Raw genomic sequence first — 144,179 nt, 5'->3', positions numbered from 1 at the left:
TAAAATTCACCGTCACCGAGTTAGCGCTGACTCATAGTGATCCTTCATAGAGTTTCTGAAGTTAAAAATCTTTTTTTTAATTAAAAAAATTTAAAGACTATCAATCTTTATCCAAACAGATAGCTTCATATTCTTCCTAGGGAGTAGCTAGTGGGTTTGAACTACCCACCTTCCCATTAGCAGTCCAATGGGTTACCCAAAGCGCCACCAAGACGCCAATGGAGTCCCTTGGTGGTATGAATCATTAAGCGCTTTACTGTTACCCCAAAGGTTAGCATTTCAAACTCACACACAGGCACCCCAGAAGACAGCCCTGGCTTCAGAAAGGTCCCAGCCTTGAAAATCCCATAGAACAGCTCTACTCAGCACACATGAGGTCACACCATGGGTTGGCATAGACCAGATGGTAACTGATATGTAGTGAAGAAGATATCATCTATAATCTATATAAAGCAGTCGTGGCACTGTTGGATAAAAGTTGTACTGCTACAGCCCGGTTGGTGGTTCAACCTCATTAGCCACTCTGCACGAGAAAAGAGAGGCTATGTGCTCCCATAAATATTTTCAGCCTCAGAAATTCTGGGGGTAACTATTTGTTAGAAATGCCTCAATGGCAGTAGGTGGGGATCAGCTCTATCAGGAGTACTGGTGGAGCAGTGGTGAAAGTGCCTGGTGGCTAATAGGTTGGTGGGTTGAATCTACCAGACTCCACTCCATGTGGAGAAAGATGTGACCGTCTGCTTTCAGAGAGATTTACAGCCTTTGAAATCTGATGAGAGTAGTTCTACTCTGTCTATGGTGTCACTGTGTATCAGAATCCACTCAATGGCAATGGGTTATAATTTATATAAGGTAGAATACAATCTAATGTCAAGTAACCAATCTATCAGTTGAGGTTTTATCACGCACGGTAGAGTCGATTCTAAACGTAATCACTTTTGAGCTATATGAAGGACAGCATAAATGTGAGAACTCTGGATGAATACATTATCTGATGACGATGGAGACAGAAGAATCCGCTACCTCAGGGACTCGTAGGACCACAGCCCTCGAAGGTGAAAAAAGACAAAGAACAATCTTCTCCTAGAACCACTGAATTCACTCTTCTCGCCTTCCAAACTGGCAGAAAAAAGTAGATTTCTGTTCTTTGGAAACACTCATTTGTGTGTTTCTGTAGAGGAGCATTAACTAACTAAGGAGGGTATAAAATAGTTGCTCATTAAATACCTGTGCAATGCAAAGAAGCTTGTTGGTGGCACAGAGACCCAAATCAAAGTCCCTCATCTTTTCCTCCTGGGCCCTAGGCTGCCAGTTGAACAGGCCCTGCCCCCAATGTACTGAGGACTCAATGGTACAGAAAATCGGCTCAACATGGAGCCAGTTGGGGGAAGCTCCACAGAGGATGAGCAGCCAAACTGAGCAGAGAAGATGGTCCCAGGCAGATGTAAACTTTGGACAGGGTGGGAAAGAATAAGTCGATTGTGGATCACAGAAGCAGCCATTCTTGTCCTTTTCCAGATTCTTGGTTTCTGCCACAGTACCACGATGCAGGACAGATCATTAAAAAAAATAATAATTAGGTTATTTCCTTTCAACACTTTCCCTGACAGACAATTCACATATCATACATTTTGATTACTATGATCAATCCCAGGATATTTCTTCTTCCTTGAAATCATTGTTGTTAGCTTTCTATTTCCTGCCCACCTGCCCTCCCATGACCCTCTGAAACTATTAATCCAGCTGTCATATCTATAGGCTGACCTATCCTTGGGTTCATATACAGAAAAACATGCAAAATCAAAATAAAACACAAACAAATGGCCCAACAACAAAGAGAGAAGGAAAAAGAAAATTATCAACTGAGCAAAAAGCAGAAATTAATAAAAACTGCAACAATTATTCATTAAATCAAGAGGGAGAAATGTCACATTTTGCCCTAATGACAATGGCATAAATCTGCTCTACAATGTACTCTGTTTGATACTAAGGCCTTCCCCATCCCTGGTCCATAGTCAGAGAAGAATCACCTGAGGCTTAATCTGCATGAAGGATGCTGTGGATGGTTTTGGGATTTCACTGTCATCCATGTCCTGCTTTCGATTCCCACTCAAGGTGACCTGCTGTGCAACAGAACAAAGCACGGCCTGTGCTGGGGCAGGTAACTTAACCTTGATGAGCCTTGATCAGTAAGATAAGATAATCACAGCTTATGGTGTCTTAATGGAATCAAATTGGACTGGACCTAGAAAAGTGCTTTGTCCAGTTGTAAAATATGATGTTCATCCAGAGGTCTGTCATTACCAAACCAACTCACCACACATTTGGTTTTCCATGAATTTCCTTACCTAAATTTTGACCGGCTTGGACATCCCAACCAAAGGGCCAATGTATTTGGTCTTGGGGTAAAAATAAGAGCTTATGGCTGATAGAAAAGCCCAGAAGTTACTTTATGTACCTGAAAATATGGGTTTCAGGTTAGCCTTATTATTGTCTCTGGGGAGGACAAGCACACGCTCAACTTTGGTCCTTGCCCATTGGGGAAGTATTCTGTTCCTCTGCCCTGACAAGATCTACTTCAAATAAAATCGAAGCATTTTACTCATTACTAAGAGTCAGTGCCACAATCAGATACCCTTGACTGAATTCTTTGCAGAAAAGCCAGACACCCAAACCAGACACCTCTTCTTTGAAAAGGAAATATGACATCTGACTGGGGGTTGGAGAGGGATTCATGGAGCCTGTCTCTGGGTCCTATGGTTCTTGGACCTAGAAGTTCTTAGAGCCTAGGTACCAGTGCTGGGAATATTCTTCAGGAATTTCTCTTTCCCGGAGCCTGGTAATGGGATTGTCTGATTGTTTTACCCTTTCTTCTGGAGAGGCCCAGACCTCTGCACACAGCTAAAGTCTGAAATGCTGGCCGGCCAAGAGCCTTCCTGCCTAGGGCCTAGGCAAGCCCCTTAGACTCTCAGTTTTCTCATCTGAAATATGAACATAATAATGCTTACTTCAAAGAAATGTTGCAAGATTTAATTGATGGTTGCAAACCATTCTGAGATCTATAGATGAAAGTCTATAGAGAAGAACACAGCATGCCTATTAGAGAAGAATTAATCCCTTCATTAGCCTTTGGGAATCCTCTGCTTATTCACACTGTATCTTCTTTGGGGGTCAATGGATTGTATTCTCTTGCAATACATTCTTAGGAAGTAGTGTTTTTTTTTTTAATTACCTGGTCACCCTGTGGGGATTTTCTCAACTTCTTAAGTTCAGCAGCATCTCTAGACAACTGCCTTCTCTCCTTGTTTTGCTGTTCTTGTTTAATATTTATATTTCACTCTTGAGGCAATGACTTTATCTTCTGTACACCTGGTCAGTATTCTTACTGGTGTCACCCTGGAGCATGTTGTGATGATAAGAACCTGATCCAAGAGCATTACGTTTATGGACTTCAAAGACTTGGTCTTTTTTGTTGTTAGAACTACAAAGCAAACATCATGACCAATTTTGGATATCAGTGACAGCTCCTTGGCCTCTCTGAAAGCATATTGCTCTTGCCTGGCATCTACTCTTCCCTTCTTCTTTCAGAAATGTGGGACCCCGATCATGGCCTGATTATTGCCTCTGGTTAGTTCTCTCAGCCTCTTCTTGCTTTAGATTCTGCACCTATAAAATAGGGATAATAAGCCTATATATTACTTTTCCAGAGGGTTTCCTGATGGCAATGAGCTCATGTAAAGGAAATGACCTTGCAAACAAAATGATGAACAGATCCACAGGTGTGAGGTATAAAATGCTCTGTAATGCAGAAATCAACAAATCCAGCCAAGGCTCATAGATAACAGATTTGAAGTGAGAAGTAAAGTTACTAAGATCAGCCCCACGATTTTCAAGTTTCCCCGTGTTACCATCATAGCTTCTTCTTGACCACTTTTAACAATGAGGAACTCCCCTTCTACCAACAATTTATTCCGTATTTGGAAGATGCTCACGATGAAAAAGTTCTTTCCTCCGACTGAGATGACATCAGTCTCTCTCTGTAGCTTCTAGAACTGGTTTGTAATTTTTCTTTCTGGCTCGAGATTTAAAGAAAAAGAAAAGAAATCAACTCTTCATTCCTTGTAACAATCAAGCAGATTTGTGAAGTCAAGGATCCTGTCTCCTGAGTTCTTTTATCACTGAGTTCTTTTAAAACTCCCCAGTTCTTCCAATGTGTCTCCTGGGATTTTGTTTTCAGGCCCTTCTCCGTTTGAGTGTGGGGTAGGGATGGGAGGGAACCAAGGATCTGCACAGTTGGAAGGAGCAGAGGCCCCAGACCAGCAGGGGAGCAGGGTTTGAACTGTGTAGTCCTGTGTGCTCACAGTGACAAGGAGCAGCATGGACTTGAAACAGCATGGAACAGCTAGCCCGGCACTGTCAGCACCGTGCAGAGTTGGAGCCGAATGAATAAATACTTATGAACATGATGGTGTGATGGTCTATAATAGAGACACATTTCCAGCCCTCTAAAACGTAACTTTGGAATGTCTTTCAACGATGCTCTATGCATGATCAGTATCAATCTGGAAGAACAGGACAGCTTTTAGCTTTTGTCTTCAACCCCGAACAGTAGTCAGCTCCACCAAAAGTTGTCTTGGGTTCCAAGGTGGACATGACAGAACTGGAAGTGAGGGAAAATTGGAGAGTGTGTGTTATAGGATTATCTTGGGTTGTCCTAAGCCCTCTCCAATGGCTATTTCTGGCTCTCTCCCACACCTCGTCTTATGGTGGCAAAACTTTCAACCCATAGAGGAGCAAGCACATACGCTGATGTATCATAAAAGGGAGCTAAGCCTGAAACATAGGTCGACACAGAGGAAACATTGGATGTCAGCTGGTCCAGAGCAGCACCTAGACTTTGAGCTCCTTTACACCACGAGATTCCAATTTGGTTACTATTTATTGGGCAACTGTGATGTGCCAGGCAGATGCTTTCACAGAGACTCTCTCATTTTATCTCCCCTTATATGATGTGAGGAAGAGTCTACAGTTTCTCAGAATTGTGCGGGTTCTCCTGGGGAACGTGCACATGGATCAAGAGGCAGTTGTACGAACAGAACAGGGACTACTTCATGGGTAAGTCAGGAAAGGTGTGTGTCAGGGTTGTATCCTATGTGTACTTACTTATCCTGTATGCTGAGCAAAGTATCCGAGAAGCTGAATTATATGAAGAATGCGGCATCAGGATTGATGGCAGGCTTATTAATAACCCAAGACACAAAGGTGACATACTTTGTTTGCTGGAGATGAGGAGGACTTGAATCACTGAAATAGTTGCTGATGAAGAACAAGGATTACAGCCTTCAGTGTGGAGGACAACTCAATGCAAAGGAGACCAAAATCCTCACAACTGCAGCAGTGGGTAACATCATGAGAAATGGAGAAAAGATTGCAGTCACCAAAAGGACTTCATCTTGCTTGGATCCACAATCAATGGAAACAGCAGTCAAGAGATGAAACTGCATTGCACTGGGTAAATCTGCTGCTCAAATCTCTTGAAAGTTTTGAAAAGCAAAATGTTATGTAGAGGACTAAGGTTCACCTGACCCAAGCTATGGGGTTTCCAATGGCCTCATGTGCATGTGAAAATTCGACTCTGAATAAGGAAGCCCGCAGAAGAATGGATGCATTTGAATTATGACGATGGAGAAGAATAGACCTTGGAAGCATGGATGGTGAGACTTCATCTTACGTACTGAATCTGTTTCTCTAGTCAACCCAGACTAACCTATTATGGCACCTTGGGAGTGGGCTACTAGAGACCAAATCATAAAGATGGAGAGTGGATGCCATAATGTATTAGTGTGGGTAGACTAGAGAAACTAATCCAGGGAGACTCATATATGTATAAGAAGCAACTTTATATCGAAGAGTAATTTTATTTTAAGAAAACATCCCATCCCAGTCCAGATCAAGTCCATAAATACGCTATTAGCCCATATGTCCGATACCAGTCTATAAATAACTCTGTAGACTCATGAAGCACATGCAATGATACAGAATCCAGGGAGTTCACAGGCCAGTGGGTAGGAGGTCTTGTGGATCCAGTGGCAGTGGAAGCATCTCAATGCTGACATGGGTCTCCTTGTGTTTTCTCCAGCTCTCTGAGTTTCTCAACAGCAGGAAAGGGAAGGCAGAGAGAGTGTGTGTCCTGTCTCCAGGGTTGAAGACAGGAGTTCCCAGAATCCTCAGGAGAAGGCTCTGCCCACACAGAGGTATTATTCGGTGGAGTCTAGCCTGTCAAACAATTATTATTATTGTTTGACAGGCTAGACTCCACTCTTTGTTGACAGGTGATCATGTAACTGCCATACATACTTTGGGCACATTACCGGGAGATTCAAGTCCCTAGAAAAGGACATGATGCTTAATAAAATAGGGGGCAGTGAATAAGAGGAAGACCCTCAGCAAGATGACTGACCCAGGGCTGCAACAATGGGCTCAAGTAGAAGACATTATGGGGATGTCACAGGATGAGGTGGTATCTTGCTCTGTTGTACATGGGGTTGTTGGAACGAGCTCGACAGAACCTAACCACAATAACAGAGTTATGCATGAGATTTAGCATCAACAATACTGGCCTTTAGTTAGTACCCTTGTCATCTTCCAAGGGAGTATACTTTATTCATTTAATCAAGAAATGTGTCTGAAGCTGCCAACAATGGTTCCCGACTCTGAATTTGTGATCCTAATGTGGCTTTATTGCTAAGGGATCTCTGAATTCATATGTCTATCTTGGATACTCTCGAGACTGCAAAAAGATAGCATGTTTTACCCATATGTATTTTTCAAAGTGTATGATATTGCAATTAACCAAATATAATTTTAAAAGTCATGCTGCTAAAAAGATAATTTTAAAAAATCATCATATAATTTGCTCAGTCATTTGAGAATAGGAAATATAGCTAGGACCAGGTGGGAGATCTGTGATATTTTTCAAGTTAAAGTGGAATTTGCATACTCTGAAAGATGAAAAAGGCCACTACCGCCTGCATTGCTGGACATGAAGTCAGTAACAGTGGGGTTCTGAGCTCCTGCTGCCTACGGGGGGGGGGGGGGGGGTCTAATGGTGCTACTCTACCAATGTCACGGTACACCGGAAGGAGAAACCTCATCTGCAGTGCAGGCTCTAAGAAGGGAATTACATTTCCATCCAAGAGCTTGTCTTCTCTCTGTCACAGCTCCGGCAGAGGCGGGCAACGTGGATTCTCACTGTGCCGAGACAGAAGGTGGGAACGAATGGAGAGCCGCAGCCTCACTCATCCGGTTCTTCTTACCTAGCCCTGTAGGGACCCCACATTGCTGTTAGACTAAAGACAAGAATTCCGGTCACACCAGCAGCCAGCCAGATGGACTGGCTTTTATCTTCTGCTGCTCCATGGCATTAGCCTCCCCCATTCTCTTTGTTACCAGACTTCCCCTGTGGGGCCCTTGCACATGTTCTTTCCCCTCTATGCAATCATCTCCCCTGAACCCTTTGACCAGCTCATGCATCACGTCACTGACCCTTCCAGTTCTCCTACAATAGAGTGTGCTTCAATTTCACTTACATTTCTTTGTGCCATTAATAGATGAAAGCCTAGACACCTCATTGGACTGTAAACTCCACAAAGCCAGGTGCCCTGTGTCTATATTGTCCTTTGCGACCCTGGTGCCATACTTGTTGGACTGAATGATCGATTGATTGTCTTATAAAATCATGAGCTGCTTAGAGTTATCATTGTAAGTATGTGTTGTTGGGTGCTATCAAGTTGGTTCCGACCCATAACCAACCTGTGCACAATAGAAATAAACACTGCGTGGCCCTGTGCCATCCTCACTGTTGTTCCTGGGCCAGAGCCCAGTGTTGTAGCCACTGTGTCCGTCCATCTTGTTGAGGGCCTTGCTCTTTTGTGTTGCCCTTCCCCTTTAACAAACATGATGTCCTGTTTTAGGGACTGGTCTCTTCAGTCTCTATTAAGTATAAGAACCATTTAATGAATCGTTTTATTGTCTGATAGAACTCTTTTAGTTGTTCAATTCCTGGTGTGGGTTGGTCCCCACCAGAAATAATCAATATTCCATTTGCCAAAGCAGTCAAAATTAAGAGTATTTTATGGTGAAGCTTATAATGATCTGTGTGAGTCTTAGTTTAATTTTTAAAATATTGTGTCCCAAACATTGATAAAATGCCTACTGTCTGTCGCGCACTGTGTTCGGTGAGAATCAGATATGGAATCTCATTGTCCTTAATTAAATAACAATGGAAATGTTTCAACAAACGGATACAGCCCTGGAGAGGCTTGCTTATCTATGACAAGACATTTGGAAGCCACTTACCTGGCCAGCTCACTGGAAGAGCTCCATATTTGTGTCTGTTCCAAAAATAATTGACCTGAGAAAATGCATAAATTGTCCAATAATCATTAATATCACAAATGTGTCAAATTTTGCTGAAGATAATTTAACAGCACATCAGCAGCAGCAGCACATCCACAGGGAGCTGCTAGAAATCCAAAGCCAGATTCAAAAGAGAATGTGGAAAGAGGGGTGTCTTTGCTGTTGTCAGACAGATCTTGGCTCCAATCAGAGAACACCACAAAGATATTTACTTGTGATTACTGACTATGCAAAGGCATGACCTGTGTGGAACATAGCAAGCTCTGAACAACATTACAAAGAATATAGGAATGTCATAAAGCTTTATGGTGTCCATCTAAAACTTGTGCATAGACCAAAAGACAATTGCTCAAAAAGATTTAAAATAAGGGAATAGTGAATGATTCCAATTCAAGAAAGGTGTGCATCAGGGTTTTCTACTTCCACTATATTTATTCAATCTACTGAGCACATCCTCCGAGAAGCTAGCATATTTGAGAAATAATGTGGTGCCAGGCTTGGCAGAAGGCTCATCAAGAACCTAGAATATGCAGATGACACAACCTTATTTGCTGACAGCAAAAGACTTGAAATAGTTACTGATGAGGAACAAAGACTGTATGAGGGGTAACCCCACAAAACCGGAATTTTGTTTTCAAAGCTCTGTATTTAAATTGTTTTAAAAAACAACCTTATCACTTTCAAAATACTCTCCATTATACTTGACACACGTATAAAATCTGCAATTCCATTCTTGGAAACATTTTTTTTCCAAATTCATCTTTTTGGATGGCTGACAGCAGCACCTCCCTTGCTTGTTTTTTCTTCACCTCTTCAACATCTGTCAAATCGCTGCTCTTTCAGGTCCCTCTTCAGTCGAAGAAACAAAAGGAAGGGTCGTGGAGTGAAGTTAGGTGAGTAAGGTGCATGAGGCAAGAGAGTCATGCTGGTTTTGCCCAAAACAAGTGCACTGAGAGGACTGAGTGAGCAGGTGCATTGCCATGGTGGCAAAACCAGTCTCCATGTGCCACAAATCAGGCCTTTTTGTGTGTGTGTAAACGCAGTTACACAATCTTTTCAGAGCTTCTAAATAGAAAGCGTAGCAGTCTGACCTAGGGGAACGAATGTCAAATGCAACCTCACATCACAAAAACAAACGAGCATCATCTTGATCTTTGATTTCACTTGATGAACTTTTTCTTGGGCTAGGTGATGATGGCATCTTCCACTGGTTTCATTGATGTTTGCTTTCGAGGTCCTAAGAATAGCACTCTGTCTCATCAGTATTAATGACCTGGGGAAAAGTCTGGGTGGCTTCAGAGTTGTTCTTTCAAAGCTCGGCATGTTTCCAGTACATGCTCTTTTTGTTGGTCAGTCAGAACCCAAGGCACAACTTTCCCAGCAACCCTTCTCATTCCCCAATCTTCTGCTAGAATGTGTTAAACGCAGCTCCAAGACAGTCCAGAGAACACCCCCATCTCCTCAGTGGTTTGTTGTTGATCTTTAAACACAAGTGCGCACATTTTGTCCTTTCAGGAAGTTGACAGGTGACCAGGAGGAGGTTTGTCATCAATCAACCTTTCACCGTTTTGAAATGAGAAAACCATGTGTTAGTCTGGGTACTTTAGAGAAACAAATCCACAGAAACTCATGTATAAGAGAGTGTTTTATACAAATGTTAAGTGCACATCAAGAAAACATTCCAGAGCTGCCCAAGCCCACAGGTCCAACATTAACCCCTATGTCCAGCACCAATCCACAAAGTCCTTCTCCATCTCACAAAACAGACACAATGATGCCGACTGCAGAAGGTAAGCCAAATCAGTGAATGTGTAAGCATCTTAGCGTTGGCAGGGGTCTCCACATGACTGCTCCAGCACTCAGGCCTGCATTGGGGTAGGTCCATGTGGCTTCTTCTCGGGGATGTCTTGCAGGAAGTGAGCCTTGTCAGTTGAAGCAGGGAACTGGTTAAGGCAGCTGCACCCTGGTCTGACCATCACAAAGCAAGAGACCCAAGAATAGAAATGTGAGGCTCACCAAGCCATTTATCCCCTGCCCTTCAATTAACCCCACATGTGCTTATCAACCAGGTTGGCACAATAAACTAACTACCTCACACTCATACACTTGAGTTTTTTCCCCATAGGTTATCCTTGTAAGTTGTGTTCCCAACAGTTTCTGTGGCATTTTTCCTGAGCAGGGAAACAAAATTTCACAGCTGCATGCTGTTCTCTTAAATCAGCCACCATAAAAAACAAGGTGTGAACAAGATTACTTTTATGGAAAAATTCACTGTGACCAGAGAGAACCTTCCCAGGTGACACCACTGGGTGCACTAACTCAGAGCGAGTTGCTTGATGCCTTCCTACTGGGGAAAAATTTGTACTATGCCCAGTGGAGCTTTTCCCCAGTTTTATTGGGGTTCCCCTTCATATACTGCTTATTTCACAACTGGACAAATAAACAGCACCATGCTAAATGGAGAAAATATTGAAGTTTTCAAAGATTTCATTTTACTGGGGTCCACAATGTCCGATCGAGGGAAATAGCAGTAAATAAATCAAATGACATTGAACAAAATCTGCTGCAAAAGATCTCTTTAAATATTGAGAAGCAAAGATGTCACTTTTAGGACTACGGTGTGCTTGTCCCAAACCATAGTATTGTCAACCACCTCATATGCATATGAAAGCTGGACAATGACTCAGGAAGACTGCATTAGAATTGATGGATTTTCATGACGATTTTAGTGAAGAATCTTGGAAGTGACACGGACTGCTGACTGTCTTGGAAACAGTATAGCTGGACTGTTCCCTAGAAGCATGAATGAAAAGACTCCGTCTCACATACTTTGGACATATTGTCAAGAGAAACCAGTTCCTAGGAAAGAACACAGTGCTCAGTAAGCAGAGGGACATTGATAAAAGAAGATCCTGCAGGAGATGGGTTGACGTCGTGGCTGCAGCCATGGGCTCCGACATAACCCTTATAAGGATGCTGGAGGATTGGGCAGTGTATCATCCTGTTGTACATCCGTGACTGTGAGTCTGAACCGACTCTATGGCACTTACAACTGCAAGTGTTTTCCATACACTGTGTTAAGTGAGAACCAGTTATGGAGTCACGCTGCCATCATCTCAGCCTCAATAGACAGGTGTGAGTGTGGGAAGGATGCTTAGAAAGCCCTTTTCAAGTGGGACCGTGATGGTGGAGCTATAGAGGGCTTTGAAGGCCCGTCTAGGCCGCTTGTTTTGTTTGCTTGCCTGGTCTTTCTGAAACCTTTTTGTTTGAACGCATTAGGCATGTCCTAGACGTTTTGTTCCCTGTCTCCTGCCACTCCCTGCTCTCTCATACCTGGCTCAGAGCTTCACATGTTTCCATTGCTGGCCTGGCCCCTAACTGCAACCAGTTGTGACCCTTGGTAGTGTCCAATCTTCCACTGGAATTGGTGGCAGGCCCAACAGAGGGCCTGCTTTTCTCATTCCCATTTCATACCAGGGATGATGCAAAAGTGACCATTGGATCACCCAGGGCCCCAGTGTCCAAAACCTCGGTCAGTTCTAGAGAATGACATGCACACACATGGTCAGAACACCCTGTTCCGGGGTGTTTACAGCAGCAGCTGGGAGAAGGGCAGTGCCTGGAGCATGTCTTCTGACCTTTGTGGCTTCAGCTTAGGGTGGAGAAGGGGAGACAAAGCCAGCCGTTTGAACCCTTCGCCGGTCCTCATTCAATGCATTCAACTGAGACAGCGGCTGTGTGACCCTGGCCAAGCTAGTTCAACATCACTTCTTTGATCCTCAGATTGTACAGCAATAGATTGGTACTTGTTTCATGTTGTTCTTATTGTATGCCACGGAGTGGATTCTGACTCAAAGCAACCCTAAAGGACGGAGAACTGCTTCCATTGTGGTTTGTAGGTGGAAATGTTTACGGAGCCAGGCGTTTTCATCCGTGGAGTTGTTGATGGGTTCAATCCATGAACTTGTCCCTTAGCAACCAAGAGCCCCCAGGGCTCTTTCATATTTCATAATGCATGAAAATGCCCAGCATAGTTCTTCATATAGAAGAGACAGCCCATGGACGCTGAATTGGGATCCTGCTTTAGAGAGACCTTTGTAGAAATCGTTGCAGATGTGTTTTGGCAAATGTAGCCCCACCTTTCAGAGGAATCCTCAGTAGGGGATCAGACGATCCTTATGCCCGCCCAGCGATTGGCTGCACAGAACATTCCGTGCTGGTAGCAGGACTGGCTATGTGACCACTTCTCCTTCTTGGCTGTTCCCACTGGAAAGTCATAAATAGCAAGAGACGCCTTCCATAATGCTGAGACCTTTTCCCAAGGAGCCTAGCAGGAAAAATTGTGTGTTTTTGCAAAACCTAACCTTCTTCTGCAGCCAATTCTGGTGGAGCTACAGAGGACCCGATTGTTCTTCAGGGCCCTCCATTGGTGGCCACTTAAATTCTCCTTAGCCCATAATGAATGAAATGCTTCAGAAGACTCAGCTCCCATTGATCACAGGGTTTCGAGTTTATTGGTTCAAAGAACAAGAGGAGGAAGGTGCTCAGAATTTATAATCCAACTTTCTTACTTTGCTGCTGAGGAAATTGAGGGCCATGGGGATAAAGGGCCAACCCCAGGGTCACAGAGGGAGCCGGTGGAAGGAATCAATCTTCTGCCTCCCACGGCTGAACTTCTGTGATGGAATCGTGCATGCAGGGCTTTCACAAAGTTCCTGGGAATTGTAATAAAAAGTAAGCATTTTCCCCTGAATGTTTTTTTTGGAAGTTCATTCATGTGCTGAAGAACAACAAGCATGCAAGTGTATGTGTCTGTGCATGTGATTGGTTCTTCTAAGGGATTGCACACCGGACACGGCTCGTGTACCCGAGTCACCCAGAAGGCTATGTGGCTCTGGCAACGTTCTTGGGATCTAGTTTTGCTCTTTTCAACTCTTAGTTTCTTTCCTTCTATTTGATACGATCTCATTCTCACAGTCCTTCCATCCTGACGAGTCTTCTAGCAGTTTCTAAGGCTAAATGCATTCAAAACCATGAGCAGAGAGAAAAGAATAAAGTTCTTGGTTCAAATCTGCTCGCCCCAAATCCCAAGGTTTGCTCTGATTGGGCTACTCTAATCAGGTGACCTCATGGAAGTCAATCACGGTGGGTTTCCGGGCTGGAAGTGAACACTATTCCGACCCTGTGGACTGACTGTGGGCTGTTATGAGGATGAGGGAAGAGATGCTTGTTGCCCCAAAGGTGGTAAACTTCCTCTTTACCTCACCAGTACCCCCATGTTTGATGATAACGGATTATCCTATTTTTCCTCTCTGCAAATGAGACCACATTTTCCCTGAAGCCAAGAGGGCAGTTATGATACGGAAATCAGCTCCGAGAGATCGGAGCCTTTCCCTGGGGGATGGGGAGCTCCTGGCTTTTGGTGATGTGATGGTCTCCTAATGCAGGCCTGGTTCTAGATGAAAAGGAAGACACTGTAATCGGCAAAAGGAAAAAAAAGTGGGGGGATAGCCCCCTCCCCCAAACCCTTCAAAAATGCAAACTTTCAGAGTGCTAGGAAATTCTAGCGAGGCAGACTTCAACCTAAAGTAGGGGCTAGTGCCTGAGGAGATTGGTATCCTTCGGAATACGTCATCCCCTCCCTGGGCATCCCTATAGGTGTCTTTGAAGTCAGGTCACACCGGACACTCGCACTGAGTGCCTGTCAGAAGGCAGCCTGTCAGAAGGCAGCATCTATGGCCTCTTCTCATTTCAGAGACAGGAGAGTCACACAGAGGGAGGTTGGGGAACTTGCTCGATGTTTGGTCTGGGGTCGATGGAGGTCCTTTGACTCAGAAACTTTCAGCTTTCCAACATGTCGTTTTTGCCTCTTAAGAAAGCTAACATATTTTAAAGTGTCAGCACATTTTATTATTTCCCATTTTACAGGAAAACTTCCTATTTTTTATTGGTGGTAAAAATATATATATGACAAAACATTTACCATCTCAACATCTTTTACATGTCCAATTCACTGACATTGTATACATTAATCATCTCGTGCTAATGGAAATGTCATACTTGAAATGCAAATTAAAAATCAACTCTATATATCTGTTGCTATCAGATTAGCGATGTAATTAACAAAATTAATGATGCTGAATTTTGGCAAGAATGTGAGAAAATAATTCCTCTGGTACGAGGCTGATGGGTCTGTAAATCGGTATAATTATCTCTGCACCGGAATTTGGAATGATCTGTTAGAAAAGAAAATTCGAGGATTTCTTTGAAATCTCAGATTTCCCTTCTGCCGAGGGAGGAGATAGTGAGCATTCTTCAGTCTCTGCCTTGTGACAAGGATTAAGTCAGCCAGTGGTAATGAAATTATTAAGGAGCTGTCAAACATGGTAAAAATGTGAGATGGTGATGCCATCATTCTCCTTTCTATTCCTCCGAGCCGCCACGTGGTGAAATGACTTGACAAGGCCACATGGCTGCAGAACATAGTTCAGTCTTTGTCACTGTGCTGACAGCACTCTGGGCTTCAGTTATGCTCCTGTCACACGTGCACAAGTTGTGCGTGCGCCTGTTTCCTCTTCTAGGTGAACAGTTCTTTGAAGCAGAGATTAGTTGCTAGTCATCTTTTTCCCTAGCACATAGCTGAGGTATATCAGGCCTAGTTTCTTGCTGCTGCTATAACACAAATGGATAGCTTAAAATCAACAACAACACAAAAGCCCAGAAATTAATTTTCTCACAGCTCTGGAGGCAAAAAGTCCCATTCTAGGTCTCAGCAATGCTGACTCCACCCTTGGAGGTAGCCCCTGGTAGACCTTGTTTCCTTGGTGTTTCTTAGCTGATAGGTGTCCATTCTGATCTCTTTTATAATTTAGAGATTATTAGATTTCGGACCCACTCTACTTGAGCTACACTAGTTACCATAACAAAACTCTACTTCCAAACAAAGTTACACTCACAGGCACGGGGCCCAGGAATCTAATATATATTTTAAGGGGACTTGATTTTACCTATGCACAGGTATTTGAAGGAGGCAAGTTATTTGTGAAACTTTCTGTGTTTGGCTTCCCCTTCTATTACTGATGTCTCTTTTGTCTCTGAGGGTCTGTGACTTAAAAGTCTGCCTTTGCTTCAACAATACTCCCTGTCTTTATCCAAATGCCCAACTTCCCCCAAATTCTTCCAAGCTTGGGAACTTCAACTGGATGAGAGGCTAAGGGATCAATCAGCCATTCATAGTTGAGGAGAGAGGAGACATCTACAGGGGCCTTAACTGTGCTTGGCTGATGTGAGCTTGGAAATATAACACCTATGTTTATTCAGCATCGCGTATCTGAGGAGCTCAAAGAACTTCAGAGACATTATCTCAATATTTCTTATCACCTTCTTTAGAGAGTGGCTAAGGACGGCGGTCATCATCATTCCCTGGCACACCCTACACCAAAGGGTTAAGTGATTTTCCCACAGCCATCGAGGGTTGGAGTCAGCACCGGGCTCAGGTGGCCGGCCTCCTAGCCTCCCATCCACTGAATCATGCAGCTCTCAGGATCAATGACATGCCTGCTGGAGTAAGGACGAGTCACTGGTCCGGATAAGGGTTCAAGCATTTGCTGAGCAGCCTGGGCCTGGGAGTGAAGACTCCTAGGAGCCTGCTCTAGGATCATGAGGTTGGTGATGTAGGGACTGACTGTGGGGACAAATTTGAACATGGGGTGACTCATCCTCTGGAGGAGCCTGGCAACGAATCAGGAGATATTTCTGTCTGTGAAGGTAGAAGGTGAAGGGACATTGGAAGCTCAGTTCTGTGACCCAGTGGGCACGCTACCTCAGTCGGGGGACATTGTGTAATTCACTCCCTGATTATCTCTGAGGGCACCTTTAAAGAAAACTGGGTTTGCAGGCAGGAGATCTGGGGTCCATCCACCTATGCATCACTCTGGCCTGGCACACTGTTGGGAAAATCACCTGGTCTCTCTATGCTCTAATTCTCCATTTGAGAAAAATGGCTCCTACTTACCTTTCTGGTCCTGCTGTAAAGAACAAATGAGAGATGATCTAAGGTACATGGTTCAGAGCATCCAGGGTAATTGATAGCTTCAGGGAATACTTCAAGCCCTACTATTTCTGGACACTCTGCTTAAGCAAGGATTTTGAGGAACTTAATTTCATATTAAAATAAAGAAAGACTCATTAGGAACCACCACGCTGTTGTCATGTGTTGCTATCTAGCTGTTTCGGACCGCCCCCTCCCCCCCATGTGTTCAGTGGAGTAGCCTGTTCCATTGGGCTTTAGAAACTGTGCCCTTCTGGAAGAAGGTTACCAGGCCTGTCTGCGGAAGGCTCTCTGGGAGGATTTGAACCACCAACATTGTGGGTCATGCACAGATGCTTCACCACTTGTGCCACCCAGAGAAATACAATCTACATTAAAATAAGCATAGATTTGTTATTAAGTAGCTGCTAAAACAGAAAACTTTTTGAAGATTAAACCATAAGTCAGAATTGACTGGATAGCACTGGGTTTGGTTTTAAAGATGTGTTTCACTTTACCCTAGGGATGGGGGCTGAGAGGGGTGTGACTCATGCTTGCTTCCAAATATGACTTTTCTCTGTCATCAGAAATTCTCGGGTGGAAAAATTTAAGAAGTGTTTACTTCAACGTCTTTTCTGATTTGTAATTGTGTATCAGCGTTGGTCTCCAACAGTGTATCTGTTCAAGACCCTGTGGCAATGACTCCACAACTTTTTAATTTTAATATTATGTCCTCAGGTTTTATCCATTATCCGTCTAATAAATGGTTGTGCGGCACAGGATTCTGCATCGCATACAATACAGCCGCTGACGATCTGCTTCCTTTGTTACTTAGCGGCTCTTACATAAGGATTCAGGTGGTAAAATGCTTACTCAAATCTTCTCTGAAGAATGGGTATTGGCACTTTTATCGCTTAAGAAAAGCCTGGTAATTCATCACTTTTCCATTTTTGCCTGGGCAATCAGGAGGCTCAGTGCTGGTTCAGTCTTATATTTAGTAACAACCTATATCCGTGGCCCTGCCATGATGATCTTTCCTTCCTATAGAGTCGGAGCTTTCTGTGCCTGTAATTTTAACCATCGGGAGCTTTGATTCTAAGAGTCCACTAAAAAAAAACAAACCAGAGAAAGATAGGGTATCAATTATAAAGAAACTAATTCTGAGCGAACTATCTTTTGAGCCAAGGCAGAAGAGGTGCTAAGACTCACATTTCAAAAAGAAAACCTTTAGATGTGAGGACTGGCTGGCTTGTGAAGAAGACACAGTTTGCCTGCAGAAACGTCAAACTCCTCAGCTCCTGTCCTGGTGGCACTGTGAGTTAGGCCCTGGCTTTCTAAATACAAGGTCAGCAGTGTGAACCCACCAGGCACTCCGGGGGAGAAAGGGGAGGCTTTCTACTCCCATAAAGATGGGCAGCTCTACTCTGTCCTACCTCTCGGTCGGCTATGAGCCATAACTGACTCAATGGCCATGAGTAAGAGTCTGGAGGTAGTGGGCGGGCTTTGGCTTTGGCTTTGGGGGAGTGTAGGAAGGCGCTGCACCTAGTGGAGTTAAGTGCTTGCTAACCCAACGGCGGCTGTTTCTTATCCGCCAGCTACCCAGGGGGAGAAAGGCAGGGCAGTCTGCTTCCAGCAAGAAGACCACCTTGGAAACCCAGTGGGGCAGTTCTATTTTGCTTTATGGGGTTAAGGTGGGTCAGAACTCAATCTGCAGCAGTGGGTGTTGCGGAGGAAGAACACTGCTGCTTAGCAACCAGATGTGCGGCTCTGTTCACACCATGGCCCTAACAAGATCCTCCCAGATTATTTTTCGAGAGCCGCTATTTCTCCCCAACCCATCAGCATTTGCTGTCCAGTAAAAGTACAGATGAAAAAAAGACGACCTGATGCAGAGGGCTTAAGTGGAGAGCAAATGCTTTGAGAGTGATTAAGGCAAAGAATATACAGATGTGCTTTATACAATTGATGTATGTATATGTGTGGATTGTGATAAGAGTTGTACGAGCCCCTAATAAAATGTAAAAAAAGAAAAAAATAGTACAGATGAGGGTTCTGAGTCTTAAATCCTCTCTCTCCCATTCCCACCCCATCTCTGCTGTCCACCGTTGGTGGCCTGTCATTGATAGGTACGGGTAACACAACACAGCACAACACAACACAACACAACACAACACACACACCCTTCCCAACGACAAATGCTTCTCAAACGTTGTCACCCAAGTATTCCTAAAGGCAGAGAAGAGTGGGGTTTGTAGAAAAGGAAGCATCACCCATGTCCCCCACTTTTCCCCTATTGGAGCCCTAGGGGCATATGTACCGGGGCTCGGCATGCTGTTGGCATGCGCAACAAGGAGAGATGCAACACAGGGCAGGGAAACAGGCTCTAGGCCATTTGCATGGAGACTTGCAGGGTCCTAGGGAAATAGGGTGAGTGAGTTGCCATCGACTGGATGGCAGTGAGTGAGGTGGGTAGAGTTTGGTCTAGAAGAGAAGTGGGCATCAGGTGCACAGGTAATGCCATCCCATCAGGACTGCCAGAGGGAGGCTCCCTGATGCATTGGGCTGAGAAACAGGAGTTGCAGTTGCCTGGCACTGCCGCTCTCGGGGTGTCCTTGTGTGTAGACAGACTGCCCTTGTCTTCAAGACTGACCAACCCGGTGTCTCCTTCATGGGCTCCTGGGCTATGGAAGTTGGAAACGATTCCAGAGGGAATATTGAGAACTGCCCACGCCCCTTAAATCCTCTGATATCGCGTCCTCCCAGGATGAAGGTGAAGAGAGGGTGTTACGGTATTCCCGGATGGTGAGAATGTAGCCAGAGCCACTGGGTTTAACGTGTCTCTGATGATCACATGTTTCTCGAGGTGAGCAAATGCGCAGGATTTCAGATGATAAAGTTAAGTCGAGACGGGCAAATTAATATCCAACTTCCACTGTTCAAGAAAGTATTTTTCCCCTCGGATAGATTGTATTCAGTCAAATGTACTATTGCACAGCCAAGATAAAAATTAATAGCTTTGTTTCCTGTGATTTCTTTATCAGCCAAAGGACAAGGCTATGGCTCTCAGCTATTTTAATGGAAAAACTGAAGTTGTATTATCAGGTGATAAGGCCATGTCAGACGTTATTTTTTTCTGTTATCTCCCTTGTTCAAGGTGAGGTGTTCAAGCGCACCCTGACAGATGAGCAATGCTTCCATGACTGCTGTGTTCCTGGAGCCTTGATCTTATGCCACCTTTTAAGATAGCGTGCAGGTGAGAGAGGCTCCTAACACATCTGATCCTGAGCGCAAATCTTGGGAAATGTTTGGTAGCCAGCGTCCTTTTCCCAGAGCAGATTCTGGGAGGTGGGGGTGGGGGGTGGGGAGTGTGTGTGTGTGTGTGTGTTTTGCAAACTCCATCACATGGCCCGGATTCTCTGCCCTGCATTACCTTTCATGAATCCTTCAGGAGCATTTACTCAGCAAATCCCAACTGGTGCTCTCGGATGTTCCCAGTGCTCAGTTTGATAAGGAGAGAAAGATGAGTCACACTGGCCGCTGTTGCCTTTGGAAAGCTCACAGCCCAGAGAGAGAATTGCAGCCTTGATCCCACGGGAAGGAGGCTTAGTCACATCCTCTGTCTCCTCTGGGCTTCCGGAGCTCATCTTACCTTGATGCACTATAGCTTTGGTCACAGTGTGGGGCCACTTATTTGTTTCTTCTCCCAGAGAAAGGGCGCACCTCTGAGGCACAGACAGGATCTGAGACATGGTCTCACATCCACCTTCAGTGTCACGGCTGAAACACAGTCAGTGTTCGCTGCCTACATGCATCCATCATTTGTTCCTTATGTCTACTCTCTTGTTTTTTGGTGCTACTGAGTCAGCTCTGACCCGAGTACGAGAGAGTTGCCCTGTTTGGCACCATCTCATGATTCCTGGTACTTTGGAGTCCGTTGTTGGGCCATCGTGTATTTTGAGTATGCCCCTACCTAGGAGGGTCCTCTTTCAGCATATGTTGCGTTGTTATCCCAATGGCTCTTATTGACTGATTCTCAGACAGAGTTCACCAGGCCTCTTTCTCCTTTGTCTTAGTCTGGAAGTTCTGCTGAAACCTGTGCACCCAGGGCGAACGCTGCTGGTATCTGAAATCTGCACAGGAGAACATTACCATTGTAGAAACATGCAAGCCACCACAGAGCCATGAACTGGCAGAGGAGTGGTGACCCTCCACTTATACTCCCTCTAATCATGAGTAACTTTGCTACGAGGGTCAGGCGGAGCTCACAAAGCAGGACACGGCAACCTCCTGTCTCAGCTCCCTGGTCACTGCCACAAAGGCTGCCGGCTCCTCTTTCGTGACAGCCTGGCAGTGGCTCAGAGGCAGAGGAACAGGAAGTCCCTGGGATGTGGTACTTGGACACTGCCCACCAGCTCAGAGTCTGGGCTCCTTCTTAGAGAGGATGGCGGGCAGGGTTTCACTCCTTGAGCCTTAGCTACTTGACCTTGGCAATGAGGGTAATAAAACCCTGGTTTGCCGGTGCCACCAGATTGTTAAGCTAGTTGTGACCAATGGGTGCCAATGGTCAAAAGGGAAGGTTATAAGGGAACAGGCGACTGACTCCTTCCTTCATCTACCTTGGGACTTTTCAACACTTTGGAAAAGGGTGTCCCTATCCAGGTGGGCCCTGCTTCCCTGTTTCTGTGGAGAACAATGACTTCTTCTTCACGTGTGCATGACAGTGACTCTGCAGGAGAAGCCCAGGGACCCAGTCCCCAATTGCCATCACATGGCAGTGTCCACATGTCACTAGGTGACCACACAGGAGCTGAAGGGCGTGTGGCTCCCTTACGGGGGCTTCTTTGCGAGAACGTGCTGGTTACTGCCATGAAAGGCTCTCGGGCTTGTAGAGGCACCGAGCTCACAACCATCTGAAAACCAGAGAGTCACGGGCAAGATCTGAAATCTGAGGCAGTGGCTATCCAAACACGATTCCAGAATTCGCCTCTCCTTCCCACTGGTAGGGGAAGGAAAGAAGGAGGGTGAATCCAGGGCCCTGCAGTCCTGGGTCTCCAGAATGGCTCTGTGGCCGCCATCTCCCACAAGTCACTCACTCCCCTCCCTCGAGTTTCCAGTCTCTTCTCGAGCAAATGAGCAGGCCGCTTATCTCCCAAGGCTCCTTCTCCCTTTGATATTTTGTGATTTTGCAAAGTGAATTTTCTAGCATCTAGTCCTGGTGATGCAGTGAGGTATGCATTGGGCTGCTCATCATCGCATCAGCAGTTTGAAACCATGGGCTGCCGGACAGGAGAAAGAGCAAGCTATCTGCACCCGTAATGCTTACAGTCTCAGAAACCCAGACCTAAAGGGATGGTTCGACTCCATCCCAAAGGGTCACTAGGAGCTGCAATCGGCTCAGTGGGAGTGAGAAAGGTCTCATCTTATGATGCCCCCACTGCACCTCTACGTGTCCTGGGCCCTGCATTTGCAGGCGCATGTGCCAGCCACAGCTGCAGTCGTGTTCTACCAGGGCCTGACCCTGCCTTAGCGTTGACCTGGCAAGTTTGCAGCATCAACTCCTCCCCGCGTTTCCAGCTTGCCCGCTTCCCTCTTGGCCTTGGCAGCACTCACAGTTCTGCTAGCCGGCTCCTTAAAATGAACGTCTTGGTAGAGAGTGCACGCAGTGAACACATTTGCCTGCTAACTGAAAGCTTGAAGGTTTGAGTTCATCCAGGGTTGCCTTCCAAGAAAGGCCTAATGGTCCACTTCGGTGAAACCAGCCATTGCAAACCCTGTGGAGCACGGTTGTGGACGGACACATGAAATCTAAACACACACACACACACACACACACACACACACACACACATAAAATAAAAGATCTAGAAGAACCATGGTTCAGTGCTCGACAGCTAACCCGGAGTTGGCAGTTGAATGCTACCCAGTGGCTCTGTGGGAGAACGACATTTGTTTCCCTAAGGATGACAGCCAAGAAAACCCTGCGGGTCCCTTCTTCTCGGTCACACGGGGGAGCGAGGAGGCTGAAATCTATTCAAAGGCCCCCAAAGAGCAAAACAGATGCAGATGTTGATACGCCAAATACTGGGCCAGGCAACCGAGTGAGGGTCTCAGACCAGCTTGTCTCTGGCTCATTTAATCCTCAAAGCCCGAGTTTGCAGGAGGCCTCTTTTAGGAAAATTTTCCAGATTCCTACCCAGAATGTTTCTGTCTGTCTTTTGAACCCTCTTAGTACATCCTCTGGCATGTTTTAATAGCTCCTATATCACTCTAGAAGGCGTGGCCATTAGCCAATGAACAGTGTTCTTCTCTTAGCTTCAGAAGAAAGATTCTACTTCTGTAAAAAGCTCTTTTTGGAAATTCATTGGGGACAGTTCTACCTTGTCCTACAGGGTTTCTATGAATCGGCCATTGGCTCAATGGCAGTGAGTTCGGTTTTCTCTTAGGTCGATGGGCACAGGCAAAGTCAGTTGGTTTCCTTCAGATTCTGGCCCAGTGTTTTGTATGTTTCTAAGATGAACTCTGACACATTAATGAGGTTGATATGTGATAAGTGCACAATAAACATGGATTTGTGACCTATGGAATTAGAGACTGAAATCTTAATTACATATAAAGGTATGTCGTTCAGATCTAACAAACAAGTTTCTATGAATTCCCTGGAGCTTAGTTGGTGATTATCTACCTAAGATTCTTGGAGATGAGGAGTCTGGTTAGGTAGTAGTGGTGAATAATGGGCTATTGTTGTTGGGTCCGTTCTGACTCATAGGAACCCCACAGACATCCCATTGAAGCCGCACACGGCCACGCGGGATTGGCACCATCGCTGTTATATTTGAGCCCATTGCTGCAGCCACGGTCTCAATGCATCTCACTGGGGGACTTCCATTTTTGCTGCCCCTCTACTTTACCAACCTTGATGTCCTTTCCAAGGGACCGGACTTTCCTGACAACACGCTCAAAATAAATGAGACCAAAATTAATGAGACATCAGATCGAATTATGTTAGTTCCAAGTGAGAAAAGCTCAAATTAAACTAGCCTCAGCTTCTGGGGCCACCTAGGTGCTAGAGTTACTGTCAGCCTCTGCACCTCACCTCTCATCTTTGCTCCCTGCTGTGTCAATGTGATGCTTAGGTTCACCTCGCCCCACCCCCCCACCCCAAGGTGGCAACAACAGCTTGCACTGCCACTGAGGCAATTCTGATTCACAGTGACCCTATAGAACAGAGAAGAGTTGCTTCTTTGAGTTTCTAAGACTGTAAGTCATGATGGGAGCAGACAGCCTTCCTTTTCCTGGAGCAGACAGCTAGTGGATTTGAACCCCTCACCTTGTTGTTAGCAACCCAACACTCATCCCACTGTGTTACTGGGGTTCTTTGGTAGCAATAGACAGGGAAAATAAAGCATTTCTCCTGGGGACATTGTAGATTGGGCATGGTTTGTTAACAGTAAGTTCAGAAGTTTACATCCATCAGCTGCTCCTTGGGATCTCGGTGAGGCTGTCTGCTCTTGAGAGAAAGCCTTGGAAAATCTATGCAGGATCACTATACATCAGAATAGACGAGATCGTAGTGGGTTTGAGAAGTTTTTCAAAAGGGTGCCAGGAGTGTTTCTCGTTTTTCTTCTTTAGCAGTCCTTGTGCAAGAGGGAAAGAATATGTCCACTTCTCACTTGCTGGCACGGCTAAGTTCCAAAGGCCATGAGGGAAATTCTGTCTTAGGAGAAAATGAAGGATGACTGCATCAGATCACAGCATAGAGGATAGCTACGTCATCATGTAACTGCTAGGTTACATTCCAAAATTGACAAGCCACTGAGAATCAGGATCCAGCCAAGTTGACCCATTCACACTTTGGTATTTATTGCTGCAAAATAAGTAAACTTTTTATCATCATATGCAAAAGTAATCAGATAGACATTTTTACTATTGTTATAAATGCAAAGTGTCAGATGAGACAGCGATGAGCAGATTCACTATGACTGGCTTGGGTTGCATGCCCACCTCTGAGGTCTGAGGTCAAGTGCACCGAATCCATCTTAAAGAAAAAGAGGGCATTTTTTTTTCAGAAGAAGGAAAATTCATACACAGGATAAAGCCAACTAGGGGGTTCTTAAAAATATTATTCGTGCTTCAAAAGCCTTAACAGTAATTGTCCACTTACTAATTTTAAAATGCAACACATTGAAGAACATGTCAGGTTGCTTTGCTTTTGTCTGAAATTTTATCAGCTCACTGTGGGAACACTGGCTAGTCTCATGGTAACCAGACGTTCTTTGCCTTTTAAAGAATGAAAAGAAAAATTGATATACTGCATATGCCATTTAACAACGCTGATTTATTAGGACGCTAATTTCTGTGACATTTTACCTTTGAAGCATATATCATATTATAACAGGAGTAGTTCCACTCAGGAGATGCGGCCTAGAGTATGTTTTCAGGTAGTCGAGCTGAATAAATGACTACTCTCTCAATCTATGAGCATCATTGCCCAACACTACGAGCAAATCTCTGCCATGAGCGCTGCACTGCATTCTGGGAAGTGAGAATCTTTGGCACCCTGGGTGTATGCCCCTATTGGCCCTCTATTGGAGTGCCCGGATGATACAAATGGCTAATGTGCTTGGCTGCTAACCATGAGCTGGACATTTAATTCCACCCTCCGGCACTTCAGAAGAAAAACCTCCTCCATGGAAATCCCTGTGGGGTAGTTATTTTACTCTGATGTACATGGGACCACCATGAGTTAGTATGAATTCGACAGCAACAGATTTTATTTTTTAAACTTCTAAAGTTGGGATTTCAGTGAAGGTTTACAGAGGAGATCATCAGGTTCTTCATTAATCATTCATACATATTTAAAATTTTTATTATTAATTGGGAGTTCATACATATATCATATCCCATCATCCCATAATTCAGTCAAATCTAGCAGAATTGTACAATTGCTACCACAGTCAATTTTCAAACATTCTTTTTGCTTCCTGGACTCCTTGATATCTTCTCCCTTTTTCTCCCCCAACCACTGGACCCCCTCCCACTCTCCAAAACCCTTATTCTACTTGCTGTCCCTTTAGGTTCATTAATCCTGGGGTTCATATACTGGAACACAGAAAAACATAATACAACTTCAAGAGGTTGGCCTCCAATTACTTAACACCTCTGAGTGCACCCTACTATGACAAAGAGAAACAAACAAAACAAAAATACAGAAAATGTTGATAACCAAATCAGGTTCAGCATGCATCAGAGGGGGATCAACTGATACGAGTTTAACTGTTCAAGTCAGATTTATGCCTTTGATCTGTACTCATCTCTCCAATACACTCTGTCTAGTAACCACTAGCCCCCCATCCCTCAATCACGGGAGATCACTGGAGGCTTATTTCCTTTGTAGATCCCACAAATAAAGCTTGGACTCCCGTTGTCATCCATAGCCTTTTGTAATGAATTCGGTATGGATTTGGTAATTCATACATGTTTTGATTCCACTCATTAATATACCTCTCAGTATACCATCAGTTATCCCACTTCCTCCCAGTGTTGCATATTTCTGTTCTGCCTTCTTTCCTACCCTTCTATCCTTGGGTAAGTGCTGCCCCTTTGGTTTTAAATGTTTATTCTAATTTGGAATTAGTACAATTCCTGGGTAGGGTGTCCAAGGGCCATAGTCTCATCAGTCTCTATCACAAATAAGCCCAGTCTCTTAAAAAAACCTGAATTCCATTTCATACTTTTTTCCTACTCTAATGCAATTCCCTTTCAGAACAGTGACTACTTGTAAGCAGGCACCATTTAGTTCTTCTGGTTTCAGGGTGGTAGAGACTGATGTTTGCACGGACCACTGGTTCATTAAATTAATGTTTCTACATGCATTTTATTTTTATCACTCTTTCCTCTGGAGGAGAAGAGAACAATATTTGCATCTTAGACACTCCTTACCGAAGTGGGTGTAGAACATTGTCATCGTGAACAATTGCCCTTGTTTCCCCTGAGACGCCGGTCCTCATCTCTCAGATGGAACAGCAGGCTCTCCCAGGCTGTTTGGTTGTGTCTAAGAAGTGTTTATGACTTTTCCCCCTGTGTGCTCCATCACATTCACGATTATATTGATATTTACCGGAAAGGCAATCCACATATACAAGTATCCTCTATCAAATCTCTCTCTCTCTCTCTCTCTCTCTCTCTCTCTCTCTCTCTCTCTCTCTATATATATATATATATATATATATATATATATATATATATATATATATATATATATATATGCAAGGCAATCCACATATACACGTATCTTCTATCAAATCTCTCTCTCTATATATATATATAGATGATATAGATATAGATATAGATGATATAGATATAGATATACATACACATTCATGGGAATATGCTCACTTTTCTTCCCTTACCTATCCAGCCTGTGTGTCTCCCCGAGCATCTACTTGGGTGTCTCCACTATAATTTGGGATGAGTTCACTTCTGGGGCAGAGTGACTAAGGGTCAAAGTCTCAAAAGGTACTATGTATACCTTTGGCAGGATTGGGAATACAAGATTATTTGCCTTTGTTGTATTTAACTCTTGCACACCTCTGAGTATTTTCCCCAGCCTCCATAATGTTGTCCTAACTTCTGTTTTACTGCACATCGCACTCCTGCTTTCCCAAATTAACCATGGTCTCCTCTCTAGTGTGTGGCTTCCCCTCCTGCCCCTCCCATCCCACCCTTGTTTACCACCAAAGGATGTTTTCTTTAGTGTGCATACCTTTTTTTTTTTTTTACTTTTTATAATACATAAGATGTGGTTTCATACAATATTTGCCCTTTTGTGACAGACTAATTTCACTCACCCAAATGCTTGCCCATGCTATGAGAGTTCTGCAGATACATCATTCTTTAACGTTGTGTGGAATCCCACTGTGCACATGTAGGAGAGCTTGTTTACCTATTCTTCCACCGATGGGCATTTTAGTTGTTTCAATTTTTTTGCTCTTGGAAATAGTGCTTCAATGGACTTGGGGGTGCATATATCTATGAGCGTTGTGGCTCGTATTTCTCTAAGGTTTATATCAAGTAGGAGGATTGCTGGATTTTACGGTATTTCCTTCCGGAACTTTTTAGGAAGCGCCATGCTGCTTTCCACAGCAGTTTCATCACTGCCCAGTCTCAGCAGCTGTGGATAAGGGCTCTCGTGTCTCTGTACCTTGGCCAGCAGTTGTCGTTTTCAGTGTTTTTTGAGCTGGACTATGAAGGCGGGGGCGATGCAACACCCGTGTTGTATTGATTTGCACCTCTGAAATGGCTGATTATTTCTTTATACGCTTGTTTCCTTTCGGAATGTCTTCTTCCGTGAAATGGCTGTTCATGTCCTCTGCCCATTTTAAAATTGGGCTTTTTTCTTGTCAAAAATGTTGAAAGTTTTAATGAACTTTAGAGATTGGCCTCTTGTCTGGTATGTCATTGGCAAACGTCTTCACAGTGCCTGCATTCTCTTTCTATGATGTTGGTGAAGGCTTTTGATGCACATGAATGGGAGGTCCCAGTCTTCTGGTGTCTTTTGTTTGCTCTTCTTTCTATCTGATGGTGTGCTTATGTCATGTATAAGGGCCCCTAAACTTGTTTATATTTTTTCATTAATGTGTATTAAAGTTTTAGGTTTTATGTTTAGGTCTTTGATCCATCTTGGACCCATTTATTGTATATGGTGTGAGTTTTGAGTCCCCGTTCATTCTCCTACAAATGGGTAATTTAAAAAGACCGCTGAAAAAGAGATGACCTCTTCTCCATTTAATGTGTTTCTGCCCTTTGTCAAAGATTAGGTGGATGTACCTGGATGGATTACCTCTGGGTTCTTAATTCTGTACCATTGGTTTATGTATCTATTATTTTACCACTCCCAGGCTATCGTGATTCTGTGGCTGTGTGGTAAGTTTTGAGAGAGTGAGGTGAAAAGCTTGGTACATTGCTCTTCTTATCCAGGGTTTCTTTCCTTTCTCTGCAAAGTTGGTGATCTATTTTGCCATCTCGTTGAAGAATGGTGTTAGACTCTGTGTCTGGTTTGCATTACGTCTGTAGATTGACAGATACAAGTGGTTCAGATCCTTCTTTATGGGGCTTCTATCAATCAGAATTAACTCGGTGGCAGTGACTTTGATTTGATCTGATTGCCACTTCTTTTGGGCTTGGGTCAATAGTTTTAATCCTTAGGGTTGACAAATAGTTTTAGTCTTTGAGATAGTATAAGTATTGGTGGGTAAGAAAGGAACAAAGTTGAGTAATTTGCTAAAGCTTAAAATGCACAACTCAGGAGGCCTTCAGGGTAGGAGCTAAAAAGGAAAGGGTGAGAAAGAAAGGGTCCAGATTCACGACCCCTTTGGGAGTTGACTGACTCTTTCAAAGGGGTTGCCAGATTCACACAGGAGCAAAATTACAGTTATGAAGTAGCAATGAAAATAATTTTATGGTTGGGGGGGGTCACCATAAAATGAGGAACTGTATTAAAGGATGTGGCATTCAGAAGGTTGAGAACCCCTGGCGTACAATTATGATGCATGGTGGGTAGTCTTCTGATTGATGGAGGGGCTGGTGAAACACCGAGCCAGGAGAAAGGTTGCTGATTATAAACAAGAGAAGCCGTGGCAGGGAAAGTATGATTACAGGGCACATGTTATTTGGCCTATTGCCTCCTTTTCAGAAAAAAAAAAAAAACAACAACTACTCAGCACCCCCCTGGAAATGTGTATGATCCCCCCAGTCCAGGACACGGTATATGCATCTTCTCCTGCCGTCCCACAGATCCTTCCAGAGAACCCCACAGAGAGTCTTGATGCTCACTTTGGGAAACACTGCCGTAGGGAATTGGAAAGTACTAGATTATTACTTGGAGGCCAATGCTGAGAAAGAGCTTTACCAAGCCAAGCTATAACAACTCCCTCCTCTGATTCAATTGGCTCTCTGATTTCTAGTATGTATAAATAGTAAAGAGCAATTTTGTAATTGTGTTGCTGTAGTTAGAAGACTATCTTAAGCTGGATAAAAGAAAAGTGATTAAAAAAACCAACAAACCCAAAATAACAAAACCCCTACCTTTAAGATACTCTCTTTTTCAGGTGGTTTCTTTTCTGCATAATAAAATCTGATTACTCCTGAGCTTTACCCTGAGAAATGTACTTGAGAGGACAGGGGTGAGTTCAAGTTCCAAGGTGAGACTGTGGCCCAGAGAACCAGGTCTGCCCTAGAGAGACTCAGGCTGGCAGCCAATCATAGATAACACTCTGTGGCTGCATACAGATGGGGAACCCTGAACAGAACCCCTTTCTGGGTCTCATTGAGCTTTGTGTGAGTGAAATGCTTGTAGTTACTGACTTCTGTAAGCACATGGCCAGTTTGGGCTACCCATCAAGACAAGGCTGAACCAGTTCCTAAATTATAACCTCTTCACTGTCTGAATCTAGAGGAAGTTTAAGGGATTATGCTGGTCCGATGTCCTTATTTTACAGATAAGAGGGAACATTGAGGCCCAGAGGAAGGAAGATTTCCCTACACAGGAAGGTTGTGGTGTGTTGCCTCATCTCGTTATATCAGAATCAGCAGGCATACTTGTTGAAATGTCAATTCTTGGATCCTTCCCAGAATTACAAGATTAGATGCCCTGAATGTGGATCCCAAAGTCAAATCTGATCCCCAGCAAGTCCCCCAGCCCTGTGCCATCCTCACAATTATTTGAGACCATGGTAGCCACCACTGTGTGAGTCCATTTCGCGGAAGGTCTTTTTTTTCTTGCTGACCCTCTCTCTCCTTTACCAAGCAGGACGTCCTTCTCCAGGGAAGGCCTCCTAACGTCAGGCTCAGCACTCTCTCTTTCACGCACGTGCCCTGCGGGAGCGATGAGGAGAAAGGTACTGCTTCTGTTTACATTCCTGTAGCAATTTCCATCAGATCAGTAGGTGATAGACGTCTCACCTTCTACAAAGAAGACCTAGATTCATTTCCCAGCCAGTGTACATCACGTACAGTTACCGCCCATGCATCTGGGAGGCTTGCTTATTGCTGTGGTGATCAGCAGGTTTCAGTGAAACTTCTAGACTAAGACAGACTAGGAAGAAAGGATTGGGGATCTACTTCCAAAGATCATTGGAAACCCTACACATCACAACAGTCTGATTCACAACCAACCATGAGGACAATGCAGGAACAGTCAATGTCTCATTCGACTGCGCATGGGAGTTTCCACGAGTCAGTGGCCAACCCAAGAGCAGCTCACTCTAATAAAAACAGATGTAATGGAATGGAGGAATGGGGAAAATCCAGATTTGTGGAAACCATGGAGGCTCAGATGATCTGCCCAGGTTCTATCACCCTGAGACCATCTTTGTACCCTTGAGTCTCGAGAAAACTGGGCTCTCTTAAGTCATACAATACTCTAGTCTGGGCATTGTACTCTTTCAAAAGAATTGTGGTGAACCAGTACAGAGGTCTAGGGGGCCGGCCCCAATCCCAACTACTACATGGACACCTACCCCTCTCCCCAGACAAATTTATTTCAAAGGACGGCACTGAATCTGCAGCTCCAGGAGAGGGACATATCTGATCGGAGCAGATGAACGGGGAGGAGGAGAGAGTGGAACACATCCTGACCCACCAGGCCTTGAGGACGATGTTCCTGATTAGAGCAGCTAGTCCACAGAGAGGACCACATGGTCAGCCCTACTTTGAGACATGACGTCCCTCACTGACCCATAGCCCTACAGGGGAACAACACTGGAGACACAGTGTGGGAATTGCCTGATCTGAGCCAGCCACACCGAGGCAAAACACTAAGGGGGTGTAACAGAATAGCAAGGGAATAGAGCAGTGAGGTCCTCAGGGAATGTGCTGAAGGTAGACTTTGGGGCCAGGGCATGATGCCCCAACAGAATGGACTGGAAAACACTGCTAAAGGCCAACAAACAGTCCTTGAACTAACTACAAGCTTTTCTTTCTTGTTGTGTTTTTTTGTCACTGGTTTGTTGTTGTTGTTTTGTTGTATATTGTTGCTTGGTTTTGCTCTGCCTTGTTTTTGTGCATGTCATTATCTCCACAGGTTTGTCTAAATAAAATAGGCTAGATGAACAATCTGGAGGAGAAAATAATGGGACTGACAGTTCCAAGGGAACATGGGAGAGGGGGAGGTGGGGGGAAAGGTAGTGGTGTTAACAAACCCAGGGACAAGGGAACAAGTGATCCAAATTGGTGGTGAGGAGGGTGTAGGAGGCCTGGTAGGGTGTAAGCAAGGGTAATGTAACCAGGAAGAATTACTGAAACCCAAATGAAGACTGAGAATGATAGTGGGACAGAGGAAAGTCAATGGAAATAGAGGAAAGAGTTAGGAGGTAAAGTGCATTTATAGAGGTCTAAATAAAGGCATGTACACATGCAAATGTATTTATATGTGAGGATGGGGAAGTAAATCTATGTGCATATAATTATAGGTTTAGTATTAAGGTAGCAGATGGACATTGGGCCTCCACTTAAGTACTCCCTGAATGCAAGAATACTTTCTTCTTTTAAATTGGCATTCTATAATACTCACTTTCCCAACACAACTGCTGAAAACAAAACAGGTGAATAAGCAAATGTGGTGAAGAAAACTGATGGTGCCTGGCTCTCAAAATATATAGCATCTTGGGTCTTAAAGGCTTGAATGTAAACAAGCGGCTGTCTCAGAAGCAAGAAAACCCACACAGAAGAAGCACACCAGCCTGTGTGATCACGAGGTGCTGATGGGATCAGTTTTTAGGCGTCAAAGAACAAAAAGTCATATCATTGTGTGCTCACCTCCTTGATACGATCACTGAAGACAAATGGGTGCATAAGTATATTTGGCAAAGAAAGCTGATGGTGCCTGGCTCTCAAAAGATATAGTGTCTGGGGTCTTAAAGGCTTGAAGGTAAACAAGCGGCCATCTAGCTCAGAAGCAACAAAGCCCACATGGAAGAAGCACACCAGCCTGTGCGATTACGAGAAGTCGAAGGGATCAGGTATCAGGCATCATCAGAACAAAAAATCATATCATAGTGAATGAGGGGGAGTGCCAAGTGGAGACCTAAAGCCCATTTGTAGGCCACTGGACATCCCCTTACAGAAGGGTCTCAGGGAGGAGATGAGCCAGTCAGGGTGCGATGTAGCAATGATGAAACATACAACTTTCCTCTAGTTCCTAAATGCTTCTTCCTCCCCAAGTATCATGATCCCAATTCTACCTTACAAATCTGGCTAGACCAGGACCAGAGGATGTACACTGATACAGATAGGAACTGGAAACAGAGGGAATCCATGGCGGGTGATCTCTTCAGGATCAGTGGTGCAAGCGGCGGTACTGGGAGGGTGGGTTAGAAAGGGGGAACCGATTATAAGGATCTACATGTGACATCCTCCCAGGGGGACGGACAACAGAAAGTGGGTGAAGGGAGACATTGAACAGGGCAAGATATGACAAAATAATAATTTCTAAATTACCAAGGGTTCATGAGAGAGTGGGGAGCAGGGAGATGAGGGGAAAAATGAGGAACTGATGCCAGGGGCTTAGGGGGAGAGCAAATATTTTGAGAATGATGAGGGCAATAAATGTACAAATGTGCTTTACACAATTGTTATATGTATGGGTTGTGATAAGAGTTGTATGAGCCCCTAATAAAACAATTTAAAAAACAACAATAAAGTATACTGGAATTCCAAAAAAAGAAAAAGAATTGTTTATGCACAGTTTATACAACAGAAACTCTAAAAGACAGATGAGAGTTGTGCTTAAGGGTAAATCAAAATTATCCAAATTGTTTCTTCAGAAACTGTTGCCTGCCATAAGCTATTATGTAAATTACTGTTCTGACTCTGTTTTCATAACAAGGTATAGCTACTAGTGATAAGCTGAGGTAGAAGAATCTGTAAAATATTTCAATTTATGGAAAATTTTGGACTCTCGAATTAAAAGGTGAGAAGCCTTAGTGATGCTGTGATTAAAGTATTAGGCTTTGATCGCAAAGCTCTGTGGGAGAGAGCTGTGTCCGCCTGCTTCCCTGAAAGGGGTCAGTCTTAGCAACCCTGCAGATATCAGTTCTGCCTCGTTGTACTCTCCTCACGAGTGGAAATCAACGTGATAGCAACAGGTTTGGGTTCTGTGTTTTTGCGGGTTTGTGTTTTAGTCAAAGTATTACCCTGATTTGGAAAACATATATTAAGTAAATTTCAGTCAATTTCTAGTATTGGATTAACAGGATTTCTGTTGTAACGGAATTTGAGCAACTGAGTTCTACTTGCCAGTCAAGTGCACTGATACTTAGATGTAAAAGTGTATCTACGTCTTGAAACATTATTACACTCTAAATTAGGAATGATCATTTGACAGATGAAAAACTCATATGACTTCTTTTTTAAAAATTAATAGATCCTCTCCAGTTTCCAGTGCATTTATATTAACATTTAAAACAGATTGGCATGTATTTTTCTGTAGCTTTCTCACATCAAATGTTATGATGCTGAAGAACACATGGTAATCTCTAAATCATAAGAGATTTAAAAAAAGAAGAATCAGTATTTTTGTTTTTTAAATGATAGATAGATAAACCCTGATGGTTAAAATAACATGTACTTCATGTTAGAAGTCTGTGTGATGGAGCCTGGGGGAGAGTGGTTAAGAGCTGGGCTGTAATCCACAAGGTCCTAAATTTGAAATCACCGCCAATCTGAGGGCCAAAGACCAGGTTTCCTGCTGCTGTAAAGAGTTTCAGTGTCCAAAACTCACAGAGGTAGTTCTACCCTGTCCTACAGGGTCACTGTGTTAGGCCGGGTAGATTAGAGACACAAATTCATAGAGATGCATATGTGTATTGGAACGAGCTTAATATGCAAGAGCCATTGAATATTGAGAAAGCACCCTAGCCCAGTCCACATCAAGTCCATAAGTCCAATGTTAGCCTGCATGTCTGATACCAGTCTATAAAGTCCTCTTCAGACGCACGAAACATATGCAATGACACTGAACACAGAAAAGTCACAGGCCAGTGGGTTGGAAGTCTTTTGAATTCATGGGGTGGTAGAAGCTTCCTAGTGCTGGCAGGGGTCTCCATGTGGCTTCTCCATGGCTAGGGTTCTGGCTGCATCAGGGTAGGTCCATGTGGCTTCTCCTCAGGGTTGTCTTGCAGGGAGTCAGCCTTGTCAGTAGAAAGTCTCCAAGGGAGTTGGTCAAAACAGAGATTGTGTCCACTCTCCAAGGAGGTAATACTGCAATTCCCAGAATTCTAAGGCGAAGGCTATGCCCACACAAAGGCCTCATTGGCTATGACCAAATTGACCAACTAGGCTCCACCCCTTCACTCTTAATCCTCTCAAGACCCAAATTGACACCAAATTATGTAACTACTACAGTCACTGTGAGTAGGAACTGACTTGCTAGCAGTGAGTTTGCATGTATAAGTTTGTGTATGCTGTATTATAGTTCATCACATGTGACTGTTTTCTAGCAATTTCAACTTACTCTTTGGGACCACAAATCATTCACTCACTCACAGTTACCAAGTCAATTTTGGCTCACAGTGACCCTACAGAGCAGGGCAGAACTGCCCTTGTGCGTTTCTGAGACTGTATCTCTTTATGGGAGTAGAAAGCCTCCTCTTTCTCCACCAGAGCAGCGGCTGGTTTCAAATGGCTGAGTTCTTGGTTAGCAGTCCAATGCACGAGGATTTTGCCACCAGAGCTCCTCTCATACCTTAGAAGTCATAAAATGAGCATCGAGCCCCACTGCCACAGAGTTGCTTCTGACTCCTACCAACCAGACAGGGCAGAGTGGAACTGCCCCAACGGGCACCCAAGGCTGTCATAGGGACAGAAGCAGACTGCACATCATTTTCTTCTGGAGAAGCTGATGAGTTCACACTATCAACCTTTTGGTTAATAACTGAGCGTTTTAAATTTTAAATCATCTTATCAGAGGCCTTCAGGAGTGTTTTCTGGTTGAGTCTGATGGGATGCCATGCCCTGGCCCCAAAGTCTATTTTTGGTATTCCCTGGGGACTTTGTGCTTTGCTCCCCTTGCTGTTCTGTTGCACGCCCTTAGAGTTTTGCCTCGGTGTGGTGGAGTCAGATCAGGTGCAATTCCCACACTGTGTCTCCAGTGTTGTCCCCTGTAGGGCTATGGGTCAGTGAGAGATGCCATGTCTCATAGTGGGGCAGGCCATATGGTACTCTCTGTGCATTGGCTGCTCTGAGCAGAAGTATTGTCTTCAAGGCTTGGTGGGTCAGAATGTGCTCCACTCTCTCTTCCTCCCCCTTCATTTGCTCCTGTGTGCTCTGATCAGACATGTCCCTCTCCCTGAGCTGTGGCTTCAGTGCTTGTTCTCTGAAGTAAATGCTTCTGGAGGGAGGGATGGCTGTCCACGTAGTTGGGATTGGGGCTAGGTCCTCAGACCTCTCTACTGGTTCCCTGTTTCATACTGGTATGTTGCATTCATCTTGGAGCACCACGTTGAAGGAAGTCTGGTCCCTCTTTCCTTGTGGAGATATAAACAATATCCTCCCCTTGGGTGGGTTAGTGCCCTGTTCCCCCACTACCCATTTCTTTTCATCCCCCCCTCCTTTTTAGTTGGCTACATTATGTAGCTCTGCCTTACTACCTGGACCTCACCCCAAGAATATTTGTATACAGTAGCTTTTTCCCTATGCCCCTTTTGCATTTTTTTTTCCAGCTTACCTCAGTGGACTCATGTTGCACTTGTCCTTTTGAGCTTGGCTTACTTCACTTTAGCTGAGCATTTTAATCACTGTCAAGGATACTTGGTAAAAAATGATATCTTTCAATGATAACAAGTCAATAGTAGTTCATTCAGTTACTTGTAAAACCCAAACAAACAAATCAAAGGTTTTCTCTCTTTTTAAAAAAATCAAATTTTATGAATGGAGCATTCACTGTGTCTTAGGATAGGGATTCAGTTTGGTCTCTGTCCTAATACGCTGTAGAAATGTGGATGCGGGGCCGCCATTCCGGAGCCCTCTCCAGCTTTGAGTTTCCGGGTAAAGTATCAAGGGTTGATGACATGCCGTGCAGTGTGGGAGGGGACCGATCCAGCATGATTCTGTCCAGCCTGATCTCCTTCACATGTCGCCTAGCCCCACCTGGGAGAGATCCTCCCTCCGTGGAAACCGGAAGACTCGCTTCCTGTCCTAAGGGGGTCTTTTCTGAGGTGTGGAACAGATCGCCCTTCAGATAGCTAGTTAGCCCAGGGGATCAAGTGGATGGACCTGCAGCAGATTCCACACATTCTTTATCTGCATCACATTGGACCAGGTAATCCTCACAGAAACACACCCAAGGGCATTAAGGCATTGCAGTTTCGAAGCTAGTTGTTCTTGAAAAATGTGCCCATCTAGTTCTTAAAAACACAATCACATTTCAAATGCAATAGAGAGTTGGCAATTGAAATGAAGACCAGGGTGAATCTTTATATTAGGTGACACGTCTATAAGTTCTTTCTATGGCTGAAAAAAAATCATCCAATTTATGAACCACTTCTTCCAGGCAGTTTCTCTTGATTGCTGGCACCCTCGTCCATTTCCTCCTCTTTGCATTCTGTTCTCTTTAAGATTGGAGCACCCATTGTTTCACAAGATTATACTAAAGCCACAGATTCCTAATGTAGTAGTGGTAGCAGAAATTTCAAAATGTCAAGCATCCCCAGTCCTATCTTTCATTTGTCATTCATGCATTTGCTTGCTCATTCATTTAACAAATGTTTATTTAATGCCTTACTCTGTGCTAAGCCCTGAGCGAAGTAGAAGAGTGTAGCAAAAGAATTAAAAAAATTCAGGAAGTGACACAAAAGGTTTGCATACAACTGCTAACTCAAAGGTTGGTGGTTCAAACATCTAGTCGCACTGCAGGAAAAAAGGCTTCATGATGGGTTACTTTAAAGATTACACTCAAGAAAACATGATGAAGCACTTCTACTCTGTACCATGCGATCACCATGAATTGGAATTACTGACAATTAACAACAACCCTCATGGATTTGAATTTTTTACTTAAAAAAATTATTTTGTGTGTGTTTTTGATAGACTTTTTATTTATTCATTTATTTATTTTTACATTTCCCCCATGGTAACTGTCTTAGTTATCTAGTGTCACTCTAACAAGAATCCACAAGTACTGCCTTGGACAAACAATTTAGGAGGCCAGAAGTCTCAATTCCAGTGGTTGGCTCTAGGAGAATGCTGTCTCTCCTGGGGGTTTGGAGGAATAAGGATTTCAATTTTTTAAATCAAATATAAAACACTTGGAAGAAGAAATGCCCTGGAACTAATTGTGGTGATGGCTGTACAATTTTCTTTTTCTTTTTTTAAACCATTTAATCATATTAAGAAGAGTTGTACAATCATCACCACAATCTATTTCAGAACATGTTCTTTGTGGGCTCATTGTTGCTAGCTCCCCATTTCTCCTCAGCCTCCCCTGGCATTCCCCTCGATAGATCTACCTGCCCTACATTTCATATACAGGAAGTCATATAAAACACAAACAGGAAAAAAGCAAACAACAATAACGACAAATACCCTACAACAATGACTACACCAAACATAAAGAAATCTCACTCAAAAAGAAAGGAGATGATATTAAATACTGAAATAATTTTAAAGATGGGACATAAAAGAAGATCAAATGATAACATATTATACTTTAACATATCTAGATGTACCTGTGATAGTTAAGGTTTATTGTGTCAACCTGGCCGATGAACATATGTGGGATGAGTTGAAGGGCAGAGAGATAAATGGCTCGGCAAGGCTCCCCTGTCTTGTCTCTTGCTCTCTGAAGTCTCTTGCTCAGCCAGTTGTGGCTGCCTTAGCTAGTTCTCTGCATCAGCTGGCAAGGCTCACTTCCTGTGAGACAGCCCTGGGAAGAAGCCACACGGACCTACCCTGATACAGCTCTGGGTGCTGGAGAAATCGCATGGAGATCCCTGCTAGCGCTGAGATACTTACACGTTCACTGATTTGACTTTTCGCCTGCATTTGCCATCATTGTGTGTGTTTTGTGAGATTGAGGATGACTTTGTAGGTTCATGGACTAATGTCAGACTTATGGGTTTGGACTGGACTGGATTGAGTTTGTATGCTTAATGTACAGTTGCCCTTTATATAAAAACTCTGATAAAATGTGAGTGTTTATGAATTTTGTTTCTCTAGTCTCCCTAAACTCCCTCACTACCCTCATCGACTTTACAGTGCTTGCTGACTGGAAGGAAGGCTGTTCACATCTCTGGACTGTGGTCAGCAGGTATTCCCTGGAAGCTTAACCCATATGGGGACTCTGCAAATGGATATTGAGCTTCTTCTGCCATCCATATGTAACCTTCTGAAAACTGGGTGCTCACAATTTAAGCTCTGCTAACATTCTCTCCTTCGAATTTGGAGTTTATTATTTCCAGTCCTTGGATAACACTGGTGTGCTTCTTCCATGTGGATGTAGTTGATGCCTCACTTAGATGACTGCTTGTTTGAAGACAGCTTTTTATTAAGACTCCAGACACTGCTCTTTCTGATAACTGGGTACCATCTGGTTTCTTTACTCGCTTGGGTTGCACAACTCTTCTGAATGGCATTGAACTGTTTAAATGTATGCTATGTGAATTGAATGCCAGTCAAACTGTTAAAAACAAACAAACAAACAAAAAAAAGACAGAAAAATTTGATCATGACTAGGATAATAGAATGGGGACTTCCTGGCCAGGCTGGGAGATCTACTTGAGATAGTGTAATCACGTTGGCTTTCTCTGAGGAAGTGACCTTTCCATTGGCATCTGAAGAATGAGAATGAGCCAGCCATGGCAAGTGCTTATGGGTGGAGAGAAGTAAAAATGAGTGGAGACAGTATATGTACAAGGCCGGAGGGTCAGGAAGAGCTTGAAGAATTCAGAGACTAAGAACTGGAGAGAATGGAAAAAGTAGGGCTGGGGAGGTGCAGTTTAATAGGTCCCATTCATCTATTTTACCTTCCTTGCAGTGTGTTTCCTTTGTTATTTCTCATAGCCCTGGTATTATCTGCACTAAGACTCCAAGCTTTGCCCCAGTTTTCTCATTGATGATCCTGAGAGCTTTGAGTTTTACATTTAGGTCTTTGATCCACCTCGAGTTTGTTTTTGTGCATGGAATGAAATATGGATCTTGTTTCCTTCCTCTGCAAGTCGATAGCCAGCTTTTCCAACACCATTTATAGAAGAGGGCTTCTGCTTCCCATTTAATGTTTTTTGGACCTTTGTCAAAAATCAATTGTCAATATGCGGGTGTTTTTTATTTCTGAGTTCTCTGTCCTGTTCCATTGGTCCGATTATCTATCATTATACCAGTACCAGGCTGTTTTGACAACTGTGGCTGTGGTTTTGCGGTCAGGTGATGTAAGACCACCTGCTTTCTTCTTCTTCTTGAGGAGTTCTTTGCCTATCCTGGGCTTCTTCTCATTCCGTACGAAGTTGATAATCCATTTTTCCATTTCTTTGAAGAACGATGCTGGAATTCAGATTGGGATTGAATGGAATTTGCATATTGCTTCAGGTAGTATTGACATTTTCACAATATTGAGTCTTCTGATCCACAAACATGGAATAGGCTTCCATTAATGTAGAGTCCTTTCGGTTTCTTGCAGTAATATTCTGTAGTTTTCTTCATACAGGTCTTTTGTTGATTTGGTTAGGTTTATTCTTACATATTTCAGATTTCTTGATATCTTTTTCTGTATTCCCATCACTGGTTTTCAGGAATCCAATTGATTTCTGCTTGTTAATCTTGTGTCCTGCTACTCGACTGAACTCCTCTATTGTTTCCAGCAATCTTATTGTGGACCCCTTAGGATTCTCAATAAAAAAATATCATATCATCTTCAAATAGTGAAAGTTGCCCTTCTTCTTTACCCAATTATACACCCTTGATAGCTTGCCATTGTCTTATGGTACTGGGTAGGACTTTCAGTACAATGCTGAATAGAAGTGGGGATAAGGGACATTCTTGTTGCGTTCATTTATTCAGTAGAAATGTTTTCAGCTCTTTTCCATTGAGTTTAATATTGGCTATAGGTTTTGCATATATGGCATTTACTGTACTGAGGATTTGCCCCTTCTAATTCTAGCCTCTTGACAGTATTAGGAATGGGTGAGAGATGTTATCAAATCCTTTTTCCGGCACCAATTGATAAGCTCATATAGTTCTTGTCCTTTGTCTTGTTAATGTGGTGGTTTATGTTAATTGTTTCTAAAATATTGAACCATCCTTGTCCCTGGTATGAATTCCACTTAGTCAGGTGTAATATTATATTTATATGTTGTTGGACTCTATTGGCTAAGGTTGTGTTGAGGGTTTTTCCATTTATGTTCATGAGAGATATTGGTCGGTAATTCCCTTTTATTGTGGGGTCTTTGCTTGGTTTTGATATAAGGGTAATACTAGTTTCATAGACTGAATTTCAGAGTTTGCTGTCCCTTTCTATGTTCTGGAAGAGTTTGTGTAGGATTGGTGTCAGCTCTTCTCTGAATTCATTCTAGAATTCTCCCTTGAAGCCCTCTGGACTGGGGATTTTTTGAGGTTGGGAGTTTCTTTTTAAAAAAAAATCATTTTATTGGGGGCTCTTACAGCTCTTATCACAATCCATACATACATCCATGTGTCAAATACATTTGTATATATGTTGCCATCATCATTTTCAAAAAGTTTTCTTTCTACTTGATACCAATATCAGCTCCTCATTTCCCCCTTCCTCTCCACCCTCCCTCCCTCATGAATCCTTGATAATTTATAAATTATTATTTTTGTCATATCTTACACCAACCACTGACTTAGTTGAGAGTTTTTAGTTGATCTTACCTAATTCTTCTCTTGCTATGAGTCTATTCAAGTTCTTAATGTCCATATGTGTTAATTTGGGAAGAAAGTGGTTTCTCAGGTATTTGTCTATGTCCCCCAAAGTATTGAATTTATTGGAATATAGTCTTTCATAGTACTCCTTTATTAATTTTTCTATTTCATTAGGGTCTGTTGTGAATTTCCCTGTCCTATCCCCAATTCTAGATATTGACCTCTGTTCCTTCTTTTCCATTGTTAAGTTTGATAGCGGTTTGTTGATTTTGTTGATCCTTTCAAAGAACCAACTTTTTGCTATTTTTATTTTTTCCACTCTTCTTCTGTTTTCCATTTCATTTATTTCCATTCTATTCTTTATGATTTCTTTTCTTTGGAAGTATTACGCAGCTGCTGTTGACTCGTTGTAACTGCTGGAGGTGCTGTATTAAAGTGCTGACCGTAATTCTCTCCCCTTTATTATGTGTGCATCTATTGCAATAAAGTGACCTCTGATAAACTGCCTTTGCTGTGTCCCATAGGTTTTGGTATGTTGTATTGCCATTTTCATTGGTTTCTAGGAACTTCCAAAGAAGTATTATTGAGTCTCCAAGTGTTTGTCCACCACCCCCGACACACACACATACACACACACACACACACACCACACACACTTGTTCTTTCTATTGTTGATTTCCATTTTTATGGTGCTGTATTCATTGAACATGATTTGAATGATCTCTATGTGTTTGAATTATCTCAAGCTTGCCTTGTGTCCTAGCATGTGGTCTATTTTTGAATATCATCCATGTGTATTGGAGAAAAATGTGTATTTTTTTTGCTCTTGGTTGAAGAGCTCTGGAAATGTCCAAGAAGTCAAGTTGTCCAATTGTGTTTTCCAGCTCTTAAGTTTCTTTATTAATTTTTTAACCTGTTAATTTATCTTTCTTTGAAATTACCTGCTATAGTTGTTGATGTAGTGATTTCTCTTTTCATCTGTTTGAGGACTTGGCTGATGAATTGTGAGGGTCTTTGGCTAGACACATATATGCATATTATGTTTATGGATTCTTGGTCTATTGATCCCTTACGTAATGCTTTATGTAATGCTCATTCTTATTTCTCATGTCATGTATCTTGAGGTCTATTTTGTCAGAGATTAGTATTGCCACCCTTGCTTCCTTTTGATTGCCATTAGCTTGGTAAATGTTTTGCCATCCTTTGACTCTCAGTATATTTTCATCTGTGAGTTTGAGACATGTCTCTTGAAGGCAACAGACTGATGGATTTGTTGTCTAATCCAATTTGCTACTGTTTGTCTTTAATTGGGTGTGTTTAAATGATTAACATTCAATGTAATTAAACCTAAATGTAGATTAGTTGCTGCCACCTCATACTATTTATATTTGATATTTCCCTCTCTTCCTCTTTTATAAAGTGTGTGTGTGTGAGGAGTTTATTCTTGTGTTTGTTTCTCCATTGGAACTGTATTGTTTTGGGCACTATTTTCAATGTGTTGGTTTCTGGGTAATGATAGAGCCAGTGGTGGTCTCGTGTTTGGTTTTCTGCCCATAAAGAGCTGTCAAGTTGGGGTTGGGGGTTTGGCAATATTGGCTGCTGTTATGAAACCTCTAAATGTTTCCTTTTTTGAGAAAACTTTCATTTCTTTCAAATTTGGTGGAGAGCTTTGCTAGATAAAGGATTCATGGGCTGTAGTTGTCCTTCTGCTTTCGGAACATGTTGCTCCAATTTCTTCTTTCCTGCACCGTCTCTGTGGAGAGGTCTGAGCTAGTTCTTATCTGTTTCCTTTTCTATGTGACTGCTTTTTTCTCTTCAACTGCTTTCACGATTCTCTCCTCCTTGAGATTAGATAATTTGATTACCATAAGTCTTGATGTGTTTTCCTTTTTTGGGGGGGTGAAGTGTTAATCTAATTGGTGTTCTCTCCGTTTCCTGAATGGTTACCATCTCCTCCTTTATCATATTGGAAAATTTTCTTCCAAGAATTCCTTTAATATTCTAACTGTAGGTTAACGTTTCCTTCCTGTCAGTCACCCCAATAATTTAAATATTGTTTTGCTTCATGGAATCCTACATCACACTCAGGCTCTCTACACATTCTTTTGTCTTTTTCTTTGATTGTTTCTCTTGTTTGCTGAATTCTGCTTGCTTATGTTTGAGGTCACTGATTCAGTTTTCCATTTCTTCCATTCTATTGATGAGATCATTCACCCTTTGTGGAACAACTGAAAAAAAGAACTCTTGGGGGCTGCGAGACCTGCCTTGAATCCCACTCCCCCAACTTGGCCTCCTCCCCCATAAATTTAGTGATCACACAGTGAATTCCTTCTGCAGGTGATCCTACATTGGTGTCCTCTTCCTGGAAGTCACCCAGATGGTTCTAGATGGAAACAATACCAGAAATACATTGCCATGTGTTTTTAAGACTATGCAAACGCATTTGGCTGTGTGGACCATAAAAAACTATAGAGAACTTTTTGAATAATGGGAATTCTAGAACCCTTAATCATGCTCATGCAGAACATGTACATATACTAAGAGGCAAAGTCATTTTAAACAAAACAAGGGGAGAGTGACACATATAAAATCAGAAAAGAAATATTTCTCACTGAATTTCACCATACTTATGCGAGTTGTATGACAGACAATAATTCAAGATGGTAGACTATCTGTAGATGAATGCAGCATCAGGATTGGAGGAAGGGTCATCAGCAACTTGGCCTATGCAAATGACACCACCTTACCAGCAGAAAGCAAAGAGGACTTGAAGCACTTACTGTTGAGGATCAAACATATGGATTACAAAGAAAATAAAATTCCCCATAATTGGACCAATAGACAGCATCATTCTGATGACTCTAGAAAAGGTTTTCTGTTTTCAAAGATTTTGTTTTCCACGGATCCACTTCTTGGAAGCATCAATCAAAAGACACATTAAATTGGGCAAAGCTGTTGCACAATTACTTTTTAAAGTGTTAGAGAGCAAAGATTTCATTTAAAGAACCAAGATGAGCCTTATCCAAACCCTAGTATTTTGGACAATGAGTAAGGAAGACTGGAGAAAAAGTGATGCATTTGAATTAGGGAGTTGGCCAAGAATGTTAAAAGTAACATGGGTTATCAGAAAAACACACATGTTTTGGAGGAGGTACAACTACAATGCTCCTTAGAAGCAATGATGGTGATGCTGGTGATGATGATCATGATGATGGTACTTTGCCTCACGTACTTGGAAGGAAATGTTTTCTGGAGAGATCAGCTCCTGAAAAAGGACATCATGCTTGGTAAAGTAGTTTCAGCTAGCACTTAACAGTTTGTGCTACCGGGGAACTTCTAAAATTATCTATCTATCTATCTATCTATCTATCTATCTATCTATCTATCTATCTATCTATCTATCTAATTTTATCCCAAGACATTCAGTTTCCTCCTGACCAAAAATAATTTAAAATTTGCATAATTGAAAAGCCATAATGAACAGTTCTCCCAACTCCACGCAAGCTATCTCAAGATAATGCCATTTCAAATTAGGTAGAGGTAAAACCCTCAGATCTTAGTTGCTACCCAGAACAAAGTTTCCAGACTAGTAAGTAGGTCTTGTGGTTTTTCTCAAGATGTCTAGGTTCTAATGAGAACCTCCCAGCTGTTAAATGTTGTATTAAATGGGAAAAAATGTGGGTCAAACAAAACACTTTCATGGGTTTTATTGGGCCCAAGGACCAACTGTAATTCTTGAGTTTCTTGCACACGGCCATGCATTTGGGGGAAGAAAGATGACCTCCCACCCTGAATTATGGTGATTGACTTCCCTGCCAACTCTGGTATGTGGAAGTCATGTCAAAGTTGTTTGATCTAAAACATGAGTTTTAAGTGGCATAATTTGCACCATCATGGCACAGCAAGTGCACAGCAGTTACAGCTGCTTCCTGCCTCCTTACCCTGTGAGGAGCTCCTTGAGGTTAAGGACCATGACATGTTCATGTTTTCTGAGCATGCAGTTCTCGTTGTTGTTGTTAGCTGCCATCCATTCAATCTCCACTCCCAGTTCCTGGTGCCCCCATGCTGTACCATTCCCATGATCAGTTGAGGATCATGTTATTGTGATCCATAGGAATTCCATTTTCAGAATAGATGACCAAACCTTCATAATCTATGTTATTCCAGAAGCTCTATAGGTACCTGTTTAGCATCATAGGAACACACAAACCTCCATTGACATCCATGCCCTGCTTGTGCATGAGATGCAGAGGCTTTAACTCCTAGCAACCAAATAGCCAATAGAATGAAGTCCTGCATAGTTCAGCGCCATCATTACAATTGTGGTTATGTTTGAGCCCACTGCTGTATTCACTGTGTCAATCTATCTCATTTATAACCGTTCTCTCTTTTTTTTTGCGGGCCATCTACTTTACAAAGTATGGTTTCTTTTTCCAGGGCTTGGTCTCTCTTAACAACATCTCCAAAGTATGTGAGAGGAAGTCTAGCTACCCTTGTTTCTAAGAAGCACCATCTAAGAAAGATTTGTTTGTTTGTCTGGCTATCCATAGTACTTTCAACATCTTTGTTAGCACCATCACTCAAAGGCACCCACTCTTTTCCAGACCTCTTTTTTATTGTCCAGTTTTTGCATGTATATGAGATAAAATGAAAATAGCATGACTTGGGTCAGCCTCATCTTAGTTATTTTGACTGTATTTCAACCTGAGGGACTAGCGCTATATTAGACAATGTCTGTTATCATAAGATTTTCCACAAAGGTGGATTGCCTATTTCTTCTTTCTACATTCTTCTTGCTCTGGAAGCTCTGCTGAAACTTATTCACCATGGATGACCCTGCTGCTATTTGAAATACTAGTGATGTACCTCCCAGCATTACAGCAGCATCCAAGCAATCAAAATATGACCAATTGACAGACTAGTGAGGATTACAGGAGTTTTCAGCTTTAATATCCAAAGGTTCTATAAATTTATTAGTAAACTAGTTTGAGTCAGGACTTTTATGGTTGCATCTGATAGAATCTTAACTCAACAAGCTTACACCAAAGAGGGAATTTATTAACTCAGTAATAAGAGAGATTCAAGAGTAGTCTTGGTTTAAGTTTAGTTGCATCCAGGGGCTCAAATGATATCATGTGGTTTATTTCCTCCTATAACTCGCCATAGTATGGACAGGCTAGTCTCCATAGAATTTCTATTCTACAAACTAAATAAGCCAAATGGAAGAAAAAAATCATTTTCCCCGAGAGTGGAAAATTTCTATTGAGAAACTGGATTGCTCTGGTGATATAGTTAAAGTTTATTGTGTCAAGCTGGCCGATAAACACGTGGGGTTAATTGAAAGGCGGAAAGATAAATGGCTCGGTGAGCCTCGCCTTTCTAGTTCTTGGGTCTCTTGCTTTGTGATGGTTGGACCAGGGTGCAGCTGCTTTAACCAGTTCCCTGCGTTAGCTGGCAAGGCTCACTTCCTGCAAAACATCCCTGAGGAGAAGCCACATGGACCTACCCTGATGCAACCTTGGGTGCTGGAGCACCTGTGTGGAGTCCCTTGCCAGTGCTGAGATGCTTCCACATTCACTGACTTAGCTTTCCTCCTGCAGTCAGCATCATTGCATCTGTTTTGTGAGATGGAGGAGGACAATGTGGATTGGTCTTGGATATATGGGTTAATGTTGGACTTGTGAGCTTGAGCAGCACTGGGTTGGGATGTTTTCGTGATGTGCACTTAACCTTTATATAAAACTCTCTTATAACTGAGTTTCTGTGGAGTTGTTTCTCCAAAGTACCCAGAATAACACACTTGTTTTTGGTAGCATATTTATTAAATAAAAACTAAAACCAGTGATGGGCAAGGCCTGGGATAGCTGGTTACTAATTTCTTTATATGGGAGAGTGTATCTTAGAAGACACAGGGGTGTATTTTACCCAGTTGAGGATTGAGAGTGTAGGGATGGGTTCGACTCTATCAATCAGGATATAGCCAATGAAGTCTCTGTGTGGGCATGGCCTTTTCCTGAGGATTCTGGGAAACTCCAGTATTCCTCCCTGGAGGTAGGATATGCTCTCTCTGCTCACTCTCTGGGAGATATTCCTGTGGAGAAGACACATGGAGAGAGGCTGATGGAGTCAGACCTCTGGAGCCTAAGAAATCATGTGGCAACTCTTGCCAGTGCTGAGATGCTTGCAACACCACTGGATCCACAAGACTTCTCACCCACTGGCCTGTAATATTCCTGCATTCATTGTCATTGCATGTGTTTCATGAGTCTGAAGAGGATTTTAGAGATTGGTATCGGACTTATGGGTTAAGATCGGACTTATGGACTTGATCTGGATTTGGCTGGGATATTTTCTCAATAATCAATTGCTCTTATATATAAACCTCTCTCTTATACACACATAAGTCTCCCTGGATTTGTTTCTCTAGTCTTCCCAGAATAACACACAGCATCAGGGGTTTCTGTATGAGAAGAAAGAAAAAATGAAGACTGGATTCACTCCAACCACCTTCAACTTCTACTTAAGGAAGGCTGACAGAATGCGCATAATAAGTCTCAAGCGTTAGTCCAGAATTGTAAGGTAGAATTTTGGTCCTGACTTTTAGAAACAAGGCACAGCTGTGTATGTCATTTGGAGTTTGCATCCACCTTTGGGGACATTTAGGACTCAAGTAGTGACATCAATGAATGCCACAGAGCCATTATTTTTCTCTGTAGTTACAATTCCTTAGAGAAATACATACAATGCAGGTAATACATTAGAAAACAAATGATCGGGCTTTGAGCAAAGATTACCAGAGCCCTGTTATTTTATGAGGGAGTAGTCACTTAGACTCCCTGGTAATGCCTCTAATTTAAGTGAATATCCCAGGTTTGGACTTTAGAGTTTGGCTAACCCCTTTGTCCAGCGCAGGTATTACTTTTGCTAACCAGAGCAAAGGAAGGGAGGGTAGAGGGCACAAGATACATCACTGTAGAATGTGAAAACAAAATATTCCTATGGACACGATTCCTATGAGCCTAATGGACACAAAGAATTTGGTTAGTTTCCCCCACTTAAAAATATCTAACTTATTATTTGGATATTTTCAGCATGTTAGAATTGGAAGATGATTTAGACATCACCTCATCTACTCTTTCATTTTATTAATAAAAAAATTTAGATATAAAGAGGAAAAGTAACTTCATCAAGAGGGCATAGGAAGAATGACTGAATTCGAACTCAAATTCACATCTCCTCACTCCTTTCCAAGTGCTCTTCCCTGCTTGCCCAGCTCCCTCTCCTTTGGCTGTACAGGACATTGGTAAGCATTTTGGACTATGGAAGTTCTGCCCACCAGGAGGGTTTATTTAATTTAATCTTCTCTGAGAGAACATAGAAGAGCAATAATATGTGATGGTTTCAATGTTGATGCTATAGTTAACTCATTTCTCCAAGCTAAAGGAAGGCAGCAACAGACCAAGGGTCCCCACCCTTAGGAAATCAAAAAGTAATCTTTGAGTCTTTGAAAAGGAAGAAGGGAATATAAATTTTACTTTCCTAACTAGATTTGATTTTGGCTTGCATTAAAAGGAAGAAGTCCCTTAGTGCAAACAGGTAAACCTATTGGCCCAAAGGTTGGTGGTTCAAAGTCACTCAGAAATCCCTTAGGAGACAGGCTTGGAAATCTGTTTCTGCAAGATCACAGATCTGAAAATCCTGTGGAACATTTCTACTCTGGACACGTACACTGTGAGTCAGAGTCAACTCCACAGTAACCACCACCACCAAAAATACTGAAAGAGTATTTTGGGAATTGTTAGACGATTTAAATTATACTTGGATCTGTGTCTTGATGAATAATCTCAAACAAATAATTTCTCTCTATGCTTCCCTTTCATTCAATCAGACCCTAGTCAGCCTTAAATCCTAGTTAATGTAAGAAATAGCTGAGTCTAATTGTCCAGGGAGGAGGAGGAACTTTCTGGATGGCAGGTCGATGACACGAAACAGCCTGTTTTTGCAAATTGTTTCTCTGAGTGAACTGACTCAAGGAACAAAGTGTAGGACTGAAATTTGGGAACTGGCTGTACTACCCTTTTCTCTTTGACATTCTTCCTCTTGTTTTAAACCCATTAATTGGAATTATCATTTGGTGATGGCCATCTTACCACCACCTGTCTGACAATTTGTTAGTCTGTGGTGGCTTGCATGTTTCTGTGATTCTGGAAATGGTGTCAAATACCAGCAGGTTCACCCAAGGAGAGCAGGTTTTAGCAGAGCGTTCAGACTAAGAACAGATTGTGAAGAAGGAATAGACTGTCCACTTCTGAGGCATGAGTCATGGAAAACCTTGTGGATAGCAGTGGAATGCTGCCAGATACAATTCCTGAAGATGAGACACTCAGGTTAGAAGGCACGCAAAGCATGACTGAGAATAAGCTGCCTTCTCAAACTAGCAACAACCATGATGATGGAAATAGAGTAAAGCTTTTGGAACTTTCATTTGTAGATGGGGCATGACTCAAAATGAGAAGAAACATTTCCAAACACCCATTAATAATTGGACTGTTGAATGTATAAAGCATGAATCTAGGAAAATTGGACTTCATAAAAAATGAAATGGAACACATAAAGATTGATTTCCTAGGTATTAGTGAGCTGAAATGGACTGGTATTGACCATTTTGAATCAGCCAGTCATATGGTATACTATTCTTGGAATGACAAGCTCAAGAGGAAAGACATCACATTCATCATCAAAAAGAACATTTCAAGATCTACTTTGAAGTTCACTGATGTATGTGGCAGGAAAATATCTATACCCTTACAAGAAAGTCTATTTAATCGACTTAATCAACTTAATGAACCAGGCACTAAAGTTTACAATCAAGAAACCTAAAAATTGTGCCAACTTCTTCATTCTAAAATCAATAAAATATGCAATCAAGATGTATTGATAATTATTTGTAATTGCATTGTAATGTTGGAAACAAAGAGAAAGAAACAATAATAGGTAAATATGATCTAATGGAATTGATAAAATATTGCAAGACCAACAAATTCTTCATTGGAAATATTTTTTTCAATAACAAAACCATGATTATACATGTGGATTTCACTGGAGGGAATACACAGGAATCATATTGACTATATCTGTGGTAAGATTCAATAGAAAAACTTACTATCGTCAATTAAATCAAGGCCAGAGACCGAGTATGGAGCAGACCATTGACTGCTCTTACATAAGTTCAGGTTGAAATTGAAGAAAATTGGAACAAGTCCATAAGAACTAAAATACAGCCTTGAGTATATTCCATTTGAATGTAGGGAAAATCTCTAACACATTTGATGCACTGAACACTAATATCTGAAGACCTGATAGCCATGGAGGACATAGAGACGAAACACACAATGAGAGCAAAAGGAATACAAAGGAAAGAAAAGATGAAATGGATGTCGGAAAGAGTATTACATTTTCTCTTTCTCATACAGTAGCTAAAGTGACTGTAAAAATGATGAAGTCCTAGAGCTGAACAGAAAACTACAAAAGGGCAGCTCAAGAATACAAGGTAAAGCATTATAATGAAATGTGAGACTACCTGAAGTTAGAAAGCCTAAAAGGGAGAACATGCGCAGCATATTTCAGGTTGAAAGAGCTGAAGAAACACCTCAAGCCTTGAGTTAAAATATCAAAAGATCCTAGAAAGAAAATATTGAATGATGGAAGAAATACATTGAGTCACAGTACCAAAAAGAACTGGCTAAAATCCAACCATTTCAAGAGGTAGCATATAATCAATAACCAATAGTACTGAGGATGGCACTGAGATAAGGGTGATTACGTAGGAAACTCCATGACAATAGCTGGGTTTGGGGTCTGGGTGACTGTTTGAGGGATCTGAGATGTGCAGTCAACCCTCTTGGAAACCCAGGGCTCTGTTTTGTACTGTGGGCTGAATTTCCCTGCAGGGTTGATCTGCCCTGCCACCCCCCCCCCCCAACCCCCTGCACATGCACTGCATATGTGCTGTGACCCATGACTTGGTGCATGGGCCACCCCAGCCTGCACCATCCACATGACATGGTTCCTGGAGGCCCTGCGCTGTGTGCTTCCTGTGAGATTGGCCTTACTCAGCACCAACCCTGCTGCCCACGACCACCCTGCCTGCACTGCCTGTAAAGGTCACCTGAACTGCCCTCCAAATAGATAATTTCAGCTGTCTAGGGAGGGAATAAACCCAAGTGAGATAAAGACACAGCTTGATACTTCAGTATAGTTGGCTCCAGGTTGGCCTTAGAATCATTCTTACTAGTATCTGAGAGAGAAAACACAGGACTCATGGGCTCCCAGGAAACTGGTGCCAAGATCCACCAAAATGATATGCAGACAACAACCCATCCCAGCAACCAGTACAAGAAAGGAAGAGAAATAAAAACACAATGCTTGAGGAGGACCTGAACCTAGTGACATACATAGAAGAAGCAGACTTTGAACCACCCCAGAAGGAAATCTTCAGAATGCTGCTTAGAGTCATACAGGACAGGAGGATACAAAAAATACCCCCAAAGAGGATGAAATAATAGAGAGTCTAGAGTCCACACACCAAAGGGAAATACAAGAATTAAGGGATGATGCAACAGAATCAAAGAATATGGTAAGAGTCCTCACCAATAGGATGGAACAAGTGGAGAACTGTATCCGTGACCTGGAAGATAGCCAAACAGAATTCAACAAACTAGAGAGGCACTCAAACAAGATCATCAAAGAAGCTAAAGAAAACCTGAGAAAAATGACTGATGTTATGAAGTGGAACAATATATGAATAATTGGGATACCAGAACAAGACACAATGAAGAAATCAACAGCCAATATAGCAAGGGAGTCCTTGAAGAAAAGTTCCCCAAGGTAATGAAAGAGCTTCAGACAATCATCCAGGAATCAGAGAGCATACCAATTAGAATGAACCTCAGACAGAAGACACTGAGGCACATAAGTAGTCAAATTATCTAACTTTGAGGAAAAGGAAAAAGATCATTAGAAGACCTAAAGAAAGAAATGAATCACCTATATGGATAATTAGATAAGAACATGTTCAGACATATAAGCAGAAACCATGAAGAAGAGGAGGAATAGCTTCTTCCAAAAGTTAAAGGAGAATAATGGAAACCCAAGAACCCTTTATTCCACCAAACTATCCATCAAAATAGACAGAGAGGTAAGAGTTTTCCCAAGCAAGGAAACAATTAGAGAATATGTTAAAAACAAACAAACAAAAGAAGCCCAGTAGTACAAAAAATTCTTTCCCACTCACATTGGACAGAAGAACAACACCCACAGAGGACAAACATGATACCACCACATAGCATAACACTATCTAGAAGTCAACACACTAAAGGAAACATTCAAGCACATCATTGACCCTGTGATGAAAACAAGCCACAAAACCTTCAGCAGTTGGAACAGAGTCAACAGAATACTCCTTCTAATAGCAAAATAAAAGAAACTATACAATTCAGGGAATAGATAAATGAATGGGAAAACAAGAATACAGTGCAAAAATTCAATGCAGTAAAAAGCTGGTTCTTCAAAACAGAATTGATAAACTGTTGGCCAACCTAAGAAAAGATAAGAAGAAGCATACCTCAGTATCGAGGATAAGGGATGAAACGGGAAATTACAACAGACTCTAATAAAATTAAAGGACTAATTACAATGTACTTTAAAAGTTTGTATTTCAATGAGTACGACAACTTGGGAAGACATGGAGAAATACTTGGAAAAACAAATCCTCCCCAGATTATTTTATACGTATGTCAAGAACCTGAACAGACTCATAGTAAAAGAAGAAATAGATACGATTATCAAGGAACTACCAACTAAAAATAAAATCCCAGCTCAGATGGCTTCACAGGAGAATTTTACCAAGCATTCAGGGAAGAGCTGACACCATTTCTACACAAGCTCTTCCAGAGCATTGAAAAGAATGGCAAATGCCAAAACACATTCTATGAAGCTACTATAACACTGATACCAAAACCAGACTGTCGAACCCTGTCATCTGGCTGACTTTTGGTGACCTGCCCTGCTGTTTGCTGCCTGTGTCCAGACTGCCTGTATTGCCCTACAGAAGACTCAGCTGTCTGCTTCCTTGACTTGCACCCAGCAGCCCTCTTGAGTTGAAGGACTGCCAGGATATTTACTGTCTCATAAAAGTAAGTTGAACTGAGCCCTCTGTACTACTCTGTGGACTAATTAGCTGTTTATTTCTTCATAGTGTGTGTGTATAATTTTAAGTGTCCTAGTTTTGTTTCTCTAGAGAACCCCATCTAACACACATATTAAAGATAAAACATATTTGTGTACTTCAAAAGACTTCATTACTTCATTACTAAGAGAGTAAAAAGAGAGCCCACACACTGGGAAAAGATATTTAGCAATGGTATATCAGACAAAGGGCTTATTATTAAAATCTGCAGAATCCTATAATCTTACAATAAGAAAATATATGAATTGCCCAATGAGGTGGGCAAAAGACTTGAACAGAAGATTCACAAGGAGGGTAACCAGAATGGCAAATAAACTTATATGAAAATGTTCCTGATCATTAGCCATCTGGGAAATGCAAATTAAACAACTATGAGATACCACCTCACACTCACAAAGATAGCCCAATTCAAAAAATCAGAAATCAACAAATATTGGTAGGAGTGTGGTGAAATACGAATGCTCATTCACTGCTGGTGGTCTTGTAGATACATAAAGCCACTGTGGAAAGCAATTTGGAAATACCTAAAATGGATGGAAATTGAGTTACCTTATGACCCAGCAGTTCCACTACTGGGCATATACCTAGAAGAAATAAGACAGCGACTATGACTAGCCGTCTGTGCTCCAATGAGCAATTCACAATTACAAAGAATTGAAAACAGCCTCAATTTCCATCAATCGATAAATGGATTGAAAAGCTATGGTATATACACACAATGCATCCCTAAAAAATAGTGATGAAAAGATGAAGCACCTTGTCTTGTGGAAACAGTTAGAGGATATTATGTTGTAGAGTCCACTGAGGTAAGTTCAAACAGCAGAACCGGCAAAGAGGAACATGCATGTATGGCACAGTTCCCCCGGCTGATGACCAGATGGCCTGTCCTCTGCCAGAGTATGCCTTTACGATCCACAGAAGGAAAAAGACAGTAATGGGGGAACAGAGCACTAATCCACCCAAGAGGAGGTTATGCTTTATCTCTCTGCAGGAAAGGGAGAGAATAGACCTTATTCTGGTGTACCAATCCTTAAGGGCAACTTTCCTACTTGCAGCACCTTGTTCAAGGAGAGGAATGCAGGGCCAGTCTCAGTTTGAGACATGATGTCCCCTACCTAGATCATAGTGCTACAACACTGAAGATACAGTTTGGGGAGTGAGGCTGGTTTGACCTGCTCACATGGGAACAAACCAATAGGACAGTGCAAATAGACCAGCAATGGGATCAAAGCCACAAAGTCACTGAGGAATCCCGATTGTAGACTTCTGACACAGGAGAGAATGCTTGCCGCCTCATCTGAACTGGGTGGGACTATGTACAACGGGGCCACACCGTAAGTCTAAAGGTGTAACAAGGGTGGAGGTGGGGGGAAGGGAGTGATGAGCCAATAATGACAGGGTTAGGGGAATAGCAAGGGTTCAAAACATGACGGTGAGGAGATTGTAGTGTTCTTGGTCATGTTTGGTCAATTGAAATGTATCTGAGAGGAATAACTGAGAGGTGAATGATGGTAAACATGATAATGGGGCAGGAGGAAAGAAAAGAAGGTGAAAAAATATATATAGGTATAAATATAGCTATGTATATATGTAAAGATATAAAGATATAAAGATAGGTGTATATGTGTGTGTACGTATATCTCTATCTAGGATGCAGATGGACTTTGGGCCTCTATTTAAATCTTAAGTCAGTAGTACAAGAATGATTTGTTCTAATAATATGGCACTCTGGTTTTCACGCTTATTAATGTCTCTGCATGTCTATCTAGATAAGATAGGTGGGATAAACAATATGGAGATGAAAACAATAGGACCGGGGCTTCTTGGAGGACAGGGGAGGTGGGAGAAAGGAAGGGGGTGCTCAACCAACCCAGGGACAAGGGAACAACAAGTGAACTAAAATCAATGGAGAGAAGGGCATAGGATACCTAGAGGGGCTTAATCAAGGGCAATGTAATAGCGAGGAATTACTAAACCTGAATAAAGACCAAACATGATAGTGTTTTTACAAGAGAAATGTAAAAGGAATTAAAGGAAAGAACTAGGAGGCAAAGGACATTTATAGAGGTCTAAATACAGGCATGTACATATATAAATATATTTATAGATGACGGTAGGGAAATAGATCTATATACTTAAAGCTATATGTTAAGTATGTAAGGTAGCAGATGGACATTGGGCCTCAACTCAAGTACCCTCTCAACACAAGAACACTTTGTTCAAATAATCCAGCATTCTGTGATGCCCACCTGCCCGACACAATCGCTGAAGACAAAATGGGTGCATAAGCAAACGTGAAGAAAGCTGATGGTGCCCAGCTATCAAAAGGTATAGCATCTGGCATCCTAAAAACTTGAAGATAAAGAAGCAGCCATATACCTGAGAAGCAGCAAAGCCTACATGGAAGAAGCACACCAGCCCGTGTGATCATGAAGTGTCAATGGGATCAGGTATCAGGCATCTAAGATCCAGAACAAAATCATACCAATGTGAATGGGCAAGGGAGAGGGGGCACGGAGTGGAGACCCAAAGCCCATCTGCAGACAATTGGACATCCCCTTACAGAAGGGTCACAAGGAAGAGATCAGCCAGTCAGGGTGTAGTATAGCGCCAATGAAACATACAACTTTCCTCTACTTTTTCCATGCTTCCTTCCCCCAGTATCATGACCTTATTTCTACTTTACACATCCTACTAGACCAGAACATGTACACTGCTACAGAGAATAGCCCACAACACAGGGAACCCAGGATAGTTAAACCCCTCAGGATCAACAATGAGAATAGGGATACCAGGAGGATAAGGGGAAGGTGGGGGAAGAAGGCCAGAATCGATCACAAGGATCAACATATAACAACAGAAAAGTGGGTGAAGGGTGACAGAGGATGATGTAAGATATGAAAATAATAATGTATAACTAACTTATCAAGGGGTCATGAGGGAGAGAGGGTAGGTGAGAGGGAGGAAATGAGGAGCTGATATAAAGGGCTAAAGTAGAAAGAAAATGCTTTGAAAATGATGGCAACATATGTACAAATGTTCTTGATGCAATGGATGAATGTATGGATTATGATAAGAGATGTAAGAGCCCCAATAAAAGTATTTAATAAAAATAAGGCAAAATAATAGTAATACTATGGCACTGTATGATACCTTCCCGACATGGACATTTTTTAAATCCATATATCTTTGGATTCCAGTAATAGCCCAGTTTTAAACAAGCTTAATAAGAGATCCATAGATCCTGGTTTGCCGGGGACAGTCCTTTTTGGCTCGTCTGCTGGAGTCATTATTTATAACCCATATCTTCACAACAATACAACATTCTTGTGGTACCTAAAAAGGAAAGGGGTTGGAATAAGAAGCTTCCTTTTTCTGCTCTGCAGCTTCTTTAAGCAAATCCCTCAGGGACGCAGCCCTCTCCATCTTGATTTTCTAGAAAGTGTTCACTCTCAGCCTGGTTGTCAGGTGCTAACAGGGAGCTGCGGCATTGATCACATATTACCAGCACCTGGGAACCGAAGCGTTTTTCATCACCTGTACCCAGACAAACAAGGAGGGGAAGCACTATCAACTCACAACTAGTTTTATTTAGACACATAGTTTTTCTGATTCATGAAACAACTTCACAGCAAAGATATCATTGGCCTGATTCTTACTGCTATTGACAGTGATCATGGAGGCATGAGAATTTCTATTTTCTATTTGAGAAAACAAACCTATAAAAACAGTTGACTTGCTTTATGTTTAACAGTAAGCATCCGGGTTGGAACAAGTTTAGTTTTTTATCCCCTAGCCCAGAGTTCTCTCCAATCCTTGCTTCCTTCAGCTATGTGATTCTCATTATAAAAAAGGCCTTTTTGATATTCAAGCAATTATATCCCCTTGGTTAGAGTCTAAGGAAGATCCACCTTCTGTCCTGACCTTGTTTCTGTGGCAGTGTTAGATCACTACGGGCTACATTGCACAAACATCAACTCTGAAACGTTGAGTATGCCCATGAGAAACAAACACAATTCTTTCATCCTAGGGTAAAATATTCTCTTTGAAATTGAGGGGATCACCACAATACTTCTCTATATGAGCTTGCAAATCACCAACCTGGTAATATACAGGATGCCTATTTCAAAGAAATTTGTTCTATTTGAGATTGAATTTTTTGTTTTAAGCTTGATGCTTCCCAGAACCAGAAGAACTCAATTGAATGAGATTGGCAGCTGTGCACACACCATCACGTTCTTCCCTTAGCGTGGCTGTCACCAAGGGTGCTGGTTTGGGTGGACGAGAGTTACAGATGGCAAGTATGGTCCCAATTCTATGCGGTCCCTATTAGTGGGGCTCAGTTTTTTTTTTCTCCCAATTTTCAGATGTTGAGATTAGCTAAATCAGTGCACTTCAAAGTTCTAAAACTAACAGATTTTCCCCCCCAGGAAATTTTGTGTAACCCAACACATGTAAATCATAAAAGAGGTTGAACTGGGCACTTGGAGGCTCTCCATTTATCTGCTTATCTGACCATATGGCATCTGTGAACCCATCAATGTGGAAACGATTGGATAATTTTAACAGTCCCTTGTACTAGTTTTTTAGGGCTGCCATTTAAAAATCCCACAAATTGGGTGAGTTATAAGAACAGAAATATGTTGCCTCACAGTTCTGGAGGCTGGTACGCCAACTCAGGATAGTCCCAAGACCACGTTCTCTTGAAAGACTCTAGGGCAGTGGTTCTCAACCAGTGGGCTTCGACCCCTTTGGGGGTTAAATGACCCTTTCACAGGGCTCTCCCAATTCATAATAAATTATATTTATAAAGTAGCAAGGAAATAATTTTATGGTTTGGGGCTCACCACAATAGGAGGGAACTGTATGAAAGGCTTGGTGCATGAGGAAGGCTGAGAACCTCTGCTCTGGGAGAAGATCCTTTCTTGTCTCTCTAAAGCTTCTGATAGCTCAGACATTCCTTGACTTGTCCATGCATCTTCCCACAGCCATTCTGTCTGTCTCTTTGTCTGACCTCTTTTATATGAACATCACTCAGATTAAATTTAGGATTTATGATCTCGTCTTCAAAGACCCTATTTGCAAACAAGTGCACATCCCCAGTTATCTAGTGTTAGGACTTTATCGTACCTTTTAGAGGAACGCAATTCAATTCATAATATTGACTCTATTTGTTCAGGGTTATCCAGTTGGTTCCAACTCACAGTGACCCTATGCATAATAGAACAAAGCCATGCCCTGTTTTATGCTGTCCTCACAATCACACTTATGTTTGACTCCACTGTGACAATCCATCTCCTTTGGGATCTTCTCTTCTGCTTACCCTCCACTTGACCAAGCATGGTGTCCTTGTCCAGTGACTGGCTATTCCTGGGAATGTACCAAAGGATGTGAGATGAAGCTTCACCATCCTCAATTCAAAGGAGCATTCAGGTTGCATCTTGTTCCAAGACAAATGTGTTTTTTCTTCTGGCAGCCAATAGTATATTCCGTATTCTTTGCCGATACCCTAATTCAAATGCATCGATTCTTTTCCAGCCTTCCTTTTTCATGGTCCAGCTTTCATATGCATAAGAGGCAATTGAAAACTGCCATGGCTTGGGTCAGGCTCACCTTGGTCCTCAAAGTAACATCTTTGCTCTTTAACACTTTAAAGAGGTCTTGTGCAGCAGATGTGCCTGGTACAATATGATGTTTGATTTCTTGACTGATACATCCGTGAGTGCTGATTATGCATCCAATTATAAAATCCTTAATGACATCCATCTTTTCTCCATTTATCACATGGTGTCTATTGATCCTTCTTTGAAGATTTTGGCTTCCTTTACTTTGAGTTGTCATCTATACCAAAGGCTGTATGTAGTCTTTGACCTTCATCAGCAAGAAAGTTGGTGCATGTTGGAGGTTGCTCGTGAGCCTTCTTGCTGACGTGCTGTTCTTCTTCATAGCCTTTAGCTTCTCAGATTGTTTGCTCAGCATAAAGATTGAATAAGTAGGGTGAAAAACACAACCCTAGCATACACCTTGTCTGATTTTATCCCCTTGTCTGTTTGACTGACTGCTTCTTGATCTATGTTTCATTTTCACATAAGCACAATTAAGTTCTAGAATTTCCATTCACTGCTGCACTGGTATTCACAGTTGCTATAATCCACACAATCTAAGCCTTTACATAATCAATATAACACTTGTAAGCATCATTTTGTTATTCTCTACTTTTAGTTAAGATCCGTCTGGCGTCAGTCAGGGGTTTCAAGTCCCCTTTTGAATCCAGCTTAAATTTCTGGAAGTTCCCTATGTACCTTGGCAGCCACGTTTGAATTCTCCTCAGCAAAAATTGTACTTGCATGTGATATTAAAGATATTGTTTGATAAGTTTTCATTCTGCTGGATTACCTTTATTTGAAATGGGTATTGTGTTAGTCTGGGTAGACTAGAGAAGCAAATTCATGGACACATATATGTATAGAAGAAAGAGGTTTATATACAAGAGCAGTTGGATGTTGAGAAAACATCCCAGCCCAGTCCAGATCAAGTCCACAAGTCCAATATTAGTCCATATGTCCGACACCAATTAAAAAAAATCCTCTTCAGATTTATGAAACACGTGCAATGATCCCAAATACAGGAAGATCACAGGGAAGTGGATGGGAAGTCTTGTAGATCCCGTGGCATTGTAAGCATCTCAGTGCTGCCAGGGGTCTCCATATGGCTTCTCTAGGTCCAGGGTTCTGGCTATATCAGGGTAGGTCCATGTGGCTTCTCCTCAGGGATGTCTCACAGGGAGTCAGCCTTCTCAGTCAAGAGTCTCCAAGGAAATGAGCAGAGAGAGAGAGAGAGGTGTTACTGCCTCCAAGGAGAAAATATCTGAGTTCCCAGAATTCTGAGGAGAAGGCCATGTCCAAACAGAGACCTCATTGGCTATGACCCGATTGACAGACTAGACCCCACCCCTTCACTCTTAATCCTCTCAAGCCCCAAATTGACACCAGATGATGTAGCTACACTGGCATAAATATGAATCTCTTGTAGTCAGTTGGCCAGTACCAGCTTCCAAATTCTTGGCATAGACTAATGAGTGATTCTAGTGTTCCACCAGTTTATGGATCCATTTCAATAGGTATTTTATCAATTCCTGGCATCTTGGTGTTTTGTTAATGCATTCAGTGCAGTCTGCACTTCATCCTTCAATACCATTAATTCTTGATCATATGCTACCTCTTTTTTGTTTGTTATTTTCTTAAAAATAATTTTATTGGGGCATTTGCACCTGTTATCATAATCCATACATCTACTGTGTCAAGCATATTTGTACATATGTGTCATCATCCTTTTCAAACCATTTTATTTCCTCTTGAACCCTTGGTATCAGCTCTTCATTCACCCCCACCCCCCCGGTCTGCCACTCTCCCACCCTAATGAATCCTTGATAAATTATAAATTCTTATTATTTTCATATCTTACACCATTTGCTGTCTCCCTTCATGCATGTTATTGTTGCTCGTCACCCTGGATGTGGGTGGTGGTGGTGGTTATATGTCAATCACTGCAATTGGTTCCCCCTTCCTCCCCCACCTTTCCCCTATCTTTATGGTATCACTACTCCCATTATTGTACCCAGGGCACACAATGCTTGCCCAGTGGTCATTTGCATGCCTTCCAACCTGAAAGCATCATCTTCTGGTACTGACTCAGGCCATGTTCCGCTGCTCTACATAATGATTTAAGTGGCTAGACCCACAGAAGAAGATTGCTTATTCTTTCAATCTAGTCTGTCTTAGTCTGGACGCTCCTCTAAGATTTGTCTACCACTGGTGACACTGCTGGTGGCACAGCTTCCAGCATCACAGCAGCGTGCCAGACACCACAACACACTGACGGGGGAGTCGCTGCTGCTGGGATTCCAGGAGGCATAGACTTAGTGGTCTACATTAACCACCTGGATGGTCTCAGTGAGTCTGAATTCAGGAAACAGAACCAAACCAACAGGGAAAAATGGTTCTGATGGAATAATAAAAAAGACATTAATCTACCATTTACAAAGTATTTTCAAACCAAGTATTTTCTTTTCAGCTATGTCTATTCAGGCCTTTACATGGAGCATCAGTTATGTGTCTGATATGGTAGAGGGCAGTGATATATTGATATCACTTGAGACTTAAGAAGCTCATTGCTTGATAGAGGAGAGAGAGAAGCATGTTAATATAATTGTGATTGATAGTTATGCATGTATGATAATATTCAAATGAATAGCAATATAAACGATTGAAAACAAACTGTAAGATACTATATATTATATTTTTACTGTATAGGATTTTATATGTTATGTATTTAATATATAAGCATACATATAATTGCTACTGGGCCAATTTTAACTGATAAAAGCCCCATGAGTGTTGGAGCATAAATGTACTCTATAGGATTTTCAATGTGTGGTAGTTACCTAATCATGTCAACTTGCAAAGGGGTGGAGTCTAGCCTGTTGTGTCAATCTGGGTACTTTAGAGAAACAACTCCACAGAAACTCATGTATGAGAAAGAGTTTTATATAAAGGTTAAGAGCGCATCAAGAAAGCATCCCAACCCAGTGCTTCCCAAGCCCACAAGCCCAACATTAACCCATTAACCCCTATGTCCAACACCAATCCACAAAGTCCTCCTCCATCTCACAAAACACACGCAACGATGCCAACTGCAGGAGGAAAGCTGAGTCAGTGCATGTGTAAATATCTCAGCGCTGGCAGGGGTCTCCACATGGGTGCTCCAGCACCCAGGGCACCATCAGAGTAGGTCCATGAGGCTTCTCCTCAGGGATGTCTTGCAGGGAGTGAGCCTTGCCAGCTAATGCAGGGAACTGGCTAAGGCAGCAGCAGGCTGGTCCGACAATCACAAAGCAAGAGACCCGAAAACTAGAAAGGCGAGGCTCACCAAGCCATTTATTCCTCCGCCCTTCAATTAACCTCACATGTGTTTATAGGCCAGGTTGGCGCAATAAACGATATCACCTGTCAATCAGGTCTCAACTTGATGACCTCATTTGGAGGTAGCATAGAGATCAATAGCTCACTGGAGGCCAGATTCACATAGACACTCTGCTTGGTCTTCTTGCTGACAAAACAAATGGAGCTACACTAGAGTCCTGGAGTTGGAGGAGCTACATGGAGACTCCTGGCAATGTTGAGATGCTTCCACTGCCACTGGATCCACAAGACTTTCCACCCTCTAGCCTGTGATCTTCCTGCATTGGCGTCATTGCATGTGTTGCGTGAGTCTGAAGAGGAATTTATAGATTGGTATTGGACATTTGGGCTAATATTAGACTTATGGTCTTGATCTAGACTGGGCAGGGATGCTTTATATACAATTGCTCTTTTATATATAGCTCTTTCTTATACACACATGAATGTCTCTGGATTTGTTTCTCTAGTCTACCTGGACTAACACACAGTGGCTGATTTTTTTTTTTTTGAGCCAAGTGAATCACCAGGACTTTCTTCCAACGTGCAATTGTGTGGACATGAACTTTCAATCTATTGGTTAAAAGTTGAATGCACTGCCCAGAGACTGCAGTTGTAAGACAGAAAGCCGGTAGGAGGGCTGCATCCAAGGGCTGAGGAGGGATGAGAAAGAAATGATTAATTTTCGCCTGGGAAAGGATGGAAGCTCTATTTATATTGAGGTTGAGTTCTCCAAGCAAATAAACGAGGACTTTTCTAGACAGAGGAAGCCATATACACTAAGTGCCGAGGGCTTGGGTGGAGGGAAGGGAAGAAGCTCGAGGCACCCGACCACAGGGGCCGTGCAAAGGATTTGAAGTCTGTGGGGAATGGATTTTCATTTTGCAGGTGAGACGTGAGGCTCACAGCCATCAGGGTCTGTGCTGCGGCTTCACGTACAGGTGAGGTTCTGGCACGGGCAGCTGCAACCCTCCATCCCGCATTCCTTTTGCTACCCTGTGCTGCCTCCAGCAGGCCTGAACCGGGGCCGGCCCCATGTAGGGAGAGGCCTCTGGGTTGTTTATCCTGCTCCAGTTGGGGCTGGCTCAGCAAAGGATTGGGGGGGGCAGGCATGGAGGAAAGGAGGGGCCTGACAACAAGGGTTACATTCAAGGCCTGCAGTGGAGCCGGACGAGGAGAATGGAAAGCTACAGTCTGTCGGAGCCGTCCAGCCTTGGCAAGAAGGCTAGGCCCTTATAAGGAAATGTTGTTCTCTCGCAGCCAGTGGGGCTGGGAGGGAGCCCTGTGCCCACAGGACAGAGCTGCCCTTGTGGCAGTAGGCTGGGGGTGCAGCCACCCTTCCGCTGTGATCCGGAGCTCTCAATGGGCCACTTCTGCAGCCTCAGCATTCCCTTGCAGCCCCAGTGTGCGTGCAGCCCCTTCGTGCCCCCCCCCTTGCACAATCCCCCCTTCACCCCCACGTCAGTGCCCTGGGCTGATTGGAGGAAAGGAAAAAAAAAACAAACAAAACAAAAACTTGGCAAGGTTCTAGGCCTCATTGCTGCTTGACACCGAATTACCCAGAAAACAGGCTCAAGTCAAATTCTCCGTCTTTTCCGTGCCGGGTGCATGATCCCTCTTTGTCCTCTTTCCCTAGCCTGCACTCTGCTCATCCCCTGATGGCCACAGAACTCCCAAGGCCAGGTCTTGTCTGGGGCAGAAAGTCAGGGTGCTGAAACAGAGTGGGAAGGAAAGAGCGCTGGGCTGTGGTTTCCCCAGCTCCTGGAGGGAGAGCTGGAGCCCCCGGAACAGTCACAGGAGAACAGCGATTCTCCTCAGATTCCTCACCTGTGCCCGGCCGGCCAGAGGGCCTGGGAGGTCAGGAGGGTCCAGAGGAAACCCCAGCCCCTGCAGAATCAACAGAAAGCACTGCGAACAGCAGCAGTCAGTGTCTGTAAGGGAGGAACATCTCTGCGTGGCAAGGGTGATGAAAGCGTTGATCCTTAAAGGGTATTTCTGAACCTGAGACTGGGGGTAGAAACCGAAACAGCTACTTGGTGTGGCCTTTGGCTTTTTCCTTTTCATAGACCTTTAGGCTCATGAAACCCCAGAGCTACAAGGAAACTCGTGAGCCAGCCCAGGTCTCCACGGAAAGCTAAAGTCTCTTCTATACGAACTTTGATGGACCTTGTTCCCTGGTGGCCCTTGGGGTGGCCCGTCCGATATGTACCATTTGTTTCCAAAGGGAGTTCCCCATCCATAGCACAGGTAGAAGACACATGCAATGATCGACATGCAAAGGAGAAAAGTTACAAGCCGTGAGAAAACCACAGAGAAGATACTCAGAGAGTCTGGAGGAAGGGAACTTCTCCCTGCTTTCATATCAGAGAAGCAGGAGACGAGGAAAGGTCTGATCAAAGGGATGAGTTTGGGAGCACAGAGAAGCGTGGAGACTAGAGTGTGGAAACGGCGTTCCTAAGCGGCGATGACAGGAAGAGCGAGCAAGCACATGGAGGCAGGGAATCTTGGAGCTTCTTGGCGTCTGGGAAGAGATGAGCAAGGTTGTTGTTAAATGCCACTGAGTCAGTTCTGAGTCATGACGACCCCATGTACAACAGAACAAAGCCCTGCCTAATCATGCTCCCTCGTCACAACTCTTCATATATGAGCCCACGTTTGCCCCCACTGTGTCAATCCATTTCAGGTAGGCGCTTCTTTTGCCTGACTTTTGCTTTAGCAAGCAAAATGTCCTCTCCCAGGGACCGATCGTTCCTAATAAGATGTCCAAAGTCCACGAGACAGAGTCTCACCATGCTTGTTTCTAAGAAGCATTTTAACTATACTTCTCAGGCAGATTTGTTTGTTCTTCTGGCAGTCCATGGTATGGCGTGTTCATTATTCTCTGCCAACACCATGAGTCAAATGCAGCACTTCTTCTGTCACCTGCCTCATTCACTGTCCACTTTTCACATGCCTGTGAGGCCATTGAAAGTACCACCACTTGGGTCAGGGCCACCTTGGTCTGCAAAGTGACATATTATCTCTGGAGCATTGTAAAGAGATCTTTTGCAGGCATGCATTCTTGGATGCGGTGTAATGTCATCAACTGCTCCTTCTGTGAGGGCTAATTGTAGACCCAAGTAAAGTGATACTCTTGATGGCTTCAATCTTTTGCCCATTGTCAAACACAAACCATCCACTGCCATGGAGTCCATTCTGACTCACAGTGAACTTACAGTTTTCCAATACTGTACATCTTGATGAAGCAGGCAGTTTCATTTTTTCTCCATTGGAGTGGCTCATGGGTTTAAACCACGGACCTTGTGGTTTGTTGCCCAATACTTAACCCACAGAGCTACCTGGGCTCCATGGTTAGGTTGTGCACAGATGAGAGAAGAAGGAGCTGAAAAATGGGTTAAGATCCATTATAGATGGAATTGCATCCTCCCCAAAGGTATGTATCAAGCCTAACCCCATGCTTGGGGGGTAATCCCATTGTGAGGTAATGGAATTTGGGAACAGCATTTCTTTGTTATGTGAATGAGGCAACATCAGTATAGGGTATGTTTTAAATCAATCACTTTGTAATATACAACAAGCAGATGAGGCACAGAGAAACAAGCAGAAACTGGAGATAATAAATGCCCTTCCACACAAAGATGACTGAGGAAAGGAGGAACAAATGCTAAAAAGAGCACAAAGAAAGAAAATCTTCCCCTGAAGCAGTGCCCTAAATTTGGGTTTTAGTCTCCTGGACTGTGAGAAAATAACTGTCTGTTCATTAAGCCACCCACTGTGGTATTTCTGTTCCAATAGCTCAAAGAAACTAAGAGGGCATCATACACCGGAGACACTGAGAGCCCAAGTAGCAAAGAGATCCACGTGATGGTGATGGCGAGCTGAGAGACACGGAAACTTTGGAGATGAGATGTGATCAGGGCTGTGATTTAGGAAGTACGATGTGGAGCGTTCAGTCAGAAAGTGCTCCTTTCACAAGCTTGGCTCTGAGCCGGTTGATCCCCTTGCCTAGTTTTCCAGAGGGTAACTGAGATCACAGGACTTCTTGGCCTCAGAGGTACATTTGCATAATCAGTCACCCTTCCCCAAGAGAAGATTAGTACTGACTGCTTTGGTTCATTTATCTTTCTTACCTGGAGACTTTTCTTAAGAAGCCATTCTATTCAGGCACTGTTCAGAAACCTAATCTTCAGTACGGTTTAGCAAGAGGTTATCAAAAAGCACGCAGGGTTGAAAGACAAAGGCATCGTGATGCCATCTCATCTCAGAGAGCCTGTCCTTTGTAGGCCACTCCCTCTCACACACCTGTGCTGGTTTTAGGCCATCCCTGATAACTGGCAACAGAGCATCCTCTTCCTTTCTTTTCTTCTTTCCTCTGGTCAATGGTTGCCCCCTTTCATGGCACCACAATGCCTTGGAAGCACATGGCCTTGACAAAGGGTTTGATTTGGGTCACTCTTGGAAAGTGGGCAGGAATAATTTCTTGCCCTTTGGGAAGATCAGGGGCATTTTGGAGCACAGCAATGAGCTCTTCTCTACCCAACCCCCTCCGCCCCCCCCCCACCCCATTCTGGTCAGTCAGGTTGACCTTGGCCCCTGGCCTCCCTGGCTTGAGCTTCACATCTTGTCCCTGCCTCACGGCCATATAAGGCTGGGCCTGAGGAAGCAGCGTGGTCAATCTTGATAACCAACGTTCCTGACCGTGGCAATGCAGACACTTGTCTCTTCCAGCCACAGAGATACGGTGTTCGTCATGACACAGCTACTCTCTCCCTTCAATAGATGACGTTTCTTTTTGAATATTTGTTGAATGACAATGAGTATCTTTCTTCTTAAGGGAATGCGAGAACATTTTATGGTGATATACAACATTACCTTACGTCTGAAGCAGGGGCTTCAAATAGTAAACTTTCCGGATGGCTGGGATGATATTTTGTGAAGATAGTCTTTTCGTTTTTACCAGCAGCACCGCCTAAACGACCTACTAGTTACGGCTTACCATGGCAGGGAAATGCCATTGGTGGATCCTTGATGCTTTCCCTCCTTTATTTGATTATTTGGTTTTTTTAATCATTCATTAATCAGTCATTTATTTGATTTAGCAAAGAGTGATTTAAAAATTCTAAAGATATACAAGAAATATCGACTTCTGCTGATGCTTTGTGCAACCACTTCCCTAGTGTAAACATGAAACAATTTTCTAGTGTCTTCTTTTTTCTAGTGATATTTTTATGGAAGTCGTTTTGAAGAACATCTTTCACCCAATAGACCTTGCTTATTAAAAAAAAAAGAAGCAAGCCTATTCCAACAGAGTTCTCCAGGGGAAGCTAGCTGCTTTTCCAACTTTGTCTACTTAGAGTGCAGAACTGTGGTTCCAGATAGCCGACGGACCTCACCTTGTCTCGGCGTCTGTAGAGCGCTCCCTGATGTTCTTTAACCTGGCACTTCATGAAAATGTGCTCAGGATGCCATGACTCACTGTCTGGAATGAGACCTAAATGCCATCCCCTGTGTAATCATCCTGAAGTAGAGCCAGCCGGAAACTGTACTGTGAGTTCTAGGGCCACATGTTGAAGGATCAAGAGGAACCTGAATGCCTGGGATGTTAGGCCACGTTTCTCTCACCCCTCAGCACCAGGTGTGTACTGAAATGTCCATTGTTGGTTTGTGGTCTCTAAGGACCCATTGCAGGAGACCCATGGTCTGTGCTTGCTCATGTGGGCAGTGGCAGCACCACCGATCATGCAGGAGCTGCATTTTCTCAGTGAGGATCAGAGTTTATCAATCCTGGCAGCTCTGGTCTCTGCATGCTGGATGATGGGAAAGGTTTACAGCCTCTTTGGTGGGAAGAATCTCTTCCTGATTAGAGACCAACCTGAAAATGGGTTCTCCATTGGCAAGCCCCATGACACTTCCAGTGAAATATCATTAAAGGTCTCCCAAGCAACGGCCAGAGGAGCACAATTATTCAGCAGCTTCTTGTCCAATCCTGAGTGGGATGCACTTACAGAAGTGTGTGCATGGCAAGTGAAGTAGGAATGAGTCAGCACAGACAGCTGTAAATATCTTGACAGACGGCTCTATGCAGGCTACCTCTAGGACATCTTCTGAGTTGGGAACACAGGTGCAGATGAGCAGTTGGATTAAACTACAGATTTGAACCTACTGCAAGACTAAGATGATATAAAGGATATTATGAACGGAAAATTTACCAATATTTATTTTTGTGCAACATTTTTTTGTTTTCTACACTCACGCCAATCCCCTTGTCCACTGACAATGCATGCTTTTGCCTACCTACTGCTAATACTCCTCAGGGCTCGGTGCTTTTACTTACTATTCCATCAGCAACATTCGCCGAAGTGCTCCTATCTCTCTCTGATGACTGCAGAAACGCCACCACGGGGATTCACAACAGGGTCCTTGCCTTTTACCTAGCCATGGAACTTTATGGCTCCAGCTGCCTCACATTTTGGAGAGACTGTCTTAGGATATTTAGCTCTGGGCTTTGAGGGTTTCCTTAAAATGAAATTCAAGCAGGAGATGGCATCGCCAGAGGCCCAGGGCCATGGAGCCCCTTGTGAAGAGCAGTGTTTTCTTTGGTGAAAGCTGTGTCAGGGAGAGCTGAGCTGGATGCTGATCTTATTGGCTTTGTGCTCCAAGCCACTAACTAGCATGTCAGCTGACAACTGAGCAGAAGAGCAGAGATTGACCAGTCCCTGATGGATGCCCATTGCGACATAAGCTCTTTACTGGGGACAGCAGAAGACACATGGGAGCCCTTCCAGGGCACTGACTTATTGGGAGGGTTCACGATTGTGTCTGCCCTTTGAGGACCTCTGAGTGACTGTTCAGAAGAGAAAGCAATCCAGTGCTGGGATCCTGGCTCTTGCACCACGGCTGCAGAACTGAGGGTGGCATGTGGCGGAATGTGAGTCCCTGAAATCTCAGTGCGGGGTTATCATGACCTTTAACGGTTGCACTTCCCAGGGGCTCAGCCAACCCCGTGCAACTCAGAAATCAGTTAAAGTCCTTAGAGATTTGATTGAACTTAACTAAAACCTCAATTCCAAGTCTCTGAGAGCCTCAAATTCATAGCTCGAGTTCTGTGAGTTCCTTTAGCTTAATGCCTCATCATCTAGGCATGTGGCCACTCCTGCCCTGTATCAAATCAAGCAAGTGGTCCAGCTTTTTCCCTGGTCTTTAAACACTTGCACCTAGGCCTTTGTGAGTGTATAATCTACTGGACATTGGGTGTCCTAAGGAAGAAGTTTCATCATAGATTGAGTTGCCTCTTCTACCCTCCTCCCATACCTCTTTCTCAGACTCACTTCCATGAGCAACAAGCAAATAATCCCCTGTTCCTTATTTTACTAAAAATTGGTCCACTCATATTGATACCCTTCCCTCATGTATGGTCCTCTAAATAAAAGCAAATCATTTCTTAAAGGGAACTCTGGTGCATAGTATTTCTCCAACTCCTATCAATACCACTTCTTTATAGTTGATTAGTTGGGGAAAATATTGACTAATATGGGCAAAACCTTGAAAATGCATGAAATATCAAAATAATAATGAAAGGATAAATAGAGTCACTGTACCAAAAAGAACTAATCAACATTCAACCATTGCAAAAGACAGCAGATGAGCAAGAGCCAATGATACTGAAGGAAAAAGCTCAAGCATTGGCTAAAAACAAAGGCTCCAGGAATAGACGGACTCCCAATTGAAATGTTCAAATAGCTGATGAAGCGATAGAAGCATTCACTCATCTATGTCAAGAAACTTGTAAGACATCTACGAAGCCAACTGACTGGCACAGATCCATATTTATACCCGCTCCAAAGAAAGATGACCTAAGAGAATGCTCAAACTATAAAATAATATCATTGATATCGTATGCAAGTAAAATTTTGCTGAACATCATCCAACAACAGTTGCAACAGTACATTGGCAGGGAAGATGCCAGAAGTCCAGGTGGAAATCAGAACTGTACATGTAACAAAGGATATCATTGCTGATGTCAAATGGATGTTGATTGAAATAGAGGATACCAGAAGGATGGTTACTTGTGTTTTATTTACTGTGCTAAGGTAGTCAGCTATGTGGGCCATAACGAACTATAGATAGACAAGAGAAGAATGGGAATTCTAGAACACTTGATTGCACTCATGTGGAACTTGCACATGAATCAAGAGGTGAACCGAACAAGGAAACAATGCATGGTTTAAAATCAGGAAAGGTGTTCATCAAGGTTGTATCCTTTCACCATATTCATTCAGTCTGGGTGCTTAGCAAATAAGCTGAGAAGCTGGCTCATCTGAAGAAGAATGTGTCATTCAGGATTGGAGGGAGGAAGGCTTATTATTAACCTGTGGTTTGCAGATGACACACCTTGCTAGCTGAGAGTGAGGAGGACTTGAAGTGCTTGTTCTTGGAAATCAAGGATTTCAGCCTTCAGTATGGATTACAACTTAATGTAAAGGAAACCAAAATACTTACAACTGGATTAGTAGGTAACACCACGATAAATGGAGAAAAGATGGAAGCTGTCAAGGATTTCATCTTGTTTGGATCCACAATCAGTGCTCATGGAAACAGCAGTCAATGCGACACTCCATGGAGAAATCTGCTGCACAAGGCCTCTTTTAAGTATTGAGAAGAAACGATGCTCTTTTGAGGATTAAGATGTGCTTGACCCAAGTCATGGTATTTTTCAGTTGTCTCCTATTCATGTGAAAGTTGGACTCTGAATAAGGAAGTCTGAAGAAGAATCCATGCATTTGCATTGAGGTGCTGGTGAAGAAGATTGATAGTACCACGGACTGTCAAAGAACAAACAAATCTATCTTGGAAGAAGTATAGCCAGAGGTAAAGATGGTGAGACGTGTACTTTGTCTCGTGTACTTTGCACCTGTTGTCAGGGGAGACCAGTCCCAGTCCTTGCTTAGTAAAGGAGGAGGGTAGAGAAAGAGAGGAAGACCCTGAAAAGGTGGTTGACACAGTGGCCGCGTCAATGGGCTCAGGCATGAGAACAATTGTGATGATGGCACAGGACCAGGCGGTGTTTCATTCTGTTGTGCACAGGCTCGCTGTGAGTGACACAATGGCACTTAACAACAACAGTTGGGGGACCTTTTTATTGTTGGTTTGGAGGGTGTTTGTGTAGCTAATGAAGCACTCAGGTTCCTAGTAACCCTGGTAGATGGCTAGTTGGAGAGGAAGGGCAAAAGAAAACCTGTCTCATTTCACTCCACTGAAAATAGAGGCACTGGAACCAGAACCCAGGACTCTGCTGAGTTTAGCAAATAGTCCATAGCCACATGCGCCAGGCGTGTTCCCTTTACACAGTCCTAAACATGGCAGGCAGTTGATGAGTGCCCATCCAGCAGACATTACCAAGCCTTCACTGTGTCTGTTTTTAAGAAACACAATGGGAAGTACACTCCGTATAACTCCAGTATCCAACTCTTTGTATTCCAACTATAGTATCAACAAAGAACAGTGAATTCATTGTGGACTGAGAAGAAGGAACAAATAAGTCTTGGAAGAAATATCCCCTAGAAGTGAGAATAATGCGACCTTGACTCATTTTGGACCTGTCAACAGTAAATACCAATCAGTTGAAAAGGACATCATGGCTGGTAGAGCCGAGGGTCAGAGATAATAAGGGAAACCCACCATAAGATGGATTGACACACAGTTACTAGACTGGGCTCAAATACGCAGATGGTGCAGGACCAGGCAACGTACCATTGTGTTGTACATATGGGCACCAGAGTGAAAGCAAACTTGGCATCAATGAACAAGAACACCACCCAGCTCTTGTAGTAATGTGCGAACTTTCTAGCACTTGCTTCTCTGTACTTGTAAGCATGGTTCTCTGCCTTGATGTTTCCTTAATGAATAAGATATGGAAACATACAGCTCCAATTCTATCACTCATGGACTGTATGACTTTGAGTGGGCTTATGCGTCTTTCTGGATCTCAGTTTCCCAATATCCAAGATAAGTGTTCCAGAGTCTATCCAAAGTCCCTTCCAGGCCGGTATTCTTGGATCTTGAGGTCCCAAAGGAAGAAGAAATCCAGTCAGGGATTTCTTTTGAACCCTTTTCTCCTCAACTAGTGGATTGAAATGACTTGATTTCCTCTGTCCCCAGACACCAGAACAGTCACTGGATCTCAGCTTTGGCTTGGCCTGGCTGGCGAGGCTGGGGCTCCTGCTATGCTTCATTTAGCAATGTAAGCCCCTTGCTAATCCTGTTAAGCCTCTGGGGCAGTGAATCAGTTCAATGCCACCCAAACACCTTCTCATCGTGTCCCAACAAGGGGTGGCACTCCAGCCAGAGCATTGCAGCTCGACCGGAAGCAACATTTTAAGCATAAATTGGAGATTTTAATTGGGCTGTGCCTTGGAAGACCACCAGGCCCAAATTAGTGTTCAGAAGGGCTCAGCCTGTGCTCACTTATGCACTTATTACACATTCCCGAGCTCCTGCCACATTGCAGGCAGCATGCGAAGCCTTAAAAGACAGATAGAGGCATATACATTGGAGATATTGCAGGTTAGTTTCAGACCACCGCAATAAAGGGAGTAACCTCTCAATAAAGAGTCACACAAATTTATTGGCTTCCTCGTGCATATAAAAGTTATGCTGACATTGCACTGTAGTCTATTAAGTGTGCAAGAACATTATGACAAAGTGAAAGACTGCGACACTTGTGACACGATGTGGCATAGGGCGCAAAAGTCGCACGTGCTGTTGGAAGAGTTGTACGAATAGATTTGGTCACTGCAGCGTTTACTGCAAACACACCATGTTGGCAAAGTGCAATAAAGTGAAGAGAGAAACCTACTGAAGTATTTCTGTATATCAAAGCCCATGTCTTCAAGGAATTCCACTGGGAAAGGCAGACTTGTACACAGAGCACAGCAGAGTCCCATTCCAAAGGCAGTGATAGAATTGTGTCACTAGAGTTGATCCAATCCAGTGTGGTAATTCATGATGTCATTTCCCATCACCCCCCAAGGACCTCTTCCCAGGCCAGACAAGACAGCATCCTGTAATGTCCATTATTTATTTTGATAATAGAAAAGCATGGGAACAATGTAGTCATAAATTGCTTAAATGTAGTATTTATTCGATTATGTGAACACCAAGTGCAGAACCCCCCTTTTAATTGCTCTCCTTTCCCTTTACTTAAGCTCCATTCTCGAAAAAGGTATTTACAAACACCACTAACTGAAAGTTTGTAGGAAAAACACAGGGTACTTTGACAAAACTGGTGACAATAAAATCACTGACAGCCTAACTCCAGCCCTCACTATTTCTGTAAGTAGTGCCCAATCACCTAAATTGTTAAATGCTACAAACCAACAATCCAGGTATTTCAGTCTGAAAAATAGTCCTATACATGTATAGGAGTCCTGGTGGTGTAGTGGTTATGCATTGGGCTGTGATCAACATGGTCGGCAGCTCAAAACACCAGCAGCTCTGAGGGAGAAAAAGACTGGGCTTTTTACTCCTGTCAACGGTTAGTCTTGGAAACCTACAGGGGGTCACTATGAGTCAGCATTGACTTGATGGCCGTGAGATGTGTGTGTGTGTGTGTGTGTATACATATATATGTATATACACACACACACACACACATATATATACATATGCCGTAGTGAATGAAGGGAGAAGTGCAGAGTGGAGACCCAAGGCCCATTTGTCGGCCACTGGAGATCCCCTCATTGAGGGGTTTAGAAGAGGAGATGGGTCAGTCAGGGTGCGATGTAGTACCGATGAAGAACACAGCTTTCCCCCAGATCCTAGATGCTTCCTCCCCCCAACTACCATGATCTGAATTCTACCTTGCAGGACTGGATAGGGCAGAGGTTGTACACTGGTGCATATGGGAGGTGGAGGCACAGGGAATCCAGGGTGGATGATACCTCCAGGACCAGGGGTGTGAGGGGCGATGCTGGGAGAGTGGAGGGTGAGTGGGTTGGAAAGGGGGAACTGATTATAAGGATCCACATGTGACCTCCTCCCTGGGAGATGGACGGCAGAGAAGGTGGGGAGGGAGACTCCGGATAGGGCAAGGTATGACAAAATAACAATCTATAAAATATCAAGGGCTCGTGAGGGAGGGGGGAGCGGGGAGGAAGGGGGGAAAAAAAGGACCTGATGCAAAGGGCTTAAGTGGAGAGCAAATGCTTTGAAAATGATTAGGGCAAAGAATGAACGGATGTGCTTTATATAATTGATGTATGTATATGTATGGATTGTGATAAGAGTTGTATGAGCCCCTAAAAAATGTAAAAAAAACAAAAACAAAAAATATATGTATACTTTCTTTTTTCTTGACAGTGTTTTAAATTCTTTGCGATTGGCTAAATTAATTGTAATATCAACAGAACTCCCATATGTCCCACGAGGATAATTTATAATGACCTGCAACAAAATAATAATGATGTCTTTAAAGTGATCCAGAGACTTATGAATGTATTTTGAGTTCACACTTTTTAAAAATTAAATACTTTTATTAAGGCTCTTGCATCTCTTATCACAATCCATACATTCATCCATTGTGTCAAGCACGTTTGCACATATGCTGCCATCATCATTTTCAAAACATTCTCTTTCCACTTGAGCCCCTGATATCAGCTTCCCCTTTCTTCCCGCTTCCTCTCCTACCTACCCTCCTTCACAAATGCTTGATACGTTATAGATTATTATTTTCATATCTTACATCATCTTTCTTCACCCCATCACCAGCTTTTCTGTTGTTTGTCCCCCAATAGGGGGTTATAGGTTGATCCTTGTTATCAATTCCCCCTTTCTGCCCCCACCCTCCCCTAATCCTTCTGGTATCTCTACTCTCATTGTTGGCCCTGGATTCCTTGTGTTGTGGGCTCTTATCTGTAGTAGTGTGCATGTTCTGGTCTAATCCAACTTATAAGTTAGAATTGAGGTCATGATAGTGGTGTGGGAGGAAGCACCAAAGAACTAGAGGAAAGTTGTGTGTTTCATCAGTCCTATGCTGCACCCTGACTGGCTCATTTCTTCCCCCATGAACCTTCTGTAGGGGTATGTCCAATTGTCTACAGATGGGCATTGGGTCTGCACTTCTTGCCCCCCGCCTCACCTTGGATTTGATTTTGTTCTGGGTCTTAGATGCCTGATATCTGATCCCATCGACACCTCATGATTGCACAGGCTGGTGTGCTTCTTCCATGTGGGCTTTGTTACTTCTCATCTAGATGGCTGCTTGTTTATCTTCAAGCCTTTAAGAACCCAGATGCTATATCTTTCAATAGCCAGGCACCATCAACTTTCTTCACCATATTTGCTTATGTACCCATTTTGTCTTCAGTGATTTTGTCGGGTAGGTAAGCATCACAAAGTGCTGGATTGTTAGGAAAAAAAAAAAAGGGTTCTTATGTTGAGGGAATATTTGAGTCATGGCCCAATGTCCATCTGCAACCTACATTCTTAACATATAGATATGAATACATAGTTCTATATGTAAATATATGTATATTTACATATGTACATGCCTGTATTTAGACCTTGATGAGTCCTTTGCCTCCTGGTTCTTTCCTCTATTTTCATTTACTTTCCTCTTGTCCCACTATCATGTTTGGCCTTCACTTGGGTTTAGTAATTCATCACTGCTTTTGAGTTCACACTTAATTATATCCCTAATCTAAGAAAAAGTAGTCCTTATGACATAGCCCTGCTCAATGCCTGCGGCAGTGAAGTAATCACTGCAGATCTATACAGGTTCAACAGCAAAATGTGATGAAGAAAGCAGATGGTGCCTGGTCATCAGAAAGAATAGAGTCTTAAGGCTTGTCTTAAAACAAGCAACCATCTAAGTGAGGCATCAGTTAAGTCCACAAAGAAGTGTACCAGCCTATGTGATCCAAGGATTGTAAATAATAAAAACCAAATCAGGAGGAGGGAATTGTGTTAGGCCCTAAATTCTGAACACCCATATGCAGATGGTTATGTATGACAGTGAAAGCTCAAAACCCATTTGCATGGTCCCCCACTCGGATAAAGCCTCAGATGATGATGGACCAGGGTGAACAAGGCATCTTTATCAGACAGGAGGGCAGATTATTGAAATTGAAGTTAGGTCAAAATGCGATACCTTGTCATTTGTATAATTGATCCAATGTATAATTGTCCAGTTTCTAATATTTTCAATGTATAGCTGTCTACTTCCTAATATTTTCTACTTTGTTTTCGATTAAGGTTTCTGTCTCATTCTGCTATTCTTGGGTCATTTATTTGAGTTTTGTTTTGATTTTTGAATGCTTTTCTGTATATGAAATGCAGGATAGGGAAACCCTCAGCGACAACAACTGGATTAATAATTTCACAGGGACGTGGCAGGGGAGGTGGATGGGAAATGGAGAGCTCATCATAAGAAGTACAAAGGAGAAGAAATATCCTGGAACTGATAATAGGGCTGCTTTCACAACTCTTATGAACATGATTGAACTAGTGAAATATGTGATAGGTGACTTGTATGCCATTGAAATTGGTAAAAATAAATAAACCAATTAATTGAAAACAAAACACTGTTAGAAACAGTGTGTGCACTAGAGATGAAATAATGGGGCTGATTGGAAGCATCATTGCAATTGGGTCATAACGACATCTCTGGCACATTAGGACATTAAAAGAGTAAATAGCTTAGACTTTCAGCCTTGTAGGAACATCGATACATGTAAACTGGTTTATGAAAAATGCCTCGCTGTTCTAGCTACACATATATTTTTATTAAAAATCATACAAGTTTCTGCTAAGACCTTTCATTGACATTTATTGTCACGGCTTTGGGAGTGTCATCTGGTGTGGTCTGCAACCCTGCACCACCACAGTGACACCACTGCAGTGATAAAAGTATGGTTGTGTTTACCTTGCGTCAGACTTGACTCATGGCAACACTGTGCAGAGTAGAGCTTCGCCATGGGGTGTCAAGGCTACGGCTTTTTGGAAGCAGATCCTCAGAGGAGTCTTCTGGAGTGCTTCTGGATGGTTTTGAACTGCCAGCCTTCCAGCTAGTCATGTAGTGCTTAACTGTTTGCACCACCCAGGGACTCCGCTGTAAGTATAAAACGGGAAATATGCAGTCCAGAGAAAATAAGAGTTAATCAGGGCAGATGGACAGGGTAAGCAGTGAGGCAGAAGGTCAAGGAAGCTCTTTACCAAAGAAAGGGCGTTAACGTTAGCGGTTGAAGACTAAATAGAGGTCTACCATGTTTCCATGATGTTCCAAGAGAGGTGGGAGTTAGCACGGTCTGCTCAGTAGGAGGAAGTATTTTTATTGTTGTCAAATGTTTAGGATTGTAAGTGCATGGTGACATGTACTCACAGAAAAGGCGGCCAACCTTTAGTAAGTAATCCTAATATTTTAAAATTCCTAAAAACAATACACTGCCTTGTTGCCTGCACCAAGCCAGACTGCTCTCCCGACTGTTACTAAGCACACCAGATGGGAAGGGCATTCAGAGCAAGAGAGCAGCATGTGCTGAAGACATGGAAGTAGAAATGTGCGGCTCTTTGATACTCACCTTCCCTACATAATCAATGAAGACAGAATGTGTGCGTAAGCAAATGTGGTGAAGAGAACAGATGGTGCCTGGCTATCAAAAGACATAGCATCTGGGGTCTTAAAGACTGGAAGTTAAATAAGCAGCCATCCAGCAGGGAAGCAATAAGCCCATATGGAAGAATCACACCAGCCTGTGTGATCATGGGATGAGGCATCAGGTATCAAAAGATCTAAAACCAACAACTATATCCATGCAAACAAGAGGTGTTGGAGTGGAGACGCAAAGCCCATCTGTAGACAATTGGATATCCCCCCACAGAAGGGTTATAAGGAAGGGATGTTTCAGCCAAGGTGCAGTATCGCACTGATAGAGCACACATCATTCCTACAGTTCCTGAATGCTTCCCCACCCCCCCTGCCTCACTACCATGACCCAGTTCTACCTTACAAATCTGGCTAGACCGGACAACATACACTGGTACAGATAAGAGCTCTGGACACATGGAATTCAGGACAGATAAACTCCTCAGGTGCAGTAGTGGGAGTAGCAATATCATGAGGGTCGGACGATAGTTGGGAAAGGGGAAGGGGGAGAAAAGGAGAACCCATCACAAGGTTGGATATATTACCTGCCCCTCCAAGGGAACAAATAACAGAAATGTGGATTAAGGGAGACAACGGACAGTGTAAGATGTGAAATAATACTAACAATATATAATTGATCAAGCATGGGGGAGGGAGGGGAGAAAGAGGAACTTATATCAAGGGCTCATTTGGAAATGATGATGGCAACTTATGTACAAATATGCTTGATACACTTGATGTATGCAATGTTATAAGAGCTGTAAGAGCCCCCAGCAAAATTATTTTTAAAAATATGTCTGAATATGTACATCAACACACAAATGTGCAGAATATGTTCATGACTAACAAACCGTTTGGTATGATGAAGCCTAGAATATTTGGAAAAGGGGACCTGGAGAAGAAATTGAAAGAAACTCCATTCCTTGAGGACCAAAAGTGCCACGCTAAGTTTGGGCTTTGTACCGCAAGGCACTGGAGTACCATCGAAGGTTTTGAGCAGCAAGAACAAGAGTTAGTCAACCCTTGTTGATCCAGCCTTTCACAGTGGAAGGTGGACAGGATGAGGTAGAGGATGAAGCAGAACTTTGGGGGAAGAGACTGGTCAGGATGCCCTTGCAGTGCTCAGGAAAGAAAGGATGAGGGTTGTGTCAAAGCTGGGATGGGGCGTAAGAAGACGAGGATGGCCATAAGAGGCCATCTGACTGGACGTGGGAATGAGCGAAGGAAAGGCTACCCGATGATTCCTCCCTTGCACTTGACTTATGGTGTTGGTGAAGAATACCATGAATTGCCAGAAGAATAAACAAATCTGTCTTAGAATAAGTACAGTCCAAATGCTCCTGAGAAGTGAGGATGTCAAGATGTCTTCTTGTGTCCTTTGGGCCTGTTATCAGCAGGGACTAATCGCTAGAGAAGAGACTCATCCTTGGTAACAAGGAGAAGCGGCAAAAAAAAAGCGGCGGACTCTAGATGAGATCACAGTGACTGAAAAAATGGGCTCAGCATAACAGCAAATGTGAGAATGACATAGGATTGGACAGTGTATGTGTTTCCTTGTGCTGTTGCTATGGCTGCTGTGACTAGAAACCAACCAGACACTTAACACAACCTTCATCTCTGAATTCGTTTCCTAGGGTTTCTGTGACAAATTACCACAAACAAGGGTCACTATGATTCAGAAATGTCTAAATGGCAATGAATCAGTTGTGGTTTAGCACTACATTTTAGTTTCTAAAGCAGTGCTTGAAGGGCAAATGTTGTAGTTCCGTGTGTAGAGTGCCATGTTCTCCCAGAAGACTAGAGAATGGTCTCTCCTCACTTCTTCCACTTCCTAGTGACTTCAGGAATTCTGTGGTAGCCTAACTCCAAACTCAGCCCCGATCTTCAGATGGCCATCTTCCTTCCTCATCAATTCTTCTTTTCTTATAAGGGTACAAGCCATACAGGGAGTAGAGCCTATACAAAATAATTATATCTACAATAATCCTGCTGTTAGGTGCTGTAGAGTAGGTTCCGATTCATGGAGACCTCATGCACAACAGAACAAAACACTGCCTGGTCCTACACCAGCTGCAAAATTGTTCTTATGGTTGACCAATTGTTGCAGCCACTGTGGCGATCCATCTCGTTGATAGCCTTTCTCGTTTTCACTACCCTTCCACTTTACCCAGCATATATTCTCCACTTTCAGCCAAGATCCATCAGAAGCAACAATATCTTCTTGTTCCACATCCTCCTCTTCATCCAGCCTGAATTTCTGGCAGCTTCCTGTCAATGTACTGCTACAGCCACTGTTGGATGATATTTAGCAAACTTTAACTTGAATCTGATGTCAATGATATTGTTCTATAAGTTGAGCATTCTGATGGGCACCTTTCTTAGAATGGGTACAAATATGGATCTCTTCTAATCAGTTGGCCAAATAGCTGTCTTCCAAAATTCTTGGCATAGATGAGTGAGTACTTTCAGTGCTTTATCATCATCTTGTTGAAGCATTTCAATTGACATTCTGTCTGTAACTGGAGGATTATTTTTGGCCAATGCTTTCAGTGAAGCTTGAATTTCTTCCTTCAGCACCCTTGGTTCTTGCTCATCTGCTACCTCCTGAAATGCAGGAATGCTGTCTGGTTCTTTTTGGGATAGTGACTGTGTTGTCCTGCCTTCTTGTATTCCTTCCTGCATAATTCAACATTCTGCCCATAGAATATTTCAATATTACAACTCAAGGCTTGACTTTTTTCTTGATTTTTTTTTCAGTTTAAGATACCCTGAACACTTTCTTACTTTTGTTTTTTCTTGCTTTAGGTCTTTGAACATATCTCTATACTATTTTACTTTGCCTTCTGGAGCTGCTTGTTGGAGTTTCTATTCAGCTCCTTGGCCTCATTTCTTCCATTTGTCTTAGCTACTCAACGATGAAGATCACATTTCAGAGCCTTTTCTGGTATCCGCTTTGATCTTTCCTTTCTTTTAAATTTCTTTTTGCTTTCTTCATGGATGGTGTTCTTGGTGTCTTCCCACAGCTTATCAGGCCTTCTGTAATTAGTGTTCAGTGCATCAACAATATTCTTTGAGATGTTCTCAAAATTCATGTGGGTTATACTCTTGATGGTCTGTTCCACAGTCAGCCCTGGGCCTAGTTTTAGTGGCTGATATTCAGCTTCTCCATCATCTCTTAAATTGATGTGGTCAATTTTATTTGTGCGTATTCCATTTGGAAAGTTCATGCATGTAGTCAACTTTTGTTGTTGAAAAAAAAAAGATTTGCTATGAACTAGTCATTGGTTTTGCAAAATTCTATCATACAATCTCCTGCTTTGTTCCCATCACCATGGCCATATTTTCCAACTATTTTTCCATTCTCTTTATCAATGCACCTTGATTGCATATTTGATCATTTTCTGTCTGAAGTAGTTGGTAGAATTTGTCAATTTATTCATCACTAGCTTTGGTGCTTGGTGCATCATTTGAATAATAGTGGTATTGATTGGATTTCTTTAATTTGGAGAGCTGTAATCCTATCACAGATGGCTTATACTTCAAGGTACAGTTTGAAATGCCCTTTTTTGACAAAGAATGCAATGTTATTTTTCTTTGTTCTGTCATTCCTGGCATAATAAATCATATAATCTTCTGATTTAAATGGTCAGCACCAGTCCATTTCAACTCACTAACATCTAGGATACGGATCTTTATGCATTCCATTTGATTTTTGATGACTTCAAATCCTCTTAGTTCATATTTTTCATTGTAACACTCCAAGTTACAATTATTAGTAGATTTTTATAGCTGTTTCTCCTCACCTTGAATTGAGTCCCATCAGCAAATGAAGATCCCAAAGACTCTACTTCCATACACTTTACTCCATTCATATCACCATGGTTGACTCTACTGTGAGAAGGCACCTCTTACCAAGTCACGCTGTGAGTGTCTTTCAAACCAAGAGGCCCATTCTCCAGCATTATCTGACAGTGTTTCTATGATAAGGTTTCAGTGACTACTTACTCCAAAGTCGGCAGCTGATAATTTCTTCATAGCACAAAAGATGAAGAAAGTCATTATTTTACCAAATTCTGCAATCTGAAATTAATCAAACATGTAATCAGGATGCATTGATAATTTCAGATGATTTTAATGTGAAATTTGGAAACAAAGAAGGATGAGTGGATGGAAAATGTGGTCTTGATAATAGAGATGACACTGGGATCGCATCATGAAATGTTGCAAGAGCAATGTCTTATTGATCCCATTCTCAACTACTCGTCTGTCAGTGTGCCGTACTGTGGTGGTGACTATATCTCTGTGGCCCTTCCAGATGGACTGCCACTGGACTCATTTTATCTACATCTGTTAAAAGAAGACAATTGAGAAGCTCGATGTCACCACTCAGAACAAGGCCAGGGGCTGACTGCAGAACAGATCATCAATTGTTCAAACGCAAGTTCAGGTTACATGAAAATGAAAACAAATTTATGAGAGTCAAAGTATGACCCTTAATATCTCCACATGAATTTAGATACCATCCTAAGAACAAGTTTGATGCATTGGACATTAGTGACCGAAGACAAGGCAACTTTGGGAATGACACCAAGATCATGAAGAAAGCAAAAGACAATTAAAAAGACATGAAAGAAAGAAATGACAAAAGCGGATGTTAGAAGAAACTCAAAGACTTGCTCTTGAATGTTGAGGAGCTAAAGTGAATACAAGAAATAATGAAGTCAAAAGCTGAACAGATTTCAAAGGGTAGTTCGAGAAGACCAAACATTATATCAAAATGTCCAAAGAACTGGAGTTAGAAAACCCGAAAGGAAGAACAAGTTCAGCATGTTTCAAGCTGAAAGACATAAAGAGACATTTAAAATTTGAGGTACAATATTGAAAGATTCTATGGGCAAAACGGACCGGGTAGTGTTTCTTCCTATGGAACATATGGCCACTATGAAGTAGGTCTGACTTGATAATACTTGACAACAACAAATGGGGAAAATAGTCAACCATGCAAGAAGCATCTAAGAAGATGAAAGAACACACAATGTTACTGTACCAAATAAACAGATGGATGTCCAGCCAAGTCAGGAGATGGGATCTGATCAAAAACTAATGGGATTAAAGGAAGAGGCCAACGATGTATTAAAGGCATTGGGGAAAAAACAAGGCTACAGGAATTGATAGACCACCCAATGAAGTGTTTCAACAAATGCTTGCAATGTGAGCTACCTGGACAACCAGCTTTCTTTGTGTCCATTCCAAAGAAAGATGATCCAACAGAATGTATACGTTCTAAAACAATATCATTAATATCACACACAGGTAAAATTTTGCCGAAGATAATTCACAAAAGTTTGTAGCACGATGCAGACAAAGAACTAATAAGAATTCAAACTGAATGCAAAAGAGCACAAAAAATCAAGGAAACAATTGTTGCCAGACAGATCTTGGCTAAAAGCAGAGGATACCAGAAAGATCTTTACCTGTGTTTTATTGTCTATGAAAAGACATTTGACTGTGTGGATCATAAAAAGCTGTGGATGGAAAGAATGGAAATTCTAGGACACTTAATTGAGCTCGTATGGAAGGCACACATAGCCAAAGACCAAGGGCATACTGCATGGCCTAAAATCAGGAAAATGAGCAGCAGGATATAGTATCCTTTCACCATGCTTACTCACTCTGGATGCTGAGCAGACAATCTGAGAAGCTGGACCATATGAAAAATAAGATGTTATCAGGATTGGAGGAAGACGCTCACAACTTAAAATATGCAGGCAACACAATCTTGGAATCGTGTTCAAATTCCACAATCATGGAATTTGAAGCACGTGTTGATGAAGATGAAGCTTCTTCTGGAATTTGCTTCCAAGAGAATCCCAGAACAAAATACATAAAACTCCAAAAGGCAATTGTCTCTGGAGTCAGGCTTCTTATGGTCTAGGTAAGAACTGATTCCTCACTAAAGCCTTTTATTGGATTTGCTTCCTGTACTTGAAGTTGAGCCACATCCCAAAGATCTGTTGGTGCACCAGAAACAATGATACATCATTTTCTTAAAACCACTCAAGACAAAAAAAAATTCAGTGAAAGGAAGGCAATAAAAACAGTTGAAGTAAAGTCTCATTTGTTAAGCAGTTGATATTTTTCAAATCTCTTTCACATGAAGCATTGCATCACATTTTTGTCCTGCTCTAACTACTTCCAAGACCTTCAGCTTGCTTGGGTAAAAGCCCCATAGCTGCTGCCTATGTTGTGCCTCTCAGAGCACCATACCTCCTAGTCCAGGACTGTCCCCCTCCCTTCCAACATCCTCAGGTTAGGGCTAGGTAGACATGGTCTCTTCCACACCCCCTGACACGGGAGCCAAAGGATCTCCAGACCAGGTAGACCCAAGCAAGTTTCTGTATCACTGCTTCTAATGTCAGACAACAAAGAGGATCTCCCTTAACAAATGGCTGCCCATAGAGATATGTGATCCTGAATAGTTTAGGAAAATTGATTGTCTATGGGGTGAAATCTCACCATTGAGAGACAGGAAGTAGAGGAGAGATGAGTGACATGCTCTCACACTTCTTTGTTACCTTTCAGGCTCCAACAATGGGCTGTTCCAAATAAGAGAGGCTCCCTTAGGTCTTTCTAATGACCTTCAACGTGAATGAGCAACTGTGTGTAGTTTTGCCTGAATAATACTCACTTTCTTGTATTTTTCACCCTTTCTTTGTGATGCCCTTCTCTTTGAAACTGACTCCTACTGCCCTGGGATTACAACCTGCAAGAAAGTATCAGCATGCACGTTTTGCTTCAAGTTTGTCTGCTAGCCAACCAGGGGAACACACTTGTATGGACTTGCTTAATATCCTTTGCTCTTCCAAAGAAAATAGCAATTAATGCTACCTCTCTCCCCCCAACCCAGTTGAGTAACTACCCCAAGTAAGCTGTGTAACCAGGACAAAATCTGTGTGTTCAGGCTCTAAATTGAGTGTTTTCCTAACATTTGAATATGCGTTTCCATCAAGAGTTCTGACCAGAACCAGTTAATGATTTCTTTTCCCGTAAAGGAAGCATCTACACTGAGGCAGTGTTGGTGTTGGTAGTAAGGCACCAACTACTGGAAAGAAAATTGATAAGTTTCTTGAAAGAAGGCAGATATATTAGGATGTATCTCACTCAGTGGATCTCACTTCCTCAACCTTCCTTTCCTCCGTTCTCATTTTACAGATTCAAAATCATGTGTGTGCATTTAGAATGAAAGAGAGTAAAGATGGCATTGTTGCCATATGCTTTGGTTTCCAAGACTTCTGTAACAGATTGGCATAAATTACACTGTTCAGGAAGCCAGAAGCCCAAATTCCCAGTGTTGGCAGGACTATATTCTGGAAGCTTTAGGTGAGACTGTTCCTTGCCTCTTCCAGTTTGGGAGACTGTTGGCATCCCTTGGCTCGTGGCTTCATCTCTATTTGATTTGTCTTTATATCACCATTTCCTCCACATGTCTGTGTTATTTCTCTTAGCATCTCTTATGAAAACATCTATGATGACATTTAGGGCCCACCAGAATAATTTCCTCAGCTCAAAATCTTTAGCCGCATCTATGAAAATCCTTTATAAAATAGTAGTTATAAATCCCAGGAATTAGGATTTAATATCTCTGGTTGGCCATTATTTACCTTATCTCACCTCGTAATAGGACACTTTGCCTGGGGATATTAATGTGCTTTTAAATATCCTTAAAAACAGAGTTTTCTTTACATTTTTAGTCATGTCAGAGGTGGAATGGTCTGAGGTGGGTGGAAGCTGTGCTTTATGCTTAATCACTTGTGAGCTAGAGGCAGCACAGGGGAGGAATTGACACGGCTTTAGCCTTGTGATCTTAGGTATAGGAGACAGTCTCCCAGATGTTGTTTTGATGTTGACATGACCCCCCTACTGCTGGGACTGTAGACAACCACTGGGTGTATTGCTCTGTGTGGGTTTTCAGTTGCTGTCAATCACCCTGCTCCAATATTTGCATCTTGCAGGACTGTCTCACAGCCAGTTTTGGAGGAAAGAATCCTCCTAGCACAAATACTTGCAGTACTTGCCCTTGTTGCACTTCGGCCAGTGATGTTGCAAGCAGGCTCATGTGAAGCACTGAGGTCCCCTAGAGACATGCTTGCTGGGTAGCTTACCAGTCTCGCTGCCTTCTTCCGCCCCTGGTGGAGATTACTGAGGTGCTAAGAGGGAAAGAGAACAAGCTGCACTCTGACCAAAGGACAGATGCCATGCAAAGAAATCCTGGGCACATTCCAGCTTCCTTCTTTTTTACTAGCCAGTTTGCTTTTCCTTTTCCTTTGGGCTGCATTAATTACCGCCCATACTTTCCTTCCGATTCCCTACCTAGCTCCCAGCCCATTGCTTTCAGCACTCAACATCGCTCTCAATTCTAGAAAATTGAGGTAGTTAAGTAAACTCCTTCAATTTTCCCCACTCCCAGCCAACCTACTTTAACAAGCATTCTTTCCCTTTGCCCGTGTTACAGCATGTCCTCTAGGTCTTTAATCCATCACTTAGTACCTCTGTCTCTTTCACAACAACATTTTTTTCATAGCAAATTTAATGAAATATAATTTATATAAAATAATTCCCTGGTTACACAATAACAGTTATATGAGTATATAGTTACTATTAAAAAACCATACTTACCCTTGAATATTATGTAAATTTTCCTCCCTTTAATTTTTGTTGCTGTTCCTTTGTGTTTCCAATATTTTCTTGTGAATTGTGTGAAGGTTTGCAGTGCGGATCAGTCATTTAGTCAATAATCACACATATGTTCTTTTCATGTCATTGGTATAAAGTTACCGACCCCACTTCTTGCCTTTGTTTCCTCCTTTCCATTCCTTTGGACCATTATCCTAGGGTACATGCTGTCCCTTTGATCTCAAACGATTGCTTATTCTAAAGTGTGTGCACTTCGCTAGTGTTTCCCGTATACACTTATTTACTGTTTGGTTGAAAATGTAGGGGATAGGACTGTGTGCACGCATGTCTACAAGTGAATGGTGATTAAAGATCAAAGCCCGTTCTACCCAGTCTCTAGCCAACTAGTCAACCTGGTCTTTTGAATGATTTTGAGTTCTCTTAAACATTTCCTCCTCTCTATTTTGCATTTTTAAACATTTATTTTTGTTAGTTTTCCTTTCTTTTTTTTAAAAAATAATTTTACTGGGGACTCTTACAACTCTTTTGGGGGGGGGTCATTTAAAATTGTTAATTTTAATGAATCACTTTATTGAGGGCTCTTACAGCTTTTATAACAATCCATACATCAATTGTATAAAGTTCATTTGTACATATGTTGCCATCATTATTTCTGAAAACTTTTTCTTTTTACTTGAGCCCTTCGTATCAGCTCCTGATTTTCCCCTCCCTCCCATCCCTCCCACCATCATGACCCCTTGATAAATTATAAAATATTATTATGTTCATGTCTTATACCATTCACTGTCTCCACCCAAGTTTCTGGTGTTCATCCCCTTGGGGGAAGTTATGCATTGATCATTGTGATTGGTCCCCCTTTCTCTCCCTCTACCCCACTTTCCCCTACCCTCGTGGTATTGCTATTCCCTTTGTTATTCCTAAGGAGTTTATATGTCCTGGATTCCCTATGTCAAGAGCTCTTAACTATACCAGTGTGCAGGATTTGTAAGGTAGAACGAGGGCCATGATAGTGGGGGAGCATTAAAGAACCACAGGAATGTTGTGTGCTGGCTCATCCCTTGTGACCCTTCTGTGAGGGGATGTCCAATTGTCTATAGATAGGCTTTGAGTCTCTACTTCAGCCTCCCTCCATATGATTGTTTGTTTTGGGTCTTCTGATGCCTGATACCTGATACCGTTGCCACCTCATGATCACACAAGCTGGTGTGGGCTTTATTGCTTCTCAGGTAGATGGCTGCTTGTTTATCTGCAAGCCAACCCCAGATGCTATATATTTTGATAGCTGGGCACCATCAGCTTTCTTCACCACATTTGCTTATGTACCCATATTGTCTTCAGCAATCATATCAGGGAAGGTGAGCATCATAGAGTGCTGGGTTAGTAGAACAAAGTATTCTTGCATTGAAGGAGTACTTGAGGGGAGGCCCCAAATCCACCAGCTGCCATAATACTTTATAAATAAATATATGTACATAGATCTATTCCCCTATTATTTTTTTACATTTTATCTATTTATTTATTTTAAACATTTTATTAGGGGCTCATACAACTTTTATCACAATCCATGCATATACATAAATCAATTGTATAAAGCACATCTGTACATTCTTTGCCCTAATCATTTTCTTTTTTTACATTTTATTAGGGGCTCATACAACTCTTATCACAATCCACACATATACATACATCAATTGTATAAAGCACATCCACTATTCCCCTATTATTATATAAATGTATTTACACATATACATGCTTATATTTTGACTTCTGTAAATGTCCTTAGTCTCCCAGTTCTTTGCTCTATTTCCTTTTACTTTCGTCCTGTCCCACTATCATGTTTGGTCTTCATTTGGGTTTTGGAAATTCTTCTTGGCTGCGTTGCCCTGGATTGAATCCCACCCCCCTCCCCCGTTGCCTCCTGACATCCTATGCCCTCCTCACCATCAATTTTAGATCACTTGTTCTTCCCTTGTCTCTGGGTTTGTTGGCACCCCCTGTCCTTTCTCCCTCTCCCATGTCCCCTGGAACCATTGGCCCCATTGTTCTCTCCTCCTGATTGTTCATCCTGCCTATCTTGTCCAGAGAGACTTGCATAGACAACAATATGTGCAAAAACCAAGCAAAGCAAGATGTAACAGAATAAATGACTAAAAACAACAACCAACACAACAACTAAAACAACAAAAGGAAACAACAAATAAATAAATAACCAACAGCAAATAAGAGAAAAGCCCCCAAGCAGTTCCAGGTCTGTCCATTGACCTGTTCATTGGGCTGCCATGCTCTGGCCCCAAAGTCCACCTTTGGCATTTCTCAGGGACTTCGTTGCTTTGCTCCCCTTGCTGCTCTGCTGCACGTCCCTAGTGTTTCGCCTCAGTGTGGTGGCGTCGAATAGGGCACATCTCCCGCTCCATGTCCCCAGTGTTGTTTCCCATAGTGCTATGTGTCTGTGAGGGATGTTGTGTTCCATGGTAGGGTCCCGCCCTGTGATCCTTTCTGTGCATTGGCTGTTCTGAGCCAGAATATTGTCCTCAGGGCTGGGTGGGTTGGGATGGGTTCCACTCTCTCTCCTTCCCTCTTCGTTTGCTCCTGCTTATAAGTGCCCCTTGTCCTGAGCTGCAGCTTCAATTCCCTCCTCTGATGTGCATTCCTCTGGGATGGGGGGTAGGGATTGCCCACACGGTTGGGATTGGGGGCCGGCCCCTCATGCTTCTCTATTGGTTCCCTGGCTCGTGCCTGTATGTAGCATTCATGTCTTGGCACACTGGGTTGAATTCTGGTCCCTTTCTCATTCTCCTGTGGAGATATAAACAATACCCTCCCCTTGGGTGGGTTAGTGCCCTGTTCCCCCACTACCCCTGTCTCTCTCGCTTTTTTTTTTTGGCCCCTCCTTTTTATTTGGCTTCTATCCATATCCTTGGGTTGGGTTTGGCCTCTGCCATAGTACCTGGACCTCACCCCAGTAATGTATGTATATAGTAGCTTTCCCCCTATACCCCTTTTTGCATCTTTCTTTTTTTTTGCTTACCTCAGTGTACTCATGTACTTCTCCTTTTGTTCTTGGCTTCCTTCACTTAGCATCATTTCCTGCAGTTCTTCCCATGTGGCGATGTGTTTCGTGCGGCCTTCACTACTTTTTTGAGATGTGTAGTACTCTACTGTATCTACGTACTACACTTTTTAATCCATTCATCTGTTGATGGAAATTTGGGTTGCTTCCAACTCCTTGGGATTGTGAACTGTGCCTCAATGAACATTGGAGCACAGATGTCAAGCTGTGGTTTGTCTCTTGTGTCTTCTGGGTATATGCTCAGTAGAGGGATTGGTGGGTCATGTGGTAGCTCAATTTCCATCTGTTTTAGATATCGCCAAATTGATATCCATAATGGCTGTACACGCCTACGGGTTCACCAGCAGTTGACTAGAGTTCCTGTCTCTCCACAGCCCCTCCAACACTTGTTACTTTCTGATTTTTTGAATGGGCTATCCTTGAGGGTGTTAGGTGGTATCTCATAGTTGTTTTCATTTGAATTTTTCTTATGGCTAATGCAGATGCTATATCTTATAATAACTGGCCACCGTCAGCCTCATTCACCACATTTGCTTATGCACCCATTTTAACTTCAGCGATTGTGTTGGGAAGGTGAGCATCACAGAATGCCAGGTTATTAGAACAAAGTGTTCTTGCATTGAGGGAAGACTTGAGTAGAGGCCCAATGTCCATCTGCTACTTTGAAACTTATCATAAATATATGTATGTAGACATATATCCCTATCATTATATATGAATATATTTACATATATTCATGCCTATATTTATACCTCTATAAATATCTTTTGCCTCTTAGTGCTTTCATCTATTTCCTTTTATTTTCCTCCTGCCCCACTATCATCTTCGACATTCATTCGGCTCTCAGTAATTCTTCTTAGCTACATTGCACTTGATCAAATCCCATCAGGCATTCTACACCCTCCTCACTATTGATTTTAGATCTCTTGTTGTTCCCTTGTCCGTGAGTTTGTTGGCTTCCCTTCACTCCCCCACCCTCCCCCCCCTGTTCTCCCGTGACCTCCCAACCCAACCATCCATCCCATTGTTTCCTCCTAGGGATTGTTTATCTTGCCTATCTTATACAGATAGACATGAAAAAGAAGAAGAAAAGAATCTATAAATAGTTCCAGATCTAACTGCTGACCCTTATGTATGTTTTGCGATAAAGTCCGATGAAGTGCCAAGCCCTGCCTTCTGAGTCTGAAGTTTATTTTTGGGATTCCTCAAGAAGTTCATTGCTTTGCTCTCCTTGCTGCTCTATTGAGCCAACTTCATGTGTATGTGTGTGTGGGGGGGGTGGGGGGTGGGTGGGGGGGTCAGACTGGGCACAGTTCCAGCGCTGTCTCCAGTGTTGTCACCTGAAGCAAGCGCTGTGGGTCAGTGAGGGGACATTGTGTCTCCTGGCTGGGCCAGTCCTCTTTGTGCATTGTCAGATCTAAGCAGGGGGGCCAGGATGCGATTCTCTCTTGGTCTCTCTCCCTCTTAGTTTGCTCCTTTGTGATCTGGGCAGATCTGCCAATCTCCCTGGGCTCTATCTTCAGTGTTTTCCTCTGTAGTGCAATCTCCTGGGGAGGGGGTTAACTTAGGTGGGATTGCGGCCGGCCCTGCCGATCTGTCTGTTAGTTCACTGCATCACATACTGGTATCCAGGACTTTTTATTATTTTATTATTATTTCTTTTTAACATTTCAGGACTTTTTAAAATGTGCTCCTTTTCAGAGCAGTTGATAGTCATAATGGGGCACCATCTAGTTCTTATAGTCTCAGACTCATGGAGGTTGATGTTTTCATGATCCATTACTCCATTGGATTAATTGTTTACCTGAATTTTTGATTTTCTTCACTCTTCTTTCCTCTGGACAGAGAGAGATTAATAGATAGCTTGTAAGAATCACCAAAGTAGAACATTGTTCTTGTGGACTCTTTTATGTCAACTGACCTTGGTGTTTTCCAAGTCTATGGTCCTATGTCTCTAGGTCCTGGTGACTCATTCCTTCATGGTGTTTGTCTGTGTCTAAAATTTCTCCATAACATCGCCACCACTTGTTATGATCTATTTTTAGTTTCACCAACCTTTAAACTGTCCTGGAGCCCTTGTGGTGTAGAGGTTGTTATTGCATGGTTAGCAGTTCAAAACCACCAGTGGGAGAAAGCACAGTCTTTCTGCGAGTCTTCCTGTGAGTCAGCATTGACTTGATGGCAGTGAGTTAGTGAGGCTACATCTGTCAGTCAGCATCCACTTGATGACAATGAGGGAGTTCAACTGTGTGAGTAACTTCCTTGAGATAGATCTCTCTGAATAATATTTATATATGTATATTTATATACATGTATATATACATATGTACGTATCACTGGTTTTACTTCACTACAGATCCTAGCCTAAGATCATCACTATTTTATTGATATTGAATTTTGGGATCTATAAATATGGGATGTATTTCTATTTATTTAGGTCTTCTTTAATTTCTATCAAACATTTATAATTTTGTGTCCAAGTCTTGTACTTTTTTGGTTAACTTTATTCCTAAGTGGTAGTGGTGGTGGTGTTAGGTGGCCGCCAGCCCATTCTGACTCATAGTGACCCTGTGCACAACAGAGGGAAACACTGTGCAGTCCTTCATTAGCCTCACAATTGTTGTGTTTACGCCACACTATGGCAGTCATCGTGTCTGTGAGGTTCTTCCTCTTTCCAGGATGCTCTGATTGGTAAGCAGGATGGGCTTCGCTCGTGACTGGGCTCTCCTGATTACATGTCCAAAGTATGTTAGATGAAGACTCACCATCCTAGCTTCGAAGGAGCACTCAGGTTGTCCTTCCAGTACAGATGTGTTTGTTTTTCTGGCAGTCCACGACACTTTCCACATTCTTTGCTAAAACCACCATTCAAGTGCAGTCATCTTCCAGCTCTCATGTGTATATTCTTTAGTAGTTTTTCCAATTTGATGCAGCTGTAAATGCAATTGCATTCTCATTTTCAGATTGTTTGTAGCAAGGATGTAGAAATGTAATGAATTGCTGTATACTGTCTTGTAGGTTTTTTGAGTGGTTATTGTGGAAGGGGGTGAGATTAGTCAAATGAATTTTCTGCCCTTTTTTAGATAATCATTTGTGTTCTAGCTTTTATTTTCATAAATGGAACTAAATTTACATTTATGGGATAAATCCCATTTAATCATGTGGTCTAATTTTTATGTATTGCTAGTGTGCTTTCTTATATTGCTTTAATATAATACTGACTTCTTTTCCTTAGCCTCTAAAATACTTACATTTCTTTAAAAACTCATAGTCATTAAGTCAATTCTGACTCATGCCGGCCCATTTCTTTCATAGCAGCATTGAACCAAGGTACAGTCCTATTTCCCTTTAATTTCATCGCATCGTCAGAAAACATCGTCCTCTTTTATTTTTTAGCTCCATCCCCTAAATGTCAATTGATAGTTTAACTATAATGAAAACTAGTCTGGCTAAAAATCATAAAGGACCTTCCAACTGTCACAGTCCATGAGCATGCGCTAGCCCTTAATTTATTGACCCTTTGAGCATTTTACACGGTTGTCCACTTCCTTTGTGAAACAGCTCTCTAATTTTTAAAATATATTTTTGATTGTATTATTTAAATTTTCCTTTGTGGTCACTTCTTCCCTGTCTACAAATTATTGGTGCCCCTTAAGGTTCTCTCTTAATTGCTCTTCTTGGTCTGTAGCTTGTGTTTGAAATCTCATAGACTCTCATAGTTTTTACTATCGTCTGTATTCCGATGACTGCTGTATGCTTATATCTAGACCAGTATAACTAAGCACAGCCTAGACATCTCTGCTTGAAAGTGTCATAGGATTGAAAATGACAATGCATTCTGTTTACTAGCAAGGCTATTCATGTCCCTAGTCCATGTTCATAGGGAATTCACAGAGGGTTATTCCATGTGGGACTCTGCAAATGGATTTGGGGTTTCCCTTGTTATTCATAGCCTTCTGCAAACCTAGTGTTTGCAATTTAAGCTCTGATACCATTGCCTCCAAATTTGGATTTTTTTTTTACGATTCTTGCATCACGCAAGTGGATGTGCTTCTTCAATGTGGACTTAGTGGTTGCCTCACTACCTTATCATTTGATCTCCCTTATGACCCATTTTGAAGTTGTTTCAGTTGTTAATATTTTCTGCTTTCATTTTGATTGAGGTTTTTCTGTTTTGTCTAGTGATTGTTGTCGGCATTGTGTGTGTGTGCTTTATTCTTGTTTGTGTTCTGTATGATTTTTTTGGTATATGAAATCCAGGATCGGAACAGCTACAGAGATGGAATTAATAATTACCCGGGGGCCTGGCAGGGGAGGATGGGAGAAATAGGAAGGTAACATCGATGAGCAGGAGAAGAAAATGTTCTGAATTTGACTGTGGTGACGATTGCGCAATCTTCCCTGGAAGCGTCCCTAACTCGTCCAACCAGTTTTGCTTCCAGTCTGTAGTAAATTTGTGAAACTTAAGAAAATTTAAATAATGCTGTGGATAATTTAACAATTGCCTTGACTTACTATGAGAGGTTAGCTGTTTGGTCTTATCATTGGCTTAAGGTTAGGTGCTGCGTAGCAAAAAGAGAGAATTCAGCATTTTACCCTGCTCTTGGAGAACACTGAGTCTTACACAAGAGACAGAAGTGGATGCAATGGCTAAGGAAACTCAAAGGAACATGAGCATTGTTCTGCCAGGGAAGGTGGCAGATGGGAGTGGGGAGGCTTCACACTGGGCTTCTGAACTGAGGCAGGGAAGGGAAGAGGACTTGAACCAGGAACGGCCTATTAAGGAAATACCTGAGCTATTAAGAAGAATTACTCCAGAATGTGCAGGGAGGATGTTTGGTAAGAAATGGGGGGAAAGTAGATGGACTTGATGTCAAGGCAAGGATTTAAAGTGTGTTGATTGGCACCATGGTTGGCTAGTCTGGAACTGCATTCTCTAGGGAGGAGGAGCTAATGAATTGGTAAGCGTGGTGATAACATCAGAGCTATATTTTAGAAGTAAATACTCAACCCATTCTATGTGCCTGGGGTTTACACAGTTGCTTATTTATTTGTGTAACATCTGAGCTCCTCAGAGGCAGTAAAGTGAAAAAGATCTTGCGAGATCCTATATTCTTTTTCCTAGTCTGGTGGGTGTGGTCCCTCTGTAAAAGTAAAATGACAGTGGACGTCGCTGATTTACACATGAAAAAACCATTTTAAAATGGCAACTGTTTTATGATATCCACACACCTAGACAAATTTGCACACACGATTTAAAACAAAACAAGGCAGTGAAACTGCACGGGGGAGATTCACCTGATAAAGCTGGGCCATCTCTATCCAGGGTGTCTTTCTCCACATTCTCCTGTCACTGTCCCTTGTCAAATATAAGTGTCTCTGGTCCTAAAGGCAAGAGGGAAACTGTATGTTCAACAAACAGGAAAAGGAAAAGACACAAAAAAAACCCACCAACAGCCATATGTGGCAGGTGTAGAGACTCTTCGACTTAACTACCCCCAACCATTCACTCTGACTGCTGAGGTTGTTGTGAAACTGATGCGTAGAGGGGTTTCCTCATGGTATGGAACCCACGACCCTTTTGATACTTCCAATCAGCTCGTGGACCCTCCTTTCCCCTGAAGACACTATTCTCTTCCCTAATCAGAAGAAATAGCTTCCCGGCCTGCTCTTTTTTTTTGCTTCGTTTTTTACATTTTATTAGGGACTCATACAACTCTTATCACAATCCATACATATACTTACATCAATTGTATAAAGCACATCCATACATTCCCCGCCCCAATCATTCTCAAAGCATTTGCTCTCCACTTAAGCCCTTTGCATCAGGTCCTCTTTTTTTCCCCCTCCCTCATGTGCCCTTTGTAATTTATACATCGTTATTTTGTCATATCTTGCTCTATCCGGAGTCTCCCTTCCTCCCCTTCTCTGCCGTCCCTCTCCCAGGGAAGAGGTCACATGTGGATCCTTGTAATCAGTTCCCCCTTTCCAACCCACTCACCCTCCACTCTCCCAGCATCGTCCCTCACACCCTTGGTCCTGAAGGTATCATCCACCCTGGATTCCCTGTGCCTCCAGCCCTCATATGTACCACTGTACAACCTCTGCCCTATCCAGCCCTGCAAGGTAGAATTCGGATCATGGTAGTTGGGGGGAGGAAGCATCCAGGATCTGGGGGAAAGCTGTGTTCTTCATCGGTACTACCTCGCACCCTGACTGACCCATCTCCTCTCCTAAACCCCTCTATGAGGGGATCTCCATTGTCCCGGCCTGCTCTTAGTTGGAAACTTCTCACGGTGTTTGTTCCAGGACTGCTTGTGAAAGCCTGCGGGAGGGATTGTGTTATCAGTGCAGAGCCTTGGGTGTCTAGGCTCCTTAGGTGGTGTTTTTTAAATTGTACACAGTGTGTGTGTGTGTGGAGGCGGGGCGGAGTGGAGAGTTGTAAACTACAGTCTTATGGAGAGTGGGAAGGGAATCTTAGAATTCTGTATGAATATTTTCAAACCAGAATAAGAAAGAAATGAACATTTGCTAATCTTTAATGTATACATGGAAAGCAGTATGTGCATATAAAATAGAAATAAATGTATTGGGGTAGATGGTGAAAACGTTTTCTTGGTGAGGTTTGATTAAAAAAAATGCAAAGAAGAGGAAAACATCTTCATTGCCTAGGCTCTGGGCCCATTCTAAAGTTCAGCTCTCCAATCCCCACTGTAATGCTTCTTTACCCCTGTACCAGCTCCCCACAGGTCCATGATAACCAAAGCACTTCAAAAGCCACCTCAAGCTGCTGTGGCTGAAGACTCTGGGTCACTGGGCAGGAGTTGAGTGATCATTTGCTTTTCAGAGCCCAGCTTCAGCAATGCATCTCTACCATCTAAGTTAAATGTGACTCTGGAGATAAAGAAGATTAAACTTTAAGTCTGGGACCAGCTGCCCAAGGGCAATTCAAGACCATAACTTCTGGCTATAGGGTTACTGTCCTTTGGTATGGACTCTATGGAAAGGGGGTTGCGTTATTCCGGTGGGATCCTGGGCATTATTCTAGAGGAGGGCACTACTAGTGAGAAATCTTTTGAGAACACTGGATGAAGAGCATCAGAGAGAATGCCTTGGCTGGGGTGAGGGGCCTCTTGGTGGGGACCAAGTGGAGGCCCCGAGGGAGATGCAGAGGGAGCAAGCCAATAACTTGATTCAAGGGCATGGAATACAATTTTTCACATGAAGTGCCAAATTCATATGATTGTGGATGAGGTCTTCAGTTCCTTGACCCAGGATATCTTGCTCAAGTTAGGAGGCCAGCAATTGGTAAATAGCAACAAGGTTGTGGCATTGATCTAAAAACCTGTGAGGGCAAGGACATTCCCAAGTACATCCTGGGTTGACGTCTTCTGCCTGTCCTCCTCATCCTGAGCCCTGATAAAGGCTCAGCCCTGATCCCTGAGGAAGTCAGAACTAAGGGCCGGGCAGGTGAGAAACAAGTAAAAGGGAGGTAGGAGCTAAGTGAGGAGAGAGCAGAGAGACTTTGTCAGTGTTTTTTTGCTGATCAAAGATATCGAGTGTTTTCTGTTTTTGTTGTTGTTTATTTTTTAAAGTTTCATTATCTGTATCATGATAGCTCATCAAGAAGTCCTGGTGGTTAAAAGAGTTCAGCTGCTAACCCAAAGATGATGGCTTGAACCCATTAGCCACTTCGTGGGTGAAAGATTAGCAGTCTTAGAAACCCCAGGGAGCAATTCTACTCTGTCCTAGGGGGTTTCTATAAGGCCAAAGCAACTCAATTATGTTGGGTAGGTTTTCTTGCCACAGCCTTGCTTATAGCAATTTTATAGGAAATCTTGGAATTAGCTAGTGTGAATTCTTGCATGTTAGTCTTTTCATCAGTTTTCTTATGATCATTCTAGTGCTTTGCCATCCCACTATAAACTTCAGAACCAGCTTTTTTTAAAACTACAAAAACAATCTTACTGGAAATTGGATGGACATTTCATGAATTCTTTAGGTGAATTTGTGGAGAATTGGTACCTTGATTATATAGTATCTTTCAATCCATGGGCATGGTATGTCTCTTCATTTGCTTTGAGATTTAAGCAATTTATCTTCAGATAGTTAAATTATGATGGTGTTCTTTTAGCTTTAGTTATTTATTTTGAAATTTTATTTTAAAAAAAAAATTATTGTGAAGAGTAGTTGATACCAAGGGCTCAAATAGGAAGAAAATATTTTGAAATGGTGATGGTAACATATGCACCAATGTGCTCGATATAATTGATGTATGGATTGTTACAAGAGCTGTACGATTCCTTAATAAAATTATTCATTAAAAAAAGAAATTCAAAAAAGAAAATAAGAACTTTAAATTGGATATATATATAAATTGGATATATATATATCCAATTTAAATTTCTTATTTTCTTTTTATATATATATATATATTTAAATTGGATATATATATATCCAATTTAAAGTTCTTATTTTCTTTATATATATATATATATATTTCTTTTTATATATATATCAGGTGCTGAAGTAGGATTGCCCACATAAGAGCTCTCTGTGTGATGGACAGATTTATGGGTGAGAAGGCAAAGTTGGGGGACTGGGATGAGAAACTGGGTTCCACAGCACCCCAGGTTTCTCTGGTAATTTTTCAGATAGAAAGTACAACTGTGCTCATGAGGGGTTCATCCCTTTGTGAGAGTACCTGCCCCAAACTTGCCTCCCTTGTTGGTGGGCAGCAGCTCCTGACCTCTTCCCCCTCCCACTAACCCCCCAGTTAGCCACTCTCCAGCTTGGGGAAATGACCCAGGACACCCTGTCCCTCAGGGCATCCTAGAGATGCCTGAGCAGACTACTGGAAGCCCTGGGGGCTGGAACCCATATAGGCCCACAGGGTATATTTCCCATTGGGGATGATCCCTAGCTGAGACCCAGCTCCCTCCCCTGATGGCAATATCGTGATTGGGCTCTACAGATAGAAAGCCCTGGCTAATTGGAGAGGGACCCAACACCGGGGGGGGGGGGGGGGGAAGGTGAGGTGGGAACAATGCCTCCTAGATGTTATTAGATCTGTTCCTATCTTCTTTGGAGAAAGGAAACATAAAACTCCTTCCCCTGCCAAAGGAAACGGAACCCAACATTTCCTGCTCTCTCGGCGGCTTGCCCACTGCTGGCTGTGTAGCCAACAAAACTAGAACCAGGGATGAGTCAGATCACTCTCTGGTTGGACGCTCCCTCTTCCATGGTACATCCACTATAATAGCCCATATCCAACCTAGGGCCACACATAAGGAGTGGATCTTTCTGAGTTGTGCAGAAATCCACTGTTTTATTCACAATAATGGAAACAGCTGCACTCTCCTTACACATTATACAGGGTTGAAAAGGGACTCTGGTGGATTCAATATACCCCTCACATACCCCAACAACCATAACCCCTAGACCCTGTTTCCTCCACCTCAGTAACAAACACTCTTCTTCAATCAAGGAAAAATCACATCTCCCATAACCCTCTTCTCCAACTCATTAAAAATTCCTATACTCAGCAGGTAGGCTTCTTATGATTAATGCCATCACTTAAAGCCTACTGTCAAGCACTTATACCCTAATTCCCCTTCTCACCCAACTAGCACTCCCTCTTAATCTATACCCAAGACATTTTCCAGGACCTATTGGATCCTCCTCTAATCTAAAGAGCCAGCTCCACCTCCCTACCCATCCCAGAAGACTATGAACAACATTCAGGTCAACCAAGATGCAACACAAACAACAGTCAACATCACTAGCTATTGTAAAAAAAACAAAAACAAAACAAAACTAGAGATATAAAAGTCAGTTACTGAAGATGACCCAAACCCAACAGTTTACACAGAAGAAGCAGCCCTTGAACTGCCAGAGAAAGAATGCCTAAGAATGCTGTCAGAGATCAATTCTGAAAACTGATGAAAAATAGAGGCACTAGAATCCTCATATTGAAGGGAAATCAAGGAATTAAGAAATGATATAGCAGAAATGAAAAAAAGTGAATGATCTCACCAATAGAATAGAAAAAGTGGAAAACCGAATCAGCCTTCTGGAAGATAACCAAGCAGAATTCAGAAAATAAGACAATCAAACAAAAAAGCAAAATAATCTGAAGAAAGCCCAAGGATAATGTGGGATTCCATGAAGCAAAACAATATTTGAATAATTGGGGTCCCTGAGCCGGAGTAAATAAATTAGCATACAGTTAAAATAGTAAGGGAATACTTGGAAGAAAATTCCCCAAACTCACAAAGCAGGAGATGATAACCATTCAAGAAGAGAGACACCAATCAGATTACAGCCCTCCTCCCAAAACATAAACAAACACATCAAGGCATGTAGTAGTAGTAAAAAGATCCGATTTCAAGGAAAAAGAGAGATTCAAGAGAGCAGTTAGAGAGGGGTAAAAAACCAAGTCACATATAAAGGTAAACAGATAAGAATAAGCTCAGACCTCACTACAAGACTGCAGGAAAGAAGAAACCGGAGCAACATCTAGCTAAAGTTGAAAGATAACAACTGCAATTCAACAATCCTTTATCCAGCAAAGTTCTCCATCAAATTTGAGGGAGAAATTGAAGTTTTCTCAAACAAGTAAACCTTTGGAGAATTCATGAAAACAAAATCAGCATTACAAAAAATACTCTTCTGTTCCTTATGGGCAGAAAATCAACAACTACAGTACACAAAATGAGGTCACCATGGGGTGTAAGACCACCCAGAAACCAACATGTTGAAAATGGTCCTCAAGACATTACAGATCCAATGGAAAAACTAACATAAGAATAAACTCCTCACACACACACGCCACCCTATGAAAATGGAAGGAAGCACAAATGGTACAAGATGACAGCAACTAATCTACATTTATATTTAATCACAACAAATGTTAACGGTTGAAATGCACCTATGAAAAAACAAAGAGTAGCAGACTGGATTAGATAAAATCCATCAATCTGCTGCCTTCAAGAAGCACATCTCAAAGTTACAGACAAAAATAGACTGAGAGTCAAAGGATGTAGAAAAATTTATCAAGCTAATGGCAATCAAAAGAAAGCAGGAGTGACAATACTAATCTCTGACAAAATAGACCTCAAAGTACATGACATAACAAGAAATAAGAATAGGTATCACATAGTGCTCAAGGGGTCGTTAGACCAAGAACCAATAATCATACTAGACATATGCGTCCAATCAAAGACCCTTGAAATTTGTTAATCAAATCCTCAAAGAGATGAAAAAGAAATCACCCGACCAACAATTATAGTAGGTGATTTCAATACAACTTTCTCAAAGAAAGTGAGATCAACAGGTAAGAAACTCAATAAAGAAACTGAAGAGCTGAACAACAAAATCCAACAATTCAACTTCTTAGACAAGTTCAGAGCTCTTCAACCAACAGCAAAAAAAAAAGTGTATACTCTTCTCCAATGCAAATGGGTCATGTTCTAAAATCAACCACATGCTGGGAAGCATGAGAAAACTCAGACACATAGAGGTCATTCAAGCCACCTTCTCTGACCAATGACACAAGGCAGGAAATCAACAATAGAAAAAACAACAGCAAAAAAGACAAACACTTGGAAACACAATAAACTCTTCTCAAAAAAGATATGGGTGTTAGCCCAAATCTGAGAAGATATTAGGAAGTTCCTAGAAACCAATAAGAACAGCAATTCAACATACCGAAACCTATGGGATGCAGCAAAGACAGTTATCAGAGGTCACATTGTTGCAATAAATGCACACGTGGAAAAGAGGAGAGAGGTATGTTCACCACTTCCAGTAGCTAGAGCAGAGTCAACAGCAAAAGAAATCATAAAAATGATAGCAGAGACAAATGAACTGGAAAACAGAACAATAATGGAAACAATCAAAAAAGCAAAATGTAGGTTCTTTGAAAAGATCAACAAACAACCAACAAACTTAAAAAACGAAAAGAAGGAGCAGATGTCAATATCTAGAATTAGTGATGAAACAAGGGAAGTCACAACAGTCCCTAACAAAATAAAATATTAATAATGCAGTACTATGAAAAACTATATTCCAACAAATTCAATAATTTGAGGGACATGAACGAATATTTGGAAAATCACTCTCTCTCCAAATTAACACATATGGACATTATGAACTTGAACAGACCAATAGCAAAGAAGAAACAGATAAGGTCATAAAAAAATTTTTCACAGGAAAATTCTAGCAAACACTCAGAGAAGAGCTGGCACCAATTCTACACACACTCTTCCAGAAAAGATAAAGGGACAGCAAACTCCCAAACTCATTCAATTAAGCCAGCAAAACCCTGATACGAACACCAGGCAAAGATCCCACAATAGATAGAGAATTACAGACCTATATCTCTGATGAACATATATGTAAAAATCCTCAGCAAAATCCTGGCCAATAAAATCCAACAATATATTAAAAAAATAATACATCATGACCAAGTGGGATTCATACTAGGGATGCAGAAATGGTTCAACATTAGAAAAACAATTAACATAATCCACTACATCAACAATACAAAGGACAAGAACCATATGCTCATATCAATTGATGAAGGAAAAAGCATTTGATAACATCTAACAGCCATTCCTAATACTGTCAAGGATTAGAAAGGAAACTCCTGAATACAATAAATCTATATACGAAAAACCCATAGCCAATATTACAATCAATGGAGAAAAGCTGAGAACATTTCTCCTGAATAAGGGAACTTGACAACCATGTCATTTATTCCCACTTCTATTCTACATTGTGCTGGAAGTCCTACCTGATACCACTAGACAATGACAAGATATCAAAGGTGTACAATTGGACAAAGAAAAAGTGAAACTTTTTTTTTAGTTGCAAGTAGCCCTTTATTTATTTTTAAACATTTTATTAGGGACTCATACAACTCTTATCACAATCCATACATACATCAATTGTGTAAAGCACATCTGTACATTCTTTGCCCTCATCATTTTCAAAGCATTTGCTCTCCAAAAAATGAAACTTGCTATTTGCAAATTATATGATTTTATATGGTTCACAATAGGATTGCTGGAAATGATAGAGGAGTATGGTAGATTAGTAGGATATAAGATTAACAAGCAGAAATCTATTGAATTCCTATATACCAGTGATGAGAATGCAGAAAAAGATTTCAAAGGATCAGTTCTATTCACAATAGCCATGCAAAAGCTGAAATACTTAGGAATAAACCTAACAAAAAAATTAAATACCTGAACAAAGCCCCGCATAGGCAAAGAACTTCTCAAGAAGGCGAGCAAAATAGGTGATCTTGCACTAGCTGACCTCAAAACCTATTATACAGCCACAGTTGTCAAAACAACCTGGTTCTGGTAGATACTTGGACCAATGGATCAGGATAAGAAAACCCAGAAATAAAAACATTGGCATACAGACAACTGATTTTTGAGAAAAGCTCCCCCCCAAACATGAAATGGGAAGCAGATGCCCTTTTCAACAAATGGTGTTAGAACATCTGAATATCTGTGTGCAGAAGAATAAAACAAAACCCATATCTCACTCCGTACACAAAAACAAACTCAATGTAGATCAAAAACTTAAATGTAAAACCCAAAGCTACCAGGATCATCAATGAGAAAATTGAGACAAAGCTAGGAACACTGGTGTGTTAGTCTGGGGTAGGCTAGAGAAACAAATCCATGGACACACATTTGTGTATAAGAAAGAGATTTATATATACAAGAGCAATTGAACACCGAGAAAACATCCCAAACCAGTCCAGTCTAAGGTCATAAGTCCGATATTAGCCCATATGTCCGACAGCAATCTATAAAGTCCTCTCCAGACTCACGAAACACACGCAATGATGTCAATGTAGAAGATCACAGGCCAGTGGGTAGAAAGTCTTTCGTGGTGGAAGCATCTCAGCGTGGGCAGGGGTCTCCACATGGCCATTCCAGTTCCCTGGGCTGCATCAGGGCAGGTCCATGTGGCATCTCCTCAGGGATGCCGCACAGGAAAGATAGCCTTTTCACTCCAAGGGAGTGAACTGAGAGAGATAGGTGACTTCTGCCTCCAAGCAGGAAGTATCAGATTTCCCAGAATTCTCAGGAGAAGGCTGTGCCAACAGAAGCCTCATTGGCTATCTCCAGATTGACAGCCTAGACTCCACCCCTACACCCTTAATCCTTAAATTGACACCAGATTAGGTGACTACCACAGCTAATGCAGGGAATACAGGGCCTATCAGAAAGAACAAGGTCAACACACTCCGTGGACAAAAAAAAATAGATGGATGAAACTTATTAAAAATAAGACACTTGTGTACAACAAGAGAGTTTATTAAGAGTAAAAAGAGGTGTGCAGTCAATGATATGATTTTTTTGTTCTTTGATGCCTGGTAACTGATCCCTTTGGGACCACTCGATCACACAGGCTGGTGTGTTCTTCCATGTGGACTTTGTTGCTTCTGAGCTAGATGGCCGCTTGTTTATCTTCAAGCCTTTAAGACCCCAGTCACTATCTCTTTTGATAGCCGGGCACCATCAGCTTTCTTCACCACATTTACTTGTTCACCCACTTTGGCTCCAGCCGTTGTGTCGGGAGAGTGAGCATGATAGAGTTCCAATTTAATAAAAGAAGGTATTCATGCATTGAGGGAGTGTTTGAGTAGAGGCCCAAGGTCCTTCCGCCACCTTAATACTTGACCTATAAATATAGACACATAGATCTATTTCCCCATCCTCCTATATATATTTGCATGTACATGTCTTTGTCTAGACCTCCATGAATGCCCTTTGAATCCTAGCTCTTTCCTCCATCTCCCTTGACTTTCCTCCTGCCCTACTACCATGCTTCATCGCCAATTGACTGCACACCTCCATGATAGGATCGCTGAAGACAAATGGGTGCATAAGCAAATGTGGTGAAGAAAGCTGATGGTGCCCGGCTATCAAAAGAGATAGTGTCTGGGGTCTTAAAGGCTTGAAGGTGAACAAGCGGCCATCTAGCTCAGAAGCAAATAAGCCCACATGGAAGAAGCACACCGGCCAGTGCGATCACGAGGTGCCCAAGGGACCAGGTATAAGGCATCATGCAAAAAAAAAAAGATATAAGTGTGAGTATGTATGTGTATATGTATATATGTACGTGTATATATGTATATATATATATCATATTAAATGAAGGGGGAAGTGCAGAGTGGAGACCCAAGGCCCAAGTGTCGGCCAATGGAGATCCCCTCATAGAGGGGTTTAGGAGAGGAGATGGGTTAATTAGGGTGTGAGGTAGTATCGATGAAGAACACAGCTTTCCCCCAGATCCTGGATGCTTCCTCCCCCCAACTACCATGATCCGAATTCTACCTTGCAGGGCTGGATAGGACAGAGGCTGTACACTGGTGCATATGAGGGTTGGAGGTACAGGGAATCCAGGGTGGATGATACCTTCAGGACCAAGGGTGTGAGGGACGATGCTGGGAGAGTGGAGGGTGAGTGGGTTGGAAAGGGGGAACTGATTACAAGGATCCACATGTGACCTCTTCCCTGGGAGAGGGACAGCAGAGAAGGGGGGGAAGGGAGACTCCGGATAGGGAAAGATATGACAAAATAACGATGTATAAATTACCAAGGGCATATGAGGGAGGGGGGAATAGGGAGGGAGGGGGAAAAAAAAAGAGGACCTGATGCAAGGGGCTTAAGTGGAGAGCAAATGCCTTGAGAATGATTGGGGCAGGGAATGTATGGATGTGCTTTATACAATTGATGTATGTATATGTATGGATTGTGGTAAGAGTTGTATGAGTCCCTAATAAAATGTAAAAGAAGAAAAGAGAAAAAAATGATTAGGGCAAAGACTGTACAGATGTGCTTTATACAATTGATGTATGTATATGTATGAACTGTGAAAAGATTTGTATGAGCCCCAATAAATTGTTAAAATAAATAAATTTTTAAAAAAAGAGTAAAAAGAGATCCCAGAGACTGGGAAAAGGTATTTAGTAATGACACATGGACAAAGGACTAATCACTAAAATCTACAGAAGTTTATAGGCTTACAACAAGCAAAAAAAAAAAACCCCATAAAAACACAATAACTAATAGCCCTCTGAGAAGGTGGGCAAAAGACTAGAACAGATGATTCACAAAGGATGATACTCTAATGGCTAATAGACACATGAGGAAATACTTCTGGTCATTAGACATCAGGAAAATGCAAATCAAAACAACCATGAGATATCACCTAATGCCCCTAGCCATCATCCAGTTAAAAAACAAACAAACTGAGAACAACAAATATTGGGGAGCCTACGGTGAGATAGGCACTCTTATCTACTGCTGGTGGACTTGTAAATACATACAGCCGCTGTGGAAGGTGATATGGTGATTCCTAAAACAGATGGCTACTGAACTATATGATAAGAGTTTCCCCCTTTGATGAGGACTCACTTGATCTGGTTTCCAAAATTTTCTGTAATTTTGGTTTGGTTTTTACTTGTTCATATTATTATATCTCTAAGTGTTATGTCCAATATCCATGGAGGTCACCCTCCTGAAGCTGTGTTGTCTGCTTTTTGATATATGAAACCTTGGATCAGTGAACCTAGAGGGACAGCAAGTAGAATAAGGGGCTCGGGGGAAAATTTAGCACAGTGGTGGAGGTAGGGTAAAGGGAAGGTGATGTCAAGGAATCCATGTGTAAAAATAATTTTTGAAACTGATTATAGTAGCAATTGTACATTCTACTTGACGTGACTGAAATTTGGAATGATCTATGTGTTAAGTCCCAACTAATAATAAAAAAAATTTCATTGCTATTTTTAATTTTAAAAGTGGAAAGACTTTTCCTTAGACAACAGACAGGGAAGATGAAAGGAAGGTTAGGCTCAAAATTAAAGGTGCCCATATTGTAGAGCTCTGGAGATACACCTTCCAGTGAGGTGAAGAATTCTAATGGGCAGACCTGGCACACAGAGAGCATGGCTGTTAGTTAACATCAAGGAGGATCAGGGAGAGGGGAACATCCAGTTCTTTCCATGATGAACCAATGACATGGCAAAGCTACAGTAATTCAAGAAGAGGAGGTCTAGTCTCCAGTGGAGTGCAGATCATTGGCAGTGAGTCCAGGATGAGTGTGGTAGAAAGGGCTAGGTTCTAAAATTGGTGTACAAGGGGGATCCACATACAGACTCTGGGTTCCCACAGGAAGACTCCCAAATTCGGAGCCTTTGAGAATCGAGGCTAAGGTTCCTGAAATTGGATTAGACTACATTCTGTGTGGTTCCTAGGACTGATGTAGTGTTGGCCTGAAGGTGGAAGATTAGTGGCCTCAGTTGTGGTAGGAGTAGGAATGTTGGGGCATGGAGCCAGGTGGAATATTGCTCATTTCTTCACTTATTCACCTAACACTTACTACATGAAAGGCATTTTTCCCTGTTATTTCCACAGTCCATGGCAATGCTTGTGAAATGAGCAGACAGTATGCCTACACACGCTTGAACACACCCACTCATTCACACACGCATGTGCGCTTGTACACATGCATGGGTGGTTGCACAGGAAGAATGGCAAGAACTGGCCAAATGCCAGCTGGGAAACCCACAGTGATACTGAGCCTCCGGCACTGGGAGCCCCATGGATCAGTTCACAAGGTGGCCGGCAACATCAAAGAGTGCCCAGATGGTTCCAGAACTGGGGCAAAGGTAAGTTGCAACTCTGAATTCTGTGACACCAGAGAATAGGTTGATACATTTTCGGGGGATTGAGAAAAATTATAGGGGGTGTTTAAATAGCTGAACCTAAGGCTAAAATCACAAAGAGTTGGAGGAGCAAAGGAAAGTAATTATGTGTGTGGTATGTGTGTGTATAATATACTTTCTGCTATGAAGTTGATTCTAATGCAAGCGACCCTAGAGAACAGAGGAGAACTGCCCTTGTGGGTTTCTGAGTCTGGAACTGTTTACAGAAGTCGAAAGCCTCTTCTTTCTCCCTTGAATTGGTTGGTGAACTGCCTACTTTTTGGTGTACAGCCCAACATAAAACCCTCTATGCCAATAGGGCCCCTCATATATTAATACTATATATAGTATTATATATTTTAGATATAGTCTAAACCAATATATAATCTTGATTTAGGTAAGTGCATGGTATTTTTTTCCAACAGGAGGGGAGTTTGGCACCTTCTTTTCAACATCTGAATGCAAAAAGACAGCCAGTCTCTTGAACTTGAACATGCTTATTGTAAGCTCTTATCAGAATCCATCGCTCTCGGTGTATTGATTTCTAGCCAAGAATTAACCAGATGTGACCTTAGTGGCTTGATAATAGCTAGAGAACTCACTCAACAGAGGGAAGCCTGCTAGTTCATGAACAAAGCAGGTATTTGTGGACCCTTTCGGCCTCAGGTGAGTATTTTTCCATCCAGGCGGTACAAGAAGTCACAAACAGAACTGCAATGGGCCCATGAACATGAACTGTGCTGACTATCTGGCCAGGAGACAAGGTCTAGACCTGAGTGGAATGACTCAATGCCGAAATTGTGAGCCCAGCCACCGGTATGACAGAGTTGAAACTCAATGCTCACATCCCCACCTAATATGATTACTGAGGATGATGTCACTCAATATGTTACAAAGGCTTTCTATATTCATGGTCATGATAACCATGTTTTCCCTGTATGATCCCATCTTTATAATAGTCACAAACAAACAAATCAAAACTATATTGTACCGAGATGCAGATTTCGGTGCTAAAATCTATGGCAGAAGCTCTGGTGGCACAAAGGTTAAGCTCTCAACTGCTAACCATGAAAGTGGTGGGCGGCAAATCCAGCATTGGTTCCTCAGAAGAAAAGATCTGATGATGTACTCCCTCCCATAAAGATGCCAGCCTAGGAAACCTACGTCACAGAGGGTCACTGCAAATCAGGATCAAGTCGACAGCACAGAGCAACAAGAACGTGAACGCAAAGCAAGAAAATGATACCAATAATGACAAGCGATAACTGACTCTGGGGAGGAAGAAGGAGGTGCGAGTTACTAGCTGGGTAATGCCAGAGTTAGCATTTGATCTCATGTTCTCACTCCAGATTGAGTGCTCTTGAGAGGTAACACCAATACTCATTTCCCAGCTTTAAAATTCCACTCATCTCTTTATTTCAAGGGCAACTGAGTCAGGCACCTTGAGTCCTTGTGGACTTCTCTATTGGTTTTCAGACTTGTTTTAAAAGGCAGGTTATGTGTGTCGCTGCGCTAATTAGAATGCAAGCAGACAGTTTGTTTCACGGAAGCACCAAGAAAGAGATGCTAGTAACAACAGATTTTGAGAGATTAGATTTTTTTTCTTAAAGAGTATATCTCATTATAATATTTTATATATTAAAATATTAAGTGTTCACAGTAACCATTTGGAAGAATTCAGAAGCGATTAAGAAGGAAACAAAACTGCCCCCATAATCTCAATCCTCAGATATACCAACTGTTAAGTGTGGATATGCCTTTAGTCTATGTTTGTGTTTACATATGTATTTGCAAAATTTGTATCTTAAAGTACTATGATCCCAAATATGTGGACAGCACCCTCCCCTAACTCCCCAGAAGAATTAATTTCAGAGGACAGGACTGAAGCTACAGCTCAGGGAGAGGGACACGTCTGATCAGAGCACACAGGAGCAAACAAAGGGGGAGGGAGAGAGAGTGGAGCACATCTTGGCCCACCAAGCCCCACGGGCAATATTCCAATGCACAGAGAGGACCATATGGCTGGCCCCGCCATCACTGACCCAGAGTGCTATGGGGGACAACAGTGGAGACACAGTGTGGGAATTGTGCCCGATCTGACCCCACCACACTGGGGAGAAACACTAAGGACGTGCAACAGAACAGCAAGGGGAGCAAAGCAAAGAAGTCCCCTGGGAATACCAAAAATAAACTGTGGGGCCAGGGTGTGGACTGGCTTGTCTTTTTTGTTGTCATTTTGTTTTGTTCTGTCTGTTTTTGTGCTTATTGTCTTTGCATGTCTACCTAGATAAGTTAGGCTGGATAAATAATCCACAGGAGCAAACAATAGGACTGAAGTTTCTGGAGGGACATGGGAGAGGGAAAAGGGTGGGGGCAGGAAGGAAGTGGGCATTAACAAACCAAAGTACAAGGGAACAACAAGTGATCTAAAAATCAATGGCGAAGAGAGTGAAGGATGCTTGGTAGGGCTTGATGAAGGGCAATGTAATTGAGAGGAAGTACCAAAACTTGAATGACGGGTGAATATGATAGTGGGACGAGAAGTAAAAGAAAATAGAGGAAAGAACTAGGAGGCATAGGGCATGTATAGAGGTCTAAATACAGGCATATACATATGTAAATTTATTTATATATAACAATAGGGAAATAGATCTATGTACATATGTTTATTTGTTAAGTATTAAGACAGCAGATGGATACTGGGCCTTCACTCAAGTACTCCCTCAATGCAAGAACACTTGATTATAATAACCCAGCATTCTGTTATGTTCACCTTCCCTTACACGATCCCTGAAGACAAAATGGGTGCATAAGCAAATGTGGCGAAGAAAGCTGATGGTACCCAGTTATCAAAAGATATAGCACCTGGGTCTTAAAGGCTTGAAGATAAACAAGCAGCCATCTAGCCGAGAAGCAACAAAGTGCACATGGAAGAAGCACACTAGCCTGTGTGATCATGAGGTGTTGATAGGATCAGGTATCAGGCATCAAAGACCTAAAACAAAAAAAATTATAGCATTGTGAATGAGGGGTGTGTGGAGTGGAGACCCAAAGCCCATCTGTAGGCACTTGGGCATCCCCTTACAGAAGGGTTGTGGGAAGGAGATGAGAAAGTCATGGTGCAGTATAGCACCGATGAAACAACATTCCTGTAGCTTTTCAATGCTTTCTCCCCCCTCCCCTCCTACTATCATGACCCTATACCTTACAAATCCACCTAGACCAGAGTAAATGGGTACAGATAAGAGATGGCAACACAGGGAATCCAGGATAGATAAGCGCCTGAGGACCAATATTGAGAGTAGCAATACCAGGAGGGTAAGGGGAAGGTTGGGAAGAGAAAGGGAAACTGATCACAATGGTCTACATATAATCCTCTCCCAGGGGGATGTACAACAGAAAAATGGGTGAAGGGAGACATCAGTGTAATACATTAAAAATAATAATAATTTATAAATTATCAAGAGTTCATGAGGGAGGGAGAGAGGGGAAAAATAAGGAGCTGAAACCAAGGGCTCAAGTAGAAAGGAAATGTTTTGAAAATGATGATGGCAACAAATGTACAAATGTACTTGACACATAGATGCATGTATGGATTGTGATAAGAGTTGTATAAGCCCCCAATAAAATGATTTTAAAAAACAACAGTAAATTGGACAAATTTTAAATATTAATAATTCTTCTGTGACATAATTTTTAATGCTTGTGTAGTCTAACACTCTATAGAATAATGTATCAGGCTTTAAAAGTAAGCTAATTACCTTGTGTTGGTTATTTGGTTAGTTTCTACTTGCTGATCTTGTAACTAGTGTTGCAATAAACATCTTTGTAGATATATCTGTGGAGACACTCAAGATACAGTCTTAAAATAAATTTCTAGAAGTGAATTCAGTGGGCCAGGTCAAGGGTCATGTATGTTTAAAGGTTTCTGTTTTATTTCCAAACTGCCTTCGAAACGATTGTTTCCATGTATGTTCCGACACCAGTTGCCACTGAGTCTGCTCTGAATCATGGGGATCACATGGATATCAGAGTCAAACTGTGCTGATTTCTCTGTAGCTGGTTGCCAGACCTTTCTTCCTAGGAGCCTTCTAGGTTGGCTTCAAACCTCCAGTCCTTTGGTTAACACTCCAGTGGTTTAACCACTGGCAGGGAGAAGGGATATATGAGAGCTCCTCCCACCTCCCGCCCTGCCATGCTACTACCAGATAGTCTAATTAAAAATGTAAAACAAAACAAAATCCTGTTTACTGATGTTTGAATTTTTCCTTTCTTTTCAGCCTTCATCTTTTAATTCTTTCAGCCTGTCAAGTAAAGTTATTATCTCTCCTTGAGGAACACTAATGATCCCACGTGAATTATGCCAGACTCAGAAGTCTCACATACACACATTGAAAACTCTCCACTTAAAATTGGAAGAGAATCCACTATTAAAGGGGGAGGGGGTGTTAACATTCTAGTTCTCATCTGAATCACTTATTTATCTAACTAATGCCCCATTAGGTGTTCTTAGCACATTTACGAATTGTTAAAATAGCTAATGATCATTCATAGAAATGGGACCTGAAATAAGCCCAGTGTATCAATTTGCCAAATTCCACAACCTCCTTGGCAATCTGCTTACAAGACCCCATGGGGGTTGGCAGTCATGATAGGTTAGACAACCCATTAGAACCCATTAGTTTATGAAAAGACCTGTCAGGGCAATCCTAATCTATTTGCCTGGGTTTTGCTGACATTTTTTCTGAGCTTGTGGTATTAGAAAATATTATCCACATGCCAGGTACTCAATGGACAAAAGACATGTTAGATCCCAATAAAACAAATATTGACATGAATAAAATCTTTCTTGACCTGTTAGAATTTCAGACTCCAGGCAAAATTCCATTTATTTGATATGCGCTATAGATATTATAAAATCCAAATCCAACAAAACAATTGGAGGAATTCTTTGGCCTACATCTGATTGGGATTTGTCTTGCTAATTATAATTTGATTAATTGGGTTTATTAGTTGTAGACTGGAAAGAAACCTCCTGGAGGAGCTGGGAGAGATCTGTTTTGGGAGAAATATGGAGTTGTGCTTTGATATTCTAGAACTTCAAAGAGAAGATCTGAGGTCAAAGGGTGGAAGCAACTGAGAATCTGAATTGGGTTGGTCTTAAAGAAAGCATTTCTGGCAATGGGAGTTGAATTGAATAAGTGCTTTGCAAGATAGGAACCACCTTTCTTCCTATACGGGTTCAAGCCACCAGTGGAAGGCTGGTCAGCAATGTGGAGGCAATGCCTCCTTTATTAGTGGGGCTGAATGTCTGTGTTTCCAGGAGGACTCCGCTGGATATATTTGCAGTAAATTACTAATGTGCTTTTATCTAGGTAAACAGGAAACATGCAAGATTCAAAACAGCTATTTTCAAATCATCTATTTTTTTTTTGGCTAATATGCCAATCAAACACAGATCGGAAGGAAAATAGGCAGTCATCTTCTCAGACAGGTAAAAGTGTCAGGCTAGATTATCCCCCTCAAATTCAGACACATTTGTTTATTTTCCACACAAACTTCCTAGAGAGTTTCGGTGGCTTTTCAAGGGAGTTCTTCTCCAAATGGCAATTTAAGAATGCAGTCTGCTTTTGCTTTGGACTTCTAGGCTTTCCATGGCAGTGGAAGAGAGATAGCAGAAGATGGACATCATCCATTCTTCTAAGTTTCTCTTTATGTCACATCTACTTACAATTCATTGGACTGAACTAGTCAGATGGTCCGTCCTAGATGAGGAGAAGTGAGGGAAATACAGTGCTTCTATGTGTCCAAGAATTGTAAGTGAAATAGATCTCGGTGTATCTGTAATGTAAAATTTGTCAAGGTACTCATAGGTTTTTTTTTATTTACGTTACTCCTGATGAAAAATATGTGAACTTTATAAGCTATGATTGAGCAAATTGTACCAGGGTTTAGCCTAAAATTGATCAGAGACACTTATTTCTGCTTTAGTTACAAAGTTTGTTTTGTCTGGGAAGTTGCAGGGCACCTACTACCCCCTACCCTCTGATGCCATTATGAGGTGGCATCAAAAAGTTCCTGGGAAAATGGAATGAAAAGAGAATGGAAATTTTCTACCAACTTTTAAAAACCCTTTGTAGATGTGTTTAAGGTAGTGTATCAAAGATGGTTTCTGGGCCTCCAGTTCAGTTGTAACTGTTTTCTGATTTTTAGGTCTGGATGCCTTAGGGCTGTGCTTCTTGAACAATCATTGTGGAATGTGCAAGAGGAGGAAGCCCTTTTCCTAACGCAGGCGCCCGACCAGCAGCCCAGGCTGGGTATGAGTAATTGGAAAGCTCCCACATCCGTTTGCCTGCCTGTATCCTTGCTCCTGTTGTGGCTCAGGACCATGTCTTATCAGTAGGTGGAGATGGTGGCAGTGGCACAGGCAGCCTAGACCCTAAGAGGCAAGGAATCCTGAAGGCCACGGAAATGTGGACTAGCCAATTAACCCGCAGTGACGGGCGGATCCTGTGTCTCTGCTGTCTCTCACAGTAAAGCTATGAGGACCCCTTCTCCATAGTGACAGACACACGAACAGGCATCTGGGTTGGTGCACTTGGGTAGCAGGGGAAAGTATTGGATGGAGGGACCTGAATTTAGACCCGTTTTCCTTTTTTAAGGAGCACTGGAGCTCTGGTGGCATAGTGGGTTACTAGTGGGGCTGCTCATCACAAAGTCAACAGTTTGAATCCCCCAGCCACTGATGGAAGAAAGATGAAGTTTTCTACTCCCATAACGAGTTACAGTCTTGGAAACCCACAGGGACAGGTCCACCCTATAGGGTCCTATAGGGTCACTATGGAATCTACTTGGTGACAGTGATTCTACACACACACACTTTTTTTTTTAGCCCTGCTGGTACAGTGGATTAAGCATTGGGTGGCTAACTGCAAAGTCAGTGGTTCAAGTCTGCCATATACTCGATGGGAGATAGATAAGGCAGGCTGCTCCCAGAAAGATTTACAGTCTCAAAACCCCTGAGGAGTAGTTTTATTCTGTCCTAAAGGGTCCCAAGGAGCCCTGGTAAGGTATTGGGTTACAAGTTGAGCTGCTAACCTCAAAGTCAACAGTTCAAACCCACCAACCACTTAGCACTGAGTTTTTTGGTGTAGGGTCACTATGAGTTGGCATCAATTCAATGGCAGTGAGTGATTTCAGCCTCAGCATTTAATCTACACGGTGGGCTTGGCGAACTCTGAAGTTCTTTCTTGCTTTACCTTTTGTCTACATATTTGATTGTGGGAGCCAGGTGACATAGTGGCTACAGTGCCCAAGTGCTAACCCAATGTGGTGCTTTGAACCCACCATCTGCATCACAGGAGACCGATGTGGCAGTCTGCTGCTACAAACATTCACAGCCCTAGAAAGCCCCCGGGTGCCATTCTATTCTGTCCTATTGGGTCACGCTGAGTCTGAATCAACTCAACAGGAGAGGCTTCGTTTTTTGCTTATTCTATTTGGTGACATACAAAAGCATCACGATGGACAAGTTCATGACTGGAAGGGGGTCTATGTGGTTTTCTGGACTTCTAATCACCTAGTACAGCATGACTTAGGTACAGGGAAAAGAGATCACAAATTGTGGCGTATGTGCTGAGGAGAGATGGCAGAAATGCTTGAATTCAATCTCTCTCTCTCTCTATCACACACACACAGTTCTGTTTTAGAAGGGGAGAGGAAGATATTTTTTAATAGTAAATCCCTCCTCCCCTTTATTTTTCCTGGAAAAAGATGAAATCATCCATTTATTCTGGACAAATTACAAGCACTAGAAAGCACCGGAGGAACAGAAAGCTTGATCACAAATAAATATATAGTAAGGGAGAGGGCAGGTAGGGAGGAAACTGTTATTGATTGGCCTTGTAAAATCTGCTGCTGAATCGATAGCAATTTCTGGAAATGCCAGACATTTATTTTGTGCGGCTTGAACAAGGGAGATAATAATAAATGTGCTTATGAAGTGGGTATCTGACACTCTTTCCTGGAGCCCCTTCTGAGAGCACACACGTAATAGAACACAACAAAGAATAAAAACCATAGTGAATATGTACCTGACGTAAAGTCCAGGTCTATTGGCCATGACCAACCTCCTATGCGTGGGCGTAGCATTCTGGGAAGTAGCGCCGGAGAAGCCCAGACAGCTCATCTGCGGGAGCTGAGGAAGGTGTCCCTGTCAGCTGAAGACAGTCAGGCCTGGGCTTGTTCTGCTGCTCAAGGGGGTCAGATGCTCCCACTGCTGGCTGCTGCATGACCACTGCATTTCCAAACCTGCTTTCTCACCAAGACCTCTCTCAGTTCCCATCAGAGCTGGGTTTACTATTCTCTTCCCCTAACCACAGGCAGCTTACCTTATGTGAATGCCCCCCCCTTCTGCTTTATCATCAGCGACTGTCTCCCCTTGGTATAACTTTCTCCTGCTCAAAGGCACTTGACACCTGAGTCATTGCCATTAGCTCTGAAAAAAAAGATTCAGGGTGATTCAGGAAGAGGCAAAGCAACTATTTAATGTGCTCCCACTTCATTAAAATGCTCTTGTTAGCTACCATCGCGTCAATTCCTGACTCATGGTGACCTCTGAGCCATCGTCATGATCAGTGTGGCTCAAGCTGTTGTGATCTATAGAGTTTCCAAAGGCCGATTTTTGGGAAGTGGACTGCCAGGTCTTTCTTTCTCGTCTGTCTTAGTCTGAAAGTTTTGCTGAAACCTATTCGGCATCATGTTATTGTTGTTAGGTGCCATCGAGCTGGTTTCAACCCATAGCGACCCTACACATAACAGAATGAAACACTTCATGGTCCTACACCATCCTCCCAATTGTCCCTCTGCCTGGAGCTCATTGTTACAGCTGCTGTGTCAGTCCATCTTGCTGAGGGCCTTCCTCTCTTCGCTGCCCCTTCGCTTTACCCAGCATGACGTTCTTCTCCAAGGACTGGTCTCTGCTAACAACATATCCAATGCATATAAGATGAGGTTTTGCTATCCTGGCCTCTAAGCAGCACTCTGGCCGTCCTTCTTCCAAGACACACAAACTTAAGTTGGCTGGTGGGTGGTGGGAGACCCTGTGACTAGAAATTAGTGCTGGGTCTCCAGCTCAGGCTCAATGCCATGGAGAAGAGTCTGGCCCACAGTGGCCCTAGAGGACAGAGTGGAAACAGGGCTCCTTGGTGGTGTAGCGGTTTACAAGGTGATGTGTTAGCCACCAGGTCAGTGAATCAAATCTACGAGCAGTTCTGCAGGAGAAAGGTAAGGCTCTCTGCTCCCATAGAGACTGATAGACTTGGAAACCCACAGGAGCAGTGCTGTTCTGTCTGTAAGGTGGACAGGAGTTGGAAATGACCTGGTGGCAGTGAGTTTGGGCATTTTATTTTTGAGTTCTCTAGCCTCATGTTAAAAATAACTGCCATTCATTGGTTCATCTATTATGTGCTATCAACTCTTTACCTAATTTATTCATAACAACGACAAGAACAAGAACACACACACATTTTAAGGGAACTGCGGGACATCTGGTTTCAACAAGTCACACAGGATCATAAAGTTATTAAGAAAAAGAGCTAGATTGGAACTCAGGCCAATGTTGTTGTCCTTTGTTTTTGTATTTCACTCTCTTTTTTTGAGGGTTGCGATTTTTAAAAATTCGTGAATTTGTTTTTAAAATTTGTGTTAAAACTGTACACAACAAAACATTCTTCCATTCAACAACTTCATGTACAACCCAGTGCCATAGAGCGTACTCTTCATGTTGCACAACCGGGATTGAAATCCTTTTTCAAGTTAGTCCACCACCATGAACATGAACTCAATGCCCTTTAAGCAGCAACAATTCCTCCTTCACCCGTGGTTACCTTGATAAAGTCTGGCTTCTTTCTTTAAAAAAAAAAATAGTTTTCTTGATATAGTGTTCACAAAATTAAATGCTTCCATAGTTCAATCACTTTTCAAAAGGAGTTGTCTGTACATCAGCACCATGCCCTATCTATTTCCCCCTCGGCTTTTGCCTCCTTAGCTGTGCCTGGAACAGTGAGCAATGAAGTTAACATGCAGAGTAGCTTGAATGCTTTGCTTTCACATTTGGACGTTATTCTTGTGCAGCAGGAAACTAATGAAGGTTTCTTTGAAAACAATAGAGTGTTAAATTGTTGGGATGATTCCTTGGGGAATGCTTATTCCCAGCTTGAACTTCTCATTCCAAAGCCAATTCCAATGCTATTGTTGGAAAAAGAAGCCCACTGAGCTGGGTATAGATGGAGACCATTTCCCCTAACTGCTTCCTTATATATCTCCACTTAGCTGAGCACTGCTCAGGAGAATTTCTAGTACTAATTTGGATGATGGGAGAAACTGTTCTTTCAATAAATCAGTGATATGACAATATGCTGTGTCCTATCTCTCCATAATGAATTATTCCCTTGTTTCCATTTTTTTGTTTTAGTAAATAGTGCTGCAATTAATTTTGATGTACACGTATCTCTTTGTGTTCCTGTTTTCAACTTTCTTTTGGGGCATATAACCTAGAGAATCTGTAGTCCTAGGAGGCACTCATGGCTCTGAAAGGTTTTACCTCGACACCTGGCTTGGGGCTGCGAGGGATATGTTATCTTCATAAAGATGCATAATCTCAGAAATTCAAAAGGGCTATTCTAGTCTGTCTTCTAGGCTCACTATGAGTCAGAATCCCCTCAATGGAGACAGAAACATCTCAGTCATTTGGTGGTAGTTGACACCGTTTGAAGCCACCAGCGACTCTGTAGGAGAAAGGTGAGATTTTCTCTTCCCCCAAAGATTCTGTTTTGAAACTCACCGGGGCATTTCTCCTCTGGTCTACGAGCCTGAATGGAGTCTATGGCAGGGAGTGAGACCACTAGAAGGACCAGACTAAGTAAATCACAGCATTGCAAGGCGTCAACTCTCTCCTGGAGCTATACCTAAGCTGGTCATAGAAAGTGGACCCCTGAATATTGAGAGAGAGGAATTCAATGGAATTTCTCTGATGAACCATATTAATTAATTCTTCAGGTATTCTTCATGCATTTTTTGGTGCCATACTCCATGCTAGAGCCTAGAGAGGAGGCCAAGAACACAGGGTTTTATCCCCCGAGGAACTCACCGTCTAAAAGGGAAGGTAAGCTCATGGTCACAAATAACTTTTGCAGAGGACAGTATGTGATCCATGTCACAGTCAATCTCGGCCCTGAGAGTGCAGAGGGAAGTAGAAAGTGTAGGTCACAGTCACTGCGGGGCCTGGAATGGGACAGAACGTTCTAAAATCTTGGAGTGTTCTTGGTGTGGAGGGTGATATGAGGAAGGTGAGCAAGAAAGCACACAAAATATGCAGGAAATGCCAGAAAGGAATCCAATTTATGAGAGGAATGGAGAGACGGGGGAGCAACTGGGAAGAGTAAGAGATTGAAGACATGAGTTGGATTGAGTGAGAGAAGATTTTGCAAACCAGGCAGAAGCATTTATATTTTATTTCATAGGTGAGACAATTCATGTGAGTTCTCCAAGAAAGAAAATGACAGGCTATTGGTGTTTTTTAGGGACAAAATACTTTATCTCAGTGGTCCTCAACCTTCCTCATGTGGCGACCCTTCAGTTCCTCATGTTGTGGTGACCCCCCAACCATAAAATTATTGTTGTTGTTACTTCGTCACTGTTGTTTTGCTCCTGTTATGAATCGGGTGACCCCTGTGAAAGGGTTGTCGACCCCTAAAGGGGTCTCGACCCACAGATTGAGAACCACTGCTTTATCTGGATGGATAGATGAGATGAGGGGAAAAATCCAGTTAGTTAGAGGACTATGTTAAAGTTCAGGGGAAATGTCAGCTTCAGGAAAACATAAAGGAGACATAGCTTCCCCTTCTTCCTACTAAGTACAACTCACAACTCTGGAATATATATGTTGCAAACCCGGGAAGACCCTGATAGAGAGAAGAGGAAGGGAGTGCACGGAGTGTCTTTCGCCTCACGTGGCTCAGGGATAGAGGTGAAGAAATCAGCACGGTGAAACTGCCAGTGTATGCAGGGAAAACATGTCCCAGCCCAAACCTGCTCCGTCTGATGAAAGGATCAGAAAGGGGGAAATCAAGCAAACAGAAAATCTTTAAGATGATAATTGCTCTCTATTCCAGCTCCCTAAGTAAAGTCCACAAAGAAACTGTAGCCTTCCTTTCACCCGACCAGCAAAGGCTCAATTCCAGCCTCAGTCAGTTCTGACTCATCGTGATCCTCAGAGTAGAACCAAGTGTTCCTTTGTGTTTTTGAGGTTGTTAATCTTTATGGCCCCAGACAGTCCCATCTTTCTCCTGAAAGGTGAAATGGGGAGCTTATAGCTCCGCCCTTGTCAGACTGGAATGGACATCCCCAAATCCAGTGCCATCTCTAGAGTTGCTATCACTCTGTGTAGTGACTTGTGGTGTGACCCTCCTGCCCAATAAACCAGTTCATGTACCAGATCATACAGAATTTTTGGTAATGTCCATTACTAAAGTATCAATTTTAATTGTAGGAAAAGATGCCACAAATAGAGGTATACATTGCTGAGATGTACTATTTCTTAGATTATATTAATACTAGCAATAAAATTATTTTATAAAATATTTCTATATTAAATAACAACATTATTAGTTACAACATTATACTGAGCCTGTTTTGATTTTTCTCTTTCATTTTCTTTAATTACTACTCCATTCTCAAAAAAACTTATTGAGTAGGTTCACAAATATTAATCACTGTAGGTTTTAAAAAACTCATTTTATTGGGGGCTCTTACAGCTCGTATGACAGTCTATACACCCACTGTGTCAAGCACATTTGTACTTATGTTGCCATCATCCTTTTTGAAATATTTTCTTTCTACTCGAGCCCTTGGTATCAGCTCCTCATTTTTTTCCTCTCTCCCCCACTCTCCCTCCTTCATGAACTCTTGATAATGTAGGTTTTTTTTTACTCCCGATAATGTAGTTTTATACAAATAACACTTGGCTTCTTCATTTCACAATGATCGCTCTCTCAAGGAGGTATTTTTGTAAATGTGCTATGTTTATCTTTATAGCAACATGTGAAATATATATTTTTTAACATCCCAGCACTTACCAGTGACTGTAGAAGGCACATGCTAGTTGTGCAAAAGCATGGCACTGCAATATTTTAGCTAAAGCACCAGAAAATTTAACAAACTCAGCAACTATAAAAACACCAGCAACAATGGAAGCAACAGCACAGCCTTGTAACGCAGGCAGAGGATATCACGTTATTCAAAGTGTCATTGTGATTGGGTAACAATGACAGTTAGGACCATAGCACATCAGAAGGTTCAAAAATGAAATTAGAATAGAGTTTTCATCTTGTAGGTGTTGGTGCCTATCAGCTAAGCTTGCAAAAATGTTGTTTATTGTTATAACTAACTACCGGGATATTTTTAGTAAACATAATGAATTTCTGCTGAAATACTGCACAAATTTTTTTATCAACAGTCATTTTGGTGTCACCTCCACTGGAAGTGTCACCAAGTGTAGGCGGCACTCCTGGGCTCCTGTATTCCTCATGGCAACACTGTCAAGCTCGCTTCTCGTCCTCACTGGGGGGTGTCATGTGTTCATCCCCACAATGTTAGTGGAGACCAGGTCAAGAGCCTAGACTTCCACCCCACCCCACCCCACCCCACAGGTATGTAGCAACCACCCCCAAACCCATCATATGGGTGTAGGGAGGGGTGGCCTGACTCCTCGGTAGCCTGGTAGAGAGTCAAGCTTTCACCATCACTCAGTGGTGATGGACCACATTCCTCATGGTTTCCTTGGAAGTCATATGGACACCAGTAACAGCGTGTTTCTACTCATCCCAGCCTGGGGGCATCAGTGGAGACCTATTGGTAGCTTGAACTCCCATTCTACCAAGAAATAAGTAAGACTTACTTCAGTGGTGTTAAAGGACATTGAGTGAAGGATTGAAACATCTTCTTCCATCTGCAAGTAACAAACGGGCCCCTTCACCTCCCCTGCCAGAATAGTGTCAGATAATGATGCCTGAACTGAAATTTTAAGTCAGATCAAGATTTGCATAACATAATACAAAAAGATCTAGGTTTTAAATAAAACATCTCTCATTTCAAGAACCAGGAAGATGTATAACTAAATGAAAAAAATATAATTCATAGATGCCAACATTGATATAATAGAGATAGCTGACAAAATTCTTTAATGGGCAAGTATAGACATCCTTGAGACAAACAAGCAAAAAAAAAATTGCTCAAAATCCTCAATTCTCAAATAGAAGCTATAGAGATCAAATGAAAATCCTAAAAGTGAAAAAATAAAATAACAAATAAAATTCACTAGACAGGCTCTACACAAAATAGAGGGAACCTAGCAAAGAATCCGTGAACTGAAGAAAGAACAGTAGAAATTCTCAATCTGTACAACAGAGTGACAGTAGACTGAAATATAAAATGAACCTAGCTTATAAATGATAAGAATAATCATGTCTTTGGGGTCCCAAGAGAACAGGATAAGTAAATAAGCTTAAAAATATTCAAAAGAATATACCAAAAAATTCCCCAAAGAAATTCATGGTAAGACATCTCAGAGTCAAACTTCTCAAAATTAAATGTAAGAAGCATTTGAAAGCAGCATGAAAAAAATGACACTTTCCCTATAGTTAAAATGCAACCATTTGATTTGTCAGGAGAACTATGAATGCCAAAGGAAGGGACACATTTTCTTAAAGTTCCAGAAGAAAAGAATTGTCACCCAGAAGCCTAAGTCCAGCAAACATACCTTTCACGAACAAAAAAAGAATCCTAGGCCTTCGAAGAGAAATGGAAACAGAGGTCAGTTGTTGCCAGGTAGCCTCCCCAGAAGAATAGCGAATCGTTCTTTAAACAGGAAAGAAATGGTAGAAAAAGAAACCTTGGATCATCAAGAAAGAAGAAAGAACATGGTAAGCAAAAATAGACTTTCCTTTTCCTCTTGAGTTTTATAAGTTATACTGAATGTAAGTGAGCAATGATGACCTTGTGTGATGTGATTCTAAATACTTGAGATCAATAGTATAAGTGGGGGAGGACAAGGGAACTAAGAGAAGGAAGGGCTTCGATGCGTTTCTACTACTGATGGAATGATGCCACCAGGATACTGTGATCAGAAGGCATACACAAACCCAAACCAAACTCACTGCCATTGAGTCGATTCGGACCCATGGACACCTGGAGGACAGAGGAGAGCGGTCATTGTGAGTTTCCCTGGCTATACATTTTTGCAGGGGCAGAAAGTCCTGTCTCTTTTTGAGGAGTGGCTGGTGGGTATGAACTGCTGTCCTTGTAGCTAGATAGCAGTCCAATGACTTAACCCTCTACACCACCAGAGCTTCTTAAAAGGATGTATAGTATTTTAAAAAATTATTAAATACTTTTATTGGGGGCTCTTCCACCCCTTATCACAATCCATACATTCATTCATTGTGTCGAGCACATTTGTACATCTGTTGCCATCTTCATTGTCAAAGCATTTTCTTTCTACTCGAGCCCTTGATTTTCCTTGAGCACTTCATTCCCCCCTCCCTCCCCGCCCTCCCTCCTTCATGAACCCTTGATAAGTTATACATGATTATTTCCATATTTTACATTGTCCCCTGTCACCCTTCACCCACTTTTCTGTTGTTCATCCCCATGAGAGAGGGTTATATGTTGATTCTCGTGATCAATTCCCCCTTTCTCCCTCCTCCTTCCCCTTATCCTCCTGATACCTCTATTCTCATGGTTGGTCCTGAGGGGTTTATATATCCTGGATTCCCTGTTTCAGGCTCTGTGTATATGTTCTGGTCTAGTAGGATACGTAAGGTAGAATTGAGGTTATGATAGTGGGGGAGGAAGCATTAAAGAACTAGAGGAAAATTGTATGTTTCATTGGTGCTATGCTGCACCCTGACTGGCTCATCACTTCCTTGTGGCCCTTCTGTAAGGGGATGTCCAATTGTCTGCAGATGGGCTTTGGGTCTCCACTTCCTAGTCGCCTGGCCCCGCCCCCTGCCCATTCCCATTGGGTATGATTTTGTTCTGGATCTTAGAAGCCTACCATCTGATCCCATCGACACCTCATGATCACACAGGCTGGTGTGCTTCTTCCATGTGAGCTTTGTTGTTTCTCAGTTAGATGGCCACTTGTTTATCTTCAAGCCTTTAAGACTCCAGGTACCGTCAGCTTTCTTCACTACATTTGCTTATGCACCTGCTTTGTCTTCAGTGATTGTGTCGGGAAGGTGAGTATCACAGAATGCTGGATTATTAGAACAAAGTATTCTTGTGTTGATTGCATACTTGAGTCAAGGTACAATGTCCATCTGCAACTTTAATTCTCAGCATATAGATATAAGTACATAGATCTATTTCCTTATTGTTATAAATAAAAATATTTACATCTGTACATACCTATATTTAGATCTCTATAAATGTCCTTTGTCTCCTAGATTTTCCTCTATTTCCTTTTACTTTCTTCTTGTCCCACTATCATGTTTAGCCTTAATTAATGTTTAGTAATGCCTTGCTGTTACATTGCTTTTGATTAAGCCCCACTAGGCATCCTTCACCGGTTATATAGTATTGTTAATTTTTTTATAGAATTCTAAAATTACTTAAAAAAACCCATAACAACAAAATGGTAGATTTAAGTCCTAATGTATCAAGAATTTATTAAAATCATTAAAGAGAAATCATTAGTTTTATATAAATAAAGTAAATGCTTACCTCAAAATATAGAAAAGTAGAGTAAAACAAATCGCAAAAATCAGAAGGAATTTTAAATTGCTGCTCACATCAAGATTAGTGGGACCGTCAAGACCATAGCCCTTATCCCTCAGGCCTGCAACTGAACGCACCTGCACATTAGAATAACCAACCATTCAAGATCAAGAACGTAGCATTGAAACAAAGAGGGGTGGAGAGTGAATGGAACACATCCTGGCCCACCAAGCCCAGAGGAAGATAATCCTGCTTAGAGCAGACAATGCACAGGGCCCGCCCTACCACGAGACAGGACGCTCCTCACTGAACCATAGCACTATGGGGGAAAACACTGGAGACACAGTGGGGGAATTGTGCCCCATCTGATCCCATCACCCTGGGGGGAAACACTAAGGGCATTCAGCAGAGCAGCAAGGGGAGCAAAGTGATAAAATCTCCAGGGAATTCCTTTAAGGAAGTTAAAAGAGACTTTGGGGACAGAGTGTGGCACCCCATCAGACTCCACTGGAAAACACTCCTAAAGGTCAAAAAACAGTTCTGGGACTATTTATAGGCTTTTCTTTTTTTGTCATTGGCAAAAAAAAAAAAAAAAAAGAAGAAGGTAGCTTTAATCCAATGACAAAGTTCAGAGCGTTAGGAATCAAGGAGGGGTAGAAATGAAAACGCAGAGAAGAGATAAATGATGTTATATTGTGTTTGCAATGGATGAGTCAAATCAAAATGTGAATGGATTGTTGAATGTTTGTGATCTACTCTATAAACTTTCACCTCATTCACAATAAAATGTTTTTTTTTAAGAAATAAGAATAAAAATCAAAGCCATTGAAAACAATAAGTCAATAGGGGAAAATGATTCCTCAAAAAGGTTGATAAAATTGACAGATCTTTGTAAAGAATAACAGAGAGCGAGTGAGAGAGAAACCCACGTTCTCAATGTCACAATCAGACAGATATCACTACCGACTCTGAAACCTCAAAAGGAAAATAAGAAAGTATGCTAAACCTTTTTTTTTTGCTAAAACTTTTTTCCACACAAATTTGACAACTTGGATGATATGGAACAATTCCTCAAAAATATAAACATTCACAACTAAGCCACTGTGAAATCGATCACCTGATTAGCCCTACGATTACTAAGAAAAGGCCTGGTGGTGCAACATTTAGCAACATTAATCACCGAGAAAGAGGTCGGTGGTGTGTACGTACGGGCTCTCCATGCGAGAAAAGCCCTGGAGATCAGCTCCCGTAAAGATTAGAACCTAGAAAACCCGATCGGAGAGTCCACTTTGTCCTCCAGGGTCACTATGAGTTGGAATCGGCTGGACAGCATACACACAAAACATCGCTACTGAAGGTCTCTGGGTAACACAAACTGCTTGCACATGACTCCTACCCAAAGGCTGGCAGCTTGATCCTGCCCAGAGGACCAAAGAAAGAAAGGACAGCAATCTACTCTCATAAAAATTACAGTGAAGAAAACCCCATGGAGTTCAGTTCTACTTTGTAATATGTAGAGGGACATAAGCTAGAATCAACTTGATGCCATCAGGACTAGTTATTAATGAAGTTGAATTACTAATTAAAAACTAAAACCAAAAAGGAGTCTCCAGAGGATTTTATTATATAAGCCTCCCAAATGTTTAAAGAAGATCAACATCAATCCTAAACAATAATAGGAGGGAACAATTTCAAATTTATTTTATAAAGATAGTACTACCCAGAAACTAAAACTACACAAAGACAATACAAATAAAAAACTACAGACTAACATCCCTTATGAATATGGATTAAGACTATTTAACACAATAGAAAGAACAAATTGCAAATAGAATCCAGTAATATATGAAAAGAATTATATATGACCCTGAATTAGGAATTGTTTCAGGAATGCAAGGATGGCTCTGTGCTCAAAATCAATCAATGCAATTTACCATAACTGTCTAACGAAGGAAAATTGCATGATCACATCAATCAAAAAGAGAAAAAAGCCTTTGATATAAATCATAATCATAATTGATCTGATATCAAATTATTTAGCACTCATGCAGGATAAAATTTCTCAGAAATCTAGAAATACAGAACATCCTCAACTTCATATAGAAATCTATAAAATCCTACAACAAACATTATAATTGACGGTGAAAGACTATTGTTTGCCCTGAGATTGGAAATGATATAAATACCTGTTTTCACAACTCTACTGGAAATTCTATTTATCACAAGAAATCAAGACAAAAGAAATGAATAATAATTTAAAAAAACAGAGAGAAAAAGAAAAGAAGACAGCATGTATATGACATAAAGCTCAGAAAGAAATAAACAATAACTGTGAATTCCAAATGAACAAATTTACAAATCTTTATTTGCAAATAACACGATTATCCATGTAGATTCTACATGTAAATAACAAATAGTATACAATAAATGAACAAAATAGAAAGCAAGCAACTCCCAGAACTAATAAATTCAGCAAAGTTGCAGGATACAGATAACATAATACCCAACTGTGTTTATACATAGAGCAATGAATATTTGAACATTGAAGATAAAAGTACAATAAAATTTATTAGCACTTAAAAATACTTAGATGTAAACTTAGTAAAACATGTCCAGAACTTGTATCCTGAAAACGATAAAATCTAAACAAGGAAAGACACATTTACGTTCACACTCAACATAGTTGTATTAGTTTCCTGTTGCTGCTATAACAAATTAAGCACAACACGTAATCCTTTCCTTCCGTTTCTGAATTTCGGAAGTTCATGCCTTAGTCCCATCAGGGTTGGTTCTTCCAGGAGGGCCTGAAGGATCCAGTTCCTTGCATTTTCAGCATGGCACTGTGGGTTAGGTTTGGGGCTGCTGCTGACTTCAAGACTGAAGGTTGAAACGCACCCGTTTCTCTACAGGAGAAATAGTAGGCTGTTTGTTCCCTGAGAGATTTACAGTCTTGGAAACACTACGTATCAGTAGGTTACAAGCTCCCTTCCTCGCTTGGTGTATGGCTCCTTTCTCTATCTTCAAAGTCAGCCGAGTCTCTCTGTCTCCTCTGCCTATCGTCAGATATCCCTTCCTCTGATCCTTATCCTTCTGCCTCCATTTTATAAAGACACTTATGGTTACATTGGGCTACCCAGATAATCATAAAAATATCCCCATCTCCAGATCCTGAACTTAATTACATCTATCGAGTTTATTTTGTCATGTGAAGGATCAAGCGCACAAGTTCCAAGGATTAGGATGTAGACATCTTTCAGGGGCCACTATTCTATCATAAGAATAAAGATATCAAGTCTCTCGTCAAAGCTTTACTACAATTCTTATCAAAACCTCAGTAAAACTTTATATTTTAGACATCAACAAAATCATTCCAAAGTTATATGAAAAGGCAAAAGAACTCAAAGAGCTAAAACAATTTTGAAAAAGATAAAAGTGGGAGGAATCAGTATACCCGATTTCAAGATTTATTAATGCTGCAGTAATCAAAGTTGTGTGGCATTGTCTTTTGAATACATAGATCAATGGAATAGATTCCAGTTCAGAATAGACTCACACAAGAGTGACTGTCTTGACAAAATAAAAAAGCATAAGCAATTCAGTGAATCAATGATGGCCTTTTCAATGCTGCAGCAATTTGGTCATCTATAGTAAAAGTGAAAATAAAATAAAAAGAACAGCAACTTAAGTCTCAGATACAAAAATTAGTTCAAAAAATAGTTTATGGGCTTAAATGTAAAACATTGGGCGATGAGAGTTTTGGAAAACAACATAGGATAACATCTTCAGAATCTGGACTTCGGCAACGAGTTCTTAGAATTGTTAGCAGAAGTACCAAAATTCAAAAACTGTTACTCGAACTTCATCACAATGAAAAATATTTGCTGTTCAAAAAATTCTTTTAACAAAATGGAAAGATAAGCTACAGATGGGAGCAACTAATTGTAAGTCACATATCTGACAAAAGACTAGTGAATTCTTAAAGAGTGCCTGAAAACTCAGTAATTAAAAAACTATCTCATTAAAAATTGAGCAAAAGTCTTTGTTTCGAATAGAATCGTGTCTCTCCAAAATATGTGCTAGAAGCCCAAGCTCTGTCTCCATGGTTCTGAACCTATTTGTGAATACAGTTTTCTTTGTTATGTCAACAAGGCGGTAATTTGTGTAGGGTATGTCCTAAACCCAATCACTTCCTGTTTATAAAAATACCAGATTTTTTAAAGGACACACAACCTAGTGAATACAGAGGAATCAAGGCCAGCAGAAACTGAGACAAAGATTGTCCTAATATGAATTTGAAGTTATAGCCCCAGAATTGTGAAAAAAAAAAATTGCTGGTCTTGTAAAGGCATCCACTGTAGTATTCGTGCCCTGGAAGCTCTAAGAGAGTAAGCAGACACCGAGATGCTTCACTGAAGAGTGTGTGTAAATGGAGCATAAACACATGAAAAGAGAGAGGCTCAACATTGTGGTGGTCAAGGAAAATGCAAATTGAAAACTCAGGAGTTTAAAAATAAATTAATTTTATTTCTACATGATAAAAAATGGTGACAACACCAAATATTATCAATAAGTAGATATCACTCACCTATTGCTGATGGGGATGTACATGGTTAACCTACTCTGGGAAAGAGTATGGCAATTTCTTCTTTAAAGACTATTATTAAGGCAGCAAATGGACATTGGACCTTGACGCAAGTACTTCCTCAATGCAAAAACACTTTGTTCTATTAAAATGGCATTCCATGATGCACACCTTCCTGACAGGATTGTGAAGACAAATGTGTGCATAAGCAAATGTGGTGAAGAAAGTTGATGGGGCCCGGCTATCAAAAGATATAGTGTCTGGGGTCTTAAAGGCTTGCAGGTAAACAAGCAGTCATTTAGCTCAGAATCAACAAAGGCCACATGGAAGAAGCACACCAGCCTGTGTGATCATGAGGTGTTGAAGGGATCAGGTGTCAGGCATCAAAGAATAAAAAAATCATATCATTGTAAGTGAGGGTGAGTACAGAGTGGAGACCCAAAACCCATCTGTAAGCAACTGGACACCCCCTTACAGAAGGGTTGTGGGGGAGGAGACGAGCCAGTCAGGGTGTAGGGTAGCAATGATGGAACATACAACTTTCCTCTAGTTCTTAAATACTTCCTCCTCCCACTATCATGATCCCAATTGTACCCTACAAATCTGGCTAGACCAGAGGATGTACAGTGGTACAGATAGCAACTGGAAACACAGGGAATCCAGGACAGATGATCCCTTCAGGCCCAGTGGTGAGAGTGGCAATACCTGGGAGTGGAGGGAAGGTGGGCGATAAAGGGGGAACCGACAATAAGGATCTCCATATAACTTCCTCCCTCGGGGATGGACAACAGAAAAGTGGGTGAAGGGAGATGTTGGACAGTGTAAGATATGACAAAATAATAATTTATAAATTATCAAGGGCTCATGATGGAGGAGTGGGGAGGAAGGGGGGAAAAGAGCTGATATCCAGGGCTCAAGTAGAAAGAAAATGTTTTGAAAATGATGATGGCAACAAATATACAAATGTGCTTGACACAATGGATGTATGTATGGATTGTGACAAGAATTATCCAAGCTCCCAATAAAATGATTAAAAAATTAAACAAATTTAAATAAAATTTTGGGGGAAACAGCAACAAAAAACTATCCATGCAGCTATCAAATGTCCCAGCAAGTGTACTTCTTGGCATTTATCCCAGAGAAATAAAGATTTCATACAAAAGTTGTGCATAAGGGGACAGACTAGGCAAGATGGCAGACTAGGCAACTGTGTTACACAGAACCCTGGACAAATCAAAACAGGTGAGACCAGATGAAACAGACTGAGGATACCACTGGAACCCGGGACTTCCGAGGAAAGGTAAAGAAGGGGATTGTATTCTGAGTAGGAGATGAAGCAGATCAAAAGTGACCAAAGAAGAAACAGATGGGCAAATTGTAGGCTTTCCTGATGTAGCAAAGACCAAATAAGCTCCATTTGCTTAGAGGCAGTACAAGTGTCCACACCGGAAAAATGAGATCCTCCTTTGTTCCCTGTGCACCTCTGATAACCAGAGGCGTGGCCAGCTCCTGAGTCCACCCACCCAGATGCCAGTAACAACCCCTCTGCACCGCTCTGCTTTGTCTAAGGTGAGAGTCTCGTCCTTGTTGATCTGCTCTGGGTATACCACCCCCATCTCGGGAGGTGTATGAGCTCTGTCTCATCAGAATAGCACAAAGCACAATATTGGCTCGTTGGTCTGTTGCTAGCGACCTGGGTGGGCAAAACTTCCTTCTGTAACCACCTGCCTTGCTCCCAGCTGCTCTCTGGGCCCCAAAGAATTCCTTTCTGGGAATCAGCACCCTGATCTCAGCCACCCTTTGAGTGTGCATGACCTGCTTGTGGATCAGGCACGTCAGTCCTCTTAACAGCTAGGACATCAAGAAGTCCCAGATGGGCCTCCTCCTCCTCCCTCAGCCCTCCCTCTTACTGATGAGCGCTGTAATTGACAGAGGGTGCCAGCCCATACCAGCTCCCAGCCCTCCACATCTTCTCCTCTGGGTTTTATCCCTTGTCTCAGTTTTAACCTCCCCCGCCCCTTCCCTTGTTTTTTATCATTTCTTTCTCTGCTTTCCTTTCTCATTTGTTTTCTTCAGTTCCTTCTTTGCCTCCTCTTATTTCTCTTAGTTTTCTTTACTATTTCTTTTCTTTTCTACCTTTTTGTTTCTCCTTCCTCGTTTTATTTATTGTATTTTCTTCTTTTTTTCCTCTATGCTTGCTTTTCCTTTCCTTTGTAAAAAAATGTTATTAAACTCTTTTTCTTGATGTTGTTTTCCTGATTTCCTGGCTTACTTTTTAATTTAAGTTGCTTTCTCTTTTGGCTATTTTTGGGGTTTTTTTCTTGTCTCACCCAAATGGAGACAGTAACTGTACCCATATGGCCCAGATATACCTGTATTTCCTGAAGCCACTTTTACTGGGCAAAAGACACTACCTAATCCTCTACCACCTGATTATTGATAGATAGCCCCAAACAAAGCCAAACCTACCTTCAAGTATACTATACACATATCAATGAGAGAATTTGCATAAACTCACATCTTATTTTAAATCCACCAGGAGTCAGGTCATGAGTAGTTAAGTTCTTACCAACACACAATCTTAAGTTAAATACAAATACAATATAACAACAACGTGTTCGAGACAGCATACAAGTTCGGTTCACAGGAAGAAACAAAACAGAGGGACTCAAACAAGTGACTGATATAAAGAACCAGAATTTTCACAGGAAGAAAAGGCTTAGCAAAAACCTGACTAGTAACGGTATGCAGAGTAGAATTGAATCAATGGAAGGCCAGATTAGTGTACTTGAAGACAAAACTCTTAACACTAATCTGCTAAAAGGAAAATATAAAAAGAATAAAAATCTACGGACAGTCTAAGTGTGGGACACCATCAAGGAGAATAACATATGATTTAAGTTACAAACAAGAAGAAACAACAAAAAGCAAAGAGAAAATTGTTGAAGAATCGTTAGTAGAAAACTTCCCTAACATCATGAAAGCATGAAGCTATGCATTCAAAACTGTGGTAGCAAATGTACAATTCTGCTGGGCATGAATGAACTATGGGATGATATATGTATTAATTCCCAAAGAATCATTTTTTAAACAGAGAATGATTTCCAAACAGCATAGTTTCCAAAAGAAAATCACTAAAACATGTCATAATCAGACTTTCCCAACCAAAGACAAAGAAAAGAATCCTGATAGTAGCTCATGATAAATGAAAAATTGCCTACAAAGTGGAATCAATAAGGCTCAATTCTAATTTCTTATCAGAAATCATATAGGCAAGAAAACAGAATATTACCATAGTGAATGAGTGGGAAAGTGTGGAGTGGAGACCCAAAGCCCATTTGTAGGCCACTGGATATCCCCATACAGAATGGTCTTGGGGAGGAGATGAAACAGTCAGGGTACGATGTAGCAACAATGAAAAATACAACTTTCCTCTAGTTCCTAAATGCTTCCTCCCCCCCCGCCCCCCCACACACCCACTGTCATGATCTGAATCCTAACTTGCAAGTCTGACTAGACCAGAGGATGTACACTGGTACAGATGGGAACTGGAAACACAGGGAATCCAGGGCGGATGATCCCCTCAGGACCAGTGGTGTGAGTGGTGATACTGGGAGGGTGGAGGGAGGGTGGGTTGGAAGGGGGGAACTGATTTCAAGAATCTACATGTGACCTCCTCCATGGGGGACATACAACAGAAAAGTGGGGTAAGGGATACATGGGACAGATCAAGATATGACAAAATAAAAGTTATAAATTATCAAGGCTTCATGAGGGAGGGGGAAGTGGGGAGAGAGGGGAAAAATGAGGACCTGATGCCAGGGGCTTGGGTGGAGAGCAAATGTTTTGAGAATGATGAGGGCAATGAATGTACAAATGTGCTTTACGCAATTGATGTATGTGTGGATTGTGATAGGAGTTGTGTGAGCCCCTAATAAAATGATTTTAAAAAAAGAAAAGAAAAATGAGGAGCTGATGCCAGGGGCTTAAGTGGAGAGCAAATGTTTTGAGAATGATGAGGTGCAATGAATGTACAAATGTGCTTTACACAACTGATGTATGTATGGATTGTGATAAGAATTGCATGAGCCCCTAATAAAATGAGTTTAAAAATAAATTTAAAAATCAGAATACAAAGCTGTGAAAGAAAAAACAATTACTAACTAAGTATCATATACACAACATAATTGTCCCTCAAACACAATGGTAAAAATTATAACATTTCTAGATAAATAGAAATGAAAGGAATTTGTAAAAACCGGACCAACCTTAGAAGAAATATTAAGGGGAGTTCTCCAGACAGAAAGCCAATTACATTAGACAACAATGTAGCAAATATAAATGGCAATACCACTCAGAAATTAACCCAAATCTAGAAATATTCAAAGCAAAATATGCAAGACTGAAAATAAGATAGGAGAGATCTTAATTTGTAAGTGAAAACAATTATAAAAATAGAGGGAATTGTATAGTTATGAAACTTTCTTTTAAAAAAATAATTTTATTGGGGGCTCAGAACCTTTCACATGAAGAGTAATTCAAGTAGATTTCAAGCTAACGCTGACAGTTTTAAACTTGGGAAGAAATTAATAAATTCTAGAGCAACCTCTAAGAAAATGAATGAACCTCATCAAAATAAAAAAGGGGAGAATCAATAAGATTTCATAAACACAAAAACAAGAGCAGTGAAGAAAATGATCAGGACATCCACACACCCAGTAAACCCAGCGTGGAAAGGCACATGGAATGAAGACAACACAGAAAAGCATGCAGCAAACTAACAGCTTTTGCCAGGCTGAGCTAATTGCTTGCAGGTTCACCCCTCTTCCTCCTTCTCCTGGGGCTTTTGTCCCTGCTTCTCGGAAGGGAGTTGTGCTTGGAGGTGAGGGTCCCTGGGAAGGCCCAGCAGTGAGGAGTTCAGGAATGTTTCATTTGATGTTGACAGCAGTTTCTAAATTTGCGTGTAGATTGGTCAAGGGGATCCCGGAGGAATCCTGGTGGCTCAGCTGTCCAGGAGCCACCCTGAGGTCTGGGGACAAGACTCAACCTTGTCCTAATAAGGAGTGCCTCTGCTGGAGGCTGCCTGTGGGCAGACCTCTCAGGAAGCCGCAGGGGAGCAGGCTGGAGGGTGCAGCCTCTGGACCAGGATCCAAGACCCGAGAGGGTGAGCTCCAGAGGTGCACCAGTGAGGAGCTGCGGGCCACTGGTGTTCTTTCTCTTTGTTGCAAGTGTCTCAGTTTTCCTCTCCTTCTTCTTCACCAGCCTGCTCACTCCTCACTGATCCGTGATTCTTTTGCACTTTACTTTCTTCTTTTGGACTTTTCCTTTTTCTTCTAATAAATGGTAGCAAAATCAATCCCAAGTCTTGATAAAGACCTAAAAGTTCTGCCAGCTAGTCTCCATTGCCTACTGCTTTAACCTCTGCACTTTCTTGTTCCCCTGCAGCCACACCACACTCCTCGAACACGCTAGGAAGGACCCACCATGCAGTTACTGCTCCTACAGTCACATTTTCAGCCAGATTTTCTTGAAAATCTATTTAAAATTGCCTCATATCCCTCCCCTAAAACACTTCTTATCCCCTGTTTGGTTTCTTTAGTCCCCAAGTATTCTCCAGGATACTGCAGCCATCCTGATGACATAGTGGCTGTGAGGGGGGCTGCTAACTACAAGGTCAGTAGTTTGAAACCACTCACCACAGGGGAAAGATGAAGCTTTTTATTCCAATAAAGAGCTGCACTCTCGGGAGCCCACACAGGCCCCATTACGTCCTGTAGGATCTCTCTGAGTCATAGTTGCCTCAATGGCAGTGACGGAGCATGCTCTGAATTTTATTCTTTTACTTATTTTCTGAGTTCCTGAACACTAATGCAAACTCTATGAGGTCAAGGCCTTTTGTCTATTATGTTAGCTATTGAATGTGCCTAGAACGGTGCCTGATGTCCTTTAGAGAATTTTTTTTTCAAGGAAGTAAAAATAATTTTGAAAGAATGCATGGAATGAGTGAATGAATGGAATTCCTTTGGGTGCTAGGAATTACCATGCACTTGAGTTTCTTAAAAGACTGACTTTGATGGATTGTTGCAGATGTTAAAATTGAAGCACCCTTTCATTTGATCTCCCTTATGATCCATTTAAATTGTTCTAGTTTTTAATATTTTCTACATTCTTTTTGATTAAGGTTTTTATCGGTTATACTTTGTTATTCTTGATAGTTTGTTTTTTTAATGCTTTTCTGGATATGAGATGAAATCCAGGATAGGACCGTAATTGGGTCAATGGTTCTGAGGGGGGTGTGGCAGGGGAGATTAGGGCAAAGTGAGGCGCTAACAGCAAAGAGTATAAGAATGAAGACAATGTTCTGAAACCAATTGTGATGATTGTATTTTAGATGCGATTGAACTATTGACTTTCATGAGAGATGAATTATACGCCAAAAAAACTGTTGAGAAAACACCCGTGATTTTGAAAAGAATCTTGGACTTAGAGATTGAGGACATCGGGCTCCGTTCTGACTTCATTAAAGCAGATCTGAATAGAAGGCAGCTTTCAGTTTCTCTGCTTTAGATATCCACCTTTGTGCAGGGCGGGGATGGCTCCCTGTGAACCTCACCGTTATCAGGAGAATTAACTTTAAAACATGGACACGGACATGTAAAACGAAAGGCAAATTCTCCCCACCATTGAGTCGATTCTGACTCCCAGCCACCGTGCAGAACAGAGTCCAATTGCCCCTGTGAGTTTCTGAAATTATAACTCTTTATGGGAGTAGAAAGTCTTGCCTTTCTACACTTTCTACAATGGGTAACCCCTATGCCACCAGGGCTGTAAGTTAGACAAACACAGACCTTCCCAAGGATACAGTATTATTACTGATTTTCAGTTATCATGTAATGCAAGGCGATGCAGAAACTGATCTTACCCAGCACTCTAGTGATAGAAAAACACAATGTGACAGGAGGCTGAGCATTTTGCTGGACTTAATCTTCAGGAGGTAGCGCGAGGTTCTCTGAGAAACTTATCTTATGAAACTCGAGAGTTATTTGGGAGCTTATCTGGAGTGTTTCACGAGGGGACAGAAGAGCCGAGCCCAGTTCATGTCATGGAATCTTCCTCTCTTTCTTCCATTCCCTCAGACTCTGTCCTGCCGCCTCGCATACTATGTGCTACGACAGAGGAAATGCTGATTCATGGCTCTGAGTTACAGGAAATCTTGTTTCCTGATGAAGAAACAAACCTGAGGGCTCTGCCTGTGTCTGCCACATGCCCTGTTCCCTGGGTCTGCACTCAGGCCGGCCGAGAAGGAGTAATGCCAATTCTGGCTTAGCCAATGAGGTCACTTTCCCGAGTGAACTGACTGAAGCACACCCTCCTCCTAGGCCCTAGCCCTGTCATTCCTTTCCAGCCCAACTCCCCGCACCCCACGTCGCAGCCACACATGACTACTCCCAGGTCCCTGTGAGCACCTTGTGTGTCCCAGTCTCTTTGCCTTGGTTCATGACATTCCCTGCTTGGTTTGGGCGCTGACCCAGAGCCGGCAGACTGCAGTCCTACCCAGGCTTCGGTTCTGCTCCGCTGCTACTCTCAAGTGCAGCCCACCATGTTTCTTTCCCGTTGATTCTTGTTAGCTGGAGTATTTTCAATTATACATGAAAGTAGATAGAATGGCATGTTAAGCTTCCACCTACCCTTCCCCCAACACCAACAAGCAGCAGCTCCCTTGTAAACAGCGCAGGATTGCTCCTCCCTGGAGCACTGCTGGTAGCGCTTGTGCTTCATTTGGGTCAAGGGTGAATCGCCGACTGTGATGCTCTGTTCATTCCCAGCCGAGGAAGGGACACCGAGGCCTGGGGGATTAAGATGAGTTGCCCAATGTGATAAAGACAGGTAAGGACAAGCTGCGACCAGTTTCCTCTGAAGGGCCTCCTGGCCCAATACCCTCCCTGCAAGTACATGACATGATGCTGGATCTGAAGTACCCCTGCCGTTTCCGGTGCACAAGTGGTTGCTATGTGTGCGTTGATCAACAGGATGGCCTCTAAGTTTTGACACTTAGCACCCCCCTCCTCCTTCCCATCTCCTAGTCTGCCACCCACACCCCGAAGTCATCGACAATAACTGACCTCTGGAGAGAAAGGATAGCTAATTACAAAGGCCTATAGGAGTTCGCGGAGTTCAACTTGATCAACAGTTTAACCATCAATCCTGTTTTGCCGCCATGTGGAGCCGCGAGCGGGGGCCCTGTGTCTGCAGAGCCCCAATGCCCCTGAGTCCCTTTGGTGGAGAGAAGTAGGAGAAACTGAGGATGCCTCCAGTTCGGTGCTGTGAAGTGCTTGTGCACAAGACCATTCGAGAGACAGACATTAGGAGAAGGCATGGAGAGAGAAAACAAAGAATACAAAGCGCCTTCTGGAATCAGAGCAAAGTTTCAACTTGATCCATGCCAGGTTCAAATCTAGAAGCAATAGGAAGCGGTCACGGGGGTGTGCTGGGTGAGGTGCACTTTACCAGGCCGGCATGGGAGGCGGGATCAAGTCAGCAGCCAAGAAGTGACAGTCTTGTCAGTGAGTGGAAATTGTAAAGTGTATGTAGATGTTCCTAATGCACTGGCATTAAAACACAATGCGAGATGCATTCCTTGGAAATAACCCCCTGAATTAGATTCATTTTGAGAGTCACGTATAAAAATCAATTGCTATCAAGTAGACTCCAATTCTTACAAAACTGTACTCCCGGGGTTTTCAGTGGCTGAGTTTTTGGAAGTAGTCCATCAAAGCGTTCTTCTGGTTCCTTTGCTTAGACTCAAACCTCCAACTGAGAGACATCATCAGGGTATTTCCTGGATAAGGCAAAATAAATGTCAGTTGTGGAAGGTGGGGTGTGGGGGGAAGAACAGAGTTCTCACTAGGTACCTACCACGGACTTGGTCAGCACAGTCTGATTAAACCCCAAACCAAACTCACCACCACCGAGTCGATTCCAGATCATTGCTCCCTTATAGGAAAGGGTAGAACTGTCCCTGTGGCTTTCTGAGACCGTGACTCTTCATGGGACTAGAGAGCTTCATCTTTCTCCCGAGGACCGGCTGGTGGTTTTGAACTGCTGACCAACACATAACCCACTATGCTACCAGGGCTCACCCTGTCTGATTAGCTCATTTAAATAATGTCAGTCACTTTGAAACTTTGGTCACAGGAGCTTTTGAGGTTCACCGAAGGGATGAGAAAGTTGTTGGTAAGCCATGAAGTACCTCATTGAGGTCATGACTGCTGTTCATCTGTTATTATCATGAAGAGCACAACAGTGGTCACGTGGATGAGGTAGGTGATGGTGTCTTGGAGCATATAAGCAAGGAGACAAAAAAGGATTCTTCAACAGATGGATTCATATTTCACATTTTAGTGTGGACCAGCACAGTAGCATCATTAGGTGGGAGTGCATGGGAGTATGTGTGTGTGTGTGTGCACACACGTGTGTGTGTGCAGACTGCACCGAGTGACACTGTCAGAGAGGGTAATGTCAAAATGACTCTGTAAAATGTTGGGGCGGTGTTTTAGCAGATATTTATTATTTTTAAATAAAAACATTCCGATAGTTATAACATTAAAAATATGTCTTGTACGCCTAGCTGACTTGTATCAGTACCCAAGGCAACAAGGCTAAAACTCTACTAAATTATTGTTTGAACCTTCTAGGGTGCTCTGGCCAGAGCTGTCATGATTACCTAATTATGAAAATACCAATGTGGTTTAGTTTCATGCACCATGCAGACACAGTAGTATTCACGAGTGCCAGTCTGCTTCTAGTTGCTTCTTTTGTCCAACTGTCGTTAGGTTTTAACTATGCTTTTGTAGTATTTGTGAACCCCAGATCAATAACTTTCTTTTGAGACTAAACTAGCAATTAAAGGAACAGAAGGTGAAAATAAAAAAGGCTTCTTCTCAGTTATTATGAGTGCTATCAGTCTATGTAGAATGATTTTGGAAAAAAATGTTGTTTTGGTATTAATGCAAGTTAATATGTATTACAGTTAAGCAATTCACAATTATATTGATCACATATTATTCCATGAGGGTCGATCAATAAGTATGACTGCATTCAATTCTTATTGTTACTTGGGTTCCACTTAATACATGCAAGTGTTTCTTCCACACAGAACATGGTTACATTTGTCTCTGGAATCGGTGGATGGCGACAGACAGGGTTTTCAGTCTCTTTGGAGGGTGGCTTCCCCTGAAAAGGACTTCCAATGTGATCCTCTGGGCCAGTTAATCTCAAGGCAGAGATGTCAGCTCAGAAGGTTATAGCAACTGGTTGTTGTTTTTTATTTTTGAGATGCCCAAAACATCTTGATACATTTTAAAAAACAATGTACAGGAAGATCATGAGGGATTATGAGGAAGAAGCTTTGTGAAACTGCATTGGTGAGGAAAGGAGCGGAAATGTAGGCCAGGCACCTGCTCAGGAGATCATAAATTGGAATAGGATTTGCGCTCTCAAAATGCTTACACCTCAGGAAGCTCATGTGGTTTAAAAGAAGTGGAACTTCATTTTTTCTTCGTTTTTAGCAGTTTTATTGACATATAATCCACATAGCACACAATCCAACAGTCCAATCAGATTAAGAAGTGTTCTACAACCATCCATCTATATTTAGGACATCTTTCTTGTGCGCATTATTATTAAATCCCCATTTCCCCTCAGCCCCCTGCCAAACTTCCAAGAAACCATTACTTTAGTTACGGTTCCTACAGATAGACCTACCCTGGATTTCATGTTCAGAAAAACATGCGAAACCTGCCCCCATCAATTTTTTTTTCCTGTTTTCATCTGCAAAGGATCTCGTCTTCTTCCAGTCTCTCTTGGCATCAGGACAATATTACCAAGGGAGAAGCATTCAAGGAGTGGGGTGGGGAAAGATGGGCGCTGCAGGACATGGTCATTTGGGGCCTGGAAGAGTCCATCAGAGAACTCAGGTGAGGGCCTTGTCCCTGGAGTAGCCTGCATTGCCAGGAGGAAGCCGGCAGGAAGGAAAAGTCTTTGGCTATGCTGAGCAGATCTCATTAGTGGTAAGGTTAATCCTGAGGTTAATACATGTTCATTAGACTTTTTGTTTCCTGGTGTACTGTTTCTACACCTAAGCTGAAAGCTTCTCTGTAGACTCTGGTGAGGCTTTAGTTGCATTTTCCCTGAAAGCAGGCCAGTCTCTGTACCGAAGGAGACTTCTAAAGTTTTCCCTTAAAATAGCTACACTTGAGTGTTTGCAAGGGCTGGTCAGGCTACAGAAGGCACAGGAGGCTGGAAGACCACGGAAAGAAGGAAGGGCACACAGTGGTGTGTGAGTAAATGTTTAACCAACTATTTTGTAGAGCCTGCTGAGTTGGATGATATAAATTCTCCCACAATGATAGATTTTGCGCTACCCATATGACCATCATTGTATGCAGAATTGAGAGGAGAGGCTGATGATCGGCTCTCCTGTGCTGGTGTGAGTTTGCTCCAGCAGCCCTGGGCAGGCAGGGAGAGGAGGCACATCAGAGCTCATTTGGAGGAGCAGTTGGAGGGGGAACTTGCAGGCTGGATGATGAGAAGTTTAGGTTGCAGGTGACATAGGAACTGTCAAGACAGGCAGAAGTGGCAGGCAGCATCAAGCCAACATAATAGGTGGATAGCTAAGAGAAATGACTTTTGTCCACTGAACACATGCAAGGTGCCAAATGCTCTGTCTACAGTGTCACAAATCTCACAGCATCGCTGCAAGATATTTTTATTCTTGTTTTACAGATGAGGACATTGAGGCACAAAGAGATAAAGTGGTCAGTCTTATAAGAAATGGAGGAGCTAGGATCTAAATGTGGGATTTGTTTTTCTGTTTTACCATCAGGCAAGAAGCAAGTCCTGTTCCTAGACATGCCGGAAGAAGGTCAAATTTCTGGGAGGACAGACTTTTGGTAAGTTGTGGGCATTGAGCGGATTATGAAATCAGGAATTCAGTATCAGGGACAAGATGAGTCACTGAACCCGTGGCGCAAGATCTGAGGGGAAAGACTCAATGTTGGGTCACCAACTCTTTAAATATCTTCTTGCTGAAGACTGTAAAGCAAGACTGAAGGTAAATATTTACTTGGAACTCTGAGTGCCACTCAATCGATATATCGAGCCACCAAGTGCTTGTTGAGCCCACTGGAACTCTCCAGCCAGGACCCTGTGCAGGATGACTCTGGATGTCTCTGTTTTGTACAAATAAGGTGTCCTGAGTACTTCAAAACTGCAGTGGAGATCCATGGAAGGTCATTTTAAAATGCAAATATGTGCTTAGTAAATACGACCGAGGCTGCAGTTGAGCAGGGCATTGTGTACAACTGAAGGCTAGGTGTGATTGGAGCCAGGCAGCTCCTGGGTGGCCACGGATCCTGATGAGTGGTGTGTTGAGTGAAGGATTCAAGAAAGCAACCAGAACTTGGAGAGAACTGAAAGCATAAGGATGAGCGCAAGGAGAGAGGGAAGGGTAGGACTTGTGCTAACAAAAACCAGAGTATGACCAATATCCTGGCGGAGGATCGAGAAGGCCCAGAGTCAGTGTGGGGCTACATGGAGGAGGAAGCCTGAGTGGCAGTGAATAGTTGTGAAATCCGATTTAATAACAGTCGGCTGTTATTTCTCTTTAGATAGCCTATGTTCTGAAGTTCCTTCCCTGAGTAAGTGAGTTTAGCTGTGCCACTGAGTCCCTTTCTGTGTGTTGAACTGCACACAAAAAAGAGGGGAGAATGGGGTCGCATTGAGAGGAAAATCGAGGGCATGCTGAGACCAGGAGGACTGATATTTGGAAGGTACCTGTGAAGGATAGCGATTTGTCTTTCCGTGAATCCCAACTTATGGCAATGCCAGGCATGCAGAGGGGAACGGGCTCCAGCGGGTTTCCACTAGCTGTGAAATTTCAGAAAAGGAGGCTTGGTGGCAGGTTGTGATTAAAGCACGCTGCTAACCTAAAGGTTGACAGTTCGAACCCCTTGGCCTCTCTGTAGGATCAAGATGTGGATATTTGCCTCTGTAAAGATTCACAGCATTGGAAACCTTATAGGGCATTACTGTGCTTTCCTTTAGGAACATATGTGTCAGAATCGACTCAGAGTTATGGGTTTGGATGTTTTATTTGTCTGCTCTTTCAGAAGCAAATCACCAACCCTTTTGTCTGACGTGTCTCTGCCAACCGCTACTATGGCAGTTCGAGGATGATTTCATTTCATACTCAACACCCTTGCAAGGAGGTTCTATTATTACCCTTATTAGTAGGTTATCCTTTGCACTTGATCTGAGCCAAGAGACTGGAAGCGATGGAGGTTATCCTTTGATAAGTGGCAGAGGTAGGATATGAACTGCAGACACCTTTCAGAGCCAGAGTCCGTATAATAGATGTTGTTCCTTGCCATTGAGTCTATTACGACTCAAGTGTGCAGAGTTGAACTGTTCACCCATAGTTTTAGGGAAAATTCTCCGAAGTGCAACATCGGGGAAGAAAATGGTTGGGTTTGTCAATTTCATACTTGAATTTCGTGGACCTCTGGAAATAGTGGCTTTTGTAATCATCAGACCTTGCTGAGCAGGTCTCGTATTTCAGGTACCTTGCAATGTTGTCACAGGTGATGCCAGCAGGGACTAGAGGACTTTTTGAGCAACAAGGGTGAAGGACTTGTGAGATTTTCAAACCTGCAAGTTGCTTATGTGGGTTCCCCCAAGGCAGTGGATACTGGACAGGTTGAGCAAGGGACTGCCCGGGCAGTAGGCTCCTTGAGAGAGCTGGTCTGATTTCTGGCACAAAGTGTTGAATAAATGGTGCCCAGAAACATCTACCTGTGTGGGATTTTGCCCTAAGATTACACAGTAACACGGTTCCCTGTCCCCTGGTGCATACACTTCCCAATTTAACATCTTGGCACATGGTTGCAATTTTTTGAGCAGAGCACGGTTTGACAGGGCAAATGGAGCTGGAGTGGATGAGTCAGCATTTGTCCCAATTAGCCTTCCATTCCCTGAGCCACGTGACTTCAAGAAAAGGGCCCCAGGACCTCAGGTTTGTTATCTCCAGACTGCCCTCTGGATTCTCCAGTTGGGAGCATCTTGGCTGCGTAGAGAAAGGAAGCCTTAGTGAGCACAGGCAGAAATTAGACACACACAAACCTTGTTTGAGGTAGAAAGTAAGAGGTTTCATCTGGTGGGAAATAGAGGGAAGAAACATGGGGGCTAGAATGGAAGTCTTGAAGGACTCACAACGAGGGGATTCGTGTTGTTGTTGTTGTTTGTCAACCAGTCCATTTCGACTTCAGGCAGGTCCGTCTGTGGAGGGTGGAGAGTGGAAGGGTTTCAAGGTCGGGCCTTTTGGAAGCAGAGTACCAGGGCTTTCTTCTCAGGCACCTCTGGACATGTTGAAGCCATCAACTGTTGGGGTACTAGCCTAGTGCTCATCAGCCTGCACACCCAGGGACCCCAGGGGGGATAGTAGATGGGTCCAATAAGTGAGAACATACTCCTGACCATTTGCCTCAACTTGGCCCCCTGCCTGAATTTCCACTGAAACCACACCACCAGGGCCTCAGCACTCGGACTCAGGATCTTCACCTGCTGCAAGGGGTGATTAGTGCCAATGCCCACAACCACAGCTGTGGCCTCCCTGCCCCTGCCTGCCCGCTGGGCCTCCCTCTGCCTCATCCCTCCTGGTCTCCTCTCCTTTCCCCTTTCTGGAACAACTGTGCATAATCCCCTCTGTCCCTCCTTCTTCCCCCAACACTCCCACCTGCCCCTTTTGATTTCGTGCCAGCAGCTGGCCTGTAAGCAGTGCCAAATCAAACAGATGTGTGTGGTATTAGTGGGCATGTGCTCCCCAGCTCTGATCAGTGCCCTGCATGATCATGACTGGTCAAAGGCTGCATACCTCACTTTCAGAAGTCACAGCAGGGCCTGGAGCATCCTTGGATCCTCCCTCTTCTCCTTTGCAATTCTTGCTTGTTTTCTTTCAATTCAGCATCTAGGCCCCGACCGACTTTGCTATCTTGTGTTTTATTTTTTGTTTTTAAAGAAGTCCTCTTTATCCATAAAGCTCCTCAGTATTTTAATGACGGCTTTCATAAAAAGCAACCTAGGGTCTTTTGAAATAGATGTGAAAGATCA

General features: G+C 42.3%; 1 pseudogene; it reads left to right on the top strand.

Moving 5' to 3' along the window:
- Positions 1-96,921: 96,921 nt before the first annotated feature.
- On the top strand, positions 96,922-97,307 carry LOC142454693 (ras-related protein Rab-13 pseudogene; annotated as a pseudogene).
- The last annotated feature ends 46,872 nt before the right edge of the window (positions 97,308-144,179 follow it).

The sequence above is a fragment of the Tenrec ecaudatus genome, chromosome 8, assembly GCF_050624435.1.
Source record: "Tenrec ecaudatus isolate mTenEca1 chromosome 8, mTenEca1.hap1, whole genome shotgun sequence".
Taxonomy (NCBI): domain Eukaryota; kingdom Metazoa; phylum Chordata; class Mammalia; order Afrosoricida; family Tenrecidae; genus Tenrec; species Tenrec ecaudatus.
This window is presented reverse-complemented; position numbering and strand designations above follow the sequence as displayed.